The sequence below is a fragment of the Bombina bombina genome, chromosome 2, assembly GCF_027579735.1.
Source record: "Bombina bombina isolate aBomBom1 chromosome 2, aBomBom1.pri, whole genome shotgun sequence".
Lineage (NCBI taxonomy): Eukaryota > Metazoa > Chordata > Amphibia > Anura > Bombinatoridae > Bombina > Bombina bombina.
The window spans coordinates 448,243,560-448,387,738 of NC_069500.1; the positions used below are offsets into that span (position 1 = coordinate 448,243,560).

Genomic DNA, 144,179 nt, shown 5'->3' on the forward strand with positions numbered 1-144,179 from the left:
GAATGCAGGTTGCTTTAAATGACGTCATCCAAGATGGCGTCCCTTAGATTCCGATTGGCTGATAGAATTCTATCAACCAATTGGAATTAAGGTTGAAAAAATCCTATTGGCTGTTGCAATCAGCCAATAGGATTGAGCTTTCATCCTATTGGCTGATCCAATCAGCCAATAGAATGTGAGCTTAATCCTATTGGCTGATTGGATCAGCCAGTAGGATGAAAGCTCAATCCTATTGGCTGATTGCAACAGCCAATAGGATTTTTTCAACTTTAATTCCGATTGGCTGATAGAATTCTATCAGCCAATCGGAATCTAAGGGACGCCATCTTGGATGACGTCATTTAAAGGAACCTTCATTCGGGAAGAAGACGTCGAACGAAGAGGATGCTCCACGTAGAATGTCTTGAAGATGGAGCCGCTCCGCACCGGATGGATGAAGATAGAAGATGCCGTCTGGGTGAAGACTTCTGCGGGCTTGGATGAAGATTTCAGGCACTTGAATGAAGACTTCTGACGGCTTCTTGGAGGATCTTCAAAACTGTAAGTGAATCTTCAGGGGTTAGTGTTAGGATTTTTAAAGGGTGTATTGGGTGGGTTTTATTTTTAGATTAGGGTTTGGGCTGCAATAGAGCTAAATGCCCTTTAAAGGGCAATGCCCATCCAAATGCCCTTTTCAGGGCAATGGGGAGCTTTGTTTTTTTTTAGTTAGGTTTTTATTTGGGGGGGGTTGACTGTGTGGGTGGTGGGTTTTACTGTTGGCGGGGTATTTGTATCATTTTTTTACAGGTAAAATAGCTGATTTCTTTGGTGCAATGCCCTGCAAAAGGCCCTTTCAAGGGCTATTTGTAGTTTATTGTAGGCTAGGGTTGTTTTTTATTTTGGGGGGGGGGGGGGGCTTTTTTATTTTCATAGGGCCCTTAGATTAGGTGTAATTAGTTTAAATATTTGATAATTTCTTTTTTATTTTGTGTATCTTAGTGTTTATTTTTTTTGTAACTTAGTATTTGTTATTTTTAGTAACTTAGTTGTTAGCTTTTTGTAACTTAGTAATTTTTTAGTTTAATTTAAATTATTTGAGTAGGGTTAGGTTTTTAAATATATAATATAGTTAATTTAATTTGTAGTTTAATGTAATTTTAGTATAACAGTTAGGGTAGATTAATTATTAATTTAATTTAGTTTAATGTAATTTTAGTCTAATAGTTAGGGTAGGTTAATTAGTAGTTTAATATAGTTTAATGTAATGTTAGTATAATAGTTAGGGTAGGTTAATTAGTAGTTTAATATAGTTTAATTTAAATCTAAAGGTAAGTTTAAATTTATTATAAGATAGGGATGAGTTAATATTTAATGTACAGTTAGCGGGTTGTTAGGTTTAGGGGTTAATAGGTTAATTTAGTTTATGGCGATGTGGGGGGCTGGCGGTTTAGGGGTTAATAACTTTATTTAGTTGCTTTGGGCTTCGTGAGCGGTGGGAGAGGGGTTAATAACATAATGTAGGTGGCGGTGGTGGCAGATTAGGGGTTAAGAACATAATGTTGGTGGCGGCGGGGTCCGGGAATGGCGGGATAGGGGTTAATAACTTTATTTAGTTGCGGCGGAGTCCGGGAGCGGCGGCAAAGGGGTTAATAACTTTATTTAGTTGCGGCGGGGTCCGGGGGCGGCGGGATAGGGGTTAAACAGTTTAGTATAGTGGCGGTATTTAGTGACAGGGTACAAATAAAGCTGTGAAAAAGCCGAATAGCAGCGAGATCGATGACTGTTAGTTAACAACAGTCCACTGCTCATCGCCCAGTACTTGGTGCGCGGCTTTTTGACAGCTTTTTATATAAATATGGAGAGCGTATTCAAGGCCTGCGGCCACGATGTTAGGCAATGTCAGACTAGTGTATTGGTGCCGGTGAATGCAGCACAGTTGACGGCTTGATAAGTAGGCCTCTTAGTGTAGTGTAGTAGACAACCCAAAGTATTGATCTAGGCCCCTTTTGGTATATTTCATGCCACCATTTCACCGCCAAATGCGATCAAATAAAAAAAATTGTTTACTTTTTCACAAACTTTTTCACAATCTTTAGGTTTCTCACTGAAATTATTTACAAACAGCTTGTGCAATTATGGCAAAAATGGTTGTAAATTCTTCTCTGGGATCCCCTTTGTTCAGAAATAGCAGACATATATGGCTTTTGCGTTGCTTTTTTTAAATTAGAAGGCCACTAAATGCTGCTGCGCACCACACTTGTATTATGCCCAGCAATGAATGGGTTAATTAGGTAGCTTGTAGGGAGCTTGCAGGGTTAATTTTAGCTGAGTCATCCCACCCCCTGATCCCTCCCAAAGATCTCTCTTCCCTCCCCCACCCCACAATTATCCACGCCATCTTGAGTACTGGCAGAAAGTCTGCCAGTATTAATATAAAAGGCTATTTTTTTTTTTTTTTTTTTTAATAATTATGTAGCTCTGATGGACCCCCCCAAGCCCCCAACCTCCCTGATCTTCCCCAAACAGCCCTCCCCCTGCTACCTATGTGCCACCATCTTGGGTACTGGCATCTGTCTGCCAGTACCCATTTTGCCCCACCAAAAAAGTTTTTTTAATTTTTTAAAAATAAATTAAATTTTTCTGTAGTGTAGCAGGCCCCCCTCAAACCCCCCCTCCCTCTCCCCCTCTCAGATCCTACGATCCTTAGTTTTCCCCCCCTCCCTCTCCCTCCTTCCCATTAACTACTCATTGATGCTGTTCGCGCCCCATGCAGACCCCACCCAGTGTGCACATTGCACATAGACCTGCCAATGCTCCCACCCACCAACGATGATCCGATCGGCACCATCGCTACTGGCGCAGAGAGGGCCACCGAGTGGCTCTCTCTGCATTGGTTTGTAAAAAATTGGTATTGCAGGATGCCTCAATATCGAGGCATCACTGCAATACCATAAAAGCAGCTGGAAGCGATCAGGATCGCTTCCACCGCTTGAAAGACCAGAGGACGTGCCAGGAACGTCCTTGGTCGTTAAGTGTGTTTTTTTGTAGGAAATTCCTGGCACATCCTCAGTCGTGAAGGGGTTAATACTTTCGGTTGTGGGGGGTTGGCAGATTAGGTTTAATATGTAGTTTACAATGTGGGGGGATGGTGGTTTAGAGGTTAATAGGTTAGTTAGGTACTTTGCATTGTGGGGGATGGCGGTTTAGGGGTTATTAGGTTAACTAGGTATTTTTCATTGTGGGGTATGGCGGTTTAGGGGTCAATAGGTTAATTAGGTAATTTGTGTTGTGGGGATGGCGATTTAGGAGTTAATATGTTTATTAGGTACTTTGCGTTGTGGGGGGATGACGGATTAGGGGTTAGTACATTTATTAGCTAGTTTGGGATGTGGGGGTTGGCAGATTAGGGGTTAATAGTTTAAATAGGTAGATTGCGTTGTGGGGGGATAGCGGTTTAGAGGTTTATACATTTGTTATTAGTAGTGGCGATGTGGGGGGATAGTGGCTATAGTGGTTTTGATGTGTTGGGTTCATTCTTTGGAGGCCGGTTTGAGTTTTACGTGCGATTAAACATTTTTTTGTTTTTTACGTAGGCGTAAGCAGTTCATAAACTGCCGTAAGTCCCTACTGACTCCAGAAATTTGTATTTTCGCACATTTCTGAACCTTGCCAGTTTATCCGATTTATGGCATTATATATTCTGCAGGCACTGTATAGGTGATTCACCCGCTGAAACCTACGCCGTATATGTAATCTCGCCCCAAATCCATTTAAATCAATTTGAAAACCCTGCAATAACAATGGTATTCCAATCCATCAGAAATCAATTTTCTGAAATGTTCCCATGATTTCTAGACTTCTCAAATTCTTATAATGGTGTGTATAGAATCACATATCATGGCTATCTGCAGAGCTTTTTTTTGGATGCTAATGTTTTTATGCAGACTCTTTTCACTAATATGCCACTTTACTATGAAACAAATGTTCATTTATGATTAAATGATGTTTCAATGTTTTAAAGATGCTAATTAAAAAATTATAGTTATATTAATTTATCAGTTGTTCAAACATAACAATAATATTAATAGTTAACAGAATTTTTTTTTCATTAAAGGATATTAGGCAGTCACCAATAATACTAAATTACTTGACTCTGTTTTATTTTTGCTTTGGTTACATATAATTTGCTTCTGCAAAGTTTTTAAAAACCGTGGGAAAAGGTACTTGAAATGTCGGTAATATGCCAGTTTCTTATATATTTTTTGCATTTGTCTAACCAGTTTTTCTTGTTATATTGTTTGCTAATTTGAGCAGTTTTACTTATTCAGCTACAGCCCTTCTTACATATTTTAATGGATTGAAATCCAAGCAAAAAGACCTCCCATACAATGATTTTGCACATAAATTCTGATGTATTTGAATGGGGGGCACCAATTCAATTGGTGTGTGTGGGGGATATATATATATCTTAATTAGAGGTAGTAAAAAAACATTGTATATACTTGTATTATTTATTCCCCCCCTTGGAATGTTGCACTGCTGACTTAAAAAGCCTAAACATGCAACGTATATGTCCCTAATTGGCCTTACCAGGAGGTATTAGATAAAATACTGTAAAACAATACATTTTTTTTCAAAAACAATTACAACAAGCTTTGTATAGTCCAGTGTTTAGCCTGGATTTGCTCATCCAATTGCATCCAACAAGGTGCTAAACTGTTAATCTATTTTGATACCTTTCACCTGGGCTGCCATCAGTGGCTGAAAAGCTGCATTTGCATCAGGTGGGTAGGACACCATTAGTGCCTTAAAATTAGGCCCTCAAGGTTTGGGGGCCACATGGGGCCCAACACTTACCCCCAATGCCAGTCGCACCTAAAATTTTGTCTGGTGCGACTGGTGCCTTTGTAGTCTGCACATCTGGGAAGTACAAGTCCAGGCAAGAGGCCTGCAAAACAGAGAGGACTGTACACACAGGGCTGGGGAAGGAAGGGGTTCCCAAAGAGGAGCTGCAGATCCACAAGCTTTCCACAACACCTGATACACCTGAGAGTGCAGTAGGCATCTTTTTTTTTCATTTTATTTAAAAAGATACTAATTTATTTTATGTTAATAAAAGTAATGTTATTGTACAGATTAAAATATTTGTGTCTCAGTGTGTGTCTTTGTGTGTGTCTGCGTGTTTGTCTGTGCCAGTGTGTGCCTGAGTGTGTCTGTGTGTATCAGTCCAAAACACTTTGCACACCAGTAAGTGAAAAAAAATGTAAAAAGCCACTTTATTAATACAAGCTAATTCAAATTAAAAGCAACAATCAACCATAACAACAGTTACAGCAGGTACAGTCAGATGTGTTTCATTTAATCAACCAATGGCCGTGTGTCTGTGTGCGTGTGTCTGAGAGTGTGTATGTGCTTTTGTCTCTGTGTGTGCTTGTGTTGTCTGTGTTAATGTGTGAGTTTGTGTGTCTCTGTGTGTGAGTGTTTCTATGTGTGTCTGTATGAGTGTGTATTTTAGAGTGCCTGTGTGTCTGTGTGTGAGCATTTGTCTGTGTTTGTGTGTGTCTGTGTGAGTGTTTGTGTGTCTGTGTGTGTGAGTGTTTCTGAGGGTGCCTGTGTGTATGTCGTTGTCTGTGTGTGTGAGTGCTTCTATGTTTGTGTATGTATGTTACTACCTTAAAGGGATACTAAACCCACATTTTTTCTTTCATGATGGAGAATACAATTTTAAACAGCATTCCAATTATTTAATTTGCTTCATTCTTTAGATATACTTTGTTGAAGAAATAGCAATGCACAAGGGTGAGCCAATCACATGAGGCATCTACATGAAACCACCTATCAGAAGCTATTGAACCTATCTAGATATGCTTTTCAGCAAAGGAGAAGGAAGAAAATTAGTAAACTATGAAGTTGTTTAAAATCGCATGTTCTTTCTAAATCATGAAAGAAAAAATGTGGGCTTCATGTCCCTTTTACAACATTTTGAAGTTTGACTACACTCAAGAATTAGCGCTGCGGAATCTGTTGGCGCTCTACAAATAACCGATAATAATAATAATAATAATAAGAATTAAGGGCAGACACATTTTAGTCACTTGGTCAAAGGAGTAAGGGGGTCCCGATCAATAGTTAAGAGCGGTGGGACTGCCTTTCATGCTCGTCTGGTAAGCTAATTTATTTTAACACTACACAAATTCTTTTAAATACAATTTTTTTAAAAACCCTGTATTCAAACTGGAGGAACAATTTGAGTAATATTATGTCTATTGAATTAAATTAGCCTCTGCAATATCTAAAACATATTTATTCCCCTTTCAAGTAAATTACCTTCTAGTAACACAACACTTTGCACACTGCAGTCTATTATATTGTGTATTCTGCAGTGACAGCTGATCAAAACAGCTCCATTCAGCCTATGCCTTAAGAAAACAAATAGTTAAATAATAAACCTGGACAAAAGTGAAAGTTTCCATCTGTTACACAGTTTCATTCATTTTGTCAACTAGAACATTGAATGATTCATTATTTGAAACTGTAGGGTGGCTGTTCCAAAAGTAATTTGTAAAAGTGTTGCTGTACATTTATTAAGGTAGGTACATGGAATAGCTTTGTAACAGAAGTGGTAGATGCAGAAAAGGAAATAAACAACACCTGGCGTATACATCAGACTATCAGAGAGAATAAATAAACAACATCTACCTAACCCTAGATAGGAAATCCCTCCTGTTTCCTACCTGTCATCTATTTTGTATGTTTGTAATAAAAATCCCTTTCAAGACCTTTCAAACTCCAGACCTTAGGAATTCTAGGTTAAATCTGTCTTGAGTTTGCCTCTTTTCATCCTTTCATATTTCATTACGCTAGAAAAGTAATAAGCCTTTGCTAGAACAGTGCTTTGTAAGCGTTGCTCGGGCAGGGGTGCATGTACCCCTCAAAATATATACTTGGGATGTTTCTGTCTTCCTCTTGGGTAGGAGAGAAGGTTCCATTTTAACCCCTCACCTATTGTGCTGTCATTTGCCATTATATATCCATTATTTTTAATCCATTATCTTTCTTACCCCTAGTTAATTTTAACACCTTTGCCATTGGTCCACTTTAAGAAATTATTGGTCAGTACTTCTTTTAGAGATATTGATGTCTCAACATGGAATGACAGTAGCTTCTCTTATCTGCCCTAAGGATTTCGCAACAGACCAAAATGTATGGACATCCCTGCATGGGGACAAATTAGTTCATAAAATATCAATTATTATCTGTGCTCACAAGGAACAGACACATCTCATATGAAATACACAGTATCATATTTCAAATGACATTAAAAGCATTTTGATATCGAATTTCTTTTTTTGCAAAAATTCTTCTTTAAAAACTTCTTAGCTTTTGGGATAGCATGTTTTTGCCTGCCACCCGTCAAGTCACTTTTATCTCCCTTTACATACAGCAAGTTCTGGTACTCGCATGTTTGGAACTGAGATCATCATAGGATCACTGTCACAGTAAATGACATTTCCTGAACAGAAATACCGCAACAAGCATGTGAGAAAAGAAATTTAAGAAAAAGAAGACTGACTTATTTCTCATATCTACTTTAAGGGTGTTTAAATATGTTCCCTGTGTTAAGGAATTTAAAATAAAATTAAAGGACCACTAAATGTAGTAGAATTACATCATTAACAATTGCATAATAAAAAGACAATGCAATAACACTTATTTGAATTTCATAAAAGCAGTAGATTCTTTTTTTTTTTTTACATTTGCAGACCCACTCTATCATGTGACAGTCATCAGCCATTCACAGACTAGTATAGGTATACAATATGAACTTGTGCACATGCTCAGTAGGAGCTGGTGCCTCAGAAAATGTGTATATAAAAAGACTGTGCAAAATTTGTTAATAGAAGTAAATTAGAAAGTCTCTTAAAACTGCATGATCTATCTAAATCATGAAAGTTTGATTTTGACAAGAGTGTCCCTTTAAGACACTTTGAATATGTCAACTTTGAGGCCCTCAAAAAAAAGTTTTGGATGTCCAAATTTTGTTCTTGAGACTCTAAACAAGAGAGAGGGAAAGAGAAAAATCAAGAAAATAAAGTGCTAATGAAATCTGCAACCCTCAAACAAAATATGGGCACATTGTGACAACATAGAAAAAACAACAACTTGCAAATAGCTACTTAAACATAACTAAAATTGTGTAACTCTACATGCACATTTAGTAATATAATAGAGCAGGATTTCAGGATATCCCTATTGGAGTACAGGATTAAATAAATCTATGTTTGCTTAATCCTGTGTTAAAATACAATTATGCTAAAATCCTGGACATTTGCTGGCACTTGGGACCTGACATTAACCATCTCGGCGTTAGTCTATTTGTGTTGTATTGCATTTGAAATTGCTTTCCATTATTATTTTGTTTTAAATACTGCAAGCACATTTAGCTAAATGTACAAATGAAATAAAGATATCAATTTTGCCAACAAATTTAACTGGAATCCCCAGAATTGAATTTCCATTTGTCATCTGCATAATTATGATATGGTGTAAGATGTAGGATAGAAAGACATATCATCAGTTTATGCTTGATGTAACCTGACCACACAGTCATTTTATATCCACTTGACTGCTGGACAAAACCACTTGTGTCTGTAAATCTGGAGAAACCCCATTATCCTCACAAGGGGAATTAATGAAAAACTCTTAAAGAGTTGCAAGTCTAACAGACTGCTGCTTTCAATGTGTCGTGTGGGAGTGGCAATTAGCAAGCACTTCTTAATGTCACTTTATTTTTCTTTCTCCATAGCAACAGCACAGTGTTAAATGCAGCAGCTCTTAGCATGCAGTCCAGCCTTACACAGTAAATCTTTCTTTCACCACACTCAAGGGAGCGATTAACATTTTACATGTCAGTACACTCATAACCAACTGTTCAGCTAGATGGCTACAGTTCAGTTATTCCCTGGCTATCTCTCCCAATGACAAGGAAAGGATTAACCAATGTAGTAACCTTTGCCCTGAAGTTGATCTTGCAAGGCATGGAGCTGTTGTTAATCCCATCAAGATTAAATGATGGAATAGTGAAGTAAAACTGGCATGGAAGAAAAACTTTTGTATGGTGCTGCATGGGGCAATACACTGGTATATTTCATGTCTTAATACTAGCTGAGCAACATCCCTGTGTGCTGATGAAATCATTTAGGAATATTTCTTTGTAAACATGACCACATCATTTGGAAGTAGATAACATTGCTGGGTACCCATAACTGTATCATTGTTGTGAAAAGTGTGTATACAGCTATAAAATATTGCTATTAGAATATTATAAATAAATACTTCCCACCATTTTGTTGCACAAAATCCAGACTAGGGTCCAAAGAGGTGAAATAGTGTGGTTCAAGCACCCTGTTGCAGGAATGGAGTAGATTATTTGGAGAGAGTACAGGGATCTTGAGTTTTCTGGGGTGTTGCTTATTGAGTGATGACAACTCTTCCAAACTGTCTATTAAAAGCCAGTGCATGCTGGGAGGAAGGTGGGCCAGCAGGATAAGGTCCCCATTTTGGGAGAGACCTGCAAGAGACAGGACACTTTATATCTTAGTAAATAAGCTTCTTTAGAAAGGTGACAGGCTATTGCTCAAATAAATCTGAACAAAAAACACCTATGTAACTAAAGGTGTATGTGATACTAATTACGGGAACATGCCCCTCTGACAGGGAGGCTAATGTTAGTTTGTATTAAGCAGTAGACATAAAAAGCAGGATAGAAGCAAGGTAAATATTATGCCTGAGGAAACGTCTTATATGCCAAGAAACGCGTTGCATTTATAGGGGACAAGACTGTATACCCCTTATCCACTCTTTTGTACATTTATTTTAATCTGTTTTTATAGTAAATAGTATTTTTTCTCATAAAAATACTCTTGTGAGTGGTTTTAACTACCTGTACCTGCTTGAATGGGAGCCTAACAAACAAGATTTTGCCTTACTTGGATACTGCATATCAAAGAAAAGTTCCCTGGTGGTGAGCTGACACACCATACCTAAATCTGCCAGCTTGTTCCTACTAGCACATAGGTGTGCTCATGTAACATGTGAGTACCCTTATTCTATCTGTGTTAAGCCAATATTATATCCTTAGTGATCTGCACAATTTGGTGTTTGTCTTGTGTTTCATCTTTTCACTGCAGTTAATGACTGATATCCTTTGTGGGTGAGCTGCCACACCTGATAAAATCTGCAGTCTGTTCCTACAAGCACATAGGTGTGCTCCAGAGCCTTGTGAGTACCCATTTGGCTTTTAATATTTTGTGGTTCCTTTCTAACTTGATGATACCACACATGAGGCGCCCCTCTGTTTTGTCTTTTTTATATTGCTCAAATAATCTTTTTCTCAGTATGCTGGATAACTTGACATTTAGGGATGTGCCTTTGGATCATTCATGAGGGTCCGATTGCAGCAGTAAGCAGTGGCTTGTGCCCTTTGGATATTTTTGGGGAAAAAAAATCTTAGAGTGGGGATCTTGTACAAAAATCAATCCTGCTACAAAAATGTCCGAAGGGCACGAGACGCTGCTTATTTCCACATTTGGATCCTCACGAAGGATCCGAATGTACATCCCTATTGTCATTCTCACAGGTGTGACTCTTTGTCCGTTTATGTTGCTGCTTTATAATGATACCTGTAATAATATTTGTTATGTTTACAAAGCTGGCATGGAAAATCTTTTTTTTTTTAATAGTGATGATGAGCTATAGGCTGGCTCTGAAATTACAATATACTTTGATTTGTAAAAATGCTCCTCCTAAATGTTAGAATGCATGCTTTCATTTATATTTGTTTCCTCTGTATACTTCAAGCGCTGGTTATGATGTCACATGACATTTCACCTATGCTTCTCAAGTTATATGCATATTAAAAGTTATCATTTGAGATGTGATTACATTTTACATAAGTATTTTTGCAAACACAACTATATTGGACTTTTTAAATATGACTTGTATGTTCCTTACTTGAACACACATTTCATGTCTTGCTAAATCTATGATGCATCAAAACTTTGATCTCTCAATCACATTATGGGCCAGATTCCAAGTGATGCACTAATGCTAGCACTGGACGCAATAAGCAGTATAGCTTGACCTCAATAATATTAGCTTGCAACTTGATATTACAAGTCCATGGCAAATCAAGTTTACCAGAGAAGGTTTAGTGCTGAGACATCGCTCTAATGCACACATTATTCCCAATGTATAAATACAGGGAGTGCAGAATTATTAGGCAAGTTGTATTTTTGAGGATTAATTTTATTATTGAACAACAACCATGTTCTCAATTAACCCAAAAAAACTCATTAATATCAAAGCTGAATAGTTTTGGAAGTAGTTTTTAGTTTGTTTTTAGTTATAGCTATTTTAGGGGGATATCTGTGTGTGCAGGTGACTATTACTGTGCATAATTATTAGGCAACAAAACAAAAAACAAATATATACCCATTTCAATTATTTATTTTTACCAGTGAAACCAATATAACATCTCAACATTCACAAATATACATTTCTGACATTCAAAAACAAAACAAAAACAAATCAGTGACCAATATAGCCACCTTTCTTTGCAAGGACACTCAAAAGCCTGCCATCCATGGATTCTGTCAGTGTTTTGATCTGTTCACCATCAACATTGCATGCAGCAGCAACCACAGCCTCCCAGACACTGTTCAGAGAGGTGTACTGTTTTCCCTCCTTGTAAATCTCACATTTGATGATGGACCACAGGTTCTCAATGGGGTTCAGATCAGGTGAACAAGGAGGCCATGTCATTAGATTTTCTTCTTTTATACCCTTTCTTGCCAGCCACGCTGTGGAGTACTTGGACGCGTGTGATGGAGCATTGTCCTGCATGAAAATCATGTTTTTCTTGAAGGATGCAGACTTCTTCCTGTACCACTGCTTGAAGAAGGTGTCTTCCAGAAACTGGCAGTAGAACTGGGAGTTGAGCTTGACTCCATCCTCAACCCGAAAAGGCCCCACAAGCTCATCTTTGATGATACCAGCCCAAACCAGTACTCCACCTCCACCTTGCTGGCGTCTGAGTCGGACTGGAGCTCTCTGCCCTTTACCAATCCAGCCACGGGCCCATCCATCTGGCCCATCAAGACTCACTCTCATTTCATCAGTCCATAAAACCTTAGAAAAATCAGTCTTGAGATATTTCTTGGCCCAGTCTTGACGTTTCAGCTTGTGTGTCTTGTTCAGTGGTGGTCGTCTTTCAGCCTTTCTTACCTTGGCCATGTCTCTGAGTATTGCACACCTTGTGCTTTTGGGCACTCCAGTGATGTTGCAGCTCTGAAATATGGCCAAACTGGTGGCAAGTGGCATCTTGGCAGCTGCACGCTTGACTTTTCTCAGTTCATGGGCAGTTATTTTGCGCCTTGGTTTTTCCACACGCTTCTTGCGACCCTGTTGACTATTTTGAATGAAACACTTGATTGTTCGATGATCACGCTTCAGAAGCTTTGCAATTTTAAGAGTGCTGCATCCCTCTGCAAGATATCTCACTATTTTTGACTTTTCTGAGCCTGTCAAGTCCTTCTTTTGACCCATTTTGCCAAAGGAAAGGAAGTTGCCTAATAATTATGCACACCTGATATAGGGTGTTGATGTCATTAGACCACACCCCTTCTCATTACAGAGATGCACATCACCTAATATGCTTAATTGGTAGTAGGCTTTCGAGCCTATACAGCTTGGAGTAAGACAACATGCATAAAGAGGATGATGTGGTCAAAATACTCATTTGCCTAATAATTCTGCACTCCCTGTAATTATGATATTGCAAGGTCAAATTTATGGTGCTATTTTGTGAAAGCCCTAGTAGTGCTGAAAGACTTAGCGGTACCTGAGACCTGAAGTAAAATGTAAGGGTTACAAAAAAGTTTCACAAAACACTTCTAAAACATATTAAAATTTAGTATTACACTCATACATGCATATCTTTAATAAAATACAAAAAATAATAACATTTGTATTGTTAAATAGGATTTAAAATGGATAAAAAGAGATTTGGTGTATGGCAAGGTGTTTGACTGGAAAGGGCTCCAAAGTGTGTATAAGTGTATAAATATGAATGTGTGTATATATGTGTAAAACTTGCAATATAATTTTTAATCAATTGTAATATGTTTTTGTTTATTTAATAGAAATACTTGAAATTTCTATGTTCTTTTTATTTTTAAATATATATATATATATATATATATATATATATATATATATCCTATTATATAAAAGGCCAAGTGTGTTTGTCCGAAGCTGTCATGCACAGTAGAGACAGCACGAGGACAAACACACCTGGCCTTACCTGACAATCCATGCTGTTTGCGGCGAAAGTGGATGTGACCGGGCGGGAGCATGGGCGTGACCGGACGGGACAGGGCATGGTCAGGGCGTGGTCGTGCATAGAAGGGCGTGGCCGGGTGAGATCGGCGCGACAGAAAGGGGAGAGAAATAGAAAAGAGGGGGAGAGACAAAAAGAGATAGGAAATAGCTAAAGAGAGGGGGAAGAGCAGAAGAAAGGGGAAAGTGCAGAAGAGAGGGGGGAGAGAGAGCAAAAGAGAGGAGAGAGAGACAGCAAAAGAGAGGGGGAGAGAAAGAGCAAAAGAGAGGGGGGAGAGAGAGAGCAAAAAAAGAGAGGGGGGAGAGAGAGAGCAAAAGAGAGGGATGGAGAGACAGAGCAAAAGTGAGGGGGGAGAGAGCGCAAAAGAGAGGGGGAGCGAGAGAGTGCAAAAGATGGGGAGAGAGCGCAAAATAGAGGGGGAGAGAGAGAGCGCAAAAGAGAGGGGGAGAGAGAGCGCAAAAGAGGGGAAGAGAGAGAGCACAAAAGAGAGGGGGAGAGAGAGTGCAAAAGAGGGGGAGAGAGAGCACAAAAGAGAGGGGGAGAGAGCGCAAAAGAGAGGGGGAGAGAGAGCGCACAAAAGAGGGTGAGAGAGAGAGCGCAAAACAGAGGGGGAGAGAGAGAGCACAAAAGAGAGGGGAGAGAGAGCGTGCAAAAGAGGGGGGGTGTAATGCTCAGCAATCTTATGTTTGTAATTATCACACTAGTATAAACAAAATGGTTTTGTTGTCACAAATAGATGAGGACAGTACACTATTTTACTTTAGTGAACTGTATATCTCTTGTGATTGTTATTGCCTAATGACTTGTACCCAGAAACCAGAGGTTCTATTAATGGGAGTTAAGTCTGGCAGCAATAGGTGGAAGGTAATATGCAGAGAGTTCAGTACTGCAGAGGTTAATAGAAACTTGAGAATGCAATTAGTAGTGAGAGTTCTCATATAATAATTCAGATGGTAAAACTTGCTGCACACGTTATAGGAGAGTTTATCTGAGTGAGGTATACTTTGAGCAGCGTCCCTATAATACAAGTAACAAGTCTCTATGCAAATACCTCAGTTGTAATTTGTTAGGGCAATGTTCACAACCTATATGCACAATGTCTGTTATTAAGCAAGGTATACGGCACCTGGAGTGAGGTGAACGGAGATTCCTCTTCATGCAGCGTGCAGCTGCTGTCTGTGCGGTCAGTGTTACTCACAGAAATCCGTTCCCGGTGACAGGTTAGTGCGCTGTGTGCAACCTCCGGTCTTGCGCTTCCTGTCGAGTGTGTAGTGTCACACGCCAAGTTGTTAGAAGTGACCGGCAAGCAAACCGGAGTAGATGGAGGTGCAATCTGAGGGTTAGCAGAGGAGATGTAGTGACAGCTCCGGCTTAAGGTATTAAACGGAACAGGTTAATGCCTAATTAGCTATAGTATAGGATAGGACTGGAAACTGTAGCTAGGTCAACTTCAATAAACCAGCAAAGGACAATGGGAGGAGGCTGGTTTATATTGAGTTCAGGTAGGTTGTCAATAAAATTAAAAGGTGGTATGTGATAAGTGGTTCACATGTTAAGGTGGAATAGGAGGATCATGACAGGGGGAGAGAGAGAGAGAGCGCAAAAGAGAGGGAGAGAGTGCAAAAGAGAGGGGGAGAGAACGCAAAAGAGAGGGGAGAGAGAGCAAAAGAGAGGGGGGAGAGAGAGAGCAAAAGAGAGGTGGAGCGAGAGAGAGCGCAAAAGAGAGGGGGAAAGAGCACAAAAGAGAGTGGGAGAGAGCACAAATGAGAGGGGGAGAGAGAGAGCAAGGGGTTGGATTGCTGTACTGCAAAAAATGGCCCATGTAAACGGGCTTCAGGACTAGTATATATATATATATCTCACAAAAGTAAGCACACCCCTCACATTTTTGTAAATATTTTATTAGATCTTTTCATGTGACAACACTAAAGAAATTACACTTTGCTACAATGTAAAGTAGTGAGTCTACAGCCCGTATAACAGTGTACATTTGCTGTACCCTCAAAATAACTCAACACACAGCCATTAATGTTTAAACCATTGGCAACAAAAGTGAGCACACCCCTAAGTGGAAATGTCCAAATTGGGCCCATAGTGTCAATATTTAGTGTGGCCACCGTTATTTTCCAGCACTGCCTTAACCCTCTTGGGCATGGAGTTCACCAGAGCTTTGCAGGTTGCCACTGGAGTCCTCTTCCACTCCTCCATGACGACATCACAGAGCTGGTGGATGTGAGAGACCTTGCACTCCCCCACCTTCCGTTTAAGGATGCCTCACAGATGCTTAATAGGGTTTAGTTCTGGAGACATGCTTGGCCAGTTCATCACCTTTACCCTTGGCTTCTTTAGCAAGGCAGTGGTAGACTTGGAGGTGTGTTTGGGGTCGTTATCATGTTGGAATACTGCCCTGTGACCCAGTCTCCAAAGGGAGGGGATCATTCTCTGCTTCAGTATGTCACAGTACATGTTGGCATTCATGGTTCCCTCAATGAACTGTTGCTCCCCAGTGCTGACATGTGCAATTTTTGACCAAGTGACTAAAACGTATATGCACTTTATTCTTAAGTGTCTATTTAAACTTGGAAATGTTGTAAAGTTAGTAACATACAAACACACAGACACTCATACACTGAAACACACACACACACTCACACATAAGGATTCACATATAGACACTGTAGCAGACACGCAAAGAAACACACTCAGACACAGACACCCAAACAGACACTCAGCACTTGTTTACATTGACCTGACAAGTAATGAGGTAAACTACAGTTTTGTAAAAAAAGGAGATTTAGAAAACAAAATATGGAGTTCTGATTAACTTTTTGTAAAGGAAGATGACAACTAAATTATGACAACAGCATGCAGTGGCTGAAAGGAAGGGACCTGAACTGCCTAAACAATAATTTAAAGGTTAAATGGTGGATTGGTTACTTCCGGAAAGGTCTTGTTAGTCTCAAAGTCTGTAGAAAGATGTGAATAATTAGTAGTAAGGTCAAAATGTCCTAAAAAAGAACAGACAATGGACACACACACACAAACTCAAACTTGCACACACACAGAGACACCCACAGAAAACACACAAAGACATACATACACAGAGAGACAACCACATAAAAAAACACAGAAAGATATACATACACACACTCTCACTGAGACATCCACAGAAAACACACAAAGACACCCACATAAAACACACACCCAAACAGAGACATCCACAGAAAACACAGACATACATACATATACACACACACCCTCACAGAGACATCCACAGAAAACACAGACATACACACCCACCCTCACAGAGGCATCCAAAGAAAATACACAAAGACAAACACACCCACCCTCTCAGAGAGACCCACAGATAAAAAATACATACACACTCAGAGACACAAACCAAAGCACAAAGACAAACACAGACACCCACAGAAACACTCACAGGAGATAACATTTATGCACCTTGCATCCCCTAAATCAACAGTGTGTGACATGCATGATAATTTTTTTTTTAGAAATTAAGAGATCACTTTTTAAAGAATCATATTTGTAAATGTGCAAACAAAAATAATTCTGTGAATTCAAAATTGTACATTAATGAGCTGGGTAGATGGCTAGATGAAGAAAAGTACCTTTAAAAGGTTGACATATGATGTTTGTTTGTTTTTCCCCATTTTCCCCAACCAAGCGCCCCACTTCAAATATAGTGTACACATTTTCCCAGCTGTCAGCTGTACTTATGGATTTTGAAAATGCTGTACTCTATATGGTCTTGGTGGGACCATAAGCTGTGGTACTCATACCATTAGATCTGGATAAATGCAGGATTTAGGCTTGTTGGTATGTATTTCAAAATTAAGCCAGCCTTAGTGTGAACTGAACAGTTTTAAGTTAACCTGTCTCATTTCAAACACTGAGCAATCTTAGTCTGAGAGTGTAACATTTTATGCAGATGTAAAAATCTTAGATAAAATGCCTCCTTGCATCTGGAAAGTCCTTGCATGAAGGGGCAGTAAACTGGAATGTAATATATATATATATATATATATATATATATATATAAAATGCATATCTGCCAAAAGGGCATCTACCATTTGTGTATTGAGGAGGAAACATTTCTGCATGGTTTTAAATATAGATTTTCTACAGCATTGTCAAATAATCATAAATACACTGCTGCTAAAAAATTTTGTTTTTATGGACCCCTAGCCCCAAAAAAACTACTACCACTGACACACACTGTACAAAGTGCCAAGTCTGTCTCACACTGCGCATAGTGGTTTAGTGCACACTAAGAAATCCTCTCAAATGCTAATACTTTACTTCTTGTAATAACATTTCCCATGCTCAATTAGCACTCTGCTGTAGTACCCACTGCACTGGTGGCTGCCCAAATTAAAAAAAAAAAATTTTTTTTTTTAGTTCTTGCCTCATGGGGGCCCCCTGGCTCATTGGGCCCCTGACAGGAGTCACCCCTGTCACCCCCTGATGGCGGCCCTGCTGGCAGCACTCATGCAGGCCCAGACCATGACACTCCCACCACCTTGCTTGAAAGTAGGTAAGACACACTTGTCTTTGTACTCCTCACCTGGTTGCTGCCACACACGCTTGACACCATCTCAACCAAATAAGTTTATCTTGGTCTCATCGGACCACAGGACATGGTCCCAGTAATCCGTGTCCTTAGTCTGCTTGTCTTCAGCAAACTGCAGGCTTTCTTGTGTATCATCTTTAGAAGAGGCTTCCTTCTGGGACGACAGCCATGTGTGTGGAGTATGGTCTGAGCACTGACAGGCTGACCCTCCACCCCTTCAACCTCTGAAGCAATGCTGGCAGCACTCATACATATATTTCCCAAAGACAACCTCTGGATATGACACTGAACACGTGCACTCAACTTCTTTGGTTGACCATGGTGAGGCTTGTTCTGAGTGGAACCTGTCCTGTGAAACTGCTGTATGGTCTTGCCCACTGTGCTGCAGCTCAGTTTCAGGGTCTTGGCAATCATCTTATAGCCTAGGCCATCTTTATGTAGAGCAACAATTCTTTTTTTCAGTTCCTCTAAATTCTTTGCCATGAGGTGCCATGTTGAACTTCCAGTGACCAGTATGAGAGAGTGTGAGAGTGATAACACCAAATTTAACACACCTGCTCCCCATTCACACCTGAGACCTTGTAATACTAACGAGTCCCATGACACTGGGGAGGGAAAATGGATAATTGGGCCCAATTTGGACATTTCCACTTAGGGGTGTACTAACTTTTGTTGCCAACGGTTTAGACATTAATGGCTGTGTGTTGAGTTATTTTGAGGGGACAGCAAATATACACTGTTATACAGGATGTAAACTCACTACTTTACATTGTAGCAAAGTGTAATTTCTTAAGTGTCACATGAATATATATATATATATATATATATATATATATAGACAGTATATATACAGGGAGTGCAGAATTATTAGGCAAATGAGTATTTTGACCACATCATCCTCTTTATGCATGTTGTCTTACTCCAAGCTGTATAGGCTCGAAAGCCTACTACCAATTAAGCATATTAGGTGATGTGCATCTCTGTAATGAGAAGGGGTGTGGTCTAATGACATCAACACCCTATATCAGGTGTGCATAATAATTAGGCAACTTCCTTTGGCAAAATGGGTCAAAAGAAGGACTTGACAGGCTCAGAAAAGTCAAAAATAGTGAGATATCTTGCAGAGGGATGCAGCACTCTTAAAATTGCAGAGCTTCTGAAGTGTGATCATCGAACAATCAAGCGTTTCATTCAAAATAGTCAACAGGGTCGCAAGAAGCGTGTGGAAAAACCAAGGCGCAAAATAACTGCCCATGAACTGAGAAAAGTCAAGCGTGCAGCTGCCAAGATGCCACTTGCCACCAGTTTGGCCATATTTCAGAGCTGCAACATCACTGGAGTGCCCAAAAGCACAAGGTGTGCAATACTCAGAGACATGGCCAAGGTAAGAAAGGCTGAAAGACGACCACCACTGAACAAGACACACAAGCTGAAACGTCAAGACTGGGCCAAGAAATATCTCAAGACTGATTTTTCTAAGGTTTTATGGACTGATGAAATGAGAGTGAGTCTTGATGGGCCAGATGGATGGGCCAGTGGCTGGATTGGTAAAGGGCAGAGAGCTCCAGTCCGACTCAGACACCAGCAAGGTGGAGGTGGAGTACTGGTTTGGGCTGGTATCATCAAAGATGAGCTTGTGGGGCCTTTTCGGGTTGAGGATGGAGTCAAGCTCAACTCCCAGTCCTACTGCCAGTTTCTGGAAGACACCTTCTTCAAGCAGTGGTACAGGAAGAAGTCTGCATCCTTCAAGAAAAGCATTATTTTCATGCAGGACAATGCTCCATCACACGCGTCCAAGTACTCCACAGCGTGGCTGGCAAGAAAGAGTATAAAAGAAGAAAATCTAATGACATGACCTCCTTGTTCACCTGATCTGAACCCCATTGAGAACCTGTGGTCCATCATCAAATGTGAGATTTACAAGGAGGGAAAACAGTACACCTCTCTGAACAGTGTCTGGGAGGCTGTGGTTGCTGCTGCACGCAATGTTGATGGTGAACAGATCAAAACACTGACAGAATCCATGGATGGCAGGCTTTTGAGTGTCCTTGCAAAGAAAGGTGGCTATATTGGTCACTGATTTGTTTTTGTTTTGTTTTGAAAGTCAGAAATGTATATTTGTGAATGTTGAGATGTTATATTGGTTTCACTGGTAAAAATAAATAATTGAAATGGGTATATATTTGTTTTTTGTTAAGTTGCCTAATAATTATGCACAGTAATAGTCACCTGCACACACAGATATCCCCCTAAAATAGCTATAACTAAAAACAAACTAAAAACTACTTCCAAAACTATTCAGCTTTGATATTAATGTGTTTTTTGGGTTCATTGAGAACATGGTTGTTGTTCAGTAATAAAATTAATCCTCAAAAATACAACTTGCCTAATAATTCTGCACTCCCTGTATATATATATATATATATATATATATATATATATATATATATATATATATATATATATATAAAAATATTAAAATAAAAATAACTATTTTCTTTTACTTGAAAAACATAGAAATTTAAAATATTCCTTATGCACCTTCTGTTTTAGCACGGTTGGTCTAGTGCAGTTATCTATCTATCTATCTATATGTGTGTATTTGTTGAATACATGATATACTGTACAGCTAAGGGTATCTGCAGAAAAAGACACATCTACAAATGGAGTGTTTTTAGCACTGGTGTCTTCATAACTGGGTTTTTAAACAGAGATTGCAACTTTTATAGGAGCCTATTGTAATCTGTTTCCATCAACCACTGCTAAACCATCTGAATGCATATTGTATGTTGGCATGATGGGCAGAGTTGGCACGATTTTTCTATCACTATGTGATCACTTTTAAACTTTAAAAAGTATTGCTTTGTTAAAGGAGTGGTTCCATTTTGATGTATTCTTAAAACAAGATGGCGACAGTGAGTTTTTAATGAAAGGACTTATATTATCTTCTTATACAGGATTTTAAAAGAACTGAATCTGTAAAGCGTGAACCCGCTGCCTTGCAACATTGTATCTGCCTAGAAGACCTTTAAACGAGATTGCGTCTTCATGACCGTAGTTTATAGGGGACACGCTTCCATGTACGAAAAGTCCAAATGATAGTGTTTTCAAAGTGCTTGTGTCTATGTTATTGAACTTGTAAACTGGAACACGCCTTTGTGACAGTGAGTTCAATAATGTTGAACTTTTGAAACGTTTAGTAAAATTTTATGGAGAAAATTCATGTGGCTTGCTTCCAGTTACCCTGAAGCACATTGTATAATACATACAGCACTGGCCAGTGTTGTATATTTTGTTACTGTATTTTTGTTACACACTTTGTATAAAGGACATACAGATCACAGATATATTCACATGGATCAGTTTCCATATACAGGGTGTTAGAATGGAAAAATAGGAGCCACCTGTAGATTTCTGTGTATTCTATACATTGTATTTGTAAACTCCAGGTCACTTAAAATACTGAAAATTCCATTCATAGGTTTTATTTTAATTTGTTTGCTTAAGTAACACATTTTTCACTGTGAATAGTTTTCTGCAAAGGCAAATATGCAATTGTCTAGTACGAAAAGTGCTAGGAGGGCATAATTAAAGGAGTGGATGTGAAAGGAATTTGTGATCTGATTGGCTAAACTCTTCTGATGTCAATGCTTAGCTCAATGAATTCTCACACGTTGATTTTTTTTTCTTAGACATATAGCAAATCTATTTTCTATTCACAATGTTTTACTCCAAAATACAGAAACCTGCAAACAATATAATTAAAAGGGTCTAAATACTTTCCGTTTTTTTATCATTCATACATTGGCAAAAATATATAAAGAATAATTGCTTGATTTTTTTTTTTACGATAAATCTTTTTATTGAAATCGCAAATATTACAGTTACATAATCAGTCAGCAAAAGGAAATTTCTTTTACAAGTATAACTCAACAACTAACACAAATAAGAACATTAGTACAAATAGAAAACAGGAGCATATGATCACAGTACATTCTGGCACAATCAATTAACACAACCAGCACCTTAGTACGGGTCAGCTTAGTGTAATTAGCATAGATCTTGTTCCCAAAGAAATATCACATCTGCAATGAAGTCCTTTTTACCAACATAAGTGTAAAGGATTTTCTCCAATTCTAAAATATGATTAACTTCTCTCATCCACATCTCATATGATGGAACTATATCTTTTTTCCAAAACCTGGGTATCAGACGTCTAGCACAGTTAAGCATAATCTGCAAAAGTTTCTTCCTATATAGACATGGGGTTTTTGGTATATCACCCAAAAGGACCATAGTAATTGTAAGTTTGATAGTGTTTCCTATATTTTTCTTGAGTTTATCGCCAACAGCCTTCCAGTATGTCTGTAAGAGTGGACAGGACCACCAAGTATGGGAAAGAGTGCCAATCTCGCCACAATGCCTCCAGCAATAGGGGGAAGAGTTAGGGTAAATGCTGTGAAGACGGCGAGGTGTTAAATACCATCTTGACATTAGCTTGAAGTTCATTTCTATTAAAGTTAGTGAAAGGGAAGCCTTTTTATTTTCCCTGAAAATACGACTCCAATGAGTATCAGGTAGGTTTATGCCAAGTTCTCTTTCCCATTTACCAATAAATGCAGGTTTTTTAGAGGGAAAAGATCCCCTAAGTAATTTGTAAATTATTGAGATATGGGAGCTTTTAATAGAAGGGGACGTACACAGTGACTCAAAGGGGGTTAGGGGTCTGGTAAGGGTTGTTTTGTGTGGGCTATTGAATATGGCATGTCTGACTTGGAAATAGGGGAACCACATATGGAACGGTGGGCCTAACAATTGACCTATCTCTGCTTGTGTACGTATCAACCCGCCATGAAGGAGAATATGTGCTGGTATATTAGAAGGGGAACCTGCAATCAAAGGTGTTTGGATAGTCTGGGATTTTAAGAAAAGGGAGTTATTTAGTAGAGGGGTGAGGGGGGATATCTGCGTAGATATCAGGCTATCTCTAGTCAGTAGTTTATCCCATGTGCGAATAGTGGTTGCTATAAAATAGTTATTCCAAATCTCTAAGGGTCTCAACTTTGGTGGAGTCCAACACTGATCACCCAGGTTAATTCCACCTGCTAGGTAGGTTTCCATTTGCACCCAGGGTTTTTCAGAGGGAGAATGTTTCCAGGCTACAATGCGTGCTAGGTGTGTCGCTCTATAATAGTTTATCAAGTTAGGTGCTCCCAGTCCACCATCTTCTCTATCTAGGAATAGCGTTTCTCTGGCCACTCTAGATCTTTTGTGCGACCAGATAAACTGGTCAAATTTTTTTTGCTGTCGTGTAAGAAATTGTGTAGGGATGTCTATTGGGAGTACTTGAAAAAGGTATAAAAATTTAGGGATAACACTCATTTTTATTGCATTTATACGTCCCATCCAAGAAAGCCGACCCTGTTTGTGCCAGGATTCCAACAATTTATTGGTTTCGTCTTGTAAAGGGGTATAATTAAGGGAGAATAGTTCTGTTTGTGTTGCTGATATGTTGATGCCTAGATACCTTATTTTCTTGGCTAGCTGGAAAGAGGTGTATGTTGTGATAAAGTGTGTTTCTTCATCATTGAGATATAGTGATTGGATCATTGACTTGTTCATATTGACTGAGAAATTAGAAACTGATCCATACTCCTCCAGCTCTCCCAATAGGGCCGGGACTGAGGTGAGGGGTGAGCGCAGGGTAAATATAACATCATCTGCGTATAGGAGACATTTTTGCAATAGTTCACCAAAGGGGACGCCCTGTATATTATGATTACACCGTATTCTAGAGGCAAACGCCTCTACAGCCAAGGCAAATAGCAGGGGCGAGAGAGGGCACCCCTGCCGTGTGCCGTTGTTTATGGGGATTTCTTGGGAGAGTGTGCCGTTGATCATGACAAAAGCTGTTGGGTTACTATAGAGGGCTTGTATACGTGATATCATTGTGCATGAAAACCCAAACTTTGACAGGATGGACCACAGAAAATCCCAGTCCACCCTGTCAAAGGCCTTCTCGGCATCTATAGAGAGAAGTATCAAGGGTGTCTTGGAGGCAGAAGTGCTTGAGAGGGTATGCAGGACTCTAATGGTATTCTCCTTAGCTTCCCTTCCAGGGATGAAACCGACCTGGTCGGGGTGCACCAGAAAGGGAAGGAATTTGCTAATTCTCGTGGCTAACAATTTGGCATATAGTTTGATATCGATATTTATTAACGATATGGGGCGGTAATTAGTTACTTTCTCTGGTGGCTTGCCCGGTTTGGGTATCACCGAGATTGTGGCTTCTAGTAACGTTGTCGGAAGTTGATTAATCTGGTCGATAGAGGTGTACATCTCTAACAGATGGGGGCTAAGAAGGGGTTTGAAGAGGTGATAAAATTTAGGTGTGAACCCGCCTGCGCCGGGTGCTTTTCCCTGTGGCAAATCTTTAATGGCTAGTAATAACTCCTGTAAAGTAAACTGTTTGTCTAGATTTTCTATATCGGTATTAGAAAGCCTAGGAAGCTGGGTCTGATCAAGATACAAATTTATTCGCTGCTGTTTATCTTCTGGACTTAAGGAGGGAATGTTATACAGGGAGGTGTAGTACTGTGCAAACTGATTTGCGATTTCAGTGTTATCAGAATGGGCAACGCCCGAGGAGTCTATAATCTTAGTGATATGTGTTTTATATCGCTTTTTACGTAAGGATCTCGCCAGCAAGCCTTATTATTTTCAATGAAAAACTTGGACTCGGATGTGATAGCTCTCATATGTGCATTTTGTATTAAGTATTGGTTTAAAGCTTCCCTGGCTAGTTGTGATCTCGCTAGTAATGGTTGTGACTGGGGGTTTCTTTTCAGCTCTTTTTCACAGTTATTAAACTCTGAGGTCAGAGAAGCAAATTGAGCAGCACGCTGTTTGCGTTCTCTATGCGTGTGACCCATAATCACCCCCCTTATGAAACACTTATATGCCTCCCAGTTAGTTATTGCAGATGTGTCTAGGTGATTGTTGAAAGAGAAATACTCTGTGGTTTTCTCTGCTACATCGGTGACTATTAAGGGGTCTAAAAAAATCTGATCATTTAGTTTCCAACGTTGTTGGAAGCCTGGCTTAGAGGTCCAAATAAAGGTGGAACAGACCATGCTATGGTCAGACCATGTAGTATGGTATAGTCTAGAGTCAACAAGGGAGGGAAGCATACTTTGTTCACAGAAGATATAATCGATACGTGTGTAAGTGTGTTGTGGGTTTGAAAAAAAGGAGAAATCTTTAGTGGATGGGTGGGTAGTTCTCCAAGAGTCAAAGAGGGGAATAGAGCATATTGCTCGCCAGTTGGCTTTTATCTGAGTGTTCCTGATATATGACCTACCTGAGGACGTGTCTAATGCGGGATTAATAGGGAAGTTTAAGTCGCCCCCTAAGAAGATGGGTCCCTTTGAAATATCAAGTATCTGGTTTATCACCCTATGGAAGAAGGGAGGTTTAGGGCAGTTCGGGGCATAAATGTTAGCTAGAGTTATGGGTCTACCAAAGTATAGCCCCACTAAAACAAGAAAACGACCCTCTTTATCAAGATATTTGGTAAGTAGTTCAAAAGACGTACCCTTTCTAAAAGATATACAAACCCCATTATGTCTAGTCGGGCCTGAGCACACAAAATGCTGGTCATAATGGAGCTTCGAAAGGATGGGTTCATTCGATTTTTTAAAGTGCGTCTCTTGTATCATGATAATGTCCACTCTTTTTTTATAGAAATCGTGGAAGGCTATTGAGCGCTTTTGTGGTGAGAGAAAACCTTTAACATTTTGCGTAGCTAGCCTAAACTGACTAGGTTGTTTTGATATTGACATGTGTATGTTGTCGGGGACTTATAAATAAAGGGAAACCAAGGTGTACTGGTCACGTGTGTCGTGTGTATGGAGGTTTTGGTGTCAGAGAGTACAAATATATAAAACCAAAATATATAACCCTTAAACAAAGGAACAGAACAATTTGTAATAACTATGTCCAAGGATACACTGAAGTGATACAGTAAATAGAGGGAGAGGGGGGGAGAAGGAAGGGGAACAGGGAAAGGAAGGATGGGGGGGGGGAGAGTAAGATTGGTGTAGGGTGAAAGTGGAATGGTATCTGGAGTCCTCTGCCAGCGGGGGCAGAGGGTACGAGGGAAAAGAGGTAGGGGGAACAGACAGCTAGTGAGAAGGTGAGAAAGAGAGGGAAATGGGGGAAGGTACGGCCCGGTGGAGCCGCCCCAACAGACCTGGTATTATCAAGTGCATGTTCGAGACCAAAGACAATAAGAAGAAAAAACAAACATAATTTGAACAGTGAAACATCAAACCTTATGTATGACATACAAACAATAAAACAATAGAACATTGAGCATTGTATATCAAACCATTGTGACATGAGAATAAGCCAACATTTGTAAGCTTTTGTGGGAAATAACTTGATTTTTGCAAGTCAAAAGTCTCAATAAGTTCAAACAGCATAAGCGCGCTCAGAATAGGTTCTGTGGTGCGAGATTATGCATAGTCAGTTTCGTTAAAAGTCAAAGTGAGATAGAACAAGGTATCACCCTGTAGGGTGTGTGTACGGCCATATACTCACAAACTCTTGGGTATCGGGTCACGTAGTGACAGCCACAGCAGAGTCCATCTGAGCTGCAATAGCTGTGCAAATCTTCTTACGCTGTTGTTTACCAATGACTTCAGACCAAAGTCTCCGCTGTGGCCTTGGCAAAGGAGTTGAAGCTTTGGAGGGTCCAGGGGCTGCAGCCTCAGGAGCCGGTATATCCAAAAGTTGGCAGAAATCATTAATATCCTCTGTGGAGGTGCATTTAAATCTTTTGCCATTCTTGATTATTTGTAGTGATACTGGGAATCCCCACCTATAAGGGATTTTTAGTGAGCGCAGATGGGCAGTGAAAAGTGCAAATTCTTTTCTCAATAACAGCGTTCTGGTCGATAAATCTTGAAAAATTTGAATTTTCGCGCCTTGAAAAGAAAATGTAGGTTGTGATCTTGCCATTTGAAATATCTTTTCTCTATCCCTGTAGCTCGAAAAGCACACTATTATATCCCTTGGGGGCTGATTATCATTTGGTTTAGGCCTAAGAGACCTGTGTGCCCTCTCGATAGGTATAACATCAATCACTCTCTGGTTAGAGATGGCTAGAGACTGGAGAAGATTTTGTAGGTGTTCAGATATATCTTCATTTTTCACAGATTCAGGGATTCCTCGAATCCGAAGATTATTTCTCCTTGTTCTATTTTCAATATCGTCTATTTTATTCTCTAGGTCCGAAATCTGCTGCTGCTGACTGTCTATAGTGCGTGACATCTCAGAAACATCTCTAGTGATCTCTTCAGTATGATCCTCAAGGGATTCGACTCTACACCCTAGATCATTTATATCTTTCTTTAGCGCAGCACATTCTGTTTTAATACAGGATTTAACCTGGTTAATGAGGGCCTCCATAACTTTAAGTGTGACTGGGCCATGTTCACTATGGTGCTGAGTGTGAGGGGGGGATGCTGCTGATTGAACTGTATCCGGATTGTCAGATAAATCCTCCTCCTCACTGCAAGCTTGAGATATCTCAGGTTTTTTCTTTTTGTGATCTGAGCTTTTAAAGAAGGTATTCACTGTTCCAGAAACCAAAGTGGTCTTTAGTGTCTTATCGTTCTTGGTGTTTCTGCGTACCGCCATGCTGACAAAACAGGTACAGGCTTTTGCTCTTTTACAATAAAATTGAACTTTCCTGGTGTATAATGTTGCAAGTCTATCTTTTAGATGCCACTGGGATTGAAGTATATCTTGCTTTATGGCATTAAGTCAAAACATAGTCTTTACGGTAGCTAGTGTATACAACACCTCTTGCCCCTGGAGTGCATTAAATTATCTCTTTGTTGGAAGCTGGGGGCGTTTTTTTGGGCCTTCAAGAACTTTAAAGCATTTTGGTATTTGGCATTATGCTGTTATTCACTCGTTTTTGCACTCCATTATCCCAACGTGGCGCTGCTTACCCTGTCACCATGATAATCCTGCAGTCCTCTGAGGAAAGGCTTCTTCCAGCGTTCGTCTCCAGAACGCATGAGCAGGCTTCAGATGCAGCCTCCTTTATGGGTCGGGAGCCCAAACAGCTGTTCTGCCGTAATCACGGCTCAGAAAATCAATCCGGAGGTCCCCGTGTGCTTCACCCTCATGCCACGGTAGAAATCAGATCTCTCCTGGCTGTATGTACTCATCTGTGAGGAAGCTCCACCGCCGCCGTTTCAGGAGCTCTAACAAAGTGCGGCCATTCAGCACACCCGCACGCTCCGCCCCCCTAATTGCTTGATTTTTATAATGTAGTATCTGTCTTTAGCTGCACTACAATAGCCATTATACTTTTTAATATAAAGGAATGCCATATATTAGCAAATTATCTATATCATGGTGTCTTACGGATCTTAAGACTTTTTACCCTGACTGCTTTATTTTGATAGTAATAATAATAATTCACATTTTTACAAAAAATGAACTCAAAATAATGTAAATGGTTTGCAAAAATGACTCTTGCGTATTTATCTTCTCACACCTCAAAGCCTGATGACGTCAGTCAAGAAACACTTCACTGATGGTTCTCAGGTTACAAGAATGTTAAACTTTATCATTCTAGAAGTGGTAACATTTAACATAACCTTTTTTGCAACACAAGTATATTGCTCAGATGTTTCTATCTAAAATGTATTAATGTGCAGTGCAATTATGCCTTTTATGAACTTTGCACAATTAAATATCCCCAATATTGCTAAATCTGTGATGCATTAAAATCTTGTGCTTTGTAAATAGTTATTACATACTAGTGGAATATCTCATTCCACTCACATACTGCTGTACACCTAGCAAACAGTTACACACCAAGTGCAGTTCAGAAATACACATCTTTAAAAGTCTTGTGCAGTTCATATCATTGTAAGCCTTTACACGTGTAAATGAGTTTGTGTTCTCATTTAGGACCTGATTTGTAAAGGTCTCTGGGCTGGTGAGATTATTAAAAACTTCTCACTAGTACTTTTATTTTCCAGGTGGAATTCTACAAAAACACTTTTTACCCTGAAAACAGGGTGTCTCAATAAGGGGCTTATACTGCATTTTCATAATGAAAGGAGATGCATACATTACAAAAGTGCACAATGAAAATCATACAAAATGAATAATTAAACCATTCACACAAAAATACTCAGGAAAAAAATTGTATTAAGGTGTATCAAGAATTGTAAACAAAGTTGTTCACTAACATTTTTTATCAAAAATGTAAAATTTGTATGTAAATTACACAGGAATAAATCGTATTAAATATACACAGCGTAAATCGTAATTAAGTATACTGGACGGGCAAAAAATACATTGAAATTCCTGTTGTTTTATTGTAAAATGGGCTGAACATGTGAGTTACATAAGCGTATATGAAATTGTCTTTGAAACCCCAGCATAATTCTGTGAACAGTTTCACATTACCTATTTTTTCTTGCATACTAAAAGGTGACCAGTTTTTATTAAAATGCTCAAAACACTAATTACTCTGAAAGAAATAAAATATGCATACAAAAATAATGGTGATTTTATGACACAGTTCACTGAAAACAGCGTCATTTGATTTGTATTAAAGGGACACTGGACCCAAATTTTTCCTTTTGTGATTCAGATAGAGCATGCAATTTTAAGCAACTTTCTAATTTACTCCTATTATCAATTTTTCTTTGTTCTCTTGCTATCTATATTTGAAAAAGAAAGCATCTAAGCATTTTTCTAGGTTCAGACTCTGGACAGCCCTTTTTTATTGGTGGATGAATTTATCCACCCATCAGCAAGGACAACCCAGGTTGTTCACCAAAAATGGGCCGGCATCTAAATTTACATTCTTGCATTTCAAGTAAAGATACCAAGAGAATAAAGAAAATTTGATAATAGGAGTAAATTAGAAAGTTGCTTAAAATTTCATGTTCTATCTGAATCACAAAAGAAAAAATGTGGGTTCAGTGTCCCTTTAAGCATAATATGCCTGTTTACTTCATCTTCCATTGCAAACGTTTACATAGTATAAAGCTCTCAATATTTCTATGGGAGAAATCTTGCAACTCGCTGGGACAGACATTTTATTTTCGAATTGGCCCCTTAGCCTCTCACTGTGTAATATACAGTACATGTAGTATAATGTTGCAGGGTCTTCTTTCTCTCTCTGGAAAGGTAAGAGCAAGCACAGATTTTGGAGGTATTTTAATGCAAAAGCAGTCAAAATAAATAATGAATACAAATTGCAGTTATGTATTGTTATACCTAATTAAAAATGTTAGGCTAAATTACAAGTGGAGCAAAATTTAGAGTGCAGGGTTGTTTTTGGCCTTGCACATAGAATAATACACAATCTAGTATTACAAGTGGATAGTTAAACATTTTAATAAGAGCATCTTAAAAACACAGTCTACTCTAGAATTGTTATTGTTCAAAAACATAGATAATCTATTTATTACCCATTCCCTAGTTTTGCATAACCAACGGTTATATTAATATACTTTTACCTCTGTGATTACCTTGTAACTAAGCCTCTGCAGACTCAGTGCTTTTTACAGACTTGGATTTTAGCCAATAAGTGCTGATTGGGAGTGAGTACAATGTTATCTATATGGCACACATGAACTAGGACTGTCTAGCTGTGAAAATTCATTGAGATAAGAGGCAGCCTTCAAGGGCTTATTAATTAGCTAATGAGCCTATCTAGGTTTAGCTTTCAACAAAGAATACCATGAGTACAAAATAAGTTTGATGATAAAAGAAACAAAAGTGAAAGTCAACACAATCCAAAATAGAGCTGTGAAATGTAACTCTTCTGAGACCTGAAGCAAATTACGCACTCGTCTGCATAGCCAAACACATGAAAATGCTATGGAAATAAAGGCTTTAAGTTACATTTAGTCTTAATACTTGAAGCAAACGTTTATCAATTAAATATATAGGTTTTGTGGCAGAATTAAAGGGATATGGTGTATGATAAGAGGCGGGGCTGGGAACAGCTCAAACGTGCATGTGTATGTGTGTGTGTGTAAATAAATATATAACATAAAGCTCAAATAAACAGTTCATAAGGGAAAGTAAAATTAAACTTAAATTTGCATGATTCAGATAGATAGAGTATGTCATTTTAAACATCTTTCCAGTTTACTTCTATTATCTAATGTACATTATTCTCTTGATATCCTTTGTTGAAGAGAATACCTAGATAGACTCAGGACCAGCAATGCACTTCTGAGAACAAACTGTTTATTGGTGTCTGTGTATATAGGCTTCTTATCATTGGTTCAGCCAATGTGCCTAGCTAGCTCCAAGTAGTGCACTGTTGCTCCTTCTACAAAGGATACCAAGAGAATAAACCAAAGCTGGACAAGGGAAGTTTGAACCAAACTGTACTATATTGTCATTTCCTCTACATTCAGGGTAACTTTCATTGAAAAATAAAAAGCAGGCATGCTAATTTGTATATATTTACAGATATAATTATGCAGTATTATTCAGGAATTATGCAAGCGATATTTAGCACTCCACTTGTAATCTGGAGCATTGAGTGATTGCTGTCATTTTGATAAACATCAAACCAGATTTTAAGACAAAGTCATACAAAAATGCAGTCATTTCTAAAGGGTTCACTTACCTTTTTCTTGCCACTGTAATAAACTCAATATTTTGTTTTACACACACACACGCATATATATATATATATATATATATATATATATATATATATATAGTTTTTTTAGAGGGAAAGCACAATCTCACCACTCGTTAAGTGCCACGGTGCTCTGCTGTAAATAATCCAAAATGTCCACAGAATGCAAGCACTCACTGGTCTTAGTAAAATGTAACAATTTTATTTAGAAATCATTAAAATCATACTATTAAAATCATATTAAATTTTAATGATTTCTAAATAAAATTGTTACATTTTACTAAGACCAGTGAGTGCCTGCATTCTGTGGACGTTTTATATATATATATATATATATATATATATATATATATATATATATATATATATATATATATATATATATATATATATATATATATATATATATATATATTTATAAAATATTTTACCAGGAAAGATAAATTGAGATTTCTCTCATTTTCAAGTATGTCCTGGGTCCACAAAACATTGCATTGATACAATAGGGTACAATAAAATAATAATACACAATATATGCACAAAAATTTAACATAGAACAGGTAGGAAATATATAATCAACCATGACAGGTGCATTCTGTTTTGAGATATGCAGAGAGGGATCTCTTAAAGGATATTAGGCTTGGGGAAGGTTTGAAAGTGTGGTCATTCCATAATTGTGGTGCTCTGTAGGAAAAGGAGGATCGAGCTGCTTTCTTTTTGTATTGAGGCAAGCTAAATAATGTGCTGGTACTGGATCTGAGGTTATAGGAGGTGGGAATAGCCGGGGAGAGCATTCTGCTCAGGTAGGGGGGGAGCTTCCCAGAAAGGCTCTTAAACACAAGGTAGGAAAGATGGAGGGTGCGTCTGGATTCCAGCAACAGCCAGTTTAGTTCTTTTAGCATGTCACAATGGTGGGTCCTGTAGTTACATTGTAGCACAAAGCGGCAGAACGAGTTATACAACGTATTAAGTTTATTAAGGTGAGTTTGCGGTGCAGGTGCGTATACTACGTCCCTGTAATCCATAACAGGCATCAGCATTTGCTGTACAATCTTTTCCTTTACAGTAGGGCTGAGGCAGGATTTGTTTCTGTACAGGGCGCCTATTTTTGGATAAAGTTTAGATGCCAGTTTATATATATATATATAGGATTAACTATTTAAAAATACTTATAACATATTCCTTTATGTGAAAACCATTGGAATGTGAAATATTTAAAGTAAATACACAGTTAAACACTTTATTTAATATGAATGTTGCAATGTTTTCATGTTTTCAGCTACGTGACTCCAAAAATGCATATGTATTTGTGTGTTTATATGTGTATATATGTCTGTAAATACATATATTTACATATAAATACATGACTACATATGTGCACACATAGAAACATATATATACAGTATATATATATATATATATATATATATATATATACACATAAATATTTAGACATGCATATGTATGTAACTCTATTTTAAAGCCCTTTGAGATCTCATATGTTTGAGCCCTTATAACTTTTTTATGCAATATGTTTTTTTTTATTAGACTGTTAGTGTAATTGTACTATACAATGTATTTTTATGTTTTTTGTGCAACTTTTTTGTCTCGAGTAGCAGTGAACCAGAGCTCTGAAGTCGCTCTAACCCGATGTGCGTTAAATTTAAATGCACTCAAGCGAACACATTTATTTTAAACTCATAATACGTGCACTATTTCTGATGTGTGCAAAGACCCCGATATACCCCTTATTGCTCGCAAGCAGCAATTAGTGCGCTGCCCGTAATCTAGGTCAAAATCTTTAATTATGCATAAATAAATAAAAAAAACTTTGCAGAACAGTTACATTATGTATATTGCCTACTTAGGGGTCGATTTATCAAAGCCTTTGGCAGGCTTCACCCCCTACGACTGCAGGTTCTCACAAGAGAACCTGTAGTCCGTATTTAAGAAACAGCGGTCATGAGACCGTTGCTTCCCTAACCTTTCGCCACCTCTTAGGTGGTCGAATTTCAATCTCCCCAGTCTCGTCCGCCCAGGGAGATTGACAGCTCAGGGGGCGGGATTGCACGCAAATGTGCGCTGGTATTACATGTTATGTGCAATGCAAATGCATCCTCGCATTTGCATTGCACAGAAGCTTAGCACTCAAAAGAGCACGCTTCCACAGACTCTAATGGGAGCCTTGTTCTCAAGCAGACAGACACGGCGTGAGAACCAAGCGCAGCGAAAGGAGTAAGTCGGGCAGTGATGGGCAACAGATTTAAATATATATGTATATGAATATATACATATATATTTAAGTGTTAATATGTGTATATACACACACACATATATATATATTAACACATAAATATATATGTATATAAGCATATATATCTACAAGGAACACACAGTTCCCCATAGAATGCAAAGTAAAGGCACTTTTCAGTGTAATTTTTTTCTAAAACGCCACTAGGGATGGGCGAATGTGTTTACATTCAATGTTAGAACAAATGTTATTGTAGAAATTTGATTTACATATCGAATGTTGATAAGAACGAATATTCTTAAAAATTCTATTATCGAATGTTATTTACACTTTTCGAATGTCACTTTTCAAATTCGAATGTCACATTCAAATTAAAAAATTACATTTATAAAACACAGTTCTAAACTAGAAATACTATTTTGAATTTGAATGCTACATTCAAATTCGAATGTGACATTGGAATTTGAATATTACATTTAAACAGCACAGTTGTAGACTAGAAATACTATTTCGAATTTGAATGTGACATTCCATTTGAATGTCACATTAAAATTTGAATATTTAATTTCGAAATTGAATGTAATATAAAATACATAGCTTAACATTCTATTATTCTAACAAATATTTTCGAATGTTATTGAAAAATTCAAAAACGAAAATTCGAAAAAAGAATCTTAGAATGTTATGTAAACATTCGAAATTCGATTTGAACAAACTGATTTATCAAAATTTGTTTTAAATTTCTAATTTTTAGAAACATTCACCCATCTCTACAAACCACACCAACTTTAACCCCTAAAAATTGCTTTGTGCAGTTTGTTTTTATTTAATTAATAAAAGCTATTTTTTTTTAAATAAAAACCTACAATATGCTTTATTTTGGTGGCAATTGGGGGTCTGACCTCTGGTTAATTTTCGGAGTGCTAATTGCTAACGCGAGCCAAAGGTATCAATAACCAGACACTTGTGATGGCTGGTTATTTATTGTGCGGCTGTAAATTGGCGATTTTGCCTGTTTACGGGTGCCCGATAAATTAGCTCTACACTTGCAATCTAGCCCTTAACCTGTAATCCTACTCCCTCTTCCTCCAGAGAAGCTGGAGTTTGATTAGTTGATATGGAGTAGATCATTTACATCAGTCCCTCATTGGCTACAGCAAAGGGAGAAATACAAACAACATTTAAGAGGCTTTTCTGGCAAAGTAAAAGTTTTCAATACTTTCTAACATACATTTTTCATGCAGAGCCTTGGCGATGTAGTGCGTAAACAAATAATTAACTTTATTGTCCCTGTAAAAATACTGGGTATGATGATAAAACACTGGTTGGGTGGTAACCCTATCTATACTACGTATATTATTTATATAATCAGGACATGTAAACTAACAAATGTCATAGTGATGTATCAGTGTGACGGTATTTCACTGTGGCTTAAGGAATAGTCATGTATCTAATTACAGTACAACATGCTACATACTATATATGAACCTCTTTTACAGAGTCGGGTCACACGGCTGATGAGTGCATAACTTCATAATGAAGTGCTTCTCCAACAGCTGTCAGAATGTGGCAATAGTTTTATGGAGATGCAGTCCAGATTGTTTTGAATGGAAAAGCAATATGACCTTCGTTTCCTGTTCAGCACTCAGGTATAGGAAGCAATTGTTGCTTGTTAAACCAAAAATAACTAGTTTTGTTTTTTTTCCAGATAGTTACAGACTCATTTAGTTTTAAATTTAAACCTTTATACTGTAGATCCAGCGTCATTTAAAATCATCAGGTATTAGAATGATTAGCGCAATTTTGAGAAAAGTAAATAATACACCTGCACATGTTGTTTGTACTGAAAACCATCTTATCCAATCACGTGTGCAGATAAAAACTTGGATCCTTAACAAAGTAAATGGTGCAAAATCAACTATAGCATTTAAAACTAGTATTGGATTTATAGTAGGGATGCTGAAAAATAAATTGCAAGAGACAAACTTGTTTTTGTTTGAATTTACCCATGTGATAGCAATAACTTACCTTTTAATTAAAGATATAATTTTTTATATATACTGTAAATAAATATATATATATATATATATATACACGCAAACATAGGCTCACACTCACATACCACATACTCACATACATTGAAGGGATATAAAGGTCATAAATTAAATATACATAAGTGCTTTTTAATTTTTAACAGAAGCCTATTTGTAATATACAGGTACAAATCCATATCCGGAATTCCAAATCCAGATTTAGTCAGAAATTCTGACTTTTACTTTAATATAAAAAAAAAAGAAAAAAAAAAAAAGATCAAAACTGACAAAAACAAAATCGCCATTAAGTCACTATCTTCACTGTCCATGTCTGTGCTTTGGTTTTTGTGTTCTAAAATACAAATATTAGTCTATATTTTTTAAATCAACTGCTACCTTTCTGATTAAACTACTGTGCTATCTGTCTAGGGGTACTATGTATACAAATATATTAAAAATTATATAAAACTACCTTTAGATTACATGTATAAGCTCAATTATGACATGTAAATATTGCCTAAATGACATACGATATTGTAATTAATTACATTTGGTGTCATTCCCTTTCTAAACTGTCTTATTTTACAGATGCAAATATAAAACATTCTGAAATAGAAACCTTTTCCAGTCCCAGTCAGTTTAGTTAAAGGGTTTAGTACCTGTACTTGCATTAGTAAAAATGCTCCTAGTAAAAGCTGTCACAATGGCATATACACATATGCTGTGTGTACACCATGCACTGACATTCAGGGGCGCGATCCGATATACGGCGTAGTTTGCGGCGCAAGCGAGGGAACCCGCGTCGCCCGCAGTTTCAGCTCGCAACTCGAGCTATCCAATATACGGCGCCGTCAGATGCTAACGTGCCGTAAGTCGGATAAACCAGCGATGTCCAGAAATCTGCGCAAGTACAAATTTCTGGCGTCGCCAGTGACTTGCACCACGTTAGAAACTGCTGGCGCCTACAAAACCTGACTAAAGTATGAAATCACCCGCACTGTCTAACACGCCTCCTAAACATAGCCCGACATGTCTAACTATCACTATCCTAATAATAAAAAAGTTATTAACCCCTAAACCGCCGCTCCCGGACCCCGCCGCCACCTAATAAAGTTATTAACCCCATAAACCGCCGCTCCCGGACCCCGCCGCCAGCTATATTAAATATATAACCCCCTAAAGTGAGCCCCTAACACCGCTGCCATCTACCTTACCTACCCCCTAAAGTGAACCCCTACCCCATCGCCATCTACCTTACCTACCCCCTAAAGTGAGCCCCTACCCCGCCGCCATCTATTTTAAAATTATTAACCCCTAATCTAATCTCCCTACCCCGCAGCCATCTATATTAAATTATCTAACCCCTAAAATACTAAACTATCCCTACCACTAAAGCTAAGTCTAACCCTACAAATAGCCCTGAAAAGGGCTTTTTGTGTGGCATTACCCCAAAGTAAACTGCTCTTTTGCCAGCCCTTAAAAGGGCTTTTGGCAGGGCTTTGTCACAAAGTAATCAGCTCTTTTGCCTACAATCTAAATCCCCCTACACCGCTGCCACCTATAATAAATGTATTAACCCCTAATCTAATCCCCCTACACCGCCGCCACCTATATTAAACACATTAACCCCTAATCTAATCCCCCTACACCGCCGCCAGCTATATTAACTATATTAACCCTAATTATATTAGGGTTAATATAGTTAATATAATTATTATATTATATATATTAACTATATTAACCCTAATTATATTAGGGTTAATATAGTTAATATCGTTATTATATTATATATATATATATATATATATATATATATATATATATATTAATTATAATAACCCTATCTAACTCTAACATCCCTAACTAAACTCTTATTAAAATAAATCTAATATTAATATTATTAATTAAAATATTCCTATTTAAATCTAAATACTTACCTATAAAATAAACCCTAAGATAGCTACAATGTAATTAATAATTACATTGTAGCTATTTTAGGGTTTATATTTATTTTACAGGTAACTTGGTATTTATTTTAACTAGGTACAATAGCTATTAAATAGTTAACTATTTAATAGCTACCTAGTTAAAATAATTACCAATTTACCTGTAAAATAAATCCTAACGTAAGTTACAAATACACGTACACTATCAATAAATTAAATAAACTACAAATATCTAAACTAAAATACAATTAAATAAACTAAACTAAATTACAAAAAAAAAACACACTAAATTACAAAAAATAAAAAAAAGATTACAAGATTTTTAAGCTAATTACACCTATTCTAAGCTCCCTAATAAAATAATAAAGCCCCCCAAAATAAAAAAAATTCCCTACCCTATTCTAAATTTAAAAAGTTCAAAGCTCGGGGGGCGGAGCTTGGCCGCGCAGGCAAATGGCCGCATGATTTGTTAGCTCCTAGGCCCCACTCCTTAAACCTCACAAAATTAGCCTTGACAGCCAGGGAACTGGGTAAATAACTTCTGCCCATTAGAGGGGAACCCCTCAAGGTACGTTACAGCACCGCGACCGTTTGCCCGACAACAGCAGGAGAGACCTCCGGAGAAAACAAGGTGCCGCATAAGAGCAAGCGGCGCGTACAGCACAGAGTCATAAGCAGAGACCAAGGCTCCGGTTCTCACCTTATTGCGGACTCAACCCGAGTTGCGCAGCGCATACGGCCACTTCATAAAGGGGCAAGTACAGGACCTGACTCGCGGCACGGCGTAGGACTGAGGCCTGCGCGTGACCGCTTTACAAATAAACAGAAGCCATTAAAGACAGCAGCGGGAAACCTGGGCCTGAGCGCGACCGCGTCACAAATAGACTGAGGTGGGTAAAGCCCATGCACATACATGTAAAGACCGGTCTCAGCTATACTATAGCCCCGGAACAAAGACCTGCAATAGAGATCAATAGAAGGGTGAGCTGGCCACAGGGGGAGTAAAAATATATATATAAAAAAAAGAAAAGGATAAATAAAAGGAATATCACAGAAACGCTTGCTGGCAGGCTATCCAGATACACAAGGGAGAGTGAAAACTTGCTACTGTGAAGTCAGCACATTTAACCTAACCAAACACAGAACTATCGCAGGAACACCATATAGATACAGACCCTGGCCATGCCAGGCCGCAAGATAAACAGAACAGAAACCAATATAAAAAACAAACCGATACAGCAATACTTAAAGACACAAGAGAAACCCAGCATTTTGCAAAACATGGATTCTGAGCAGCAACAGAGACAGGCAGACCGACCACAGACCCCAAACACCCCAGCTACACCACAACCTCTCACAAAAGAGGACTTAAACTCACTCTGCACAAAAGAGGATATTAAAGAAATAGTTGGGGAAGTTAAAAATTGGTTTGGGGAATTAAAGAAAGACCTAACAAAAGTAACACACAGAATATCAGCTCTGGAAGAATTCCATAATACCACGTGTAACGACGTGCAACATATCTCAAAACTGGTGTATGATCAGCAAGAAACAATATACCAACTACTGGACAAAGTAGAGGACCTAGACAATAGAGGAAGGCGTAACAACCTTCAAATACGCGGAATCCCTGAATCAATACAACCATCAGCGATCGAGGGCTGCCTGCAAGCACTTTTCAGAACTATCAAGGGTACTAACAGCTCTCCAGACATAAAGATTGAAAGAGCCCACAGGGCACTGCGAGCAAAACCGCCGCCGAAGGCACCCCCTCGTGATATTATCCTAAAACTGCTTAACTTCAAAGATAAGGAGGAGATCCTTCGCCATGCTCGACAAAAACAAAAGATCATGCATGCTGGCAACCACATACAGGTATTTGCTGACTTGAGCCCAACGACACTACAGAAAAGGAGGGAATTGCAGTTCATTACTACAGGGATCAGAGAACAGAGCATCCCATACAGATGGGGCTTCCCCGTTAGCATCATAGCAAGCAGAGGAGGAACCACTGCAGTTTTTAGAAATATGGACGACCTCTCCAACTTTAATGAGGCCTTACAGATCAATATCCCGGACCCCGAAGACAACCAGCATAATGTACAGAAAAAGAAACCGGCTACAAAAGATCCACAGACCACACAGACCAGCAGCACGAGATCCTCTACTTCAACGGACTCCCCAGGGTCTGATCATATAGAAATCTGACGCCCCTTGAACTGCACGAACTGTTCACCTGGCTGCTACCAAAAGGCTAAAGGTCGTATGTTATGTAATTATAAGAAATGTTCTAGTATAGGTTTGGGGGTGGGGATACAATCCCTGTTTTAGTAACTTACTGTTATAATAGTTCTATTTTGTTTAAAGTGAATTAACATAATTTGAAACAAGAATTTTAAGCTCAGGTATATATAGTAAAGGCACAACTGAGCTGAGAGACTCTGAAAGACTTATACCTGGAAACTGTTTGTATTGTTGTTGCATTTCCTGCATATTTACCTAAAAATTCTATTGTACCTTGTTGATTGTTTACAGTTTTTTCTTATATTTTTTTTTATTTCTGAACCTATTGCATTGGTACACATATACAACAACAACACATACTTAACTAGCAAACTAACGATCCTAGAGAAACAAATATAAGATGGCACACAATACACACACACTCACACTGACAACGGTGAACGTGAAAGGACTCAATAGCCCAGAGAAAAGGTCTATGGTTTTTAGGGACTTATACAAAACAATGGGAGACGTCCTGTTTATCCAGGAAACACACTTCAAGAAGGGGAGAGAGCCTAAAGTCTTAAGTCATAAATATAGAACCTCATACTTGGCATCAGGTACCACAAAAAAAGGGGGGGTGGGAATCCTACTCAAAAACAACATACAATTTCAAGCTACTTATATAAAACGAGATAGGGAAGGCAGATACATAATCTTGGTTGGCCTCCTCTTTAATAAACCGGTGACATTTGCGAATGTTTACCTGCCTAACAAAGACCAGCACTTTGTCTTTAGAGCAGTGTTTCAGTCCTTACTCTCTCACACAAAAGGAATACTATTCATAAATGAGGACTTCAACACACCATTAGACCCGACATTAGACACATCTACAGGGGCCTCCTGCACACCCAAGAAGGTGATCAAAACTATAAATAGCTACATTCAGCAACTGGGGCTTCTTGACGTCTGGAGAACGGGTAACCCCACTACTAAAGACTACACGTTCTATTCCCACCCGCACCACACATTTACGAGAATAGACTACATTCTAACTGACCAGACGGGACTCTCTATGATCACAGACTCTAAAATTCTTCAAATTACATGGTCTGACCATGCACCTGTGCAGTGCGAAGTGGAATGGCCAAACATCCCGCACAAACCTTTCATGTGGAAATTGGATGAAAACATACTAGAACACACATTGATTAGCGAAGGGATAAAGCGCACACTAGGGCATTATTTCAGAGAGAGCAACTCAGTCGAGGTAAACCCATCTGTAGTATGGGAAGCACACAAGTGCGTAATGAGAGGGGAGTTCCTCATGTATAAAGCCAGGGAAAAGAAAGAAAAAAGACAATTCCTGAACTCTACTCTTGCACAAATAGGGTACTGGGAGAAGCTACACAAACAAGACCCACAGTATGCTACAGCATTGAGTGAATTGACTAAAGTAAGGCAATCATTAAAGGACCACCTCATTAAGGAACACCAACACAAATCCGCATTACTAAGGCAGAAATACTTTGACGTGCAAGACAAGGCAGGAACCTCATTAGCAAGGGCACTCAAAAGGAAACAGCTTTACACATACGTGCACACTATCTCAGACAGCCAAGGCAATATACACAGAGACAGTAAAAATATTGCAGAAGTTTTCCGGCAATACTACTCGACATTGTATAACATAGAGGACACAACCACATGCCATTCGATAGAATCATACTTAGGTGACATAAACTTTCCCACACTTGAAAAGGAAGAGATGGACAAATTAGAATCCCCTATCACGACAGACGAAATCAAAAAGGCAATTCAGGAGATGCCAGCTGGGAAAAGTCCAGGCCCAGATGGATTTAGCATGAAGTATTACAAAAAATATATAGACCTCCTGGCGATACCCCTAGAAAAGATGTTTAACTCATTCTCCTCCTCCACCGGCTTCCCGCAAAATATGTTAGAGGCCCATATAACTGTCCTGCCAAAACCGGGAAAACAACCTGACAGACCAGAACACTTTCGCCCGATATCACTCTTGAACTCAGACATTAAGATATTCACCAAAATATTGGCGAATAGAATCAATCAATACCTACCCAGGCTGATCCATACGGATCAGGTTGGCTTTATCCCCGGCAGAGAAGCGCTGGATAACACGCTGAAAACACTCCAGATAATAACACATGTCCAAAACAATAAAATACCTACAGTACTAGTTTCCACAGACGCTGAAAAAGCATTTGATAGGGTAAATTGGCAATTTTTAAAAGCGGTCATGCATAAAATGAAATTTGGCGACAAATTTATAGCACAGGTGTTCTCCCTGTACACATCCCCCACAGCCAAAGTTAGGGTAAACGGACTCCTATCAGAAAACTTCCATATAGGCAATGGGACGAGGCAGGGCTGTCCACTATCCCCAGTGCTTTTTGCAATAACCATAGAAGCATTAGCGCAGAAAATTAGAAGCAATAAACAGATAACGGGAGTACAGGTTGGCAACACTGATCACAAGTTAGCGTTATATGCGGATGACGTCCTCCTTACACTCACTAACATAGAGGCATCCCTGCCAGAGGCAATGAAAGAGTTCCAAGATTTTGGAAAGGTATCAAATTTCCTTATAAACAATACTGAAATACTAAATATAACATATGAAGGTGAGACACTAAAACAATTGACAACGGACTGCCCCCTAAAAAAACAAAATATAAAACTCAAATACTTGGGTATTTTCCTAGCGCCAGACGCACAGGTCATATTCCAGGCCAACTATAAAAAAATGGAGGAAAACCTGGCAGCAGATCTCTCTAGTTGGAAAAACAAATCAATCTCATGGGTGGGGAGAATTAATGTAGTAAAGATGAATGTCCTCCCTAGGATCCTATACCTCCTACAGACTACTCCTATCCACCTATCAAATCAATATCTAGACCGTATCCAATCTCTAATAGAACAATTTATATGGCAAGGGGCTAGGCCGCAGATAACAAAACAGACAATGTACTTAACCAGAGAACAGGGAGGATTGGGAGTCCCTAATATACGCACATATAAGGCAGCAATTGCACTACACAGGCTGATAGATTTATGCACCAACAACTTGTATAAGCAATGGACCCAATTGGACAGACAAATCCTACAACTTGACAATGTGGGTGTTATGGCATGGTTACCAACAAAACAAAGGTCACCCATTATACAACAATACCCAATGTTGGCGGAGCTGTTCGCTACATGGGACAAAATGATAAACACTACCACAAACATATCAAACACACTCTCCCCAATGACCCCCTTGTGCAACAATATCACTCTACCATGGAACATTAAAGTCACCCATTCAGAACAAGGAGTACACATAAAAAATAGAGTTATGACAGTATTCTGCCAAGACGGTAAGATGAGGGCCCTAGAGGACATTACGGAAAGTCAACCCGACATACACCTGAACTGGTACTCATACTCACAAATAAAACATTATATAGACACACACCCCTGTAAGCAACAACTGACTAGACGGTTAACACCTTTCGAAAACCTGTGTCAACTAGAAAATACACCCAGGCACACTATATCTATATTGTATAAGCAGCTACTAACCGATGATAAACAACAGCTTCCATCATACACAATAGCGTGGGAGAAAGAAATGGGAATAACGATTCCTTTAAAAGAATGGCAGAGAGCCTTCCTAGCCACCAAAAAATCCTCAATCTCCACGAGGATACTTGAAACAAATTACAAATTCCTCACAAGGTGGTACCTCACTCCCACCAGATTACATAAAATATATAAATCGGCGAGTGACAGATGCTGGAGGGGATGCGGGGAAGTAGGGAACCCCACACACATTTGGTGGAAGTGCGATAGGCTAGACACTTATTGGGTAGAAATACTAAAACAAATTTCAGATATAATCGGGAGTCATCTACCCAACGATCCTCGGATTCTATTCTATATGGCATTCCCCAAAATCGAAAGCGCCACAGCCAGGACCTTACTGACAGTATTAATTAACAGCGCCAAAACACTGATACCAAAATATTGGAAGACGGCAACAGTGCCCACAGTACAGGAGTGGAGGGCACAGGTAGATAACCTATTACACCTAGAGAGATACCATCATTTGAAGGCTGGTACCATAGAGACACATGAACTCATGCTAGAAATGTGGAAACAATATAACAGATAGGCATACAGGGCAAATCTACACGTTGATACACACTTCAGAAGCCAGTCACTTAATATGATCCCTAATCACAGACTAGGAGTGTGGTTTTTATGGTATGCATTGATTTAGTTATAGTGTGTTGTTGTACAGGAAGAAGGACTTTGTGGGGTTATACCCCAGAGCGCATAAGCTCTGACCTTTTCTAAAAGAGGACATTGCATTAGAAAATTCAACGCAAAGTAGACCCACAGGAGTGGGCGGACTTTTAACTGTCGATCTAGATGCCAGAATTGTATATCTGTACTATGTATTTATGGATCGCCGCCTTATCAATATATGTAAATGGACAATTTTTGTTGATAATATGTTTAATACTAAATAAAAAAAACCTTTTAAAAAAAAAAAAAAAAAGTTCAAAGCTCATTTACTTTACCAGCCCTTAAAAGGGCCTTTTGCGGGGCATGCCCCAAAGAAAACTGCTCTTTTGCCTGAAAAAAAAACACAATACCACCCCCCAACATTACAACCCACCACCCAAATACCCCTATTCTAAACCCACCCAAACCCCCCTTAAAAAAACCTAACACTACCCCCCTGAAGATCTCCCTACCTTGTCTTCACCCAACCGGGCCGAACTCCTCATCCGATCCGGGCGATGTCTTTATCCAAGCGGCAAAGAAGAAGTCTTCATCCCGGCGATGTCTTTATCCAAGCGGCAAAGAAGAAGTCTTCATCCCGGCGATGTCTTCATCCAAGCGGCAGCAAAGTCTTCTTCCATCCGGCAGCATCTTCCATCAAACGGCATATTCAATCTTCTTTCTGAACCAATCAGCCAATCGGATTGAACTTGAATCTGATTGGCTGATTCAATCAGCCAATCAGATTTTTCTACCTTAATTCTGATTGGCTGATAGAATCCTATAAGCCAATTGGAATTCGATGGACGCCATCTTGGATGACGTCATTTAAAGGTACCTCATTCGTCGTTCAGTCGTCGGCCGGGATGGAGGCTCTGTGTCGGAGGAGCGAAGAAAGAAGATTGAAGATGCCGCTTGATGGAAGATGCTGCCGGATGGAAGAAGACTTTGCTGCCACTTGGATAAAGACATCGCCGGGATGAAGACTTCTTCTTTGCTGCTTGGATAAAGACATCGCCGGGATGAAGACTTCTTCTTTGCCGCTTGGATAAAGACATCGCCCGGATCGGATGAGGAGTTTGGCCCAGTTGGGTGAAGACAAGGTAGGGAGATCTTCAGGGGGGTAGTGTTAGGTTTTTTTAAGGAGGGTTTGGGTGGGTTTAGAATAGGGGTATGTGGGTGGTGGGTTGTAATGTTGGGGGGGTGTTGTGTTCTTTTTTTTACAGGCAAAAGAGCTGTTAACTTCTGCAAAAAGCCCTTTTAACGGCTGGTACAGAGCTGGGTATTTTATAATTTAGAATAGGGTAGGGAATTTTTTATTTTGGGGGGCTTTATTATTTTATTAGGGGGTTTAGAATAGGTGTAATTAGCTTAAAATTGCTGTAATCTTTTTTTTTTTGTAATTTAGTTTAGTTTATTTAATTGTATTTTTAGATAGATATTTGTAATTTATTTCATTTATTGATAGTGTAGGTGTATTTGTAACTTAGGTTAGGATTTATTTTACAGGTAATTGGGTAATTATTTTAACTAGGTAGCTATTAAATAGTTAATAACTATTTAATAGCTATTATAATTAACAGCGCCAAAACACTAATCCCAAAATATTGGAAGACGGCAACAGTGCCCACAGTACAGGAGTGGAGGGCACAGGTAGATAACCTATTACACCTAGAGAGATACCATCATTTGAAGGCTGGTACCATAGAGACACATGAACTCATGCTAGAAATGTGGAAACAATATAACAGATAGGCATACAGGGCAAATCTACACGATGATACACACTTCAGAAGCCAGTCACTTAATATGATCCCTAATCACAGACTAGGAGTGTGGTTTTTATGGTATGCATTGATTTAGTTATAGTGTGTTGTTGTACAGGAAGAAGGACTTTGTGGGGTTATACCCCAGAGCGCATAAGCTCTGACCTTTTCTAAAAGAGGACATTGCATTAGAAAATTCAACGCAAAGTAGACCCACGGGAGTGGGCGGACTTTTAACTGTCGATCTAGATGCCAGAATTGTATATCTGTACTATGTATTTATGGATCGCCGCCTTATCAATATATGTAAACGGACAATTTTTGTTGATAATATGTTTAATACTAAATAAAAAAAACCTTTTAAAAAAAAAAAAAAAAAAAAAAAAAGTTCAAAGCTCTTTTACTTTACCAGCCCTTAAAAGGGCCTTTTGCGGGGAATGCCCCAAAGAAAACTGCTCTTTTGCCTGAAAAAAAAACACAATACCACCCCCCAACATTACAACCCACCACCCACATACCCCTATTCTAAACCCACCCAAACCCCCCTTAAAAAAACCTAACACTACCCCCCTGAAGATCTCCCTACCTTGTCTTCACCCAACCGGGCCGAACTCCTCATCCGATCCGGGCGATGTCTTTATCCAAGCGGCAAAGAAGAAGTCTTCATCCCGGCGATGTCTTTATCCAAGCGGCAAAGAAGAAGTCTTCATCCCGGCGATGTCTTCATCCAAGCAGCAGCAAAGTCTTCTTCCATCCGGCAGCATCTTCCATCAAACGGCATCTTCAATCTTCTTTCTGAACCAATCAGCCAATCGGATTGAACTTGAATCTGATTGGCTGATTCAATCAGCCAATCAGATTTTTCTACCTTAATTCTGATTGGCTGATAGAATCCTATAAGCCAATTGGAATTCGATGGACGCCATCTTGGATGACATCATTTAAAGGTACCTCATTCGTCGTTCAGTCGTCGGCCGGGATGGAGGCTCTGTGTCGGAGGAGCGAAGAAAGAAGATTGAAGATGCCGCTTGATGGAAGATGCTGCCGGATGGAAGAAGACTTTGCTGCCACTTGGATAAAGACATCGCCGGGATGAAGACTTCTTCTTTGCTGCTTGGATAAAGACATCGCCGGGATGAAGACTTCTTCTTTGCCGCTTGGATAAAGACATCGCCCGGATCGGATGAAGAGTTTGGCCCAGTTGGGTGAAGACAAGGTAGGGAGATCTTCAGGGGGGTAGTGTTAGGTTTTTTTAAGGAGGGTTTGGGTGGGTTTAGAATAGGGGTATGTGGGTGGTGGGTTGTAATGTTGGGGGGGGGGTGTTGTGTTCTTTTTTTTACAGGCAAAAGAGCTGTTAACTTCCGCAAAAAGCCCTTTTAACGGCTGGTACAGAGCTGGGTATTTTATAATTTAGAATAGGGTAGGGAATTTTTTATTTTGGGGGGCTTTATTACTTTATTAGGGGGTTTAGAATAGGTGTAATTAGCTTAAAATTGCTGTAATCTTTTTTTTTTTTGTAATTTAGTGTTTGTTTGTTTTTGTAATTTAGTTTAGTTTATTTAATTGTATTTTTAGATAGATATTTGTAATTTATTTCATTTATTGATAGTGTAGGTGTATTTGTAACTTAGGTTAGGATTTATTTTACAGGTAATTGGGTAATTATTTTAACTAGGTAGCTATTAAATAGTTAATAACTATTTAATAGCTATTATACCTAGTTAAAATAATTTACAATTTACCTGTAAAATAAATATAAACCCTAACATAGCTACAATGTAATTATTAATTATATTGTAGCTATTTTAGGGTTTATTTTATAGGTAAGTATTTAGATTTAAATAGGAATATTTTAGTTTATTATATGAATTAGATTTATTTAATAAGAATTTAGTTAGGGGTGTTAGGGTTAGATAGAGTTAATATAGTTAATATAAATACTATAGTAACTATATTAACTATATTAACCCTAATATAATTAGGGTTAATATAGTTAATATATATAATGTAATATCTATATTAACTATAATATACTTAGGGTTAATATAGATAATATAGCTGGCGGCGGGGTAGGTAGATTAAATTAGGGGTTAATAATTTTAATATAGATGGCGGCAGTGTAAGGGGCTTACATTAGGGGTTAATACTATTAATATAGGTGGCGGCGGTGTAGGGAGGGCAGGTTATAGGGCAAAAGAGCTGTTTACTTTGGGGCAAAGCCCCGCAAAAGACCCTTTTAAGGGCTGGTAATAGAACTTATTACTTTAGGGATATTAGATTAGGGGTTAATAATATTAATATAGCTGGCGGCGGTATAGGGGGATTAGATTAGGGGTTAATAATTTTTATATAGGTGGCGGCGGTATAAGGGGTCAGATTAGGGGATAGATAAGGTAGATGGTGGCGGTGTAAGGGGTTCACATTAGGGGATAGATAAGGTAGATGGCGGCGGTGTAAGGGGTTCACATTAGGGGATAGATCAGTTAGATGGTGGCGGTTTTAGGGGCTCACAGTAGGGGGTTAGTTTATGTACATGGTGGCGGGGTCCGGGAGCGGCGGTTTAGGGTTTAAATACTTTATTAGGGATTGCGGCGGGGGATCGCGGTTGACAGGTAGATAGACATTGCGCATGTGTTAGGTTTTATTTTGCAGGTAGTTTAGGTAGTTACGGGGCACCAATACTCAGCGTAAGGCTTCTTACAGCTGCTTTTTGTGGCAAGGTGAAAATGGAGTAAGATTTCTCCATTTTCGCCACGTAAGTCCTTACGCTGTATATTGAATACCAAACAGCGCGGGTTTGGTATACCTGCCTATGGCCCAAAAAACTACGGGCGACGGCAGAAATATACGCGCGTAACTTTTAGGTTACGCCAAATATAGGATACCAAACCCCCGCAGATTTTGGCGTTGCCGGCTTTTGCGGGCGACGATTTATATCGGATCGGGCCCAGATACTTTGCCTGCTCAAAAAGTATGTGGTGGCTTTCTGAGCAGGTGCAATGTTTGAATAAGGATGCAGAGGGCACACACAGCATATGTGCGTATGCTGCTGAAACAATTACAGCTTTAACTAGAAGTATTTTTGCTAATATATGTACATAGCAAAAAAAGCTTCTACTCAAAACTGAAATGCATTCATGCACATTTAATTTTTAACCATTATGTCCTTTTAATTTAATTACTTTTTTAAAATTTTATTGAACATTAAGCTTTCCCAACCAATCACGTGAGAGCAGGGGCTGTCAATTACCCCAATCAGAACAGACCGGGCTGATTTTAAACCGCTAGCTCAGAGTTGATAGAGAAGAAAAAAAACGTCACTCAAGTCAAAATTAAACTTTTATGATTCAGATAGAGCAAGCAAATTTAAACAACTGTCCAATTTACTTCCATTAACAAAATGTGCACAGTCTGTTTAAATTTATACTTTTTGAGTCACCAGCTCTTACTGAGTATGTGCAAGAATTCACAGAATATATGTATATACATTTGTGATTGGCTGATGGCAGTCACATGATAGAGGAGGAGTGGAAATATACATAAATTTGAAATTTGTCAGAAAAAAAATCTACTACTAATTTGAAGTTCAGACTAAGGGGCTGAATTATCATTGTCTGGCGGACATGATACGCTACCATCGCTGAATGCCGACAGCATACGCTGTTGGCATTTAACAATGCACAAGCCATTATAGTGAACTGCTTGTGCAATGCCATACCCTGCAGATTCATGGCCAATCGGCAGCTAGCAGGGGGGGATTGATGTCCGCGGACCAGTTAAGTCTTAAGACCGCTGCTTCATAATTGCTGTTTCCGGAGAGCCTTAAAGGGACAGTAAACCTTAAAAATAATCACAGGAGCGAGCTGCACTTAGTCTTATGGCGCGGTTGGGCCGGGGTATGACTATACAGCTGGCCCGATGCGCTGAGTAAATATAACAGACCCCCTCAGCAGAGAGCGGGTCTGTGAAACAGCGCTTTTTAAAAAAAAAGAATAGGGGAAATTATGTTTTAATAATGTTTGGCTAATATATAAAGTTTACTGACACTTTAAAGTGCGCACAGAATAAATCGGCCCCTAAGTGCAATTACATTGTATTGTTATCATGCATTTGTTTATTATGCAAATCTACTGTATTTATACTAGATTTTTATTTGCATAAATGTTTTGTAGATTATCCATTTATATAGCCCATACAGTTTTTTTTAAAATGTATAGTTTTGTTTATTTTAAAATAACATTTCACTGATTTTTAGACTCCTAACGTAGCCCCAAAGTTTTAGGAGAATACTGATGTATACCTACTCCAGCTTGCTCCTGTTTGTGTAAAGAGTCTTTTCATATGCAGAGGAAGGGGGAAGGGGAGTGTCTGCTATTTCCCACTTAAAGTGGGTGTTCCAGCTAATCTTTTCAACAGAGCTAAACTGGGAGCTTCTAAGTAAGTTTTTAAACGATTTTATACAGGATTTTTATATCAGTATCTGTGCATCTTATTCTTTATAGTAGTTTTTATTACATGACGTTATATGAAAATTGGTGTGTACTGTCCCTTTAACTACCAGCTGCAGGCTCACTCATGAGGCGCTCCAAAGTTGCATTCGCAGCTTGATAAATAGAGCCGAAAATGAGGATGCTCTCAACTGATGCAGAGCTTTGATGTGTTTTTGCTTTTGTTATATCTTGATATATTGAAGGATAACTTATATGTTACTGCTTTTTGCGCTTCTGTCTTTGCTCTTTATTTTACGGAACACATAGAGGTTGGGTCCCTGTGAGTTGTTTCTGATGTAAATAGAATTATAAAAAATAGCAAACTAGGGCTAACTTGTATTTATAACAGGAAGGTTTTAATTAGAAATTGTGTTAAACAGTTTAAGGAACAAGACTCAAAATCACTGATTTAATTAACCAATCAGAATTCTGCATAACATTCCTATAAACACAAGGGACTCCTGACTTGTCTGAGACGTGACAAGTGAACAAAAGAAGTTGAAATTATAAAAAAAAGCCAAAAATAAGTCTTTATTAAAGTCACAACTTTTAAAAGTAAAAATTCTGGTCAGCTACACTTATCCACATCTATAATGGTGAAGTAGAGTTTCATTCATGTGGCCAGAAATGGCTAAAGACATTGGTGAAACAATGATTAAAACAACTACAGCTTTATTGGGGTGCACATGTTTTAAATAAGCCAGGTATTCATGTTTTGGGGATTTTCTTAAGTGGCAAGTGGTCATTTTGGTGCTAATCCCTTGATTATCTTGGTGTATTGGTTTAGTGCCAGTCTTATTCCCGAGAACCGTGAGACATTTAAAGGCATTGTGAAAGACAGTAAAGGGACATTAAACACTAAATACATTTCAAGCACCTTCCTCTAATTATGGGTGCTGCGGTTTTGGAGCCTAAGTTACCCTGCAGTGTAAAATCAGCACTAAAATGCAGTGAAAATTAGATTTCAAAATGGTGGCACTCATGACTAGAGGGAGGCGGGAAATGATCTTAAATAACATTGGATCTTCTCCATTGTAATGTGTTTTCAATGATCCATTTTTTCCTGCTGAAGTGTATTAAATTGTTTATTTTGACATTTGATAGCTGAGTCTTCCTTTTGAAACTGCCACCTGGCAGATAACAATGTCCATGAACCATGATTTGATCTAGTTAAAGTGGGCATCCAAATGATGAGGGATGCTGCATATGGTCCCACCTCCAGCCAGATTAAATTAGCTGATTTATAGTTATAAAAGCCAGATAAGGAATTTGGGTTCTGCTGGACCCAGATATAACTCGTATATTTAAAGGACCAGTAAATAAAATAGATGTACATAATCAACAAATGCATGATAAAAAGACAATGCAATAGCACTGGTCTGAACTTCAGAAGATTATTAGATTTTTTTTTCTGACAAAGTTCAGTTATGTCTATTTCTACTCCGCCTGTATCATGTGACAACCATCAGCCAATCACAAATGCATATACGTATATTCTGTGAATTCTTGCACATGCACAGTAGGAGCAGGTGAATCTAAAAGTGTAAATATAAAAAGACTGTGCACATTTTATTAATGGAAGTAAATTGGAAAGTTGTTTAAAACTGAATTCTCTGTCTGAATCATGAAAGTTTAATTTTAACTTGAGTGTCCCTTTAAGCCTATTATAAGCCTATCTCAGCTTCCAGGTATTTCAATATTTGTACTAATTCCAGAAATCATGAACATCATCTAAACAAGCATCCTCATAGGTATGCTTACAGAGAGGGCTAAATTATTGTTGTTAAAATTGATTACACAAAAAAAATATTATACTTAAATACAATTAATGTATACTTTAAAACAAGGCAATACCATGTATCATTCTCCATTTTCTATATATCTTGAAACAGCTTGAATGTTGGTATCTTGCAATAATAATTTGAACTCTGTTGTTCTATAAACTCCACAGTTTCCTTTTTAGAAACAGAACAGGAAGCCTGCAAAGAGGCTAAAATAAGGGCAATAAACCACACACTAAATCTCATTACATTGTGAACATAATGGTGCTTAGACATTTACTGTTAATGACGATACTTATTGCATTAGGCATCCAAATCAAACATATTCATTGATTTCAAAACATATATTACTTAATCAGTCTCTTTCCTCATATTCCCTTCATGACTTTATGTTGACTTCCTCTACCTCTCTTCTTCTCTATGTACTTCTCTGGCATTCTTTTCTCTTACCACAAATACCAGGTGTATCTAACCCGATAACTCTATTGGGACATTACTGAGCTTTGATGAACCTTCATCAGATGAATATTGCTTGGTATTTTGCTGCAGGTTTTATTTCAGTTGGTACAAGTAAGCTAGGAGACATTGCAATTTGAGTGGGGAAAAGAAGGAGTTCCATGAAATCTCACCAAACATAGACCACTCCTATTTTTTTTCTAGATTTATTCTACTGTGTACTCACTATACATTTGGATAATTGCTTTTGAAGATTACATAATTTAAATAGAAGGCAAATAATAAGAAATACATCTTTAATAGGATTTAAGAATTAACGCCTTGATTTAGAGTTTTGCGGTAGCCGTCAAAACCAGCGTTAGGGGGTCCTAACGCTGGTTTTTACCACCCGCTGGTATTTGGAGTCAGTCATTAAAGGGTCTAATGCACACTTTGCAGCCGCGACTTTTCCATACCGCAGATCCCCCTACGCCATTTGCGTATCCTATCTTTTCAATGGGATCTTTCTAACGCCGGTATTTAGAGTCTTGGCTGAAGTGAGCATTAGAAATCTAACGACAAAACTCCAGCCGCAGTAAAAAAACCAGGAGTTAAGAGCTTTCTGGGCTAACGCCGGTTCATAAAGCTCTTAACTACTGTGCTCTAAAGTACACTAACACCCATAAACTACCTATGTACCCCTAAACCGAGGTCCCCCCACATCGCCGCCACTATAATAAATTTTTTTAACCCCTAATCTGCCGACCGCACACCGCCGCCACCTACGTTATACTTATGTACCCCTAATCTGCTGCCCCTAACACCGCCGACCCCTATATTATATTTATTAACCCCTAATCTGCCCCCCTCAACGCCGCCGACACCTACCTACACTTATTAACCCCTAATCTGCCGACCGGACCTCGCCGCTACTATAATAAAGTTATTAACCCCTAATCCGCCTCACTCCCGCCTCAATAACTCTATAATAAATAGTATTAACCCCTAATCTGCCCTCCCTAACCTCACCGACACCTAACTTCAAGTATTAACCCCTAATCTGCCAATCGGACCTCACCGCTACTATAATAAATGTATTAACCCCTAAAGCTAAGTCTAACCCTAACACTAACACCCCCCTAAGTTAAATATAATTTAAATCTAACGAAATAAATTAACTCTTATTAAATAAATTATTCCTATTTAAAGCTAAATACTTACCTGTAAAATAAACCCTAATATAGCTACAATATAAATTATAATTATATTGTAGCTATTTTAGGATTTATATTTATTTTACAGGCAACTTTGTATTTCGTATGATGGGAACAGCCAATAGAATGCGAGCTCAATCTGATTGGCTGATTGGATCAGCCAATCGGATTGAACTTGAATCTGATTGGCTGATTCCATCAGCCAATCAGAATTTTCCTACCTTAATTCCGATTGGCTGATAGAATCCTATCAGCCAATCGGAATTCGAGGGACGCCATCTTGGATGACGTCCCTTAAAGGAGTCTTCATTCGTCGGTAGTCCGTCGGGCCAGCAGGATGTTCCGCGTCGGAGGTCTGCAAGATGGATCCTGAAGAAAGAAGATTGAAGACCCCGCTTGGAAGATGACATCACCCGGATGGAAGAGTTCTTCAGCGCCGCTTGGAGGATCACTTCATCGGATGGAAGAGTTCTTCAGCGCCGCTTGGAGGATCACTTCATCGGATGGAAGACTTCTTCAGCGCCCCTTGGAGGATCATTTCTGCCGCTCCGGATCTCCTCTTCAGTTCCATCGGTGGCTCGGCTGAGTGAAGACGACTCAAGGTAGGATGATCTTCAGGGGGGTAGTGTTAGGTTTTTTTAAGGGGGGGTTTGGGTTAGATTAGGGGTATGTGGGTGGTGGGTTTTAATTTTGTGGGGGGGTTGTATTTTTCTTTTACAGGCAAAAGAGCAGTTTTCTTTGGGGCATGCCCCGCAAAAGGCCCTTTTGAGGGCTGGTAAGGTAAAAGAGCTTTGAACTTTTTTAATTTAGAATAGGGTAGGGCATTTTTTTATTTTGGGGGGCTTTGTTATTTTATTAGGGGGCTTAGAGTAGGTGTAATTAGTTTAAAATTGTTGTAATATTTTTCTAATGTTTGTAAATATTTTTTTATTTTTTGTAACTTAGTTCTTTTTTATTTTTTGTACTTTAGTTAGTTTATTTAATTGTATTTATTTGTAGGTATTGAATTTAATTAATTTATTGATAGTGTAGTGTTAGGTTTAATTGTAGATAATTGTAGGTATTTTATTTAATTAATTTATTGATAGTGTAGTGTTAGGTTTAATTGTAACTTAGGTTAGGATTTTTTTTACAGGTAATTTTGTAATTATTTTAACTAGGTAGCTATTAAATAGTTATTAACTATTTAATAGCTATTGTACCTGGTTAAAATAAATACAAAGTTGCCTGTAAAATAAATATTAATCCTAAAATAGCTACAATATAATTATTATTTATATTGTAGCTATATTAGGGTTTATTTTACAGGTAAGTATTTAGCTTTAAATAGGAATAATTTATTTAATAAGAGTTAATTTATTTTGTTAGATTTAAATTATATTTAACTTAGGGGGGTGTTAGGGTTAGGGTTAGACTTAGCTTTAGGGGTTAATACATTTATTAGAGTAGCCGTGAGGTCCGGTCGACAGATTAGGGGTTAATACTTGAAGTTAGGTGTCGGCGATGTTAGGGAGGGCAGATTAGGGGTTAATACTATTTCTTATAGGGTTATTGAGGCGGGAGTGAGGCGGATTAGGGGTTAATAACTTTATTATAGTAGCGGTGAGGTCCGGTCGGCAGATTAGGGGTTAATTATTGTAGGTAGCTGGCGGCGACGTTGTGGGGGGCAGATTAGGGGTTAATAAATATAATATAGGGGTCGGCGGTGTTAGGGACAGCAGATTAGGGGTACATAGGGATACCGTAGGTTGCGGCGGTGTACGGAGCGGCAGATTAGGGGTTAAAAAAAATATGCAGGTGTCAGCAATAGCGGGGGCGGCAGATTAGGGGTTAATAAGTGTAAGGTTAGGGGTGTTTAGACTCGGGGTACATGTTAGGGTGTTAGGTGCAGACTTAGGAAGTGTTTCCCCATAGGAAACAATGGGGCTGCGTTAGGAGCTGAACGCTGCTTTTTTTCAGGTGTTAGGTTTTTTTTCAGCTCAAAATGCCCCATTGTTTTCTATGGGGGAATCGTGCACAAGCACGTTTTTGAAGCTGGCCGCGTCCGTAAGCACCGCTGGTATTGAGAGTTGCAGTGGCGGTAAATATCCTCTACGCTCCCTTTTTGGAGCCTAACGCAGCCCTTCTGTGAACTCTAAATACCAGCGGTATTTAAAAGGTGCGGGAGAAAAAAAGCATGCGTAGCTAACGCACCCCTTTGGCCGCAGAACTCTAAATCTAGCCGTAAGTCATTTAGCCAGTAAAAATATTGACTGCAGAATCAAAATGAAGCGTCAATGATACCTGTAATAGTCAATGATCAAATGTACACTTTCTTATTGAAATGTCATTAGCAACTTGTTAACATGCAACATATAAATAGCAAAGTGTGTCCATATTATGAGCAGGATTTATCAAAGCAATTCTCCAAAAATTGCGCCCATAAATCCACATATTACCGAATCCCCTAATTTATTAATGCAAAGTGCACCTGAAATTTGGCAAGTCCGACTATATGTTCCTCACTTCGTTCAAATTCGCCAAGGCGCACCAGTGTGCTCAAAAAAGGGTTACATATGCTAGTTTTAGTTGCATTTCCTAGAGTCCACCTTAGCATTATGTCCAATTAGCAATTTATCATTGTTTTTATGCCTTTGGAGAACGCAAAGTTCTCCTACAAATACACGCATTTTAGTTCTCCTAGGTTACTGTGGAGAACAGCATTAAAATCATTATGTTTTTGAGCTTGTGTCATGTTCACATCTATTTTTGATGGAGAACTTTCTGATTCTAGCAGTTCTATCTTTGGCTAGATACATATGCCAAATATAGAATGTAAAATTGCCCCACAAAGATCCTAAATTGTATTAACAATTTGAATGTGTTACGGTTATATAGGGTCATTATTATAACAAAGTTAAAATAAAAATGTATTGTGGTAATGTCCAAATTTGCCCCATGTTAAATGCAAATATAACAGATTACTTGAAGAGGGCAAAAAATACAATCTAAAAACACGGGTTAGAAATGAAAAATCAGGAGAACTTTTTTTTTTTCACATGCAGAAATTCATCATAATCCACCCCAGCTCGCCTTCCAAACAGTGCAAATTATTAAGTGCAATTTTTTCATAAATTTGTGCGCACTGGTGCGGCTCTCCAAGGGCAAGCTGCAGAGAACTTGGAGGAGAATACAAAGGAGAATTCTCCTAACCCTTGATAAATCTAGCCCTAAATGTTTACAACTTGCTGTTATGAAATACAACACACAGGGATTGTGTTATTCTATTAATAAGGAGGCAAAATGGGATACCGCAGGAATTAATGTGATTACTGCCTATGCCGGTAGAGGGAAGCAAGAGAGCACTATGATTTAACTGCAGCAATAGATACAGTATATTAGTTTGCCTTTTCAGTTTATCAGTGTATATTACAGGGACGTGTGGTGACAACCAAACATATAAACTTCATTAAGCACAGTACTTAAAGGGACGTTAAACAGAAAATACATGCTAGATATAATGATGTATTCAAAGCAAAGATTTGCCTTAGAATAATATGAAGATGCATTTTTACAATTATATTAATTGTTTAAGTATTGAGAAACAGATAAGGGGCAATTTAAGTTTAAACATGGAGGCACCCATTACTCAGTGGAAATAAGAAAACAACAATTTTCAGAGTTAAATTACAGGGAAAGGGAGCAAAATAAATAATGAAAGTATATTACAAAGTGTTTTAACTACATGTTATATTAAATCTCATATTGTTTAATATTCCTTTAAACACAGGTATTTGTTATACAAAAAATATACTTAAATTTCCTATACAGTTTAAACTCATTGTAAACACATTAAGGGGAAACCAGTGTTACAGTACACTGTCCCTTTAAATCATATCAGTTTATGATCTTTAGCAGTAGGTTCTATTTGGCAAGCTGAGAACACAATTGATCCCTATCTGTGCTAATACCTAATGTTGCATGACCTCAGTAATGACTTGATTTCCATCAGACTTTTTATTGTCTTCCATAAATGTAAATTGATAGTTAAAATAATCAGTTGTGCGGAACTCTCCACTGTCTAATTCCAGGGTCGTACAATTTCCTTTGAACTAAAACAGATACAGTTCCTTCTGAATATCTTTTAGAATTATTCTAGTCAACCAATTTTCATGAAATTATTAAATATATGTTGGCTAATATAACCAACTTGCATTAGATACATTCACCTAGATTACGAGTTGTGCGTTAGGGTTAAAAAGCAGCGCTAAGAGGTCCTAACGCTGCTTTTTTCCTAACGCTGGTATTACGAATCTTGAAATGACAGGCTCACCGCTCACTTTTTTGGTCAGACGCGAAAATCCACTTACGTCAATTGCGTATCCTATATTTTCTATTTCATAACGTCGGTATTACGAGTCTGCAAAAACGTGAGCGGTACAGCCTCTCCTGTCAAGACTGATACCGCATTTAAAAGTCAGTAGTTAAGAGTTTTATGGGCTAACGCCATAGTATAAAACTCTTAACTAAAGTGCTAAAAAGTACACTAACACCCATAAACTACCTATTAACCCCTAAACCGAGCCCCCCCCCCCACATCGTAAACACTAAAAAAATATTTTTTGCCGCCACTATAAAATATATATTAACCCCTAAACCGCCGCCCTCCCGCATTGCAAACACTAGTTTCATTTTATTAACCCCTAATCTGCCGTCCCTAACTTCGCCGACACATACCGACATTTATTAACCCCTAATCTGCCGTCTCCAACATCGCCGCAACTATATTAAATGTATTAACCCCTGAATCTAAGTCTAACCCTAACCCTAACACCCCCCCCTAACTTAAATATAATTTAAATAAATCTAAATAAAATTACTACAATTCACTAAATAATTCCTATTTAAAACTAAATACTTACCTATAAAATAAACCCTAAGATAGCTACAATATAACTAATAGTTACATTGTATCTAGCTTAGGGTTTATTTTTATTTTACAGGCAAGTTTGTATTTATTTTAACTAGGTAGAATAGTTATTAAATAGTTATTAACTATTGAATAGCTACCTAGTTAAAATAAATTCAAATTTACCTGTAAAATAAATCCTAACCTAAGTTACAATTACACCTAACACTACACTATAATTAAATTAATTCCCTAATTTGACTACAATTAAATACAATTAAATACAAAACCTAACATTAACCCCTTGAAGATCACCTTACCGGGAGACGTCTTCACCCAACCGGGCAGAAGTGGTCCTCCAGATGGGCAGAAGTCTTCATCCCACCGGGCAGAAGTGGTCCTCCATACGGGCAGAAATCTTCATCCAGACGGCATCTTCTATCTTCATCTATCCGGCACGGTGCAGGTCCATCTTCAAGACATCCGACGCGGAGCATCCTCTTCATCCGGAGTCTTCTTACTAAATGATGGTACCTTTAAGTGACGTCATCCAAGATGAATTCTATCAGCCAATCGGAATTAAGGTAGAAAAAATCCTATTGGCTGATGCAATCAGCCAATAGGATTGAAGTTCAATCCTATTGGCTGATTGGATCAGCCAATAGGATTGAAGTTCAATCCTATTGGCTGATTGCATCAGCCAATAGGATTTGTTCTACCTTAATTCTGAGTGGCTGATAGAATTATACCAGCCAATCGGAATTCAAAGGACGCCATCTTGGATGACGTAATTTAAAGGAACCTTCATTCTTCAGTTAGACTTCGTTGGAAGAGGATGCTCCGCGTCGGATGTCTTGAAGATGGACCCGCTCCACGCTGGATGGATGAAGATAGAAGATGCCGCCTGGATGAAGACTTCTGCCCACCTGGAGGACCTCTTCTGGACGGCTTCGATGAAGACTTCTGCCCGTCTGGAGGACCACTTCGCCCGGCTTCGTTGAGGACTTCGGCCCGGCTGGGTGAAAACTTCTCAAGGTAGGGTGATCTTCAAGGGGTTAGTGTTAGGTTTTATTAAGGAGGGATTTGGTGGGTTTTAGAGTAAGGTTGGGTGTGTGGGTGGTGGGTTTTAATGTTGGGGGGGTATTGCATTTTTTTTACAGGCAATAGAGCTGATTACTTTGGGGCAATGCCCCAAAGTAGGGCTTTTTATTATTTTGGGGGGCTTTTTTATTTTATTAGGGGGATTAGTTTAGGTGTAATTAGTTTAAAAAACTTGTAATTATTTTATTATTTTCTGTAATTTAGTGTTTTTTTTTCGTACTTTAGATAATTTTTTTCAATTGTATTTAATTGTAGTTAGTTTAGGTAATTAATTTAATTATAGTGTAGTGTTAGGTGTAATTGAAACTTAGGTTAGGATTTATTTTACAGGTAAATTTGAATTTATTTTAGCTAGGTAGCTATTAAATAGTTAATAACTATTTTATAACTATTGTACCTAGTTAAAATAAATACAAAGTTTCCTGTAAAATAAAAATAAACCCTAAGATAGCTACAATGCAACTATTAGTTATATTGTAGCTAGCTTAGGGTTTATTTTGTAGGTAAGAATTTAGTTTTAAAAAGGAATAATTTAGTTAATGATAGTTATTTTATTTAGATTTATTTAAATTATATTTAAGTTAGGGGGTGTTAGGGTTATGGTTAGACTTAGATTTAGGGGTTAATACATTTAATGTAGTGGCGGCGACTTTGGGGGCGGCAGATTAGGGGTTAATAAAAGTAGGTAGGTTGCAGCGACATTGGGGGTGGCATATTAGGGGTTAATAAATATAATGTAGGGTTCGGCGATGTTGGGGCCAGCAGATTAGGCGTTCATAAGTATAATGTAGGTGACGGCGGTGTCCAGAGCGGCAGATTAGGGGTTAATAATATAATGCAGGTGTCGGCGATGTCGGGGGCGGCAGATTAGGGGTTAATAAGTTTAAGATTAGGGGTTTTTAGACTCGGGTTCATGTTAGGGTGTTAGGTGTAGACATAAAAAGTATTTCCCCATAGGAATCAATGGGGCTGCGTTAGGAGAATAAACCAGGCCAAAAAGGATATTTTCAATCTTGCTAACATTAATCTAGATTCAAATGATACCAGTCTTTTACATAAAGGTCTAAACTTTGCACCCAAATCAAAGCCCGATAAATTCGAAATGTACGTAGACATACATAAATATGTCAGGAAGCTCACTCTAAAGAGATATTTCCTAAAAAATCCTGAAAATAGGAATATTGCTAACAATTCACGTATAGAATCAGCCGACCTTGGGACTTTGAGTATTTTAAAAGACTTAGAAAAAGAAAATCATACATTTAGTATCCACAGAAGAAAATATAAATGAGTTAATTGACACTTTGAATCTTTCTCAATATGATATTGAACCAGAAATCCAGCATTCACACTTCAAGGGGAAATCTACATTCAATCCAATAGGGTCTCAAGGGGAATAATTGTCAATGTTCTCGAAATTGGTATTAAAAGAGATAGAGGAACAATTTAAAGATGAAAACAGTACAAATTTTTTGAATAAACATAATGATAATTTAACCATTATGGAGCGGAAATCTTTAAAAAAAACTCATGAACAACGATGAAATCATAATACTCCCCGCCGATAAAGGCGGAGGAATCGTTATTCAGAGAAAGGAGGAATAAAGAGACCTATCAAATTTTAGATAAAGACCCGACTGAAAAGTTCAATAAAGATCTGTATAAAATGTTGAGTAAAGCAAGATCGGAAGGTATAGTTAATGATAATGAATTTAAGTTTATATTTACCACCCAACCAAATATAGCTATTATCTATCACCTACCAAAAGTCCATAAAAGTTCCCAAAATCCACCTAGAAGGCCAATCCTGTCCGGTATAGGATCAATCTGTGATAATTTATCCAAATATGTTGATTTTTATCTTCAACCTATAGTTAAAAACACCAAAGCCTATCTTAAGGATACCACAGAGGTCATAAAAAAGTTTGAAGGGTTAGAATGGGAGGATGATATGCATTGGTTAACTTGCGATGTATCCTCATTATACACCTGCATTCCCCACGACAATGGTATAAAGAAAATCAGAGAAGAACTATTAAAATGGACTATTCCAATAGAGCACATACATTTCATAATTGAATGCATGGATTTTATTCTTCATCATAATTGTTTTATGTTCCAGAATAAATATTATTTACAAATTAGGGGAACAGCGATGGGGACAACATTTGCCCCATCATATGCGAACTTATACGTAAATGCTTTTGAGAACACATATATATGGCATAATAACCCCTATTCAAACAACATACTGTCATATGCTAGATACATAGATGACATTATTATACTCTGGAAAGGGCGAACTGAAGAAATAGATAATTTTATGAGTCATATAAATAATGACAACTTTAATCTAACATTCACTAATTCCCACTCGGAGAAACAGATCAAATTTTTGGATCTAGTTTTGTTTAAAGACATTACATGCAAAGTGGCAGTTAAAAATTATCGCAAGAGTACAGATCGAAATAGCTATATCCAAGCAAAAAGTGCCCACAAAAAATGCTGGATAAATAATGTTCCTTAAAGTCAGTTCTTGTGCATTAAGAGAAATTGCACCCATTCAGCTGACTTTGAAGCAGAAGCACAGATTTTAGAGAAATAATTCTTGGAAAAAGGATACAGTCAGGACATTATATATCAAGCTAAACATAAAGCTATGTCTAAGGATAGAAGTTCTTTTAAAAAAAATGATGATCTAGGGCAGGAACCAATAGGGTCACATATACACAATAAACTTTTGAATTCACATCCAAAAACAATAGACCCTCCAAGGTTGATCACAACATACAATGAGGGTTCTAAGTGCCTAGAGAAGATACTTAATAAACATTGGTCCCTATTAAAATCTGACCCTGTTCTAGGCTATGACTACGACACATTGCCGAAACGCGTAAGCCACTAGTGCCACACCACCTGTTTGTGTGCATGTTGTTGCCATCCTTCTTTGTTTTAAATAGTGTTGAATAAAGGTGATTTTAGAAGAAACCGTGGACTTTTCTCCTATTTTCCTGTTCTAGGACCACACCTAGATACCAAACCTACCATCACATATAGGAAAGGCAAGAGCCTTAAAAATATACTTGCCCCTAGTAAACTTAAATCAGATACAAAAGATAAGCACAAGGAAAATGGAAATATTAAAGCAGGGGCAAACTGTTTAAGGGAATGGAAAGGTACCATGAAATGTGGCAAGACCAGATGCAATATGTGCAAACATATTAACAAAGCTCCAACTTTTTCAAACAGTGGGTCCACAGAAACATTTAACATTACATTTAAAAGTAATTGCGATTCCATTTATGTAGTTTATCTGTTACAATGTGGGTGTGGCCTATTATATGTAGGCCGCAAAAAACTAAAAATTAGACGACGAGTAAATGAACATATCTATAATATTAAAGAAAAAATGACCAATCACAGTATCCCCAAACATTTTTTAGAATATCATGGAAACAATCCCAGTTCTCTAAAGGTACAAGTTATAGATAGTGTGCCATCATCAAAACCAAATCGCCTCTTAGAACTAAGGAAACTGGAAACAAAGTGGATATATAAGCTCCAAACATTACAACCTTTAGGTCTAAATATAGATATTGATGTGGCTGCCTTCATATGAAATAAGTTCCCTAAGTTTTAAAAAAGTTTTTTTAAAAAAAGTTTTTAAAAAAAAGTTTTTAAAAAAACGTTGTTTTAATAAATGATTATTAAATAGATTATTAAAAAGCTTTTTTAAGAATGAATTAAGAGGTCTTATACATTAATTCATAATTTCAGTTATTTTTTATAAATATCAAGTCATTCAAGCCCAGATTAAAAATGTATTTAGCTGTTCTTATATTTAATAAGTTCCCCGAACTTTCTATTTATATAAAGTCCTTCTGAAAAGTATTAGTTAATAGGTTTTATGCTTTTGGTTATATTTTTAAACATGAAGTCAATCAAGCTTAGATTAACTATAGTAATATATCAAGTTTTAAATATAAGATTTTAATTGAATATAAGTTATAAGTATTCTTGTTATTTAGATTAGATGGTACTGATGGTGTATTAGATCAACCATATAGGATGTTCTTTATGCTGTTAATTTTTAGTATTGTGTCATTTATTTATAAGTCATTATTTGCAATGCTTTTATTGTTTATTTGATGTCATCAATTGTTTAAACATAGCCATATACTAATTGTACTACAGTATTGGCTTATAGTATATGTAAATGTACTTTCACACAATGGGTTCACACATAATACCTTACCCTGTCATACATTCAAACGATTAGATTGGGTATATGTTTTCTTTTTATGCCTTTTAATTACTGTTGGATTAATGGTTTATAATTGTTAAACATTAATGCAGTTGTATAAATCACAGGCTTGTATAATGTATAATTTATCGTAACAGAAGTCTTTTGCAACTACAAGTCCCGTCACATACCCCTTTATACAACTAATACTATTGGCAGCAAATGAACACACCCACCAGTTCTGTTTGGCTGTTAGCCCGTTAAACTCTGAGGGCGTATTGTGACATTGGGCGCATTGTTTAAACATAGCCATATACTAATTGTACTGCAGTATTGGCTTATAGTATATGTAATGCAGTATTGGCTTATAGTATATGTAAATGTATTATCACACACTTAGTTCACACATAATATCTTACGCTGTTATGAATTCAAATGATTAGATCAGGTATATATATATCTTTTTATGCCTCTTAATTACTGTTGGATTGATGGTTTATAATTGGTAAACATTAATGCAATGGTATCAATGACAAGCTTGTATAATCAATCGTAACAGAAGTCTTTGGCAATTACAAGTCTTGTTACACACCCCTCTATACAACTAATACTATTGGCAGAAAACGAACACACCCACCAGTTCTGTTTGGCTGTTAGCCCTTTAAACTCTGGGGGCGCATTGTGACAAGCATCCGTTACTTTCACCTTTGAGAAAGCCCGGCCGCTGACTGGGGGAAACGCGTCAGGTACCAGCTGACAGGTCCTGGACGCCACTGTCAAAGCCACTACTTGTCCTCAACAAGCCGAGGAGCAGACAATTAGGGTATCCGGAAAACCCTATTAGACGCTGACGGTTGCAATAGCAGGAGACATTACCATCACAGACTGCACTGTGAGGCAGGTATCGCTGAGGAGTGAGCGCCATACCTGAATGCTTTTTTATTTGTTTTATCCAGTAAGTGCAATATTATTTGCGTGCATATGTTTTAATAAAATCTACACTTGAGTCTTGCTGTGCGCTCTCTCTTTTTCTCTTCATACGTTAGGAGCTTTACGCTGCTTTTTTGCAGGTGTTTTTTTTCAGCCGACTCTCCCCCATTGATTCCTATGGGGAAATCGTGCACGAGCACGTTTTACCAGCTTACCGCTAACTTAAGCAGCGCTGGTATTGAGGTGAGATGTGGAGCTAAATTTTGCTCTACGCTCACTTTTTTGCGGCTAACGCCAGGTTTCTGAAAACCCGTAGTACCAGCGTTACTGTAGGTAAGCGGTGAGCATAAAATGCTCGTTAGCACCGCACAGCCTTACCGACAAAATTCGTAATCTAGGCGATTGTTACTTGTTTGATGATCTAGAAATGATCTGTTTTCTCAAGTATATAGGGATAAAGGCCCATGAAACCCCAAAACATGTCTTTCACAATTTATAAAATGCATAACATTTTAACCCCTTAAGGACCAAGTACGTACGCCACACGTCCTCAAAAAAAATACAGTTAATGACCGAGGACGTGTGGCGTACGTCCTTGGTCTGGAAAGCAGCTGGAAGCGATCCTGCTCGCTTCCAGCTGCTTTCCGGTTATTGCAGTGATGCCTCGATATGGAGGCATCCTGCAATAACCCCCCTTGGCCATCCGATGCAGAGAGAGCCACTCTGTGGCCCTCTCTGCACCGGACATCGGTGGCCGGTATTGTTGGTGGGTGGGAGCAAGTCTGGGAGGCGGGTGGGCGGCCATCGATGTGCCCAGTGGAGTGGAGGGGGGCGGGATCGGGAGCGGGAGGGGCGGGAGCGCGCGCGTGCACGGGGGGCGGCGGGCGGGCGCGTGCACGGGGCGGGAGCGGGAGGGAACCGCTACACTACAGAAAAATAAACTTTCAAAAGTACAACAAAATAAGTTTTTGAAAGCTGTAAATAAACAGCTAAGAGATGTGGAAGGGGTGGGGGGTTGATCTTGGGGGGGGGGGAAGCTACACTACAGAAAAGGGTTTTTTTTTTAAAAAAAGGCACATTTTTTCACTAAACTGGGTACTGGCAGACAGCTGCCAGTACACAAGATGGCGCCCATTAAGGCAGAGGGGGAGGGTTAGAGAGCTCTTTGGTGGGGGATCAGTAAGGCTGGGGGCTAAGGGGGGATCCTACACAGCAGCATATGTAAATATGCTAAAAAAAAACACAAAAAAAGCCCAAATATAGCTTTTATTTTAGTACTGGCAGAGTTTCTGCCAGTACTTAAGATGGCGGGGACAATTGGGGGGTGGGGGAGGGAAGAGGGCTGTTTGGGAGGGATCAGGGGGTCTCATGTTTCAGGTGGGAGGCTGAGATCTACACTAAAGCTAAAATTAACCCTGCAAGCTCCCTACAAGCTACATAATTAACCCCTTCACTGCTAGCCATAATACACGTGTGAAATGCAGCGGCATTTGGCGGCCTTCTAATTACCAAAAAGCAACGCCAAAGCAATATATGTCTGCTATTTCTGAACAAAGGGGATCCCAGAGAAGAATTTACAACCATTTAAGCCATAATTGCACAAGCTGTTTGTAAATAATTTCAGTGAGAAACCAAAAGTTTGTGAAAAAATTTGTAAAAAAGTGAACGATTTTTTGTATTTAATCGCATTTGGCGGTGAAATGGTGGCATGAAATATACCAAAATGGGCCTAGATCAATACTTTGGGATGTCTACTAAAAAAAAATATATACATGTCAATGGATATTCAGAGATTCCTGAAAGATATTAGTGTTCTAATGTAACTAGCGCTAATTTTGAAAAATAATGGTTTGGAAATAGCAAAGTGCTACTTGTATTTATGGCCCTATAACTTACAAAAAAAGCAAAGAAGATGTAAACATTGGGTATTTCTAAACTCAGGACAAAATTTAGAAACTATTTAGCATGGGTGTTTTTTGGTGGTTGTAGATGTGTAACAGATTTTGGGGGTCAAAGTTAGAAAAAGTGTGTTTTTTTCAATTTTTTCCTCATATTTTATAAATTTTTTTATAGTAAATTATAAGATATGATGAAAATAATGGTATCTTTAGAAAGTCCATTTCATGGCGAGAAAAACAGTATATAATATGTGTGGGTACAGTAAATGAGTAAGATGAAAATTACAGCTAAACACAAACACCGCAAAAATGTAAAAATAGCCTTGGTCCCAAACGGACAGAAAATGGAAAAGTGCTGTGGTCATTAAGGGGTTAAACAACTTTCCAATTTTCTTCTATTATCAAATTTCCTTATTTTTTTAATATCCTTTGTTAAAGGAGCAGCAATGCACTACTGGGAACAAGCTGAACACATTGTGCCGGATGATCAAGACTTTGCTGGGCAAAACATGAAAAGCAACGTTGACACTTTCAGGGGCAGCACTCGTGGAGTTAAGTAAAAAAAAAAAGGGCTGTAACTGCCAGTGACAAGATTTCTTCCATAGAATGTAATTGAGCTTGCTAGAAAGAGAACATTAACGCAAGCTACCTTATTAACCTCTAAACTGCCAACCCCCAACAACAAAATCTACCTAATTAACCTTTTAACCCCTAAACCGCCATTCCCCACAACACAAATAACTAATTTATTCACTATGCCTCCTAACCTAACACCCCCTAAGTAAACCCTCATTACATAAAATAAAAAAAGACTACCTTACTAATAAATTAATTAAAAATTACAAAAATAAAAATACTAACATACAATTAAAATAAAAAATACTAACATTACTTAAAAAAAACTAAGATTAAATTAAAATAAAAAAAATCTTATAATACAAAAAATTTATAGAATAATAAATAAACAAAATTATCTAAAATAAAAAAAATTCAACCTAATCTAATACCCCTATAAAAATAAAAAAGCCCCGCCAAAATAAAAACACCCCCTAATCTAACAGTAAACTACCAATAGCCCTTAAAAGGGCCAATTACCCCCTAAAAGTAAACCCCACCCACCAAGCCTCTCAAAATAAGAAAACCTAACACTAAAAAAACCCAAGCTACCCATTGCCCCTAAAGGGGCATTTGTATGGGCATTGCCCTTAAATGGTCACTCAGCTCTTTTGCTGCCCATTAAAATAAAAAATCCCTAATTAAAAAAAAAAAAAAAAACACCCAGAAAATAAAAAAAAATAAAACCCTAAGTCTAACCCAGAAATAGGTACTTACCATTCCTGAAGTCCGGCGGTGAAGGTCTTCTACCAGGCAGCTCCATCTTCATCCAGCGCGGGGACATCTTCTATCTTCATCTGGAGCGCTGGATGAAGAAGGAGCTGCCTTGAAGAAGACATTCACCGCCGGACTTCAGGTTTTGTTAGTGTTAGTTTTTTTTATTTTGGGGGTCTTTTAATTGTATGTTAGGATTTTTTTTATTTTTGTAATTTTTAAATAATTTATTAGTAAGGTAGTCTTTTTTATTTTATGTAATTGGGGTTAATTTAGGGGGTGTTAGGTTTAGTAATTTTAGTGATTAGATTAGTTCTTTGCATTGTGGGGGGATGGCGGTTTAGGGGTTAATTAGGCATATTGCGTTGTGGGCTGTTGACGGTTTAGGGGTTAATAGTGCTAATAGGTAGATTGCGTTGTGGAGGTTTGCTGATTAGGGGTTAATAGTGTAATTAGATACTTTGCGATGTGGAGGTTGGTGATTTAGTGATTAATCACTTTATTAGGTAGATTGCGATGTGGGTGAATGGCGGTTTAGGGGGTTAATAACTTTATTATGTACTTTGCGACATGGGGGTTGGCGGATTAGGAATTCATAGTTTCATTTGGTTTATTGCGTTGTGGTGGGATGGCGGATTAGGGGTTTAAACTTTAATATGTACTTTGCGATGTGGGGGTTGGCGGATTGGGGGTTAATACTTTTATTTAGTTATTGTGGTGTGGGGATGGCGGTTGACAGGTAGATATTGCGCATGTGTTAGGTGTTTGTTGAGACTTCCAGAGAGTTTTGGTTCTTATATATTCAGCGCAAGGCTTGCTCGCCGGCCTATGTGTGGATAGGTGAAACTTGAGTAACATTTCTCAATTTTCGCTGCGTAAGTCCTTGCGCTAAATTTATTATACCGACTTCCGACACCGGTTCTATGTTAGTTTATGGGAGTAAAATTAGTGGGTGACGGGTGAAATATACTTGCCGCAATTATATGCGGCGCCATATATGTGATACCAATACCGGACTAAAAACAGTTGAAGCTAGGGCAAATACCCTGGGTGTCTTTTTTTCCTAACTTTGTCTGCAGTTTCACTTATTGAAAAAGAAAAAAACTCAAACTCTATTACAATACTGTTCTGGGGATAAGGGTCAGTTATATAGATCCATGTTGATATTTAATTTTCAAGTTTCTGGTTCACTTGCATGTTACCTATTTTGTATTTTGTTAAAAAAACAAAAACAAATATAATTTTTCCCACAAGTATATGGTGATCTTTGTTCTTACCCTGCCGAGCAGTACAACTTGTAAACATACATTATTCTGTGGTTACTGGTAGGGGGTTCGCAGACCACAAAGAACAGGCCAAAGAAAGGAAATTTATAATGCAGTTTGGGCTTAGTTTCAATATTTTGGGACAAACACAGTCTAAACAAATAAGAAAACAAATAACAAAAAACGTAATGCCTTTAGGGTTTTCTGTTTAAACAGCAGGCTTCCTAACTAATAGCCAGACAGCTAATCCATTTACTAGCTCTTGTTACACTGCACTTTAATAGAAGACACAAAAGTATTACCTTTCAGTTAGATGTTCTTACTGGAATCCGTACAGGTTTTCACTGCAGTAAAGCTCTTGCAGAAGGCCTTAGGAATGACAGCCAGGAAAGAGATGGTGTCCCGTGAGTGAAACCTCTCTGTGCACAAATTACATGCATAATGCCATTAAAATCATATGATCTTTTGTTTTATTATTGTTGGGGATATAAATAATATCATAAAATACAAAGACACGAACAAATGAATTATCAAAGGAAGACTGTTAGCTTTCAGTTTTAGAGGCAATTTGGTAGAACATTTAATTTTAGCATTAATGATCTTAGCTGTGTGTCTAACCTTCACTTGTGGCTCCTGAGCAGGACTTTAACTGTGTGCTTAACTTCTTTGTTGGGGGGGGAGTAAACACCTAGGACCAGATTAAAAGTGGAGTGGTATTTAATGCTCCCGCTCGTGCTCTAACTCCGCTAGAAGTAAGGTTTTTGCGTGCATCAGGTAGAGTGCACATTACAAAAGTAAAAAGATTTTGCTTGCACATTAACCCAATGCATGCAAAAAGCTAAACTTCGAATATTGCGATTGTAATAACGTTTTCCCCCATAGAAGTCAATGGAGGATAAAAGTGGGGGAAAAAACTAGCACCCTAGTATATATATATATATATATATATATATATACAATTAAATAAAAAGCGTTGTCACTGATGTCTGAAGATCAGCGAGTGCTTTAGTCCACGATTTTATGCTCATTCTCCTTACAGCACCCTGGCAGATATGGTTTGATGGTGGGCACTATACTGCTTTTGTTTTTATATATATATATATATATATATATATATATATACACACACGTATATATATATATATATATATATGTTACGGGTAAAGTTAGATTACCTGGGTAAACGTGACATTACCCAAGCGGTTTTGGGTAAAGCCAGATGCAATGTAATTCCCGCATCTACACTGTTTTTTTTGCCTCTGCCTGGGGAGGTTCAAAAAAGGCGCCCCACCGATCCTCTGCCATCCACCCCAGGTGGAGGCAAAAAAAGTTATTGAAAATGTGTGAATTACAGTACATCGTTTATATGTTTGATGCAGTGACTTGATGCACTCTAAGAAGATTTATCATGTTTCATCTGGCTTTACCCACAGCCACTTGGGTTATGTCAGGTTTTCCCGGGTAATGCTAGGATTACCCAATTTCTTACTTAACCCGCAACATATATATATATATATATAAATATATATATATATATATATATATATATATATATATAAATGATTATATATAGGTATAGATATATACAGATATATACTGTATATATTGAAATATATATTTAAAAATAAATAGAACATATTTTGCTATGTGCAGAACATCGGAATGGGAGATATTTACAGTAAATACACAGTAAAACACTTTATTAAATACTAGTCCTAAAGCCCGTGTACACGGGCCAATTTTTGCAGTACAGCGGTTCCACCCCTTGCTCTCTCTCTACCCCCGCTTCTCTTCTGCTCTCTCTCTCCCCCCTCTCTTTTGCTCTCTCTCTCCCCCCTCTCTTTTCCTCCCTCTTTTGCGCTCTCTCTCCCCCTCTCTTTGCGCTCTCCCCCTCTCTTTTGCTCTCTCTCTCTCCCCCTCTCTTTTGCTCTCTCTCTTCCTCTCTTTTGCTCTCTCTCTCCCTCTCTTTTGCTCTCACTATCCCCCCTCTTTTGCTCTCTCTCTCTCCCCCTTTCTTTTTCTCTCTCCCCCTCTCTTTTGCTGTCTCTCCCCCTCTCTTTTGCTGTCTCCATTCCCCCTATTTGCTCTCTCTCTCCCCCCCTTTTGCTCTCTCTCTCTTTATTTTGCTCTCTTTCCCTTCTCTCTTTTGCTGTCTCTCTCTCCCCTTCCTTTTGCTCTCTTTCCCCCTCTCTTTTGCTCTCTCTCCCCATCTCTTTTACTCTTTCTCTCCCCCCTCTCTTATGCTCTCTCTCTCCCCCTCTCTTTTGCTCTCTCTCGACCCTCTCTTTTGCTCTCTCCCGATCCTCTCTTTTGCTCTCTCTCTCTTTTGCTCTCTCTCTCTCCCCTCTCTTTTGCTCTCTCTCCACTCTTTTGCTCTCTCTCTCTCACCCAACTCTTTTGCTCTCTCTCCCCTCTTTTGCTCTCTCTCCCCCCTCTCTTTTGCTCCTCTCCCCCTCTCTTTTGCTGTCTCTCTCCCCTTTCTTTTGCTGTCTCCCCCTCTCTTTTGCTCTCTCTATCCCCCCTCTTTTCCTTTCTCTATCCCCCCTCTTTTGCTCTCTCTCTCCCCCTCTTTTTTGCTCTCTCTCTTCCCCCTCCCTTTTGCTCTCTCTCTCACCTTTTCTTTTGCTCTCTCTCTCCCCCCTCCCTTTTGCTCTCTCTATCCCCCCTCTTTTTTTCCTCTCTCCCCCCTCTTTTGCTCTCTCTCCCCCCTCTCTTTTGCTCTCTCTATCCCCCCCTCTCTTTTGCTCTCTCTCTCCCCTTTCTTTAACTCTCTTTCCCTCCTCTATTTTGCAGTCTCTCTCTCCCCTTTATTTTGCTCTCTTTCTCCCCTTTTTTTGCTGTCTCTCTCCCCCTCTCTTTTGCATTTTATCTCCCCCTCTCTTGTGCTCTCTCTCCCCCCTCTCTTATGCTCTTTCTCTCTCCCCTCTCTTATGCTCTCTCTCTTCCCTCTTTTGCACTACCCCCCTCTTTTGCTCTCTCTCTCCACTTTCTCCCCCTCTCTTTTGCTGTCTCTCTCCCTCTCTATCTCCCCTCTTTTGCTCTCTCTCTCCCCTTTCTTTCGTTCTCCCTCCCCCTCTCTTTTGCTCTCTCTATCTCCCCTCTTTTGCTCTCTCTCTCCCCTTTCTTTTGCTCTCCCTCCCCCTCTCTATTGCTGTCTCTCTACCTCTCTTTTGCTCTCTCTATCTCCCCTCTTTTGATCTCTCTCTCCCCTTTCTTTTGTTCTACTGCCCTCTCTTTTTTGCTCTCTCTATCTCCCCTCTTTTGCTCTCTCCCCTTTCTTTTTTCTCCCTCGCCCCTCTTTTTTGCTCTCTCTATCTCCTCTGTTTTTGTATCTCTCTCCCCTTTCTTTGCTCTCTCTCCCACTCTCATTTGTTGTCTATCCCTCTCTTTTGCTGTCTCTATCTCCCCTCTTTTGATCTCTCTCTCCCCTTTCTTTTGTTCTACCCCCCCCCTCTCTTTTGCTCTCTCTATCTCCCCTCTTTTGATCTCTCTCTCCCCTTTATTTTGCTCTCCCTCCCCCTCTCTTTTGCTGTCTCTCTCCCTCTCTTTTGTTCTCTCTACTCCCCTCTTGATCTCTCCCATTTCTCATGTTTTCCCTACCCCCTCTCTCCCCTCTTTTGAGCTCTTTTGAGCTCTCTGCATGTCCTTTCATGGCCCCGCCCCGTGTGGCCCCGCCCATGCCCCGTCCAGCCACGCCTACGTCATGCCCGTTGGCCCGGCACGCTACTCAGTCACTCTGAGTCTGCAGTTCAGAAGGCCAGGTGTGTCTGTCCTCGCGCGCAGTCTCTACTGCGCATGACAGCTTCGGACAAACACACTTGGCCTTTTATAGTATAGGATGAATATTGCATAAATATGATTTTACATGTTTTCATCTACTTGACTGCAAAGGGCTCCAATGTACTGTAAATACATATATTCATACATAAATACATATGTACACACATATAAACACACACACACACATATATATATATATATATATATATATATATATATAAATTGTATATACATACATATACATATGTAGAGATGTATATGTACGTATCTCTATGTTAAAGTCCTTTGACTGCCTTTTTTCTTTCTAAAACCTGAGGCCTCATATCATTGAGCCCTTATAACTTTTTTGTGCATTTTTTTAAAAATATTTTGTATTAGTGTTATTATAAGTGTTACTGTATTTTGTATTGTATTTTTGTGGCACTTTTTTGTTTTGTGAAACAGTTAACCAGAACTCTGAGGATGCGGTAATTATTCTAGCATAAATTGCGATTGCGCTCATGCGTTCACTTTCAACTTGTAATATGAGCTCTAAATACCATGTACACAAACACCCACGATAAACTGTTAGCGCGCCATTCATACTCTGGCCCATATTTAGCTAGGTTCAGTAACATGTTGTAGCGATTACAATAGAGTATGTTATTAAGTGGAATTACTTGTATACTACTTGCTTGAAACAATAGATTTATTAATAACATTAGAATCAAACTAAAATTTGCATTTTAAATGATAGTTAATTTTTTTTTAAGTATATTGACTAACAAACCACATTTGATATTAGCTCATTTTTAAGTCAGTAGAGACAAAAACAAAATCATAGTGTTTTAATGTGCTGGGGTTAAAATCCTTTGAGGCAAAAGGTTGAATTAAATATGCAGATGCTTTGTGACTCCTGTGGATACGGAAAAAAGTTAAATGTTTATCATTGAATTTACTTGTTTTTGTTCTGTTACCACAACTCAGTTGGAAATGCGCCTTTTGTTGGAAAAACAGCAGGTCGGCCCTTGGGTAAGATTTAGTGGTTTGTTTTGGGTGTCAACACTTTGTCCAAAGTGATAAATGTGAGCTCCAGCCTAAAATTAGAGCCTTGTTTCAAACACATATAGCTATATGCATTATTCAGTTTACGTACAGATTACAAGACGCAACTGCAGTTAAGCCACCAGGTAATGCATCAATTTATAGCAGCAGAACATTCAGATAAGTATCTCAATGTGCTGATCACTGTTCAGATTCATGGAAAAACTGAATCTCATTGTGATGTTTTTCTAAACTCTTTGCTCTTTTGGGCAACAAGTATTCCCTGTAAACAACTTGCAATATAATATAAAATGTATTTCTTATTTTGTTGCATTTAAAGGGGCTTAGAAGTACATTTTGAAATGTATAACATTGCATTTCATTTATATTATTAAGCATGTATGGAATGTATTTCTTCCTAGGTATTTATTAAAGGGACATAAAAAGCAAAATTAAACTATGATCGGATGAGAACATGCAATTTTAAAATACTATTTAATTATATTGTCAAATGTACTTTGTTCTCTTGGTATCCTTTGTGGAAAAGCATTGTTAGGTAGGCTCAGGAGCTGCAATGCACTACTAGGAACTAGTTGGTGATTGGTGGTTACATACATATTTTTCTTGTCAATGAGTCATTAAAGGGACAGTTCACCCAAAAACTTTCTCCCCTTTAAATTATTCCCAATGATCCTTTTTACCTGCTAGAGTGTATTAAATTGGTTGCAAGTAGCTCCTTTACTCATATTTCAGCATTTGAAATAGCTGATTTAGCTTGTGGTTTCCCAACCTATACTGAAAGTTTTGATACTGGCGTATAAACTATTGACAAGCCTAAGTAAACACAGCCAGCAGAAGAGATTACACCCTCAGTGGGGGCATGATAGTTAAGCAATACAATTATAATTTTCCATTGTTCTCTCTATGTATTGAGCTTTGGTGTTCCAGACAAATATAAGATAAGGAAGCAAGTCTGTGTACATAAAGTGATAACATAATGAGATCTGATATTACCTGAAGCTCAACCCATTGTAATAGGCTGTGGTTTCAAAGCACAAAACCAGCTACTTCAGATACACAAATAAACCCGAAAATGCAATTTCTCAAATATTTTATACTCTGCAGTTGGTATAACAAGTCATTTAAAATACATTTATGGAAAAACAATTTTACAGTGTACTGTCCCTTTAAGGACCAGATTACAAGTGGAGTGCTAATTAAAGGGAAAGTCTACATCAGAATTTGTATTGTTTAAAAAGATAGATAATCCCTTTATTACCCATTCCCCAGTTTTGCACAGCCAACACGGTTATGTAAATACACTTTTATCTCGGTGATTACCTTGTATCTAAGCCTCTGCAGACTGCCCCCTTATTTCAGTTCTTTTGACAGACCTGCAATTTAGCCAATTAGTGCTGACTCCTAAGTAACTCCACAGGCACGAGCACAATGTTATCTATATGGCACACGTGCACTAATGCCCTCTAGTTGTGAAAAACGGTCAAAATGCATTAAAATAAGAGGCGGTCTTCAAGGGCTAAAAAATTTGCATATGAGCCTACCTAGGCTTAGCTTTCAACTAAAAATACAAAGAGAAAAAAGTAAAATTGATGATAAAAGTAAATTGGAAAGCTGTTTAAAATTACATGCCTTATCTGAATTATGAAAGTTTATTTTTGACTAGACTGTCCTTTTACTCTCCTGCTCGAGCATTAAAGGGACAGTCAAGTCCCAAAAAAACTTTCATGATTTAAATATGGAATATCATTTTAAACAACTTTCCCATTTACTTTTATCACCAATTTTGCTTTGTTCTCTTGGTATTCTTAGTTGAACGCTAAACCTAGGAGGTTCATATGCTAATTTCTTAGACCTTGAAGACTGCCTCTAATCTGAATGCATTTTGACCACTAGAGGACATTAGTTCATGTGTTTCATATAGATAACATTGAACTCATGCACGTGAAGTTACCCTGGAGTGAGCACTGGTTGGTAAGTCTGTCAAAAGAACTGAAATAAGGGGGCAGTTTGCAGAAGCATAGATGTAATCACAGAGGTAAAAAGTGTATTTCTATAGCAGTATTGGTCATGCAAAACTGGGGAATGGGTAATAAAGGGATTATCTTTCTTTTTAAACAACAAAAATTCTGGTGTTGACTGTCCCTTTAATTGTGCTAGAAGTAAGCTTTTTGCGCTCGTCGTATTATGAGTTTAAAATAAACTGTTTTCACTCGCGAGCTAACATGACAAGCTCAAAAAGTTAGAATATCTTGTGCACGTTCACATATTCCTCCATAGAAAAAAACAGCAACCTTATTCCTATATGAATATCTATTTAGAAATATATAGAACATATTCCTCTATGTGCAGAACATTGGAATGTGAAATATTTACAGTAGATACTCAGTAGAACACTTTGTTAAAAATGAATATTGCATAAATAAGATTTTCATTGTGCTCATCTATTTAAAGGAATGTGAAACCCAAAATTTTTCTTTCATGATTCACATAGAGAATACAATTTTAAACAGCATTCCAATTTACTTCTAATTTGCTTCATTCTTTAGATATCCTTTGTTGAAGAAATAGCAGTGCACATGTATGAGCCAATCCCATGAGGTATCTATGTGCAGCCACCAATCAGCAGCTACTGAGCTTATTTAGATATGCTTCTCAACAAAGGAATTGACATAATAAAAGTAAATTGGAAAGTTTTTTTAAAATTGCTTGCTCTTTCTAAATCATGTGTGTTTCATGTCCCTATAACTGCAAATGACTCCAATGCACTTCTATATATGTGCACATATATATTTATGTGTTTATATATGTATATTTATCTGTAAATACATATATACACTTATAAATACATAAATACATATATACACAAATAAATACATAAATACATATGTACACATACATAGACAAATGTATATATATATATATATATATATATATATATATATATATATATATATATATACATATACATATTTAGACATGTATATGTATGTATCTCTATGTTAAAGCACTTTGTCTGTGAGACCTCATATCTTTGAGCCCTTATAACTTTTTGGTTCAATATATATATATTAATTTTATTAGATAGTGCTATTATGAGTGTAACTATACTTTTTAATGTATCTTTGATGTGATTTGTGCAACTTTTTAGTTTCACAAAAAAGTTAACCACAACTCTGAAGTCGCAGTAATCATTCTAGCATAAATTGCGGTTGTGCTCAAGCGATTGCATTTACTTTCAACTCCTAATACGAGTGATAAGCCCGAAGAGCGCAAACATCCACGATAAACCCCTTATCGCTTGCGCACAAATGTTTGCGCTTCACCTGTAATCTGGCCCTAAATGTTCAGCTTGGTCCCAGTAGTACTTTGCTGTCCTGGATATGACTTTAATTATGAAATAAACCCTTTGAATATTAATTTCCTTTTTGCACTTTGATGTCATTTTCAAAGAAACATTGTATTGTTCATGCAACCAAATACTGATATGGCAGTAGGTCAGTTAAAGGGACAGTCTACTTGAAAATTGTTATTGTTTACAAAGATAGGTAATCCCTATATTACCCATAACCCAGTTTTTCATAACTAACACTGTTATATTAATATACTTTTTATGTCTAGGAGTATCTGCATCTAAGCCCCTGCAGACTGTCCCTTATCTCAGTGCTTTTTACAATCTTGCATTTCAGCCAATCAGTGCTGGTTCTTGCATAACCATTATCATTCTTCACTGGAGTGAACACAATGTTACCTATATGGTAGACTGTCCCTTTAAGTGTGTATTTACCCCTTTCCCATTTGCACTGGCCTAGGGAATCTTTTCTGTAAAGGCAAGTGACATGTGATGTGTATATTGTATACATCTATGTATGTACATGCAGAAACACACACCTGCTCACACACATACATCTCACATTTTGATTTACATATGTTGCTTATAATTTAATTTAAATGTGCCTACTTAGACATACAATGAAAAATATATACAGATTTATTATTGTTTTAAAATTAATGTAATACAAATAAGACTATAATTACTTTATATTTTTTTTATTTTAAATATGTTGAAAATATTGATATTTTTAATGTATGAATGCAAAAAATAATGAAAAAGCTCTTTTTGTTTGCTGAGAAATGATAAAATGATATGATATTAGCACAAACAAGAATTTCAGTATAACAAAAGCATATCACTATTGTGAAAAAATATTTGGTATTTAACATGCAAACTAATCCCAATTTGTTCAAAGGGAGATAAAACCCACATTTCCCCCTCCCCCACAATTTAGATAGAGCATACATTCCAAAGTACTTCTATTATAAAGTGTGCTTCATTCTTTTGATATCCTTTCTTGAAGAAACAGCTATGCACTACTGGCAGCTAGCTGATCACATTGGTAAGCCAATCACAAGAGGCATATATGTGCACCCACCAATCAGCAGCCAGCTCCCAAGGCTAACTAGATATGCTTTTCAACAAAGGATATCAAAAGTACAAAGCAAAAAAGATAAAAGAAGTAAATTGGAAAGTTGTTTAAAATAGTATGCTTGGCCTGAATCATGGAAGAGAAATGAAATAGAAACATATGTTCAAGTTTTACTTTTAAGTGTTCAAGTATTATTTTTTTTTAATAACTCTAAATTACACTTAGAGTATCTGATTATTTTGGTCATTACTACTAATTAGTGATTTGTAAAGAAACCAAATGATCAATGCATTGTTTTTAATGGAGGTTTGAAAAACAGTCATTGATTCTTTAGGGTTTAGATTTACATTCCTTAGATCAATCAAATAATGTGGGCATTTAAAAACAATGGACTTGAAAGCCATATGTCTTTGTTGTGCAATGTAGCTGCTGTATGTAATGGCATTCAGCACTGCCATAATTGTTCATTGTTTAGAACAGTGGTTTCCAAATGTATCTAATCAAAATGAATGAAGAAGCTGTGTCTTTGTTTAAATACCCTCAAATCCTGACACATTAGGATTCTCTGAGGACAGGTTTTGGAAACAGTGGTTTAGAGGGATTCCACTTGTTTGCATGTTTAGTGGCTGTTTAGATATAAGTGATTGATGTCACTGGTGGTCTGCCAGCATCAAAGTCATTAACTGCTTTGTTGCCAACATATTTGGATATCACTCATGTATAGGACCATGCTGGCAGTAATTAAGGTGTTAATCACTTCTAGGACAGGGTGTCAAGTGTACTAATGACAGTGGCATATTTTTGAAATGTCAAATGAATATTAAATGAATATTCAGTCAATACAACATGTATTATATATATATATATTTTTAAATGCAAGTTGTATGCACAAAAAATAATCAAATATATATATATATATAAAATAGCTATTGTTTCTGAGGCCTTGTAATGGGTAGTTATACCCTGGTACAATGTTATTATATTAAGAACAGTGTTCTAGATCAAATATATGACATCCAAAAAAGGGTAAGTTTCCCATTTTGCAATTTAGTGTAAAGTCAAAATTAAACCTTTACGACTCACATAAAGCATGCAATTTCACTTGGAGAAATTGTTTGTTTAGTTGTTGGAGTCTGACAGAAGCCTATGGGGCCGATTTATCAAAGCGTCAATCTTGGCGCATTCGCTGGAGTAAATACGCTCAATGTCACGGATATTCTGTTTTTTCCCAACAGTATTTATACAATTTCATTACTGTCCATGAACAAGCACATTTCTCTAAAGCTAATATTTTATTTTTTATCTGTTAATGTCCAAGAAATAGCTAGATTTATACCTGAACAAACAATACCTCATAGAAAGTTATTTTTCTATTTATTTGTTATACAAAAAATCTGATATTTGATATTTTCACATAAATTAATGTGTATTTGTATTTCTAGAAATCATGATATGCCTATCTCATGTTTTATTCTTTTTTCTTTAAACGATTATTAATGCTAGAATTTGTACATATATCTTTGCACATACTTGTGTGTGTGTGTGTATATATATATATATATATATATATACATATGTTTTATGTCAGAAATATTTTGCAAACATATTTACATGTCCCTAAATTCCTTTTTTCGATCTAAACAATGTAGTCTTTCATATCTCTGTTTTTTTATTTATACCACTATATGTATATAGTGTAAATATATTATTATCCTGAGCAAGAATAATTGCGAATATAACATGTAATCAGGTTATCATATGTATTTATTTGCACTCAATGGATATTTTAAGAGCTTGGCCAGTTTTCTCACTGCACCTGTGTAATCCTTCCTGATTGCAGTCTAGTTTTAAACACCATCCCTACACAGGTGTTAAAAAATGGGCTGGCATATAAGATGACATTTCTTAATGAAAATTAAGTTCAAAAGAAGGAAGACACTGAAAATAGCATGACAGTAAAGAGGTGATTTTAATTTCTGCTGTATCTGATTCATGACAGTTTAATGTTAGGTAGACTATCCCTTTGATCATTTTAAGATTATATTGAATCAAACATTATTCAATTATTAAAATCATTGTCAAAAATATTACACTGTGTGGACTAATGTCATCATCAATGTTTATCTTTAATACTAATTTCACATATAAATACTTTCAAAGTATAATACACAATGTAACAAATGGCACTTACAAGTTCTGATGAGTGATCAATGACTCAAGTATAGAGCAATTTGATTAGTTAGTGATAGTAGAAAATGTATATTTCAATTACATTGGCTGATTTCATTAATCACGTGATTATGCATTTACCAATAAGAAGTTCTGGAAAACTTTACTAGTTTGTGGGTTGTTTAGGAGTTTGAGTATTGCATCAAATTTGGTGCGAAGTAGAGAGTGGGAATTGTATTACATGCGTTAAACATGGTGCAAATAGATTTATCCAAAAAAGGAAGTTAGCTATATTACGTAATGTATTTATTTCATTTTTATTCCTATATCTACTAGTTCACCAAATTTGAAGCAATAAAATTGTCCCCTTGCTTTGTAATGAGAAACAAAGATGTAACATAATCCATAAGTAGGGTAAAATCTCCCTACTTGATTTTATTTAGTAATAAGGGCTAAATAAAATCAACTTGAAAGGACATGAACCCATATTTTGTCTTTTGATTTAGAAAGAGTATCCAATTTTAATAAAGTTTCTAATTTACTTTTATTATCTAATATGCTTCATTATCTAGCAGCATCGAACATAACATTTATGTGTTTTCAGACTCCCATTGATTTCTATGGCTTTCGCGGCCTCAAGGGTGGTGGTTTGAACAATAGGTACACTGCTTTGGAATAGACGCGAGCGTACCTGTTGAATGTTTGATAAATTGTCAAGAGGGTCAAATATAGTCAAATGTGACAACGGATGATCAGTATTCCTCTCAAATAACACAAGCATTGATCTGCATCGGATTGATATTGCAGGAACGTATATATGACGTCACACATTTCAACATTTGACGATCTTGACGCTTTAACTACGGCGGATCAACTCTGCGTCTAATTTGATGTGGAATTACAGCGTATTATCAGTTGAAGCATTGATAAATTGGCCCCTTTGTCTGTATAAAAGGCACCAACTCACATAGTATATATATATATATATATACTGTGTATATATATATATATATATATATATATATAGCCAAAGTCAATAGAAAGCACTCACCGGGTCGAGTGCTTTCTATTGACTTTGGCTGTTGTACTTTTTAATGCACCCTGGGCAGTTGCTATAAGCAAAGTGAGTGCGGAGCCCTACGTGGGATTTATATATATATATATATATATATACATGTATTATATACATATATTAGTAATTGGCTGATGGCATGGGATACAGGCATCAGGGAAATAAAAAGAATCTTTGAAATTCCTCAGAAGAAAAACTATTGCTTGTTTGAAATTTAAAGTAACTGCTATTGCATTGACTTTTTTTTTATCAGGCATTTGCTGATTATGGAACTCTACTGTATTCAATAGTCCTTTAAAGTGTCTCATACTTCTGATGATCAAGCTGATATATTTCTGATGATCATGCTGATATATTTATGATATTAAGTCTGATATATTTATGATGATCAAGATGAGACATAAACCTCATGATTAAGCTGATATATCTCTGACGGTCAAGCTGATATATTTCTGACGGTCAAGCAGATATATCTCTGATGGTCAAGCTGATATATCTCTGACAATCAAGCTGATATATTTCTGATGATCATGGCTATATATTTCTGATGGTCAATCTGATATATTTATGATGGTCAAGCTGATATACAGCATTTCTGATTATCAAGATTATGCATTTCTGATGATCATGCTGATATATTTATGATGGTAAGTCTGATATATTTCTGATGATCAAGATGAGACATAAACCTCTATAAAACATTATTACCTAGATTATCATGCTGATCTATTTCTGATGGTCAAGCTGATATATTTCTGATGATCATGCTAATATATTTCTGATGGTCAAGCTGATATATTTCTGATGATCATGTTAATATATTTCTGATGGTCAAGCTGATATATTTCTGATGATCATGCTAATATATTTCTGATGGTCAAGTTGATATATTTCTGATGATCATGCTAATATATTTCTGATGGTCAAGCTGATATATTTCTGATGATCATGCTAATATATTTCTGATGGTCAAGCTGATATATTTCTGATGATCATGCTAATATATTTCTGATGGTCAAGCTGATATATTTCTGATGGTCATGCTAATATATTTCTGATGGTCAAGCTGATATATTTCTGGTGAGCATGATGATATATTTCTGATGGTCAAGATGATATATTTCTTATAGTCAAGCTGATATATTTCTGATACAAACCTCTAAAAAACATTGTTACCTAGAATATCAAGCTGATCTATTTCTGAAGGTCAAGCTGATATATTTCTGATGATCATGCTGATCTATTTCTGATGGTCAAGCTGAAATATTTCTGATGATCATGCTGATATATTTCTGATGGTAAAGCTGATATATTTCTGATGATCATGCTAATATATTTCTGATGGTCAAGCTGATATATTTCTGATGATCATGCTAATATATTTCTGATGGTCAAACTGATATATTTCTGGTGAGCATGATGATATATTTCTGATGATTAAGCTGATATATTTCTGAAGTTCAAGATGATATATTTCTGATGGTCAAGATGATATATTTCTGATGGTCAAGCTGATATATTTCTGACACAAACCTCTAAAAAACATTGTTACCTAGAATATCAAGCTGATCAATTTCTGAAGGTCAAGCTGAAATATTTCTGATGATCATGCTGATATATTTCTGATGGTCATGCTAAAATATATCTGAAGGTCAAGCTGATATATTTCTGATGTTCATGCTGATATACAGTATTTCTGATGATCAAGTTAATATATTTATGAAAATAAGTCTGATATATTTCTGATGTTAAAAAACACTACTACCTAGAATATGCTGGTTATTGGGCATATTTGTAAATACCATGTAAATTAAAATAGTTTAGGGGGTTGAGCAGCTCAGTGGATGGAACAGGGGACAGAAGTTATAAGTCTGAGGTAATAAGTCTGATATATTTATGATGATCAAGATGACACATAAACCTCATGATCAAGCTGATATATCTCTGACAGACAAGCTGATATATTTCTGATGGTCAAGCTAATATAATTCCAGAGATCAAGCTGAAATATTTCTGATGATCAAGTGTATATATTTCTAAAGATCAGGCTGATATATTACTGATGATCATGCTGATATATTTCTGATGGTCAAGCTGACATATTTCTGATGCTCATGGATATATTTCTGTTGATTATGCATATATTTCTGATGGTCAAGCTGATGTATGTTTGATGGTCAAGCTGATATATTTATGATAATCATGCTGATATATTTTTGATAATAAGTCTGATATATTTCTGATGATCAAGATGAGACATAAACCTCTAAAAAACATTATTACCTAGATTATCATGCTGATCTATTTCTGATGGTCAAGCTGAAATATTTCTGATGATCATGCTGATCTATTTCTTATGGTCAAACTGAAATATTTTATGATAATCCTGCTGATATACAGTATTTCTGATGATCAAGTTAATATATTTATTAAAATAAGTCTGATATATTTCTGATGATCAAGATGAGACATAGACCTACTAAAAACACTACTACCTAGAATATGCTGGTTATTGGGCATATTTGTACATACCATGTAAATTAAAATAGTTTAGGGGGTTGAGCAGCTCAGTGGATGGGACAGGGAATAGAGGCCCAATTCATGAGTATTGGGAGCTCTGCTTACTAACTCTCTCTCTCTCTCTCTCTCTCTCTCTCTCTCTCTATCTCTCTTGTCTTTATTGTTTAACCAGTTGATCTTTTGTCCAATAAATGCACAAAAATACTCTGCTCTCATGGATATCAAACAACTGCAAACACAACACAGGTTTATCCAAAATAAAAAAATAATCATCTTTGTTAAATATAGTGTGGCACAATTATTGACACCCTTTTAGTTAATACTTTGTGCTACCTCCCTTTGCAAAGATGACAGCTCTGAGTCTTCTCCTATAATTCCTGATAAGGTTAGAGAATGCATGGCAAGGGACCTGAGACCATTCCTTCATACTGAATCTCTCCAGATTCTTCAAATTTTGAGATAAATGCTGGTGGACTCTCCTCTTCAGTTAACCCCACAGGTTTTCTATGGGGTTCAAGTCAGGGGACTGGGATAGTCATGGCAGGGCCTTGATTTTGTGGTCAGTAAACAATTTTTGTTGTTGATTTTGATGTACGTTTTGGATCATTGTCCTGCTGAAAGATTCAACCACAAAATGTACAGGTCCTCTGGTAGAAAAACAGCCCCAAAACATTAAAGAGCCACCACCATATTTAACTGTGGACATGAGGTACTTTTCTAAATGGCTACCTCTCTGTGTGCGCCAAACGCACCGCTGGTGTTTATTGCCAAAAATCTCTATTTTGGTTTCATCTGACCATAGAACATGCTTAAATTTGTTTTTGGATGAGAGTAGAGGATTTTTTTTTTCTTGAAACCCTTTCAAACAACTAGTGGTGATGTAGGTGACATCAGTTTGTAGTTTTGGAGAATTTCTGACCCCAATACGCAACTAACCTCTGCACTTCTCCAGCTGTGATCCTTGGAGATATTTTGCCCACTCAAACCATCCTTTTCACAGTATGTTGAGGAAAAAAAAGTCAAACATCCTCTTCCAGGTTGATTCAAAATCAACTTAAAAATATTTTTATCATATGAATTCATAGGGGTGCCAATAATTGTGCCACACATTTTTTTTTTTAAATAAACCTGTGTTGTGTTTACAAATGGTTTATATCTATGAGAATAGAGTATTTTTTTGAACAAAAGATCAAAAGGTTAAACAATAAAGACAATTTTTCACAGCCTTCTTTGCTGATATTTACCAAGGGTGCCAATATTAGTGGAGGGCACTGTACATGGGGTGTCTATTTTAAGCCATAATATAAATGTTAATTTCGGTTGTCAACTCCACTTTTACCCGTCTGTATCTGCCATTAAATAGAACTGAATTCTCTATGTAGTTACCAACTATTGTCTTAATTATAAAATAAATATCTACTATGACCTATGACTGCAAAAAATAATCTTCTAGCTCCTGTTTTGTGTTATTAAGCAATGCTATGGCAACCCACATGGCTATAATTATTCAATAAAGAAAGAATGACCTTTGTATTCTGAAAGGAGGAAAACCCATAAAATTAAAGAGAACGTGATATTTGAAGATATCCCAAAACACACAAAATGCATATATCTGGTTACTTAACATGCACATGTTACTAATTTGTCATGTACACACAAAAGGTGTGATTTATGGCTGTGTCATGATGAACATTATAGATATGCAAATGATCTGGTAAATCTGTGACCTACTGTGTTTCAGAAAGATTTGGGCATCCGTGGAATTTCAGAGGCAATATGGCAGGTCAAATGTAGCACAGTACACAAGGGATGCTGGACAGCATTGCCAAAAGTCAGCATTCCATTTCAATGTGTTGTACATTCTGTGAAAAGGTAATGAGATGCATACATTCTACCTAAAGGGACAGTAAACACCTTGAGATTTCAATGTTTAGTTATGGGTACTAAAACAACTTTCCAATATACTTTCATTATTTATATTGCCCCATTTTCATGTAGTTTAGCTCTGAAAACTGTGGATTTTCTAACTCAGAACTTAAAAAGCACCCTGCAGACGTATCAAGGCTAACTGTGCTACATAACAATCCATCATTGTTTTCAATTGCTAATAAATGCAAAGCAATGCACTTTATACTAACATTATTAAAGTGTCTTGCCTTTTTGTCTGTAGACTCAGTCCTGAATTTTCTCCTCTAAATGAGGCAAATGGTGGGTGGAGGTTGGCTTTTGAAAAACAATTGCAGCAAACAGGATGTTAATTTGGCTTATATATAGTAACACAGGAGAGATGTCTTGACTCTCAGCTCCTCCATCTACTTCTTTTAGCATATAAGTTCACAAATCCATCAGTGACACACAGACAGGGTCATCTACCCTTTAGGGTATATGTAATTGTCCTTTGCTTATTTCACTTTGCAGTTGGATAGCTAATGTCATAGCACTGGGTACTATGCTCAAGCTTTATAAATACATGCTAATAATAATAGGTCTCAAATAACATTACTACTGTGTTCAAACATATAGATGCCATAACATTTATATTGTCTCACCAGTGAAATCATATTTGGAGAGGAAAAACAGCTGATAAAACACAGACAGACATGGACTTGAATATTATAGAGGCAGTATGGGGTCACCTGGACAGAGAAAGAAATAAAAGACAACCTAAATCTAAAGAAGAACTTTGTGAAGTGTTGAAAGAAGCCTTGTATAATATACCAGAAGACTTCAGGACATTCTCCCCAAAAGAGTTTAAGATGTGCTTAGTGCCAAGGGAAGTGACAATGAATACTGACTTTTGCCTGAAGAAGCTTTTTTTTCTGAAAATTGTTTTTTCCTTATATTTTGTGTTTCCTGTATTTTCTGTTTGTATCTTTATAAAAAGACCAAAATATAAATATAGATGGTCATTAAAACTATGCTAAAACAACAGAGCTTATATTTTATCTGTTATTTTGTGTAAATATATATATATATATATATATATTAGTATATATATATATATATATATATATATATATATATTAGTAAATAGGCCCCATTGTGTGTACATATATATATATACAAGCAAAGTCCAGAACACACACTTGACAAAGTGTGTATAGTGTATCCAGAAAAAAGCAGGCAGCACAGGGAGCTTGGTAAAAAAAGCCTTTTAATCCACAAGCATATAAACAGGAGGGCCTTAACCTATAACATTTCGGTTATGGGTTTCCCACCACGCTGCCAACACTCCATGCGTCTATGTGCATACTAATGACGTCATACGCCACAGCCAGCCGAAGCGGGCTGTGAGAAGGATGTCATGGTAACGGTAAACAGACCATTCAAAACAAAAGCGGTGTGGGAGAAAAAACGGCCAGCTAGGAAGTGTACACCACAAAAGCTGTGTACAAAGGCATTACATCTAAGTGATAACATACAAATATAAAAACACAATTATCAATATATGCAAGAAAATACTATGCACTAAGTGACAATCCTGATAAACAGGGAACAACAACAACAACTTAGATTCAGCTAAATAGTGGTGCTACATTTATGGGTGTAGTAAATTACTCTAAAGCGGGCACACATTTGTTAGTGTGTCAATAAGAGACCAATCTATACCCCTTTGGTATCAATGGAGAGCTACACCTAATGCACACACATATTATGCTATAAGTACCATCATGCCCATGGAGTTAGTAGAAACATATTTGTTTATAGTCCCAAGGAGGAGATTCCCGTAAGAGATTCATTTGTAACAACATCCAAAGAGAAGGGGGGGCAGAGAGCCAAAGAGAAGGAGGGGGCAGAGAGCCAAAGAGAAGGGGGGGGCAGAGAGCCAAAGAGAAGGGGGGGGGGGGCAGAGAGCCAAAGAGAAGGGGGGGGGGCAGAGAGCCAAAGAGAAGGGGGGGGCAGAGAGCCAAAGAGAAGGGGGGGGCAGAGAGCCAAAGAGAAGGGGGGGGCAGAGAGCCAAAGAGAAGGGGGGGGCAGAGAGCCAAAGAGAAGGCGGGGGGGCAGAGAGCCAAAGAGAAGGTGGGGGGGCAGAGAGCCAAAGAGGGGGGGGGGGGAGAGCCAAAGAGGGGGGGGGGAGCCAAAGAGGGGGGGGGAGAGCCAAAGGGGGGGGAGAGCCAAAGAGGGGGGAGAGAGAGCAAAAGAAAGGATGGAGAGAGCCAAAGAGGGGAGAGAGAGAGCAAAAGAGGGGAGAGAGAGAGCAAAAGAGGGGAGAGAGAGAGCAAAAGAGGGGAGAGAGAGAACAAAGGAGAGGGGGGAGAGAAAGCAAAAGAGAGGGGGGAAAGAAAGCAAAAGAGAGGGGGGAAGAGAGAGCAAAAGAAAGGGGGGAGAGAGCAAGGGGTGGGACCGCTGTTCTGAAAAAAATGGCCCGTGTACACGGGCTTTAGTACTAGTATAATATAAGGAACACTGACAGATGATTGCGTAGACTACGAAATCCGATGTGCACGTTAATCTATGTTGAATCTTGTATTGCTTATTAGTATGTGGGTGATGGAAACTGTTACAGGTCACCATATTGTTACAGGTGACACAGTTGCCGCATCTGTAGCAACCCAATTTTGCTTTTGGTAACAAAGTTCGATGTTCATAACAGTGCACTGGGTCATTCAAGACTAAAAGATCTCTTAGGTTTACAGACCTCTTATAGACCATCCTAGGTGGAGGTAGATCGTAGAAGGGCAGACTCGTGTCTTTAATCACAATTTTCCAATTATCCTTGATAGTGGATGCTACCATTTCCGAGAATGGAGTGTAGGTAGTCACAAAGTTCAGTCTTGGGTCTTCTTTTTTCTCAATATTCCTCACAGTGAGGCTGTCCTGGGTTTGTTGCTCCTCAACCAGAAGTTGTCGTTCTATGAGTTGTGGGGGATATCCTCGTTGTAAAAACTTCTGGGCCATATCTCGTAATTGAAGGTCCTTACGGGAATCCTCAGTGTTATTTCTGACTACTCTCAGGAACTGCGAGGAACTGACATCATTGTTTTGTGTATAAGGATGAAAACCGTCAAAATGTAAGATGGAATTATTGTCTGTATCCTTACTGTACAGAGTAGTGTGGAGTTTATCAGTACCTGTTAGCTTTGCTTTATATATCTCCAAATCAAGAAAATGAATTTTTTCTTGATTCCATTCAATCTTAAACTTGATTGTGAAATCTAATCCATTAAGCGAATTGAACCATTTAATAAGAGATTCAGATGTGCCCCTCCAAATGAGGAACATGTTGTCTATATAGCGATGGTAGAATCTGATGGAGCTGTGCTGTTGACTAAAAAAATGATGTTGTTCAAATTGTGCCATGTATAGGTTGGCATATGATGGGGCCATTCTTGACCCCATGGCCGTACCTAATATTTGCAAAAAAATTTGTTTTCAATGGTCGTGCACTAAGGTTGAATACTATGGTTTCAGTTTTTTGTTTGTTGCTCTTTTTCTTGCTACCCCTCCTGATGTGTCGGCGTCGAGGGCTTGCTGTAAAGGGAGCTTCTGAGAAAACCTAGTGCTGACACCTGTTTGTAAGTTTGTTTGTGTAGAAGTAGTATGGGATAACATATAATAAACTCTCAGGTAATCCCACTATAGGTTTTAAGAAGGAGGTTGATGAACTTTTATGTTTAGCACACACTGCCAATATTATAGATGATGGCAATTGGTCATTTCTGACTGTGGACAAACCCATTTTTCCGATCTTATTTTTGCTCCCCAAGGTACACAAGACAATGGATAACCCGCCCAGCAGACCTATTCTTTCTGCCAGGAGTTCTCTTTTTCAGCCTCTCGCTGAATATATAGACTTCTACCTTCAGCCTGTAGTACAAGCGACATAATCTTACCTAAGAGACTCATTTGAGCTCATTAACCTTTTGAAAACATTTAATATTTACAATAATATGGACTTAATTGTCACTATGGATGTAGTGAGTCTATATACGGTCATTCCCCATAAACATGGGATACAAATGATCAAGGAGCGATTGATCAGTAGTGAGCATTACACTGGCCCCCCAATATAATTTTATTGAATCTGATGGAGCTGTGCTTGGAAAATAATTTTTTTCGTTTTGAAAACGATTTTTTTTTGCAAATATTAGGTACGGCCATGGGGTCAAGTATGGCCCCGTCATATGCCAACCTATACATGGCACAATTTGAACAACATCATGTTTTTAGTCCACAGCACAGCTCCATCAGATTCAACCGTCGCTATATAGACAACGTGTTTCTCATTTGGAGGGCCACGTCTGAATCTCTTATTGAATGGTTCAATGTGCTTAATGGATTAGATTCCACAATCAAGTTTAAGATTGAATGGAATCAAGAAATAATTCATTTTCTTGATTTGGAGATATATAAAGCAAAGCTAACAGGTACTGATAAACTCCACACTGCTCTGTACAATAAGGATACAGACAATAGTTCCATCTTACAATTTTGACAGTTTTCATCCTTATACACAAAAGAATGGTGTCAGTTCCTCGCAGCTCTTGAGAGTAGTTAGAAATAACACAGAGGATTCCCATAAGGACCTTCAATTATGAGATATGCCCCAGAAGATTTTACAACAAGGATATCCCCCACAACTCATAGAACGACAACTTCTGGTTGCGGAGCAACAAACCCAGGACGGCCTCACTGTGAGGAATATTGAGAAAAAAGAAGACCCAGACTGAACTTTGTGACTACCTACACTCCATTCTCGGAAATGGTAGCATCCACTATCAAGGATAATTGGAAAATTGTGGCTAAAGACACGGGTCTGCCCTTCTACGATCTACCTCCACCTTGGATGGTCTATAAGAGGTCTAAAAACCTACAAGAACATGTTCCTCATTTGGAGGGGCACATCTGAATCTCTTATTAAATGGTTCAATTCGCTTAATGGATTAGATTTCACAATCAAGTTTAAGATTGAATGGAATCAAGAAAAAATTCATTTTCTTGATTTGGAGATATATAAAGCAAAGCTAACAGGTACTGATAAACTCCACACTACTCTGTACAATAAGGATACAGACAATAATTCCATCTTACATTTTGACGGTTTTCATCCTTATACACAAAACAATGATGTCAGTTCCTCGCAGTTCCTGAGAGTAGTCAGAAATAACACTGAGGATTCCCGTAAGGACCTTCAATTACGAGATATGGCCCAGAAGTTTTTACAACGAGGATATCCCCCACAACTCATAGAACGACAACTTCTGGTTGAGGAGCAACAAACCCAGGACAGCCTCACTGTGAGGAATATTGAGAAAAAAGAAGACCCAAGACTGAACTTTGTGACTACCTACACTCCATTCTCGGAAATGGTAGCATCCACTATCAAGGATAATTGGAAAATTGTGATTAAAGACACGAGTCTGCCCTTCTACGATCTACCTCCACCTAGGATGGTCTATAAGAGGTCTGTAAACCTACGAGATCTTTTAGTCTTGAATGACCCAGTGCACTGTTATGAACATCGAACTTGGTTACCAAAAGCAAAATTGGGTTGCTACAGATGCGGCAACTGTGTCACCTGTAACAATATGGTGACCTGTAACAGTTTCCATCACCCAAATACTAATAAGCGATACAAGATTCAACATAGATTAACGTGTACATCGGATTTCGTAGTCTACGCAATCATCTGTCCATGTTCCTTATATTAAATTGGAAAAACAGTGACAACCTTCAGAGAATGGCTAGCGAATCATAAATCTGCTATATGCCAGGCCATCAACAAGGGTAGCTCCGATCAACCAGTCGCAAGACATTTCTTACAAGCAGGACATTCGGTATCCATGCTAAGAGTAATACTCATTGATCATGTTCCACGTTTGAGACATGGGGGATAGAGCGTTGGCTCTATTATGATTGGAGGCAAGGTGGATCTTTGATCTTAATACCGTTGCCCCTAGGGGGCCTAAACACAATTACTGATTTCGGATGTTGTTACAAATAAATCTCTTACGGGAATCTCCTCCTTGGGACTATAAACAAATATGTTTCTACTAACTCCATGGGCATGATGGTACTTATAGCATAATATGTGTGTGCATTAGGTGTAGCTCTCCATTGATACCAAAGGGGTATAGATTGTTCTCTTATTGACACACTAACAAACTTGTGCCCGCTTTAGAGTAATTTACTACACCCATAAATGTAGCACCACTATTTAGCTGAATCTAAGTTGTTGTTGTTCCCTGTTTATCAGGATTGTCACTTAGCGCATAGTATTTTCTTGCATATATTGATAATTGTGTTTTTATATTTGTATGTTATCACTTAGATGTAATGCCTTTGTACACAGCTTTTGTGGTGTACACTTCCTAGCTGGCCACTTTTTCTCCCACACCGCTTTTGTTTTGAATGGTCTGTTTACCGTTACCATGACATCCTTCTCACAGCCCGCTTCGGCTGGCTGTGGCGTATGACGTCATCAGTATGCACATAGACGCATGGAGTTTTGGCAGCGTGGTGAGAGGTCAGCTGCAGAGAGAGAAGGCTGGTATCAGGGTAACTATTCATAGTTTGTACCTTCACTGGGTATATAGGTTGGGTTTATGTGTGTTTTTTTTATGTCCTTTCATGGGCTCCATTTGAAAAAGGTTTGCATCTGAACTGAAACAATATGGGTTAAGGCCCTCCTGTTTATATGTTTGTGGATTAAAAGGCTTTTTTACCAAGCTCCCTGTGCTGCCTGCTTTTTTTCTGGATACACTATACACACTTTGCCAGGTGTGTGTTCTGGAGTTTGCTTGTATTTAAAATTTACTGCAGTGCACCAGGCAGATGTATGGATGGTGTGTGCCACTTCTCCACTTACTTATATATATATATATATATATACACACACACAATGGGGCCTATTTACTAATGTGCGAGCGGACATGATAAGATATTGTGGATCATGTCCGCTACACATCGATAAATGCCGACAGCATATGTTGTCGGCATTTATCATTGCACCAGCAGTTCTTGTGAACTGCTGGTGCAATACCGACCCGTGCAGATTTTCAGCCAATCGGCCACTAGCAGGGGTGTCAATTAACCAGATCGTATTGGATTGGGTTGATTTCCGGCGATCTCTGTCCGCCACCTCAGAGCAGGAGGACAGGTTATGGAGCAGCAGTCTTTAGACCGCTGCTTCATAACTTGTGTTTCTGGCAAACCTGAAGGCTCACCAAAAAAACAAAGGGAGGCCCATTTATCAATCTCTGTATGACCGCTGCTCCATAACCCTGTCAGCCTGCTCTGAGCCACAATTCAACTCGATCGAGTACAATCGGGTTGATTGACACTCCCTGCTGGCGGCCGATTGTCCGTGAGTCTGCAGGGCGCAGCGTTGCACCAGCAGCTCTTGTGAGCTGCTGGTGCAATGCTGAATACAGAGAGCGTATCGCTCTCCGCATTCAGCGAGCTCTTGCGGACCAGATCTGCACTGTCGGATCAGGTCCGCAAGGCCTTTGATACATAGGCCTCTTGGCATCAAGCTCCATACGGAGCTTGATAAATAGGCCCCAATATATATATACACAATATATATATATATATATATATATATATACACATACAAAATAATACAGCAATATACAAAACAATATACAAAATAATACAGCAATATACAAAACAATATACAAAATAACAGATACAATATAAGCAATCACAGCACAAATGAAGTGAAATACAATGAATATTTTTTCTTCACTTTCTTGCACTTTCAGGTGCAAAGTGATATGAATAATAAGGAGGCAAGTCTAGTAAGACACAAAACATTGTACTTTGGTATCTATGTAACTGACATTATCTGGATAAGCAATGAGCTAAATATTACCTTTGTGTCAAGCATGCAGCAGAAATCATGGAGTACTTTATATTGTCAATCAGATAAGAGTATATATACATTACACCAAGGACCTACAGCTGACAATTATGATGGATAAATGTTAGAACACCTCTGCTTCTATAAACTAGGCCTAGCTCCTATATGAGATCATGCAAAAGTGAATCAACTATATTTCAGTTTCTGGGAACAGATAAACCTTTCTATATATATTTTCTCCATGTGCAGAATAGTTATATTTCTATTTTGTGTGTTTGTACACTTAAAGGGACATGAATCTTTCATGATTCATCTAGAACATACATTTTAACCCCCTCCACTTTTTGGATGTACCATTAAGTTTCAAAAACAATCGGCTAGATTTAGAGTTTTGTCGGTAAAGACCCGCATAGCTAACGCTGCTTTTTTTCCCAACGCACCATTCCAACAACGCTGGTATTTAGAGTTGTCTGAGGGGCTGCGTTAGGCTCAAAAAAGGGTGCGTTGAGCCTAATGTACCGCCACTTCAACCCTCAATACCAGCGTTGCTTACAGTAGCGTTAAGCTGGAAAAACTTGCTCATGCACGATTCCCCCATAGAAAACAATGGGGCAGTTTGGGCTGAAAAAAACCTAACACCTGCAAAAAAGCAGCGTTCAGCTCCTAACGCAGCCCCATTGTTTCCTATGGGGAAACACTCTCTAAGTCTGCACCTAACACCCTAACATGTACCGCAAGTCTAAACACCCCTAACCTTACACTTATTAACCCCAAATCTGCCGCCCCCGCTATCGCTGACACCTGCATTATACTATTAACCCCTAATCTGCCGCTCCGGACACCGCCGCCACCTACATTAACCTTATGAACCCCTAATCTGCTGGCCCTAACATCGCCGACACCTACATAATATTTATTAACCCCTAATCTGCCGCCCCCCCAACGTCGCCGCTACCTACCTACACTTATAAAGCCCTAATCTGCTGACCGGACCTCGCCGCTACTCTAATAAATGTATTAACCCCTAAACCACTGCACTCCCGCCTCGCAAACCCTAGAATAAATTGTATTAATCCCTAATATGCCCTCCCTAACATCGCCGCCACCTAACTTCAAGTATTAACCCCTAATATACCGACCAGACCTCGCCGCTACTATAATAAATGTATTAACCCCTAAAGCTAAGTCTAACCCTAACCCTAACACCCCCCCTAAGTTAAATATAATTTTAATGTAACTAAATAAATTAACTCTTATTAACTAAAGTATTCCTATTTAAAGCTAAATACATACCTGTAAAATAAACCCTAATATAGCTACAATATAACAAATAATTATATTGTAGCTATTTTAGGTTTTATATTTATTTTACAGGCAACTTTGTATTTATTTTTACTAGGTACAATAGCTATTAAATAGTTAATAACTATTTATAGCTACCTAGTTGAAATAATTACCAAATTACCTGTAAAATAAATCCTAACCTAAGTTACAATTAAACCTGACACTACACTATCAATAAATTAATTAAATTAATTAACTACCAGTACCTACAATTACCTACAATTAAATAAACTAAACTAAATTACCAAAAACAAACAAACACTAAATTACAAAAGATAAAAAAAGATTACAATAATTTTAAGCTAATTACACCCACTCTAAGCCCCCTAATAAAATAAAAAAGGTCCCCAAAATAAAAAAATGTCTCTACCCTAATCTAAATTAAAAAACTTAACAGCTCTATTACCAGCCCTTAAAAGGGCTTTTTGCGGGGGATGCCCCAAAGAAATCAGCTCTTTTGCCTGTAAAAAACCCCACAGTACCACCCCCCAACATTACAACCCAACACCCACATACCCCTACTCTAACCCAAACCCCCCTTAAATAAACCTAACACTACCCCCCTGAAGATCTCCCTATCTTGAGTCGTGTTCACCCAGCCGGGCACCGATGGACCAAAAGAGGACATCCGGAGCAGCAGAAGTCTTCATCCTATCCGGGCAGAAGAGGACATCCGGACCGGCAGACATCTTCATCCAAGCAGCATCTTCTATCTTCATCCATCCGACGAGGAGCGGCTCCATCTTCAAGACCTCTGGCGTGGAACATCCTCTTCCTTCCGACGACTACCGACGAATGAAGGTTGCTTAAAGTGACGTCATCCAAGATGGCGTCCCTCGAATTCCGATTGGCTGATAGGATTCTATCAGCCAATCGGAATTAAGGTAGGAAAAATCTGATTGGCTGATTGAATCAGCCAATCAGATTCAAGTTCAATCGGATTGGCTGATCCAATCAGCCAATCAGATTGATCTCGCATTCTATTGGCTGATCTTGGATGACGTCACTTAAAGCAACCTTCATTCGTCGGTAGTCGTCGGAAGGAAGAGGATGTTCCGTGCCGGAGGTCTTGAAGATGGAGCCGCTCCTCGTCGGATGGATGAAGATAGAAGATGCCGCTTGGATGAAGATGTCTGCCGGTCCGGATGTCCTCTTCTGCCCGGATAGGATGAAGACTTCTGCCGCTCCGCATGTCCTCTTTTGGTCCATCAGTGCCCGGCTGGGTGAACACGACTCAAGGTAGGGAGATCTTTTGGGGGTTAGTGTTAGGTTTATTAAAGGGGGGTTTGGGTTAGAGTAGGGGTATGTGGGTGGTGAGTTGTAATGTTGGGGGGTGGTATTGTGTTTTTTTTTACTGGCAAAAGAGCTGATTTCTTAGGGGCATGCCCCGCAAAAAGCCCTTTTAAGGGCTGGTAATAGAGCTGTTAACTTTTTTAATTTAGATTAGGATAGGGAATTTTTTTTTATTTTGGGGGGCTTTGTTATTTTATTAGGGGGCTTAGAGTAGGTGTAATTAGCTTAAAATTCTTGTATTTTTTTGTAATTTAGTGGGGTTTTTTTTTTGGTAATTTAGTTTAGTTTATTTAAATGTAGGTAATTGTAGGTACTTGTAGTTAATTAATTTAATTTATTTATTGATAGTGTAGTGTTAGGTTTAGTTGTAACTTAGGCTAGGATTTATTTTACAGGTAATTTGGTAATTATTTTAACTAGGTAGCTATTAAATAGTTATTAACTATTTAATAGCTATTGTACCTAGTTAAAATAAATACAAAGTTGCCTGTAAAATAAATATAAATCCTAAAATAGCTACAATGTAATTATTCGTTATATTGTAGCTATATTAGGGTTTATTTTACAGGTAAGTATTTAGCTTTAAATAGGAATACTTTAGTTAATAAGAGTTAATTTATTTCGTTAGATTAAAATTATATTTAACTTAGGGGAGTGTTAGTGTTAGGGTTAGACTTAGCTTTAGGGGTTAATACATTTATTATAGTAGCGGCGAGGTCCGGTCGGTAGATTAGGAGTTAATACTTGAAGTTAGGTGGCGGCGATGTTAGGGAGGGCATATTAGGGGTTAATACAATTTATTCTAGGGTTTGCGAGGCGGGAGTGCTGCGGTTTAGGGGTTAATACATTAGAGTAGCGGCGAGGTCCGGTTGGCAGATTAGGGGTTAATAAGTGTAGGTAGGTAGCGGCGACGTTGGGGGGGGCAGATTAGGGGTTAATAAATATTATGTAGGTGTCGGCGATGTTAGGGCCAGCAGATTAGGGGTTCATAAGGATAATGTAGGTGGTGGCGGTGTGCGGTCGGCAGATTAGGGGTTAAAAAAATTATTATAGTGGCGGCGATGTGGGGGACCTCGGTTTAGGGATTCATAGGTAGTTTATGGATGTTAGTGTACTTTAGAGCACAGTAGTTAAGAGCTTTAAAAACCGGCGTTAGCCCAGAAAGCTCTTAACTACTGACTTTTTTCTGCGGCTGGAGTCTTGTCGGTAGAGGGTCTACCGCTCACTTCAGCCAAAACTCTAAATACCGGCGTTTGGAAGATCCCATTGAAAAGATAGGATACGCAATTGACGTAAGGGGATCTGCGGTATGGAAAAGTCGTGGCTTGAAAGTGAGCGTTAGACCCTTTCCTGCCTGACTCTAAATACCAGCGTCCGGCCAAAAGCAGCGTTAGGACCCCTTAACGCTGCTTTTGACGGCTAACGCAGAACTCTAAATCTAGCCGAATGGGTCTTAAGAACCCTAGTGACATAATGGTATGTCCGCCAGTTTGAGTAAGATTAAAAGAAGATTGCAGGCTTCCCACACCCCTGAAACCAATCCTCTGGAACTTGCCTCGCAACTGAGGCAGTGTGTCTAGGGTCAGGCGGAGCCCAGGAGGTCATGTGATAGCGAATTACAGCGTTCACTGATTACTGTATCCATCCAACGCACCATTCCAACAACGCTGGTATTTAGAGTTGTCTGAGGGGCTGCGTTAGGCTCAAAAAAGGGTGCGTTGAGCCTAATGTACCGCCACTTCAACCCTCAATACCAGCGTTGCTTACAGTAGCGTTAAGCTGGAAAAACTTGCTCATGCACGATTCCCCCATAGAAAACAATGGGGCAGTTTGGGCTGAAAAAAACCTAACACCTGCAAAAAAGCAGCGTTCAGCTCCTAACGCAGCCCCATTGTTTCCTATGGGGAAACACTCTCTAAGTCTGCACCTAACACCCTAACATGTACCGCAAGTCTAAACACCCCTAACCTTACACTTATTAACCCCAAATCTGCCGCCCCCGCTATCGCTGACACCTGCATTATACTATTAACCCCTAATCTGCCGCTCCGGACACCGCCGCCACCTACATTAACCTTATGAACCCCTAATCTGCTGGCCCTAACATTGCCGACACCTACATAATATTTATTAACCCCTAATCTGCCGCCCCCCCAACGTCGCCGCTACCTACCTACACTTATTAAGCCCTAATCTGCTGACCGGACCTTGCCGCTACTCTAATAAATGTATTAACCCCTAAACCACTGCACTCCCGCCTCGCAAACCCTAGAATAAATTGTATTAATCCCTAATATGCCCTCCCTAACATCGCCGCCACCTAACTTCAAGTATTAACCCCTAATATACCGACCAGACCTCGCCGCTACTATAATAAATGTATTAACCCCTAAAGCTAAGTCTAACCCTAACCCTAACACCCCCCCTAAGTTAAATATAATTTTAATGTAACTAAATAAATTAACTCTTATTAACTAAAGTATTCCTATTTAAAGCTAAATACATACCTGTAAAATAAACCCTAATATAGCTACAATATAACAAATAATTATATTGTAGCTATTTTAGGTTTTATATTTATTTTACAGGCAACTTTGTATTTATTTTTACTAGGTACAATAGCTATTAAATAGTTAATAACTATTTATAGCTACCTAGTTGAAATAATTACCAAATTACCTGTAAAATAAATCCTAACCTAAGTTACAATTAAACCTGACACTACACTATCAATAAATTAATTAAATTAATTAACTACCAGTACCTACAATTACCTACAATTAAATAAACTAAACTAAATTACCAAAAACAAACAAACACTAAATTACAAAAGATAAAAAAAGATTACAATAATTTTAAGCTAATTACACCCACTCTAAGCCCCCTAATAAAATAAAAAAGCCCCCCAAAATAAAAAAATGTCTCTACCCTAATCTAAATTAAAAAACTTAACAGCTCTATTACCAGCCCTTAAAAGGGCTTTTTGCGGGGGATGCCCCAAAGAAATCAGCTCTTTTGCCTGTAAAAAAACCCACAGTACCACCCCCCAACATTACAACCCAACACCCACATACCCCTACTCTAACCCAAACCCCCCTTAAATAAACCTAACACTACCCCCCTGAAGATCTCCCTATCTTGAGTCGTGTTCACCCAGCCGGACACCGATGGACCAAAAGAGGACATCCGGAGCAGCAGAAGTCTTCATCCTATCTGGGCAGAAGAGGACATCCGGACCGGCAGACATCTTCATCCAAGCAGCATCTTCTATCTTCATCCATCCGACGAGGAGCGGCTCCATCTTCAAGACCTCTGGCGTGGGACATCCTCTTCCTTCCGACGACTACCGACGAATGAAGGTTGCTTAAAGTGACGTCATCCAAGATGGCGTCCCTCGAATTCCGATTGGCTGATAGGATTCTATCAGCCAATCGGAATTAAGGTAGGAAAAATCTGATTGGCTGATTGAATCAGCCAATCAGATTCAAGTTCAATCGGATTGGCTGATCCAATCAGCCAATCAGATTGATCTCGCATTCTATTGGCTGATCTTGGATGACGTCACTTAAAGCAACCTTCATTCGTCGGTAGTCGTCGGAAGGAAGAGGATGTTCCGCGCCGGAGGTCTTGAAGATGGAGCCGCTCCTCGTCGGATGGATGAAGATAGAAGATGCCGCTTGGATGAAGATGTCTGCCGGTCTGGATGTCCTCTTCTGCCCGGATAGGATGAAGACTTCTGCCGCTCCGCATGTCCTCTTTTGGTCCATCAGTGCCCGGCTGGGTGAACACGACTCAAGGTAGGGAGATCTTTTGGGGGTTAGTGTTAGGTTTATTAAAGGGGGGTTTGGGTTAGAGTAGGGGTATGTGGGTGGTGAGTTGTAATGTTGGGGGGTGGTATTGTGTTTTTTTTTACTGGCAAAAGAGCTGATTTCTTAGGGGCATGCCCCGCAAAAAGCCCTTTTAAGGGCTGGTAATAGAGCTGTTAACTTTTTTAATTTAGATTAGGATAGGGAATTTTTTTTTATTTTGGGGGGCTTTGTTATTTTATTAGGGGGCTTAGAGTAGGTGTAATTAGCTTAAAATTCTTGTATTTTTTTGTAATTTAGTGGGGTTTTTTTTTGGTAATTTAGTTTAGTTTATTTAATTGTAGGTAATTGTAGGTACTTGTAGTTAATTAATTTAATTTATTTATTGATAGTGTAGTGTTAGGTTTAGTTGTAACTTAGGCTAGGATTTATTTTACAGGTAATTTGGTAATTATTTTAACTAGGTAGCTATTAAATAGTTATTAACTATTTAATAGCTATTGTACCTAGTTAAAATAAATACAAAGTTGCCTGTAAAATAAATATAAATCCTAAAATAGCTACAATGTAATTATTCGTTATATTGTAGCTATATTAGGGTTTATTTTACAGGTAAGTATTTAGCTTTAAATAGGAATACTTTAGTTAATAAGAGTTAATTTATTTCGTTAGATTAAAATTATATTTAATTTAGGGGAGTGTTAGTGTTAGGGTTAGACTTAGCTTTAGGGGTTAATACATTTATTATAGTAGCGGCGAGGTCCGGTCGGTAGATTAGGAGTTAATACTTGAAGTTAGGTGGCGGCGATGTTAGGGAGGGCATATTAGGGGTTAATACAATTTATTCTAGGGTTTGCGAGGCGGGAGTGCTGCGGTTTAGGGGTTAATACATTAGAGTAGCGGCGAGGTCCGGTTGGCAGATTAGGGGTTAATAAGTGTAGGTAGGTAGCGGCGACGTTGGGGGGGCAGATTAGGGGTTAATAAATATTATGTAGGTGTCGGCGATGTTAGGGCCAGCAGATTAGGGGTTCATAAGGATAATGTAGGTGGTGGCGGTGTGCGGTCGGCAGATTAGGGGTTAAAAAAATTATTATAGTGGCGGCGATGTGGGGGACCTCGGTTTAGGGATTCATAGGTAGTTTATGGATGTTAGTGTACTTTAGAGCACAGTAGTTAAGAGCTTTAAAAACCGGCGTTAGCCCAGAAAGCTCTTAACTACTGACTTTTTTCTGCGGCTGGAGTCTTGTCAGTAGAGGGTCTACCGCTCACTTCAGCCAAAACTCTAAATACCGGCGTTTGGAAGATCCCATTGAAAAGATAGGATACGCAATTGACGTAAGGGGATCTGCGGTATGGAAAAGTCGTGGCTTGAAAGTGAGCGTTAGACCCTTTCCTGCCTGACTCTAAATACCAGCGTCCGGCCAAAAGCAGCGTTAGGACCCCTTAACGCTGCTTTTGACGGCTAACGCAGAACTCTAAATCTAGCCGAATGGGTCTTAAGAACCCTAGTGACATAATGGTATGTCCGCCAGTTTGAGTAAGATTAAAAGAAGATTGCAGGCTTCCCACACCCCTGAAACCAATCCTCTGGAACTTGCCTCGCAACTGAGGCAGTGTGTCTAGGGTCAGGCGGAGCCCAGGAGGTCATGTGATAGCGAATTACAGCGTTCACTGATTACTGTATCCAAAACAGTAACAAAAGTGCAGAGCTGTTTTACACATTGCTTTAAAAGCTGTGTTAAAGCTTGGTGCTGCATAATCTGAGTCACACACACAAATTCTTCTGTGACAGTCATCTGTGGGGATCAGGGCTGATTTTTATCCCTTTAAAAATAGTTAATGATAATTTTAATAACACATTAACAAGTAAATTATACTTTATTTAGTATAAGGGTAAGTCTTATATAGTCAGCATTGTGATCTGTGGTGAACAGGGCTTTAAATAGTTAAAATACTTTTAATAGTATCTTAAATAGTTAATAAAACTGTATTAAGTGTGAGGGAAAAGATTTGGGGTTTTGCAATAATGTCAGCTCTTTGATCAACGACCCTTCACTGTGATCACTAAAGTCAGCATTGTGATCTGTAGTGGTCAGAGTTGATTTTTTTTCTTTTTTTCTCTTTAAATAGTTAATAATACTTTTAATGGGACACTGAACCCACTTTTTTTCTTTTGTGATTCAGATAGAGCATGACATTTTAAGCAACTTTCTAATTTACTCCTATTATCACATTTTCTTCATTCTCTTGGTATCTTTATTTCAAATGCAAGAATGTAAGTTTAGATGCTGGCCTATTTTTGGTGAACAACCTGAGTTGTTCTTGCTGATTGGTGGATAAATTCATCCACCAATAAAAAAGTGCAGTCCAGAGTACTGAACCAAAAAAAAACCTTAGATGCATTCTTTTTCAAATAAAGATAGCAAGAGAACGAAGAAAAAATGATAATAGGAGTAAATTCGAAAGTTGCTTAAAATTGCATGCTCTATCTGAATCATGAAAGAAAAAAATTGGGGTTCAGTGTCCCTATGAGTTTTAGAGTAATGTTAACCCTTTGATCAAAGGAATCTTCACTGTGGTCATTTGTGATCAGGCCTGACTTTTTAAAATTAACTTTTAAGTTTATGTGACCATTTTTAATTTAATAATTCATTGGGGGTAATTTTAAGGGTTTGGATTAGTGTCAAACCTGGTCGCAGCCTGTCACAGCCCTAAAGTCTTTTGGGGTTCTTGTATGGGTTTTGATTTTGCGGGTTTTAATTAGGATTAAGGTTGGGTAAAGGTTTAGTGAAAGGGAGAACTTTAAAAAAAAAAAAAAATGTGTACATATTTACATTTAGGAAGTAAAAAAAAAAAAAAAAAAGTACCAAAAAAAAATAATGTTATACCAGTAAAAAATGGCCCATTTATATAATGAAGAGGAGGCTTACAGGATACTTGCAGAGTCAGATAGTAAAGCAGCTGATGAGACGCTGACTGCGTCTGATGTGGAAATGACTTATCTAGCCTCTCTGATGTCTCCGTAGCTTCCCAAGAGCTTGCATCAGAGGAATCCGTGTGGGTACCTCCAAATTCGAAAGTTCCTAATGTGCCTCCTTTTATTGTAAATCTGGCTTCACCTGCGACATGCCTTCTGGTGAGTCAATTGATTATTTGAAACTGTTTCTGCCAGACAGCTTCTTTCAAAATCTGGCAGAACAAACAAATCTTTATGCCCAACAGTTCTTAGAAGCTAAGCCAGAATCCAGCTATGCCAAACTTAAGCTATGGCAAAGCACTGACATGGCAGAGATGAAAAGATTTTGGGTGCTGTTGCTTGTTATGGGCATTATAAAAAAAAACTAACATTAAAATCTATTGGAGTAAAACCCCCATTCTAACTACCCCCTTTCCCCAGCTATCATGCCTAGGATCAGATACCAGATGCTCCTCTGGATTTACATTTTACTAACAATGCGTGCCCCCCAAAAAGTGATGAAATTTATTACAGGGTTGTCAAAATTCATTGCCTTTAAACATATTTATTTAAAAGATTTTCCAAAGTGTATGTTCCCAAGCAACACATTTCTATTCATGAGTCGCTAATGCAATTTAAGGGGAGGCTACAGTTCAAGCAGTACATACCCTCAAAAAGGGCTCACTATGGGGTGAAACTTTAAAAATTGTGTGAAAGTACAACAGGATATATTTGTGCCTTAAGAATACATACAGGAAGAGACAACATGTTAGACCCCCAGGTTATGAATGGGGCGCTAACTGTTGCGCGCAAACTATAATGGGTTTATCGAGCTTTGCGCACATCAGAAGTAATGCAATTAAATTTAACGCATATAGGGAGAGTGCAACTTCAGAGCTCTGGTTAACTGTTATGCTTGACTAAAAAGTTGCACAAAACATGTTAAAATTACATTTAAATGTACCTAATAAAATAAAAATTATTAAAAAAGAAAATTCCAATAAAAAGTTAAAAAGGCTCAAAAATATAAGGAATCAGGTGTTTTATATATATACAGACTGACAAAGGCACTATATAGGCAAGCTCCTCCTTTGTTATAATTGTATAAGTTCCAGAGTGTATAATTTAAATATATAGGCCTCTAGTTATCAAGCCGTCAACTGCAAATACGCTGGAATTCAGCAGCGTATTTATGGCGAGGCTGATTCGCCATAGTTATCAAGCCCTACAGACTGGCAAAAGTAGAATCTAGTGACGTAACTTACGATCCGGCGGACTCAGATTGATGCTTACGTCACTACAGATGTTCCGAACGCAAGTTCGGCACAATCTTACTATTTTGGAAGTTATCAAACTACAACCAGGTACGCTCGGCACTATTCCGGCCCAGCGTACCTGGTTTTCAATCCGCCGCCCTGGAGGCGGCGGATCCCATAGGAATCAATGGGAGTCTGACAGCAGTGAGAGCTTATGTTCGCTGCTGCCTGATATCCCATTAATTCCTAGGGGAAGTGTCTGCACCTAACACCCTAACATGTACCCCAAGTCTAAACACCCCTAATCTGCACCCCCTACACCGCTGCCACCTACTTTATACTTATTAACCCCTAAATTGCCACTCCCAGACCCCGCCGCCACCTACATTATACCTATTAACCCCTAATCTGCCGCCCCTATACCGCCACCACCTTCATAAAGTTATTAACCCCTATCCTACCGATCCCAGACCCCGCCGCAAATAAATTTATTGTTTAACCCCTAAACCGTTGCTCCAGGAGCCCACCGCCACCTACATTACATTTATTGACCCCTAATCTGCCCCCCCTACACCACCGCCACCTACATTATATCTATTAACCCCTAAACCTAAGTCTAACCCTAACCCCCCTAGCTTAAATATTATTTAAATTAATCTAAATAAATATTCCTATCATTAAATAAATTATTCCTATTTAAAACTAAATACTTACCTATAAAATAAACCCTAAGATAGCTACAATATAATTAATACTTATATTGTAGCTATTTTAGGGTTTATTTTTATTTTACAGGCAACTTTGTATTTATTTTAACTAGGTACAATAGCTATTAAATAGTTATTAACTATTTAATAACTACCTAGTTAAAATAAAGACAAATTTACCTGTAAAATAAATTATAACCTAAGTTACAATTACACCTAACATTATACTACCATTAAATAAATTAAATTAATTAAATACAATTACCTACAATTAAATAAAAATACCTAAAATTAACTAAAGTACAAAAAAAAAAAATCTAAATGACAGAAAATAAAAAAAATTACAAGAAGTTTAAACTAATTACACCTAATCTAAGCCCCCTAATAAAATAAAAAATCCTGCCAAAATAATAAAAGTCCCTACCCTAAACTAAATTACAAATAGCCCTTAAAAGGGCTTTTTGCGGGGTATTGTCCCAAAGTAATCAGCTCTTTTACCTGTAAAAAAAGATATGCAACAACCCCAACATTAAAACCCACCACCCACACCCAACCTAACTCTTAAACCCACCCAAACCCCCCTTAAAAAAACCTAACACTACCCCATTGAAGATCACCCTACCTTGAGCTGTCTTCACCCAACCGGGCCTAAGTCCTCAACGAATCCGGATGAAGTGGTCCTCCAGATGGGCAGAAGTCTTCATCCAATGCGGCCAGAAGAGGTCTAGGGGTTAAACATTTTAAACGGTTTAGGGGTTAAACATTTTATTTAGTTGCGACGGGGTCCGGGAGCGATGGTTAAGGGGTTAAACATTTTATTTAGTTGCGGCGGGGTCCGGGATCGGCAGGATAGGGCTTAATAACTTTATGTAGGTGGCGGCGGTATATGGGGCGGAAGATTAGGGGTTAATATGTATAATGTAGGTGGCGGCAGGGTCCAGGAGCGGTGGTTTATGGGTTCATATATTTATTATAGTTGCGGCGGGGTCCGGGAGCGGCGGTTTAGTGGTTAATAACTTTATTTAGTTGCGGGGGGCTCTGGGAGTGGCGGTATAGGGGGTAAAACAGTATAGTTTAGTGTGGGTGTTTATTGACAGGCTAGCAAGAAAGCTGTAAAAAAGCCGAAGAGCAGCGAGATCGATGACTGTTAGTTAAATTAGTGGCTATCGGGCCTTATATAATTTCTTTATTACTCCAGGAAATACACATCATCATTAATTAGTCATAAGTGTTATCACCATAATTTATACTCAGTATTCCTACATTGAGTGTGGCTATGAGCAAACGTCTATAATGCGAATATAACTTCTGTGACCAATAATAAAAGGGTTAGATGTTTGGTTGTGATTCCACATGTATCAACTGTGTGATCATAATTACACCTGTATATTAATATCTGGTATTCAGATTTCACATATATATTGGTATCTGTTGTCATGTGCTATTCACAACTTGTTATTAATACCTTTGTGTGATGGTATTAGTTTTTGCGATCTCCCTGTACAAATGCCCAAAGCCCTAAAAAAAAACACCCCAAAAAATGAAAAAAAAAACCTAACACTAACTCCAGAATATCTACTCACGGTTCCTGAAGTCCGTTCTCCATATTCAGCATTGCACCAGCAGCTCACAAGAGCTGCTGGTGCAACGCCGTCCCCTGCAGACTCGCAGCCAATCGGCCACCAGCAGGGAGTTGTCAATCAACCCGATCGTACTCGATCAGGTTGAATTGTGCCGATTTCTGTCCGCCTCATCAGAGCAGGCGGACAGGGTTATGGAGCAACGGTCTTTAGACCGCTGCTTCATAACTGGTGTTTCTGGCGAGCCTGCAGGCTCACCAGAAACACAGGGCCTCAAGCTCCATTTGGAGCTTGATAGATAGGCCCCAAAGGCTTAAATATCCCTCCCACTTCCCCCATCCTCCCAGTCATTCTTTGCCTTTTGTCACTAGAGGAGGATGGCAGAGAAGTGTCAGAAAATTTGGATAGTCCTTAAATGGGTATTTTCCATTCAAAAGAGGACTGGAGTTTTAAGTAATCATATAATTCTCTTAGTGAGATTATTGATGAACGTTAGAGTCTGGAGAATCAGGAAAAGTTTTTCTGCAAAGCAATCCAGACTGTCTATTTAACTACAGCTCCTGGGCAATCAGTGTTAACAAGTTACACTGCTTGCCTTTACACACGGCAAAGCTGTCACACTTAAGAGGCTGTATGTGTTCCACAGCATAGATCCTGGGGGGTAAATCCACTTTATTTACGATTTAGCAGGGACTCCTATTATTAGGGTCACAGTGTGACTCCTCATAACCTTAATATGATCAAAAGGTTAATATCTCATTTAATTTAGAGATTGATTTGGAACAGTTTGGGGAATATATGTACTGATTTGTTCTCTAAGGAAAACTTGTGAAGGTTTGGGCTCAAATAGACTGCATACTTTTGGCAATGGAACAGACAGGTTTCACTTTCATTTTTGTGAGCTGTGCAGCTCTTAATAGCTTTGCACGCTTTTCTCATAGCAGGGGAGTTCTCTTCGTGATCGAGTGTGGCTACATTAGTTTTCCTTTCAATCCTGTTGCAGGAACTATGGCAATCCTCCGGAGAGTGTTTTCTATAGCTTGTCTGGGTCTAGGAGGTGGTGAGTGCCCAAGCCATTGAGGTTATAAAAATGCTTTTTTTATTTATAAACCGTTGTTGTTTGAAACTGTTTTCTTACTGTGGGATTGCATCTCCAGCAATGGAGGACTCTGATAATACATTAGAAGGTTCTGCACCTTCTATATTAAATAATAATAATAATAATAATAATAATACCTGTTTATATTGTGAGGAGGCTGTGGTTTATCCACTTGCTCAATTTTGTTCCAATTGCCTGGGTACTGTACTAAAGTCTAAGAAGGGAGATAAATCTGCTAAACCCCTTAGCATAATTAGTCCCTCTGAGCCGTCAACCTCTCAGGACTCTGTGGTCTGGGAGATGCTTACCCTATCTCCTCAAACCGCTTCACAAACCTAATACTCCGACCAATCTTCAATGCACTGCAAGCTTGGCCCCTTCGGAGTTCATCCCAGTTTATCAGATTCCAATCAGACAATATAACTACAGTTGCCTACATCAACCATCAGGAAGAAGCGAAAAGTTCTTTAGCGATGAGGGAGGTGTCTCAAATCTTAGAATGGGTAGAAGCCCCCAACTGTATGCTGTCAGCGATCCACATTCTGGGCATGGACAACTGGGAAGCAAACTTCCTCAGCAGACAATCTTTTCACCCGAGGGAATGGTCCCTCCACCTCAAGGTGTTTGCAGAGATTTGCAGCAGATGGGGGATGCTGGAGATAGATCTCATGGCCTCTCATCTCAATGCCAAACTACCCAGGTAAGGGTCGAGATTGAGGGAGTTAATAGACGCTCTAGCAGTTCCAAGGAGGTTCAGACTCATATGTCTCTTTCCTCCATTGCCTCTTCTCCCTCGTGTGGTGGCCTGCATCAAACAGGAGCAAGCATCAGTGATTATAATTGCTCCATTCTGGCCGTGAAGGACCTGGTTCGCGGATCTGCTGAGAATGTCCCCATCTCCTCCTTGGAGGTTACCTTGTCGCATGGACCTGCTGATACAGGGTCCCTTCCTACATCAAAATCTAGATTCTCTGAGGCTGACTGCGTGGAGATTGAATGCTTAGTCTTAGTCAATAGACACTTTGATTCAAGCTCGTAAGCTGGTTACTCAGCACATCTACCATAAGGTGTGGCAGACTTACCTGCACTGGTGTGAGGAACGTGGTTTTTCTTGGCATAAGGTTAAGGTTACCACAATTTTATCTTTTCTCCAAGATGGATTGGAGAAGGGTCTATCTGCCAGCTCTCTGAAGGGACAGATATCAGAACTGTCGGTATTGTTGCACAAGAGATTAGCTGAGCTTCCAGATGTGCAGTCCTTTGTTAAGGCTCTGACTAGGATTAGACCTGTGTTTAGACCTGTGGCTCCACCTTGGAGTCTCAATCTTGTTCTTCAAGTTTTGCAACAGACTCTGTTTGAGCCCATGTATATTGTTGACATTAAACTGTTATCTTGAAAGATTTTATTTCTATTAGCCATTGCCTCTGCTCGAAGAGTCTCTGAGATTTTGGCTTTACAGTGCGACCCCCTTACCTTGTTTTTCATGCTGATAAGGCTGTTTTACGTACTAGGTTAGGCTTCCTTCCTAAGGTGGTGTCAGATGGTAATATTAATCCAGAGATTGTTGTTCTTTCCTTGTGTCCCAATCCTTCTTCAGCGAAGGAACGTTTGCTTCACAGTCTGGATGTGGTTTGTGCTTTGAAGTTTTACCTTCAGGCTACTAAGGAGTTCAGACAATCTTCATCTTGTTTGTTGTTTATGCAGGTAGACGTAAGGTTCAGAAGGCAACTACTACTTCCTTGTCTTTCCGGTTGAGGAGAATCATCCGCTTGGCTTATGAGAAAGCATGACAGCAGCCTTCTGAGAGGATTATGGCTCATTCCACTAGAGCAGTTGCTTCTTTCTGGGCTTTTAAGAATGAATCCTCTATGGATCAGATTTGTATGGTGGCTACCTGGTCCTCCTTTTTCTAAATTTTACAAATTTGATGTGTTAGCTTTGGCCGAAGCAGCTTTTGAGAGAAAGGTTTTGCAGGCTGTGGTGCCCTCAGATTAGTGTCCGCCCCTTTTCTTGTTCCCTCCCATTATTTCTTCAGTGTCCTCTGGATCTTGGGTATTGTTTCCCAACATTAAGGAATTAAATCGTGAACTCTCTCTGCCTTTGGAAAGAAAACAACATTTATGCTTACCAGATAAATTCCTTTCTTTCCTGGCAGGGAGAGTCCATGACCACGCCCATAAGAAGTTTTTGTGCGGCTGCCTTTTTGTTTTTCTTCTGGCACCTTTATACCCTGTTGTTTCTTCTACTTTTCCTTGTTCCCTTGGCTGAATGACTGGGGTGATGGGGGAAGTGGGAGGGATATTTAAGCCTTTGGCTGGGTGTCTTTGCCTCCTCCTGGTGGTCAGGTGTTGTATTCTCAACAGTAAGGAATGAAGTTGTGGACTCACCCTGCCAGGAAAGAAAGTAATTTATATATATATATACAGTATCCCACAAAAGTGAGTATACCCCTCATGTTTTTTTAAATATTTTATTATATCTTTTCATGTGACAAAGCTGAAGAAATGACACTTTGCTACAATGTAAAGTAGTGAGTGTACAGCCTGTATAATAGTGTAAATTTGCTGTCCCCTCAAAATAGCTCAACACACAGCCATTAATGTCTAAACCATTGGCAACAAAAGTGAGTACACCCCTAAGTGGAAATGTCCAAATTTGGCCCAATTAGCCATTTTCCCTCCCCAGTTTCATGTGACTCGTTAGTGTTACAAGGTTTAAGGTGTGAATGGGGAGCAGGTGTGTTAAATTTGGTGTTATCGCTCTCACACTCACTCATACTGGTCGCTGGAAGTTGAAAATGACACTTCATGTCAAAAAACTCTCTGAGGATCTGAAAAAAAGAACTGTTGCAAAGATGTCCTAGGGTATAAGAAGATTGCCAAGACCCTGAAACTGAGTTGCAGCACGGTGGGCAAGACCATACAGTGGTTTACCAGAAAAGGTTGCACTCAGAACAGGCATCGCCATGGTTGACCAAAGAAGTTGAGTGCATGTGCTCAGAGTCATATCCAGAGGTTGTCTTTGGGAAATAGATGTATGAGTGCTGCCAGCATTACTGCAGAGGTTGTAGGGGTGGGGGGTCAGCCTGTCAGTGCTCAGACCATACCCCGCAAACTGCATCAAATTGGTCTACATGGCTGTCATCCCAGAAGGAAGCCTCTTCTAAAGATGATGCACAAGAAAGTCTGCAAACAGTTTGCTAAAGACAAGCAGACTAAGGACATGGATTACTGGAACCATGTCCTGTGGTGCGATGAGATCAAGATAAACTTATTTGGTTCAGATGGTGTCAAGCATGTGTGGCGGCAACCAGGTGAGGAGTACAAAGACAAGTGTGTCTTGCCTACAGTCAAGCATGGTGGTTGGAGTGTCATGGTCTGGGCCTGCATGAGTGCTGCCGGCACTGGGGAGCTACAGTTCATTGAGAGAACCATGAATGCCAACATGTACTGTGACATACTAAATCAGAACATGATAATGACCCTAAACACACCTCCAAGACGACCACTGCCTTGCTAAAGAAGCTGAGGGTAAAGGTGATGGACTGGCCAAGCATGTATCCAGACCTAAACCCTATTGATCATCTGTGGGGCATTCTCAAATGGAAGGTGGGGGAGCGCAAGGTCTCTAACATTCACTAGCTCTGTGATGTCGTCATGGAGGAGTGGAAGAGAACTCCAGTGGAAACCTGTGAAGCTCTGGTGAACTCCATGCCCAAGAGGGTTAAGGCAGTGCTGGAAAATAATGGTGGCCACACAAAATATTGACACTTTGGGCCCAATTTGGACATTTCCACTTAGGGGTGTACTCACTATTGTTGCCAACCGTTTAGACATTAATGGCTGTGAGTTGAGTTATTCTGAGGGGACAGCAAATTTACACTATTAAACAGGCTGTACACTCACTACTTTACATTTCAGCAAAGTGTTGTCACATAAAAATATATAATAAAATATTTACAAAAATGTGAGAAACTGTGTATATTTTTTTAAGTTGTTTTTTTGGGGGGTTATTTTGGGGTTTTAGAATAGGCATAATTATTTTTTTAAAAGGGTTAAACAATGGCACCACTTTGTGGAATAGCTATAGGCCCATTTACTATATTGTATAATTTTAGATTATCTTCTTGGCCTTGAGGTGATGTGAATGAATGTAATTTTTTTTTTACAAACAATCAGATGAAGGGCCCCTGATTGCAAAATAATACACTTATTAGGACTCTCTTATTCCATTGTTTTTGTAGTAATTAGGTGTATATGTTGTGTTTGGCGTAATCTTTTTTTTTCACAGTCATTTAAATCAAATTATCAACCTTTATTATTAATATTAAAACATGGGGAAATTTAAATATCCCCATGTTTTAACATGAATAATAAAGATTGATATTTTTATTTAAATGACTGTGAACTAAAGTTACATCAAACACAGCATATACAGTACACCAAATTTAAGATTAAAAAGACAAAAAAAACTGACATAAAAAACTTTTTTTTATGTATTGCAAAGAAAAACCTGCACATTGCCACAAATATTCTGACTGTAAATTAAAAAAGACACAAAAAAACGTCAAAACATTAAAATTTTCACTTGTATTAACAAGGTTAGTGGAACGCTACGTAGCACTCCGACTCGAGCATAAACATTGCTGTAAGTAGTCTTTTGGTGCACAGGGGGTATCGCGAGCATTACAAGCAAAAAGTAAAAGTTTTGCACGCAAGCAAAACCCGACGTGTGCTAACTAAAGGACTTTGGATATCGTGACCACGCTAATTTATTCTCCCCTCAGACTTCAATGGAGAGCGTGGAAGAAAATAACTAATATGTATCGCTTGTGTGCTAACCCAACAGGAGTTAGTAATATGTCACATTCCAATGTTCTTCAGTACAAGAACATTTTATTTTTCTTATTTAAATATAAGAAACCCAATTGTGTTTTTCATGATTCAGACAGAGCATGCAATTTTAAATAACTTTCTTATTTACTTATATTATCAATTTTTCTTTGTTCTATGTGTATTCTTTTGTTGAAAAGCAGGGATGTAGGCTTAGGAGCCGGCAGTGGCGTCACTAGGGTTGGTGTCACCCGGTGCGGTAAGTCATGGTGTCACCCCCCCCCCCAGAAAGAAGACACACACAAAAACACAGGCAAACACACATACAAACACTCAGACACACTTAAACACATACTCAGATGCACACACAAACACTCGGAAACACACTCAGACACACACACAAAAACACACAGACAAAAACACTGAGACGCACAAAAACTCAGACACACACATACAAAATATGTAAACTGCACTGCATTAATTAGGAAGCTCATGCCTAGAGCTGCTCCCTGGCTCAACAGAACATCAAATGAAAGATAAACAGAGCACTCTAAAATAAATCACTGAAGAAAAGGTTTAGGCGCGCAAACTATGAAAATTCTGCTCTCTGACTCTGTTCCAAGTCTGTCAGTGCACAGCCCTGGGCCGCATGTCACTGAGCACAGATAGGCAGGCAGGTTTAGGCTAGCAGCGCAACTTTGCAAGCCCCACGGCACACCCACAACATTCATAGTGAAATTGGGCAGGGGAGGAGCAAAGTACAAACAAGCAAAAGCAGCCAGGAAAACTATTTGTTGAAATTGCAGCACTGGCTCAAGGGGCAAAAAAATTGTGTGTCTACAACTTCCCCAGTCCCACTAATGTTCACAAATGCCAGCCTCTAATAAAATAATCTATGCATATCAACATTGTATTTCTTTGAATTTCAATAATTTTTTTTTTTTTGGTGTCACCCCCTGGAGGGTGTCACCCGGGTGCGGCCCGCCCCCCCCCCCCGCCCCCCCCTAGTGACGCCACTGGGAGCCGGCCTACTTCTGGAGCACTATATGGCAGCAGTTTTGCAAGAATGTTATCTATTTGCAATAGCACTAGAGGGCAGCACTATTTCCTGCCATGTAGAGCTCTAGATGCCTACCTAGGTATCTCTTCAACACAGAATATCATGGAAACTAAGCAAATTTGATAATAGAAGTAAACTGGATTTTATTTTTAAATGGTGTGCTCTGTCTGAATAACAAAAGAAAATGTTTGGGTTTCATATCACTTTAATGCACTGTGACCATTTTTATCATAATAAATATTTCTTATTATAGTTTTGGCTTTAGCATTCAAATTCATGTTACTTGAGAGACTGGTAACAATTAGTAAGGTGTAACAGTAAGACTTTCACCTAGATTACGAGTTTTGCGGTACGGCTATACCGCTGAGAAATTGGCCATTGTGCGTGGAATGGCCAGTAATGCATATTACGAGTCGCGGTGGTATAGCTATACCGCAAGCATTTAAGCCTGTAACTCTTGCATTACAGCCTATACCGACACGATCCATTCCGCGATCTGAGACCAGTAGTTATGGATTTTGCAAAACAAAAATGTTTTACAAAACTCATAACTAAAATGTTACAAAGTACACTAACACCCATAAACTACCTATTAACCCCTAAACAGCGACCCTCCCGCATCGCAAATACTAAATTAAACTTATTAACCCCTAATCCTCCACCCACCCACATTGCCGACACTAGAATAAACCTATTAACCCCTAAACCGCCGACCCCCACATTGTCAACACTATATAAACCTATTAACCCCTAAACCAGCAGCCCCCCACATCGTAACTAATAAACTAAACCTGTTAACCCCTAAACTGCCGGCCCCCACATTAAAACTAATAAACTAAACCTATTAACCCCTAAACTGCCGGCCTCCACATCATAAAACACTAAATTAAACTATTAACCCCTAAACCTAACACCCCCTAACTTTAAATTAAAAGTTACAATAAAACTATCTTTAAATAAATAAAAACTTTTTTGTGAAATAAAAAAAGAATAACATTAAACAATAAATTAACCTAACAATGCTATTCTAATAAAATAAATAAAAACTACCAATTAAAAAAACCTAAATTACAAATTTAAATAAACCTAATACTATGAAAAAAGGGCATTTGTATGGGCATTGCCCTTAAAAGGGCATTCAACTCTTTTTCTTGCCCTTAAAATCCTCTTTTAAGAACGCCCAAACCATAATTAAAAAAAAAAACACCCCAAAAAAGTTTAAAAAAAACCTAACACTAACCCCCGACGATCAACTTACAGTTTTTGAAGTCCAGACATCCAGGCGGCGAAGTCTTCATCCAGGCGGCAAAGTCTTCATCCAGTCGGCGAGGTCTTCATCCATCCAGGCGGCATCTTCTATCTTCATCCAGACGGCATCTTCTATCTTCATCCCAGCGGCGCGGAGCGGGTCCATCCGGAAGACATCCGGCATGGAGCATCCTCTTCATACGGTCGCTGCCGTATACTGAATCTTCAATGCAAGGGAGCCTTTTCAAAATGGCATCCCTTGCATTCCTATTGGATGATTTGATTTTTGAAATTCAAATCAGCCAATAGGATGAGAGCTACTGAAATCCTATTGGCTGTTCAAATCAGCCAATAGGATGAGAGCTACTGAAATTCTATTGACTGACTTGAATAGCCAATAGAATTTCAGTAGCTCTCCTCCTATTGGCTTATTTGATTTTTGAAATTCAAAATCAGCCAATAGAATGAGAAATACTGAAATCCTATAGGCTGTTGAAATCAGCCAATAAGATGACAGCTAATGAAATTCTATTGGCTGATTTGAATAGGCCATAGAATTTCAATAGCTCTCATCCTATTGGCTGATTTAAACAGCCAATAGGATTTCAAAAATCAAATCAGCCAATAGGAATGCAAGGGACACCATTTTGAAAAGGCTCCCTTGCATTGAAGATTCAGTATACAGCGGCGACTGTATGAAGAGGATTCTCCACGCCGGATGTCTTCAGGATGGACCCGCTCTGCACCGCCGGGATGAAGATAGAAGATGCCCCTGGATGAAGATAGAAGATGCCACCTGGATGGATGAAGACCTCGCCGCCTGGATAAAGACTTCACCGCCTGGATGAAGACTTCGCCACCTTGATGTCCGGACTTCAGAAACTGTAAGTGGATTGTAAGGGGTTAGTGTTAGGTTTTTTAAAACTTTTTTTGGGTGTTTTTTTTTTTTAGATTAGGGTTTGGGCGTTTTTAAAAGAGCTAAATGCCCTTTCAGGGCAAGTAAAAGAGCTAAATGCCATTTTAAGGGCAATGCCTATACAAATACAGGGCAATGGGTAGCTTAGGTTTTTGTTAGTTGGTTTTTTTATTTTGGGTGGTTGGTTGGGTGGTGGGTTTTACTGTTGGGGGTCTTTTTATTTTTTTCAGGTAAAAGAGCAGATTTCTTTAGGGCAATGCCCTACAAAAGACCCTTTTAAGGGCTATTGCTAGTTTATTGTTGGCTAGGGTTTTTTTTATTTTGGGGGGGGGGCTTTTTTATTTTTTTAGGGCTATTAGATTAGGTGTAATTGTTTTTATTTTGGATAAGTTTGTTTGTTATTTTTCGTAATTTAGTGTTTGTATTTGTTGTAATATAGTATTTTTTATTTTTTGTAATTGTAGATTTAATTTTTTTTAGTAGTGTTAGTTTTTTTTTAATGTGTAATTTATTTTATTTAATTGATAGTTATTTTAATTTTTGTATAATAGTAATTATTAGTTTAATTTATAGTTTAAACTTAGGTTTTTTTAATTTCCCAGGTAAGTTTTTATTTATTTTAAGATAGGGCTCTTGTAATTTTAATTTAAAGTTAGGAGGTTGTTAGGTTTAGGGGTTAATAGTATAAATTAGTTTTTTGCAATGTGGGGGGCTGTCGGTTTAGGGGTTAATAGGTTTATTAATAGGATTATTTAGTGGCAGTGATGTGGGAGGCCAGAGGTTTAGGGGTTAATAACTTTATTTAGTGGCAGCGATGTAGGGGAGTGACGGAATAGGGGTTAATCTCTTTATTGTAGTGTGGCCGATGTTGGGGTGCGGGGGAATAGGGGTTAATAACTTTATTATAGTGGTGACAATGTCAGGGAGTGTCAGAAATGGGGATTAATACATTTTATTAGTGGTCGCGATTTCGGGAGAGGCAAATTAGGGGTTAATAGTTTTAATATAGTGTTTGCGATGCCGGAGGGCCTCATTTTAGGGGTTAATAGGTAGTTTATGGTATGGGTGTTAGTGTATCTTGTAACACTTTAGTTATGAGTTTTGTGTAACATTTTTGTGGCGCAAAACTCATAACTACTACGCAAAATTTGTAATGGAAGCGCTATGGAAATCCCACGCAAAACGTCATTTTTTGAGTGCAGGACTGACGTTGCGTTACAGGCTAAAATACTTGCAGTATAGCTATACCAACAAGACTCGTAATGGCTGCGTTCCGGTTTTTACGCTGAAATGGCCATTTTTTTCAGCGTTAAAACACGAATGCAAATCTTGTAATCTAGGTGATTATTAAATATTATTATAGAATTCTTATTTAGATACATTTATATTATAACCCTTTACAATCAAATGCATGGCCATATACCATATGCCTTTTAAGTTTTATAAATAAATGTTATGAATATTTCTATAATACATTTTTATTAGATAGTGTTTATACAAGTTTAACAGTATATTTTAATGTATTTATCTTGTGTTTGGTGCAACTTTTATTTAATCCCTAATCCTTTACGTCAGGTCTTCAGTCGCTCTAAAGCGACACACATGAAATTAGATTGCGCTGAAGCGTGTGTTTACTTTCAACTTGTAATTGAGCTCAAATTAGCCCAGGCGCAACATTCCTATATCGATTGTGCACAAACATTAGCGCACCCCTTGAAATCTAGCCCCAAGATTGTTATCTTGACATTGATTATTGATCTTGCATATTTCTGGTCTAACAAATTATAAGAGTGATGCTAATTTTTGGTGTTGGGTTTTTATGGTGTAATAACTGTTTACAAAGCAAATCATGTTATGTACCTGATTTTATTGTTATTTCTCTGTTACTTATCTGACTGACAAATCAGACTCTATTGATTTTTGTTTTAACTTCTTTGCAGATTTCAAGACTATATATATATGTAAATGGAGACACGTTCACCAAAGCTTGCATTACAAAAGCATTACTTTTCTTTGAAACAGAACTCTAATTTGATTTTTTTTTTCTAAATTGAAGTCTTTTGCTTCAGAGTGGTGAGGTCAGTCTCCTAGGGGGATTCTCTCATACATCGCAAATTACCACTGTTAAACTAAAGCCATGCTAAATAACCTATATCCATGCAAATGAGCACTTTGCAATCTGATTCCTTTAATTTAGTGGGGTCATCTGATTATAGTTAGAGGTGACTTCAGCTCAGTATCTGTTCATTTAGTTTACAACACAACTTTGAACACTAAATTATTCAATTCAAAAACATTATATATATATATATATATATATATATATATGAAAATATATGTGTGTGTGTATATATATATATATATATATATATATTTATATATAAATACAAAATTTGGCTTAGCAAACCTTACAACAAGTTTACATACACATCTTTGGAGGTGCGCCAATACCTTTTTGTTTGTGTAATTACTGGGTCATATTGGCAGCACTCCCAAAGATGTGTATATAAACTTGTTGTAAGGTGTGCTAACCCAAATTTTGTATTTGTATTAAAACATAATCAGGGAGACTGACCATCTCCCATTGGTTAAAGCACCCCACCCAAGCTCAGGGAGTCTCATTCTATTATAAAGAGTAAAAGCAGGAATGATTCAGCCCTCTGAGGCAAAGGACTGTAGTGTTAGGACCAATCTATATTGGGGCACCTTGTAAGTGGTGACTGGCTAAGCAAAATATGGCCATATTGTGTGACTAAGATCCCAATTTTATTTAAAAAGAATAGTTGTCTCTTGATGTTGCAGTTCAAAAAATATGTTATGCTTTTGCAAATGGATGTGCGCCAATACCTTTTTGTTTGTATATATATATATATATATATATATATATATATATATATATATATATATATATATATTGGTGAACAAAGGTAGCACTCACTGGTCTTTTTTAAAATGTGCAGTTTATTTTGTGACGTTTCGGGGACCGTATCCCCTTCCTCAGACGTCTGAGGAAGGGGATACGGTCCCCGAAATGTCACAAAATAAACTGCACATTTTAAAAAAGACCAGTGAGTGCTGCCTTTGTTCACCAATATTATTCAACCCCTGCATGCACCCTGGCAGAGTGACCTGAGAAGTGAGAGTGCTCTGCAGCTAACTATATATATATATATATATATATATATATATATATATATATATATATATATACAAACAGACATATGCAAAAACAATGGGGTTCAAAATGTATACTTTGCCCAGGATTAGTAAAAAAAATTGTAGCGGAGTAGGAGGGAATTATGATTTTCCCTATATTTAATATAAAGTGGGCTAGCAAAACTTTCTGAATAATATCTTTTCCTACTGATTATGATGATATTGTTCCAGCCCATGAAATGTATAGCTATCCTACAACAGATAAAATAAACAATAATGAGCTTCAATTAAGGAATATTTCATCCAGTAAAAATATAAAAAATTCTGATAGACATGTGCAAGGACAAAAAATAATTTCAGACAAATCGTTCATCATAAAAATAATAGTATTTTGCTTCATCCGATATTTGGTTGTGGAATTTGTTAAATGTTCATTATAGTGATAAAATAACATGCTCTAATTTGTCAGTGAATGTGATTTTATCACTAGCAAGTACCACTTGGGAGCCATGAAGTGACTGGTGGAAATAGCGAGGTTGATTGGATCACCGGCAGTTTCTGCTTGGGACCTGCTGTGCTCTGTGCTCTAAGTAGTACTTTAAATATGTGTTTAACCCCCTGTGTTCAGTATTAGCAGATATTTATGGGTATACCTTTGCTTTTGGTAATCAGAAGGTCGCTATTTGCACATTTACACCGCACTTCTGAAAGAGGATTTTTAGACACGTTATGGCAAAGGGTGCAGGGCCCATTTAGAATTATATAGGACTGGAATTCTCTAAATTAACCCCCAAAACAGTAGGTAGGGCCCCCACCCAAACATTTTTCTTATCGTAGGGTCCCTTCCCATCCCTCCCATCCAAATTTCTTTCCTGTACTGAGGGTCTCTCCCACACAAGCATCAGTGTACTAAGGGTCCCTCCCTCCCATCCAAACATCAGTGTGAGGGGCAATCCTTCTCCCTCCCTCGCATCCAAACATCAGTGTGAGGGTTCGTCCCTCCCACCCAAACTTCACGGGGAGGGCTATCCCTCCCCTCCCTTCCATCCAAACATCAGTGTAAGGATCCCTCCCAACCACTGCATCAGATCAGAAGGCATGGTTCCTCCTTGCCACCCTCCCACCACATCAGATCAGAGGGCTGGTGCCTCCTCCCACCACATCCGATCAGAGGGCTGGTCCCTACCTGCCACCCCCCCCCCCACTGCATCAGATCAAAGGGCTGGTCCCTCCCTCCCCCCTCCCAAGCATCATATGAGGGCATGGTCCCTATCCCCTACCAAACATCGTATGAGAGCATGATCCCTCCCTCCCCCTCACAAGCATAAGGATTTCCCTCCCTCCCCTACATCCCAAGCATCATATGATGGCATGGTCCCTCCCTCCCCCTCCCAGTCATCATAATAGGGCACGGTTCTTCCCTCCCCTCATTCCCAAGCATCATATGAGGGCATGATCCCTCCCACCCCCTCCTTAGCATCATATAAGGGCATTGTCCCTCCCTCCCTCCCCTCCTTCCCAAGTATCATATGAGGGCATGGTCCCTCCCTCCTCCTCCCTCCCAAACATCATATGAGGGCATGTTCCCTCCCAACAACTGCATCAGATCAGAGGGCATGGTTCATCCCTGCCACCCTCCCACCACATCAGATCAGAGGGATAATCCCTAACTGCCAATCCCAACAACTGCATCAGATAAAAGGGCTGGTCCCTCCTTCCACCCTCCAACTGCATCACATCAGAGAGTTGGTCCCTCCCTGCCACCCTCCCATCACATCAAATCAGAATGCTGGTCCCTCCTCCCCCCTTATAAGATCAGAGGGCTGGTCCCTCCCTGCACCCTCCCAATGCATCAGATCAGGGGACTGGTCCATCCTTGATACCACCCACTGCATCAGATCAGAGGGCTGGTCCCTCTGCCTACCCTCCCACCGCATCAGAGCAGAGGGCTGCTCCCTCCTCCATCCCTCCACTGCTGTGCCGATCACCCGCCTCCTTTTTTCCCTCCCAAACCTCCTTCCGGCACCAGCAGATGATCGCTACACACAGAGACACAGACATTGTTACTGTGTGTAACAATCTTGCATCGTCTTCAAATGGAACCGGAGCAGCAATCATGCTCTGGTAAGTTTAAGCCAAGACTGCTGGAGCTTTCTGCAGCTCGGACGTAAATATACATCATGTGGTACCATGGGTGTCCGGAGGGGGGGGGGGGGCTCTTGCACCCCCTGATATTTTGGTCCAGATAAAAAGCCAAGTACCCTTTTGCAATTCCACAGCTATATTAAACTTTAATCTTCCTTTTTGCTTTTAAAATAAACCATACTCTTCTAGCTGTGTTCTTGCTAGAGAGTGCCAGGCTTTCTATGTTTTGTGTTAATATTTTTGTTTTATAATTTTCTCTATGGGCTCTACATCCATACTAGTCTGAGGTTAACTGCCTGAGTTGCTGGGAGCTGTGAAGCTATCTGTGAGTGATATGAGTACCCAAGGCTGTGAGTTTTGCAGTGGCATGGAATGTGCACCCAGTCCAGTTTGAAAGTGTAGTCCATTTCCGTATTTTGTACGTCTCTAGGGCTGCATTCAGCAAGCGCTCCAAGCAAACACAGCATTTGCTAGGAATGTTCAGAGTACACTTCCAAGTGAGGCACTGGGTGCTTGCTGTGAAGAATTTGTACGGGCAGTGTGGTGTCGGGAGACGTTGCGCTGGGAATGGTTTTTTATGAGCTCCCTTACTTGTGAAGTCTCCATAGCACCACGTCATTGCTAAAGCAGATGTGCGGGTGCTGGTGCTGAGCATTTGCCGAACGTGGCCTAGGTAAATTACAAAAAGCCTTTGTCACCCTTATTTGTTGCACAGTCTGCATTGTGTAGCTGTATGTTAGGGACCCAGGGAGGAAGAGACTCTGATGCCTTTCTGGGCTAGTACCATTTGGTTGTAACTAACTCTTCCATTTTGCTTTTAATCTAGCTGTGTGCTTGCAAGAGAGAGACAGACTTTCTATGTTATGTGTGCGTGTGTGTTGTAAATAAAATATTTTCTTATAATATTGCAGCACCAAAAATTGATATTTTGAAATCATATTTGTCAAGCCCTGCCTTATATCTAAGCATAAGCACTCACTTTAATCAGTCTTTTGACGCCAATGAGTACCATGTTTAAAATGATGTGCAGCTCATGCATACAACAAGCTTCTCATCTTGCCACTGATATTATTATGCTTAGGGTATTTTTTTGCCCTTTGCAGTTAAGTAGATGAAAACATGTAAAAGCATATTTATATAACATTCATTTTTAATAAAGTGTTATATTGTGTATTTAATGCAAATAATTCACATTCCAATGTTCTGCACATAGCAGAATATGTTCTATGAATTTTAAACAGATATTCCTATATATATCTGTATATATCTATAACTATATATAATCATGTATATATATATATATATAGGCATAGATATATACAGTAGTGTACCAAAATACCATCAGATATATGTAGAAATAGAGGCATATTTATAAAGCTCCGTATGGAGCTTGATGCCCCGTATTTCTGGCGAGCTTGCAGGCTTTCCAGAAACAGCAGTTATGAAGCAGTGGACACAAAGACCGCTGTTCTATAACCTGTCAACCTGCTCTGAGTAGACGGACAGACATCGCCGGAAATCAACCCGAGTACGATCGGGTTGATTGACACCCCCCTGCTGGTGGCCTATTGGCCGCGAGTCTGCAGGGGGCGGCGTTGCACCAGCAACACTTGTGAGCTGCTGGTGAAATGCTGAATACGGCGAGCGTATTGCTCGCCGTATTCAGCGAGGTCTTGCGGACCTGATCTGCACTGTCGGATCAGGTCCGCCAGACCTTGATAAATTGGGGCCATAATATTTATCTATGAATAAATAGAACATATTCTTCTATGTGAAGAACATTGGAATGTGAAATATTCATATTTTCATGTTGGATTTGGGCACATGAGAATATGCGATTGGGTTTGCACGCAAAAAGGTTTCCCCCCCCCCACTTTTTATACTCCATTGACTTCTTTGGGGGAATACATGAATGCACACGTGACATTCTAACTTTGGCTTTTTGTGCTCGCCGGGTAAGTGCGAGAGCAAAAACAGTTTACTTTCAAATCATAATACTAGCGCAAACCCGACAAACGCAAAAAGCTTACTTCAAGAGCAGTTAACTCTTGAACAGAACAGTTAAATAGCGCTCCACTCGTAATCTGGCCCAAAATTAGAAGCACAGTGTTAATGTTTTTTTTTCTATCAGATGGCATCTCATATTTATTACAAGACTTCTTGTCATGGAATTACAAAGTGTTTCTTGTCCCTTAAAGGGACAGTAAACACTGTGAGTTTTTAATATAACATGTTTATATGCAAAGTAGAACTACTTTGCAATATTCTCTAGAAATTTAGCACTGAAAATGATGGCTTTTCTAATTCTCAGACCTGGAAAAGCACCCTGCAGACTTTGCCAAGGCTAACCCTGCTACAAAAATTAGCTTTAATTGATAAGTGCACATTATACTAGAAATATGACTTTAGCTAGCTTTTTTGTCTGCCATCTCACACCCATATTGACTCTTTCAAATAAGGCAATTGGTTGGTGGAGTTTGTCTATTAAATACAAATAAAGCAAAGAATATGTTAATGTTTTTAATAATCTTTATACTTGGCTATGTTATTCTTTAGCAAAATAACAGAAATAACTTTAAAGGCAAAAAAATAATAATCTTCATTGTGCCCACAACATGTCAAGCACATAGTATTGCAGACAACATAAGAACTAAATGCAACCATGCTTCGATAATAACCTTGTTTCCTCTGTCTTTCTAAACTTTGAGATTTATTTCAGATTACTGCAGTTTAGCAGCTGGCAGAGAATTTTTCCTGACACAGCAGTCAGTGGAAGTCAAGTAATTTTTATTGATCAAGGCCAAGTGCAGGAAAATATGGAAAGAGGCAACTCATTAAGAATACTGGAGATGGGCTTAAAATCACTTAACTCCCCAGGTAGCTTAAAATGTGTTTATTATGAAGCCCTAATGCTTTCTTTTAACAGTGAAGAGCATGGCTACTTATTTCATGGATCTATTCATAAATCTGTCTACACCTTAAATAAATTGTAATCTCAGTGTATATGTTCTCATTTCCTTTATGTTCCTGTTTTGTGTTTACTAAATAACAATGCTGTGTTTGTGCAGTTTTAGCTATAAAAATAAATCATACTAACGCACTCAATGTTTGTTTGTTTTTAAATCCTTTAAAGCATGAAACTGATTGTTGATCACCAAAGCTAAGGTCCCCCATTTATCAACATACAGGCACACAATGCTTACAGCTCAGGAAAAGGTCTGCCCATTTTGGGGTGAGGGAGGCAGCATCTATTGATTCCACAAGCAATCACTTGCGCAATCCCACCCCCTGCCCTCACTCACCTATAACCTGAGGCTGAGAGTGAACAACGCTTATCATCCAGTACTAATATGTCAGTACTTTTTAGCGTGTGGTTGCAGGCTAGTGGGAGTGAGACTGCACTGCAAGTGCTCCCAAGCTAGGTGTGCAGCTTAATAAATAGAGCCTTATGCGTTTGATACTTCAAACATTTTTATTGCTTAGTTTATTTATTCCAGAACTAATAATGCTCCCTTATAGAATTTATTCATTTAAATTTTGCAAAAACAAGTGAAGACCACTTCCCTTACATGAGACAGGTTCGTTTACCAATCATAGTTTTAAAATTGGGTTAAAAAGGTTATGTGTAGAGCATAACAGGACATTAAAGTCAAAATGAAACTTCCATGATTCAGATAGAGCATGCAGTTTTGTATTCACTTTCTCATTTCCTTCCATTATCAAACTATGCACAGATTGTTTTATGCACACTTTCTGAGGCACCAGCTCCAACTGAGCATGTGCAAAAGTGTTGAGAGGTGTCAGGTGGGAGGATAATTTCTACACTATAGCTATAATTAACTTTACAAGCTATCTGATTAACTCCTTAACTGCCGGGAATATTAGACGCGTGGTACTCAGCTTCAATTAGCTGCCTTCTAATTACTAAAAAGCAATCGCAAAGCCTTGAATGTCTGCTATTTCTGGACAAAGGAGGTCCCAGAGAAGCTTTAAAGGGACAGTCAACACCAAAATTGTTATTGTTTAAGAAGATAGATAACAGCTTTACTACCCATTCTCCAGCTTTGCACAACCAACATTGTTATATTAATATACTTTATAACATTTAAATCTATAAACTTCTGCCTGTTTCTAAGCCACTACAGACAGCCTCTTATCACATGCTTTGTATTTGCTTTTCACAACAGGAGACTGCTAGTTCATGTGTACCATATAGATAACATTGTGCTTATGCCTGTGGAGTTATTTATGAGTAATTGGCAAAAAATGCAAATGAATAGCCATGTGATCAGGGAGCTTTCAAAAAAGGCTTAGATACAAGGCAATCACAGAGGTAAAAAGTATCTTATACTATAATTCCGTTTGTAACGCATCCGTTGCCATTTTCAGTTGCGGGCGCAGCCAAAAGAATGCCTGATTGGAGCAGGCTGCCGTGGGCGGCCACCTTAGGCACACCCCGCTACAAATAGCTGCCACTATTCCAACATAGTTTTTCTTCAGTTATGTGCTTTATGTGGGCTATCAATATATTATAATAGTAATTCAATATAAATATTAATATAAATATTCTACGAAGGGGGTGTTGTGCAAAGAAATCTACTCAAAGTAGACAGAATCACAAAACCACAATTAAAACAAATGGGCCACAATGCAGAAGGGGGTCCACATCCCCTTCCATGGGTGGATTTTTATTTCCTGCGAACGCTTCTGCAAACCTCACTCTATAACAGTAGACTGCTCTCCGGGCAGGCTTACCGCCTCGTATTAATATAACCATGTTTGCTGTGCAAAACTGGGGAATGGATAATAAAGGGATTAGCTATCTTTTTAAACAATAACATTTTTAGAGTAGACTGTCCCTTTAAAAACCATTTGTGTTATGACTGCACAAGCGGAATGTAAATAATTTCAATGAGAAACCCAGATTTTAATTTTTTTTATATTCTTTATATTATATTTCGTGCCTTTTTCAGTTAAACAGTGGCATAAAATATACCAAAATTGGCCTAGATCAATTCCTTGGGTTGTCTACTAAAAAAAATACATAGTTAAATAAAAAAAAAGTTATATTCTTATTCTACATAAATAGCAAATATCCAAAAAAATTCTCTTGTACTTTGGGCACATTTTTCTCTAAAATTCCAAGTCCCAAAAGGGTTAAATATAAGATAATGAAAGTTTCACTTAAATGAATTGGAAACAGCATTACATTTTCAGCAACTTTCCATTTTACTTTATTATCAATTTTGATTAATTTCTCTTGGTATCCTTTGTTAAAGAAAACCCTATGGGAGCTTAGGAGTATGCACACGTCTTTAGCCACCTGGCAGCAGTGTTTGCATCAATGTTTATAGCAATATTATACAAAGTTACAAACACTGCTGCCATACAATGCTAAAAACTTGTGCACGGACACTTCTGAGCTTCTATTTGCTTTACACTTTAAAAAAGGATACCAAAAAAAAAACAAAGCAAACTTTATAATAGAAGTAAAATGGAAAGTTGGTTAAAATGACATTCCCTATATAAATAATAAATGTTTAATTTGTCAGAGAGGGCTGTTCTGCCTATCAATCTAGTGAACAATCCTCCAGTCACAGAAGAGGAGCATACAAGTCTGGACCCAAGACAGATGTTGGTCATAGGAGATTCTATTATAAGGAAGGTAGACAGGGTAATTGACCATCAAGATCCTTTAAATAGTTTTCAGCCTACCAAGGGCTTGTGTTAGACATATTGTGGTGCATACTGATATATTATTAGAGGTATCTGGATCTGATTCTGCAGTCATGGGGCAAATTAGTACTAATGATGCCAGAATTGGGAGGTGGAATGTCCTAAAAAATGACTTCATGGAGTAAGGAAGCAAGTTCAAAGCAAGGGCCTCTACTTTTCTATCTTCTGAGATACAACCAGTGCCATGTGCTATCCCAGTAAGGTGGAATGAGCTATGGGCAGTTAATTCCTGGTTAAAAACATTGTTGACTTTTTAGAGCACTGCCTAACTTTTCAGTTGGGTACAATTTGTACAGTAAGGATGGATTGCACCTAAATGACATGGGTGTAGGTGTGTTAGAGGGAGAGGATGGAAGGATAGTTAGAGAATCTTTTAAACTAGGAAATGGGGGGGGGCAGTCCAAACATAACATAATTTACAGATTAGTAATATGATACATCTGGGATATCACAAAGCATGGGTGACACAAGGGTACACTTGTCTCATTACAAGGTTTGGAGGGCAAGAGCACCAAGTAGCAACAAAAAACAAAAGAAAATTAAATGTATGACAGCTAATGCAAGAAGCATGACTGGCAAAACAGGGGAACTGGAGGTTCTAGCAGCAGAAGAGGACTATGAAATTATAAGCATAACTGAAACCTGGTGGGATGATTCACATGACTGGGACGTTTATTTAGGAGCTTATACTTTTTTTAGGAGGTATCAGGGTAATAAAAGGGGAGGAGTAATTTGCAAATATATTGAACCTGACCGTAAGACCTACAATAAGGGAAGAGATATATATATATATATATATATATATATATATATATATATATATATATATATATATATATATATATATGATACAGGTGTTAATTTGGAGACACTGGGGCTTAAAATAATTAGGCCTAGATTTGGAGTTTGGTGGTAGCCGTGAAAACCAGCGTTAGAGGCGCCTAACGCTGGTTTTAGGCTACCTCCGATATTTGGAGTCACTCAAAAAAGGGTCTAACGCTCACTTTTCAGCCGCAACTTTTCCATACCGCAGATCCCCTTACGTAAATTGTGTATCCTATCTTTTTAATGGGATTTTTCTAACTCCGGTATTTAGAGTCGTGTCTGAAGTGAGCGTTAGAAATCTAACGACAAAACTCCAGCCGCAGAAAAAAGTCAGTAGTTAAGAGCTTTCTGGGCTCTACCTATGTACCCCTAAACCGAGGTCCCCCCACATCGCCGCAACTCGATTACATTTTTTTAACCCCTAATCTGCCGACCGCCACCTACGTTATCCTTATGTACCCCTAATCTGCTGCCCCTAACACCGCCAACCCCTATATTATATTTATTAACCCCTAACCTGCCCCCCACAACATCGCAGCCAGCTACCTACAATAATTAACCCCTAATCTGCCGACCGCAAAGCGCAGCTACTTAAGTTATCCTTATGTACCCCTAATCTGCTGCCCCTAACACCGCCGACCCCTATATTATATTTATTAACCCCTAATCTGCCCCCCTCAACGTCGCCTCCACCTGCCTACACTTATTAACCCCTAATCTGCCGAGCGGACCGCACCGCTACTATAATAAAGTTATTAACCCCTAATCCGCCTCACTAACCCTATAATAAATAGTATTAACCCCTAATCTGCCCTCCCTAACATCGCCGACACCTAACTTCAATTATTAACCCCTAATCTGCCGACCGGAGCTCACCGCTATTCTAATAAATGTATTAACCCCTAAAGCTAAGTCTAACCCTAACACTAACACCCCCCTAACTTAAATATAATTTAAATCTAACGAAATTAATTAACTCTTATTAAATAAATTATTCCTATTTAAAGCTAAATACTTACCTGTAAAATAAATCCTAATATAGCTACAATATAAATTATAATTATATTATAGCTATTTTAGGATTAATATTTATTTTACAGGTAACTTTGTATTTATTTTAACCAGGTACAATAGCTATTAAATAGTTAAGAACTATTTAATAGCTAAAATAGTTAAAATAATTACAAAATTACCTGTAAAATAAATCCTAACCTAAGTTACAATTAAACCTAACACTATACTATCATTAAATTAATTAAATAAAATACCTACAATTACCTACAATTAAACCTAACACTACACTCTCAATACATTAATTAAATACAATACCTACAAATAACTACAATGAAATAAACTAACTAAAGTACAAAAAATAAAAAAGAACTAAGTTACAAAAAATAAAAAAATATTTACAAACATAAGAAAAATATTACAACAATTTTAAACTAATTACACCTACTCTAAGCCCCCTAATAAAATAACAAAGACCCCCAAAATAAAAAATGCCCTACCCTATTCTAAATTACTAAAGTTCAAAGCTCTTTTACCTTACCAGCCCTGAACAGGGCCCTTTGCGGGGCATGCCCCAAGAAGTTCAGCTCTTTTGCCTGTAAAAAAAAAAACCATACAATACCCCCCCCCAACATTACAACCCGCCACCCACATACCCCTAATCTAACCCAAACCCCCCTTAAATAAACCTAACACTAAGCCCCTGAAGATCATCCTACCTTGTCTTCACCTCACCGGGTATCACCGATCGGTCCTGGCTCCAAAATCTTCATCCAACCCAAGCGGGGGCTGGCGATCCATCATCCGGTGGCTGAAGAGGTCCAGAAGAGGCTCCAATGTCTGCATCCTAGGATTCTATCAGCCAATCGGAATTAAGGTAGGAATATTCTGATTGGCTGATGGAATCAGCCAATCAGAATCAAGTTCAATCCGATTGGCTGTTCCGATCAGCCAATAGAATGCGAGCTCAATCTGATTGGCTGATTGGATCAGCCAATCGGATTGAACTTGATTCTGATTGGCTGATTCCATCAGCCAATCAGAATATTCCTACCTTAATTCCGATTGGCTGATAGAATCCTATCAGCCAATCGGAATTCAAGGGACGCCATCTTGTATGACGTCCCTTAAAGGAACCGTCATTCTTCAGTTGGACGTCGCCGGATGAAGATGGGTCCGCGGTGGGGTCTTCAGGATGGAGCCGGTCCTCATCGGATGAAGATAGAAGATGCCGCTTGGAAGATGATGGTTGCCGGTCCGGATCTACTCTTCTTCCCGGATAGGATGAAGACTTTGGAGCCTCTTCTGGACCTCTTCAGCCACCGGATGATGGATCGCCAGCCCCCGCTTGGGTTGGATGAAGATTTTGGAACCAGGACCGATCGGTGATACCCGGTGAGGTGAAGACAAGGTAGGATGATCTTCAGGGGCTTAGTGTTAGGTTTATTTAAGGGGGGTTTGGGTTAGATTAGGGGTATGTGGGTGGTGGGTTGTAATGTTGGGGGGGGGTATTGTATGTGTTTTTTTTACAGGCAAAAGAGCTGAACTTCTTGGGGCATGCCCCGCAAAGGGCCCTGTTCAGGGCCGGTAAGGTAAAAGAGCTTTGAACTTTAGTAATTTAGAATAGGGTAGGGCATTTTTTATTTTGGGGGTCTTTGTTATTTTATTAGGGGGCTTAGAGTAGGTGTAATTAGTTTAAAATTGTTGTAATATTTTTCTTATGTTTGTAAATATTGTTTTATTTTTTGTAACTTAGTTCTTTTTTATTTTTTGTACTTTAGTTAGTTTATTTCATTGTAGTTATTTGTAGGTATTGTATTTAATTAATGTATTGATAGTGTAGTGTTAGGTTTAATTGTAGGTAATTGTAGGTATTTTATTTAATTAATTTAATGATAGTATAGTGTTAGGTTTAATTGTAACTTAGGTTAGGATTTATTTTACAGGTAATTTTGTAATTATTTTAACTATTTTAGCTATTAAATAGTTCTTAACTATTTAATAGCTATTGTACCTGGTTAAAATAAATACAAAGTTACCTGTAAAATAAATATTAATCCTAAAATAGCTATAATATAATTATAATTTATATTGTAGCTATATTAGGATTTATTTTACAGGTAAGTATTTAGCTTTAAATAGGAATAATTTATTTAATAAGAGTTAATTAATTTCGTTAGATTTAAATTATATTTAAGTTAGGGGGGTGTTAGTGTTAGGGTTAGACTTAGCTTTAGGGGTTAATACATTTATTAGAATAGCGGTGAGCTCCGGTCGGCAGATTAGGGGTTAATAATTGAAGTTAGGTGTCGGCGATGTTAGGGAGGGCAGATTAGGGGTTAATACTATTTATTATAGGGTTAGTGAGGCGGTTTAGGGGTTAATAACTTTATTATGATAGCGGTGCGGTCCGCTCGGCAGATTAGGGGTTAATAAGTGTAGGCAGGTGGAGGCGACGTTGAGGGGGGCAGATTAGGGGTTAATAAATATAATATAGGGGTCGGCGGTGTTAGGGGCAGCAGATTAGGGGTACATAAGGATAATGTAAGTAGCGGCGGTTTACGGAGCGGCAGATTAGGGGTTAAAAATAATATGCAGGGGTCAGCGATAGCGGGGGCAGCAGATTAGGGGTTAATAAGTGTAAGGCTAGGGGTGTTTAGACTCGGGGTACATGTTAGGGTGTTAGGTGCAGACGTAGGAAGTGTTTCCACATAGCAAACAATGGAGCTGCGTTAGGAGCTGAACGCGGCTTTTTTGCAGGTGTTAGGTTTTTTTCAGCTCAAACAGCCCCATTGTTTCCTATGGGGGAATCATGCACGAGCACGTTTTTGAGGCTGGCCGCGTCCGTAAGCAACTCTGGTATCGAGAGTTGAAGCTGCGTTAAATATGCTATACGCTCCTTTTTTTGGAGCCTAACGCAGCCTTTATGTGGACTCTTAATACCAGAGTTATTTTTATGGTGCGGCCAGAAAAAAGCCGGCGTTAGCTACACGGGTCCTTAACTACAAAACTCTAAATCTAGCCGATAGTGTGTAAAAATATTATTATGAACATAATACAAGCTCTGAAACATTAGTAGCATTACAAGTTGCTGGTTATTGCTACTGCAAGCTTGTGGTAGCAATTAGCGCTCCGAAAATTAACCAGAGATCAGATCTAAAATAAAAACTTCTAGCATCTTTATTTATTTATTTTTTTAAACTGCATGCAGCAGTTTTTAGGGGTTGAATATGGTGAGTGTGGGGGTTAGAAAAATACGGCACTGAAAAGTGCCTTTACATTCCGGTCTATGGGGAACTTTGTGTATATGTATATGCTTATAAATATATATATATATATATATATATATATATAAAGTCCAGAAATGAGCACTCTCACCCAATCTGACTCCTGAGCCGTTGGTCTGTTTCAACACACAAGCAGGACTGTGAAACGTACAGAGGTCCGGTAAGAGGAGGAGTGGGGGCGAATCTTCAATCGAAGCTATTAATAATACTGAATAAGAGGAACTGCTCTTATTCTGCTTCATTAACCTTATCCCTCTATCAATTGTACGTTTGCTAGTAAAGGTGAACGCTGGACTCCATTCACATTACAACTTTTTCCACGCTCATTTAGTGATCGTATTGTTTTTTAGCGCTTTTTTTAACTGTGGCCAAAGTATCTTTATTTATATGTTATGGCTTTTATATGATGTGTTATTTTTTATGCCTTCCTAGTATTATGTATCCTGCATTTTAATTATATGCACTTTAATGTATGCACTTTATGAAATCATTTTCATTTTTGTTTCTTATAACTAATAACCTTATATTGTGAAAAAATATATATATTTATTTAATCTCAAGCTTACTTTGTTTGCCTAGCTGATCAGCGCTCCCTACTTGTTTACTATCTATTTTTTATCTGAGTTTGGGAGATATCAGAGATTTTTTGGGGTAGCATTTAGGTATTTTTATTGGGTTGTGTATTTACTTCTTTTATTTTTTCACTCTCACCCAATCCACAACTGCCAGGGTGCCAGCGGGTCACATACACAGGATATAAGAAGGCACTTATTGGTCTTTTCAAGAAGTATTTAATAATAAGTGTGACGTTTCGGGGTCTGAGGAAGGGGAGTGTGTCCCCGAAACGTCACGCTTATTATTAAATACTTCTTGAAAAGACCAGTGAGTGCTTTCTTATATCCTGTGTGCGTATATATATATATATATATATATATATGTTAATATGTGTATTGCCCATATAAACACATAACAATATACAGTATCTCACAAAAGTGAGTACAGCTCTCACATTTTTGTAAATATTTTATTTTATCTTTTCATGTGACAACACTAAAGAAACGGCACTTTGCTACAATGTAAATTAGTGAGTGTACAGCCTGTATAACAGTGTAAATTTTCTGTCCACTCAAAATAACTCAACACACAAACATTAAAGTCTAAACCGTTGGCAACAAAAGTGAGTAAACCCCTAAGTGGGAAATGTCCAAATTGGGCCCAAAGTGTCAATAGTTTGTGAGACCACCATTATTTTCCAGCACTGCCTTAACCCTCTTGGGCATGGAGTTCACCAGAGTTTCACAGGTTGCCACTGGAGTCCTCTTCCACTCCTTCATGATGACATCACAGAGCTGGTGGATGTTAGAGACCTTGCGCTCCCCCAACTTCTGTTTGAGGATGCCCCACAGATGCTCAATAGGGTTTAGGTCTGGAGACATGCTTGGCCAGTCCATCGCCTTTACCCTAAGCTTCTTTAGCAAGGCAGTGGTCGTCTTGGAGGTGTGTTTGGGGTCATTATAATGTTGGAATACTGCCCTGCGGTCCAGTCTCCAAAAGGAGGGGCTACTGCTCTGCTTCAGTATGTCACAGTACATGTTGGCATTCATGGTTCCCTCAATGAACTGTAGCTCCCCAGTGCTGGCAACACTAATGCAGGCCCAGACCATGACACTCCCACCACCATGCTTGACTGTAGGCAAGACACACTTGTCTTTGTACTCCTCACCTGGTTGCCACCACACACGCTTGATACCATCTGAACCAAATAACTTTATCCTGGTCTCATCAGACCACAGGACATGGTTCCAGTTATCCATGTCCTTAGTCTGCTTGTCTTCAGCAAACTGTTTGCGTGCTTTCTTGTGCATCATCTTTAGAAGAGGCTTACTTCTAGGATGACATCCATGCAGACCAATTTGATGCAGTGTGCGGCATATGGTCTGAGCACTGACAGGCTGACCCTGTACTCCTTTAACCTCTGCAGCAATGCTGGCAGCACTCATATGTCTATTTCCCAAAGACAACCTCTGGATATGACGCTGAGCATGTGCACTCAACTTCTTTGGTCGACCATGGCGAGGCCTGCTCTGAGGGGAACCTGTCATGTGAAACTGCTGTATGGTCTTGCCAACCATGCTGCAGCTCAGTTTCAGGGTCTTGGCAATCTTCTTATAGCCTAGGCCATCTTTATGTAGAGCAACAATTCTTTTCTCCAGATCCTCAGAGAGTTATTTGCCATGAAGTGCCATGTTGAACTTCCAGTAACCAGTATGAGAGAGTGTGAGAGCGATAACACCAAATTTAACACACCTGCTCCCTATTCACACCTATGACCTTTTAACACTAATGAGTCACATGACACCGGGGATGGAAATTGCTAATTGGGCCCAATTTGCACATTTCCACTTAGGTGTGTACTCACTTTTGTTGCCAATGGTTTAGACATTAATGGCTGTGTGTTGAGTTATTTTGAGGGGACAGCAAATTTACACTGTTATACAGGCTGTACACTCACTACTTTACATTGTAGCCAGGGCCTCCACTAGAAATTTTGGGGCCCCTTACTTAACTATTGATCAGGGCCTTTCCCCCCACCCATTTGACATGCAATTTTTGACCAAGTGACTAAAACGTATATGCACTTTATTCTTAAGTGAAGTCAAATTTGGAAATGTTGTAAAGGTAGTAACACACAAACACAGAAACACAGAAACACACAGACAGACACACAGATAAGGATTCACATATAGACACTCTAGCAGACACGCAAAAAACACATAAACTTTTTCAGAGACAGACACACACCCACACAGACACTCAGCACTTGTTTACATTGACCTGACAAGTAATGAGGTAGACTACAGTTTTGTCAAAAAAGGAGATTTACAAGACAAAATATAGAATTCTGATTATCTTTTTGTCAAGGAAGATGCCAACTATATGATGACAACAGCCTGCAGTGGCTGAAAGGAAGGGTCCTGAACTGCCTAAACAATAATGTAAAGGTTAAGTAGTGGATTGGTGACTTCCAGAAAGGTCTCATTAGTCTCAAAGTCTTTAGAAAGATGTGAATAATCAGTAGTAAGGTCAAAATGTCCTAAGAAGGAGCAGACAATAGACACACACAAACTCAAACACAAACTTGCACATACACCCAAGGAAACACCCACAGAGACAGCCTCAGAAAACACACAAAGACATACACACACAAAGACATACATACACACCCTCACAAAGACATCCACAGAAAATGTACAAAGACAGACACACAAACCCTTACAGAAGAGATCCACAGAAAAAAATACATACACACTCATAGAGACACCAACAAAAGCACAAAGACATAAACACAGACACCCACAGAAACACTCAAAAGAGGCAAAATGTCTGCACATTGCCATCCCCTAATTCCCCCCCATTTCCCCAACCAAGAGCACCACTTCAAATCTGGTGTACAAATGTTCCCATCTGTCAGCTGTACTTATGAATTTTGAAAATGCTGTACTCTACATGGTCTTGGTGGAACCATAAGCTGTGGCAGTAGTTCTCATACCATTAAATTTGGTTAAATGCAGGATTTAGGCTTGCTTGTATGTATTTCAAAATTAAGTCAGCTGTAGTTTAAACTGAACAGTGTTAAGTTAACCTGTCTCATTTTAAACACTAAGCTATTTTAGCCCAAGACTATAACATTTTATGCAGATGTAGAAATCTTTGATAAAATGCCTCCTGGCATCTTGAAAGTCCTTGCATAAAGGGGCAGTAAACTGGCATGTAATTAAAATATATATTAAAAATCATATCTGCCAAAAGGGCACCTACCATTTGTGTATTGAGAAGGAAACATTTCTACATGGATTTAAATATAGAATTTCTGCAGCATTGTCAAATAATAATAAATGCACTGCTGCATATTGCTAAAAAAATGTGTTTTTATGGACCCCTGGCCCCACCACACAACTACCATACTGAAGTTACAATCTGAAATTGCACAATAAATAAAAAAAACATTTACTAAGTAAGTCCTACATACTCTGCAAATGAAAGTGATCTGCCGTCTGACTCTGGCACACACTGTACAAACTGAAGTGCCAAGTCTGTCTCACACTGTGCATTTAGTGCACACTCAGAAATCCTCTCAAATGCTAATGCTTTATTCCTTGTAATGACATTTCCCACACTCAATAGCACTCTGCTGTAGCGCCCCCTGGTGGCTGCCAAAATTTAAAAATAAAACTTTTTTTTTAAATAATAATTGTGCTTGCCTCATGGTCCCCACTGGCCCCCTGACAGGAGTCACCCTATTCACCCCCTGATGGCGGCCCTGATTTTAGCAAAATGTCATTTCTTAAGTGTTGTCACATGAAAAGATATAATGAAATATTTACAAAAATATGAGGGGTGTACTTACTTTTGTGAGATACTGTTTGTATATAAGCATATACATATATTTCAATCTGCTGTCCATTGATGCACAAATTACCCCCTTCACTGCTCTAAGTTCTCATGCCGTGTCTCACAAAGCTCCCATTGGAACCTATGTAAGTGTGCTCTTGTGAGTGCAAAGGTTCTGTGCAATGCGAATGCAAGATCATGTTCGAATTGCACCTAACTTGTAATACCAGCACACATTAGCGTGCACTGGTATTACTAAGTGGAGCGCACATATCGCTTTTGCAAAAGAGATATTTTGCGCTCCACTTGTAATCTAGCCCAATATGGGGAATACATGTTTATTGTAATGTCCTGTTATTTTATATTAGGTTTAGTGAGCCTATGTGATTTAGAAATGTTAAATAAAATGCAAACATAATCAAACTATGCCTTTGAAAACCTATAGAAAAAAAGGTGTCAATTATCAAAGGGGGTGTTTAAAAAAATGAAATCAGTTTGTAGCACCTTTAACTAAAATAGCAATTTTAATGTTAAGATAATGCTATAAAAATGATGTAACCAGGAAAGTCAAGCAAAAGATAGCGCTTAAGGTACAACTATCTAAATATCACTGGATGTCAACGACTACACAGAAATTCCACTAAATGTCTGACATTCATTCTGTATGTGACATTTAATTATTCTGCGAATGCCTGACATTCATTTATATTTCGGTGCATACGACTGTTCCACAGACCGGAGCTTGAGGCTTGAAAAGCCTTAATATATCTGTAAATTACAAGGCCTCTATCAATCAAGGTGTGCAAAATTGAAAAAATGATGGATCTGTGGACTGAAGACATCATTAGAGAGCTTTAGGACATGTAATTGAAAAACACAAACACTATGGGTGTGCCAAGCTGTTGGTAAATAATGTAAGTTACTCAATTCAAAGTGATTCTTAGGATGATGAAAATTACAGAATATACTTCAGTTATTTCTCTGGTTCTCTTTATGACAATAATTGAGAATATTTTCATTTTTGGTTAGAAAGGTCAGGTACAGTGAGTTATTTTCTTGTGGATTATTTAACTAAATCAAACCAAATAGAAAATATTCTCTTTCTAAGCATAGAATATTTTCCAGGGGAGGCAGAAAATAAAATATACTGAACAGCTGCAAATAGGACTGAGAAACACAGGGTGATGCTTTTAGTTTTGGGTTAAAGGTACTGAAAATATGTACACGTACCTGCTGTATTTTGCCCCTGAGCTGGCACTTCAACTCAAAAAATGGTGACAATCCAGGGGGGCGTTTGCTCCTCTTGCCCTCATCCAGGCATCAATTATTCTATCTATCTATCTATCTATCTATCTATCTATCTATCTAAGGTGCCTAATACACAATATCCCACAAATCAAATAAGAACTGCTAGCAATGTAGAAAAACAATAACTACAATCACAGACACTTGTTAAACACTCAAGCAAAACAGTTTATGTAAATGTTTGTAATTGTAAAGTATTCACATTACTGTTTTGTTATGGAGAGAATGAAAAGTGTCTCCAGGGACCGATTGTGTGTGCTCTAGGGTATTATTATTATTATTATTAATATTAATATTATTATTATCATTTATTTGTAGAGTATCAACAGGTTACGCAATGCTAAAGACATGGGTCTAATATGCAAGTTGACAGTTATGGGAGACAAAGGGATAGAGGGCCCTGCCAAGAGTTTCGCTGTTGTAAATCAGCTCTCATGAAGGTGATCTACAAAGCACCTTATCTCGTAGGCTTAAATGCTAAGGGAGTTCAAGTGGATAGCTAAAGGAGGAGAGGAACTAAGATAGAAAAATGTTAGTGTATATTATATGTATCCCTGAACAGTAGAGTCTTTAAGGAGTGCTTCAAAGTTTGAAAACTAGGGAAGAGTCGTGTAGAGCGAGGCAGAGAGTTCCACAAAATAGGTGCCAGTCTGGAGAAGTCATGAGCAGAGTGAAGCGAATAGGAGGGCGAGTATCTGGAGACTAGGTCGGAGATAAAGGGTGGAGCAGTGTTACTGAGAGCTTTAAAAGTTAGAGTCCGGATTTAATGTTTTATTCTGGAGGTTAGAGGAAGCCAGTGAAGGGACCGGCAGAGAGGTGCAGCAGATGAGGATCAATATGTAAGGAAGATTAGCCTGGCAGAGGCATTTATTATGGATTGTAAGGGAGATAGATGGCAGCTAGGGAGGCGGGAGAGGATGGAGTTGCAATAGTCAAGACGGGAAATGATGAGAGAGTGGATTAAAGTCTTAGTTGTGTCTTGTGTGAGGAAGTGGCAAATTTTGGAGATGTTTTTAAGGTCGAGGCGGCAAGAATTGGCCAAAGACTGGATGTGGGGAGTGAAAGAGAGATCTGAGTCAATTATTCAAGAAATGTTAGTAAAAAAGCGGCTTGAATGGACAGTTTGTAGTTCATATGTACAAAAAGTTACTGTTAAGGGAATATGAAACCCAAAACATTTTTTTCATGATTCCAATGATAGCAAGCGATTTTAAACAACTTTCCAATTTACTTCTATTATCACATTTGCTTTATTCTTTTGTATCCTTTGTTGACTTAACAGCAGTGCACTATTGGTACCTTGCTGAACACCTCTGGTGGTGAACCAATAACAAGAGGCATATATGTGGAGCCACCAGTCAACAGTACTCCCAGTACTGCATTGCTGCCCCTGAGCCTACCTAGGGATACATTTCAACAAAGGATACCAAGAGATAGTAGAAGCAAATTGGAAATTTGTTTTATTCCATGCTCTATCTGAACAATGAAAATTAAATTTTGACTTTACATTCCCTTTAATGCACATAAGCAAATGGAATTATACTTACATTTTTGTTTGTCAGTGTTTTCAGAATTTCATATTTTCCCAAAAGCTACAAGAAACCTCTAGTTGCCTATCACCTAGATTACGAGTTTTGAGCGCTATAAGGAAAGTAAAGAATGCAACAAAAGTTGCGTTATTTAACCCCCTATAGCGCTGCCATTACAAGTTTAAAAAAACCCGGCTTGCGTGGGCGATATGGAGATTTTGAGCTCCATACCTCACCAAAAATAAGCAGTGTTTTAACGTGCTTGTGCACGCTTTCCCCATAGACATCAATGGGGAGAGCCAGCAAAAAAAAGTCTAACACCTGCGATCGCGGAAACAAAAGCTCCATAACGCAGCCCCATTGATGTCTATGGGGAAAAAGAAAATGCAGTTTAAACCTAACACCCTAACATAAACCCTGAGTCATAACACCCCTAATCTGCTGCCCCTGACATCAACGACGACTGCCTACAGTTATTAAACTCCTAATCTGCCGCTCCCGATATCGCCACCCCTAAATAAAATTATTAACCACTAATGTGCCGCTCCCGATATCGGCACCACTATACTTAAGTTATTAACCCCTATTCCACCGCTCCCCAACATCGCCACAACTAAATAAAGCTATTAACTCCTAAACCTCTGGCCTCCCACATCACTGCCACTAAATAAACATATTAACCCCTAAACCGCCAGCCCCCCACATCACAACAACCTAAATTAAACTATATTAACCCCTAAACCTAACCCTAATGTAACCCTAACACCCCCTAACTTTAACATAATTAAATTAGATCTAAATTAAATTAACAATTATTAACTAAATAATTTCATTTAAAACTAAATGCATACTTTTCTGTGAAATTAAACCTAAGCTAGCTACAATATAACTAATAGTTATATTGTAGCTAGCTTCCGTTTTTTTTTTTTGATGTTTTTTTTTTAAACAATCTTTCTTGGTACAGAAACGTCAGTGAAATAACATAACAAGTAATATACATGAACAATTAAAGTTATCTCTTCTCAGTGGATGGATAATTGACCATCAAGTCTCATACATCAGCAGGTAATAGTTGTATATTACATAGTTATCAATAATTTGAGAATCTCATTTTGTAATATATATAGCATTTAACAGTGGTTAGTACGATGGTAATACGTGAACCAACTGATATAGGAAACAATATTTCTCTGAAAATGATAACCACAGAAGTGATGTATTCACAGTGAAATATATCAGGATGAAGCGGAAATGGTTAGAGAAATGTTCAGCGGGTAAACACTGCTATAAGTATAGGGTGAGGGACGGAGAGGGGAATGTTGAGAGCGAAAGGGAGCAAACAAAATAATAGTCTATCTTGAGGTGATAGTGTATCACTTAAGCTGTAATAGTACAGAGAGTGAAGGATGGGCTAAATTTAGAAGTGTAGGTAATAAGGAATTATTATACAGTGGAAATAGTAATGAGAGAAACCTCATACCTCTAGGAGATCTAACACCGAAACATAGTGGAGTGCTGGTTATTAGTTTTTTGACATAGAATATCTTGGCACACTTTTTTACCTAAAAAAATCCTGTGTCACACCACCATCCCAAAATGTAAAAAAAAATCACACATTGTAGCCTAATACAGTATATATATATATATATATATATATATATATATATATATATATACACACATACTGTATGTATTGTGCTGTGATGCCATGCCTCCTACAAACTATACGTGACATATTGACATTCATTCACAAACAATCATAATGATTGTCTGTGAATGAATGTCAATATGTCATGGTTGTACATGATGCCTGCCTGTCTGCCTGATGAGCCTGTCACATACCTCTCAATATTTAAAAATTTGAAAGAGGGACAACCCTGCATTGGGAATCAAAAAACAAGCAAAATTTAAAAAAAATGTCACACTGTTGTCAGTCTGCCGTGGCACACCTGAGGATCTCTCACGGCACACTAGTGTGCCGCGGCACACTGGTTGAAAAACACTGTCTTACATTATTAACACTAAACCAGGAAACCTATTATTAAACCAAAGGTGTTGGTGCACAAATTAAGGAACTTAAATCATAAGATATATACTTTTATAGCTGCAAGTCATATACATCTTTGCCCGTGCATGTCCAAAACATTATATCTCCACTAGTCTCCCACCACATGCTGAATATAGCAGACATACAGTAGCTAGCTCTAACCTCAAGAGGAGAAAGTGAAACAAGGCATATATATAACATAAAGAAACACATGTTAGTTATATAATATCACTCATGTAACCCACGTCCTTATAGGAAATAGGAGATAGCATAGACAGGTTAACTTGTAAACTAATCTAGGAGGAGCTGTATATACATGACCTCAGGAATAAGGTATAGTAAGCTAAATTTAGGCCAATTATGGTAGGATGCTATAGCACTGATGAAAAGTTACATATCTATTATTATGAGAATATCTAGTTAGATAGAGTGACCCCCCCCCCCTGTCCCGGTCGCAGACAGGCGATCCCATATATATTTGTTCAAAGTAACCAAGAGTGCCTAACTCCCACCATTTTAATGTAAACAGCACCTACTATAGCAGAATTAAAACATTATAGGGAATTTTACAGTGTAGCTGAGGGGGAAGGTATAGTTATAGGACCACTAAAGATCATACAACAAAGATGGGCTACATAATGGTCTCTGTTTACCTCGCTCCAAATCCGGGTTGAGGCAATGAGGAATCTGCTGTAAATCACAAATACTTGGGGAGAATTAAAATAAATCTGGTCATATGTTTGTAATAATTCCTAATGGACTTAAATATAAAAAGAGGACCATAATCTGCTTAACTGATTGTAAGTATCAACTAAGAGAAGTAAAGTGTTGTAATGAGGTAAATAACTATCTTCAAGAACTGTAATATCAGAATCATACTTAAACATTATTCCACAAGAGTAGTATATAAACAAATTAACCTCTATACAGAGACAAGTAACTAGGTTGTACCTTTTGGAGTCAAAACCAACAATAAACAATACAAATTGAGATGAGTTTTACAATGTTACTATAGATATAGAGTTGACTATTAGGGAAAGCAGAGTAACTGTGTTAAGGTCTCACTCCCCTATTTTTCCTAGCAACAACCCAGTAGCTCAGGAAATTGTTCACATGAGGTAAACTTATCGTCCAGACTTTTGTAGATCATACATGCAACTTCATGTTGCCCAACAGGTACCTCACACTGGGTTGTAGAAACATTCAGAAGGCGCAACCTCCAGGATCCCAATGTGGTTGCATAGTCACCATGAACTTTAAGCCAGGGATTACCCCTTTCTGTCGCTCTAGTGTCAGTAGGAGTCAGAGGCGGGTTAGCAGGGCTAGATATGACTTTTAAATTAGGTAAGTTCGCTTTTCAGTTTCTTGAAGTCAGATGCCACAATAGCATATGAGTCGCGGGCAGAAGCCTTCACCCCCACATCATGGGTATTGTTTTGTAAAGTCTCAGTATCAAGCTGATGTAACTGCTTACTGGAGCTCTCTCAGGTGTCACAATGTCTCCTCCTATGTCCAGGGGCTCAGCAGGATTGCTGTGTGTTGACAATTTTGTAAGATCAACATCCTGGGAACTAACACTATATAGCAGGGTATACTCCTCATAGCTCTGACAATATTTTGCCTTCCGCCGTTTGCGCCATGTTGCAAGCACCCTACAGGGTTCAGGATATTTTCTGAAGCTCACAGGTCTATCATATGCTGCCATACGAACACTTGATCCCTGGAGTGTATTTAGCCCTGAATCGTTATCTCCACACGAGACCCATTCAGTTGCGAGGGCAGATCGAAGCTCACAGAAGTGCATAGCACTGCGACTTGTTGTAAGTTGCGTATAACCTCTGCCTCCATGTTTGTTAAAGCCTTGTATTGTGTTTTGTCTTCGATGCTGGTGGAATCCCTCCTGAACTGAACACGGTATATAGCTGTATGTGGTGCTTGCGATCCTTGTCGCATGGTCTATGTGCCATGATGCAGTTGTCGATTTTGCAGCTATCTGGAACTCTTATTCTGGTGTTGTTCCCCCTGTGCACAGCGTGGTTTAATTCTTATCAGTCAG

At 38.4% G+C, this 144,179-nt stretch overlaps 1 long non-coding RNA gene across 2 annotated transcripts; it reads left to right on the forward strand.

The window, feature by feature from the left end:
• The first annotated feature begins 32,494 nt into the window (after positions 1-32,494).
• On the forward strand, positions 32,495-87,716 carry LOC128647817 (uncharacterized). 2 transcript variants are annotated; one of them, XR_008400421.1, is made up of 2 exons: positions 32,495-32,651; positions 87,340-87,716. It is a non-coding gene; the product is annotated as an uncharacterized LOC128647817 (long non-coding RNA). The 2 variants fall into 2 exon arrangements; XR_008400422.1 differs by lacking the exon at positions 32,495-32,651 and adding an exon at positions 86,095-86,659.
• Positions 87,717-144,179: the final 56,463 nt, after the last annotated feature.